At 40.5% G+C, this 119184-nt stretch overlaps 1 protein-coding gene, 1 long non-coding RNA gene and 1 other non-coding gene across 8 annotated transcripts; 1 reads left to right on the top strand and 2 right to left on the bottom strand.

The window, feature by feature from the left end:
• Positions 1-19577: 19577 nt before the first annotated feature.
• On the bottom strand, positions 19578-24322 carry LOC132397268 (uncharacterized). Its single transcript, XR_009513322.1, has 4 exons — positions 23998-24322; positions 23391-23433; positions 20906-20977; positions 19578-20327 (listed from the first exon to the last, which is right to left on the bottom strand). It is a non-coding gene; the product is annotated as an uncharacterized LOC132397268 (long non-coding RNA).
• LOC132397588 (small nucleolar RNA SNORD35) lies at positions 23683-23763 on the bottom strand. Its single transcript, XR_009513402.1, has one exon. It is a non-coding gene; the product is annotated as a small nucleolar RNA SNORD35 (small nucleolar RNA).
• A 52-nt stretch (positions 24323-24374) lies between the features above and the next one.
• Positions 24375-96201, top strand: LOC132397267 (protein RIC-3-like). Of its 6 annotated transcripts, none has more exons than XM_059975788.1 (7): positions 24455-24587; positions 37463-37688; positions 75621-75841; positions 79093-79177; positions 79615-79708; positions 93886-94031; positions 94887-96201. In XM_059975788.1, the coding sequence occupies exons 3-7, from the start codon at positions 75644-75646 to the stop codon at positions 95321-95323; spliced, it is 960 nt and encodes a 319-aa protein (XP_059831771.1). In that variant the 5' UTR covers positions 24455-24587; positions 37463-37688; positions 75621-75643; the 3' UTR covers positions 95324-96201. The 6 variants fall into 6 exon arrangements, with proteins under 6 accessions (XP_059831769.1, XP_059831771.1, XP_059831773.1 ...); XM_059975790.1 differs by having other exon boundaries at positions 24458-24587; positions 37466-37688; XM_059975791.1 differs by lacking the exons at positions 24455-24587; positions 37463-37688 and adding exons at positions 67972-68477; positions 70832-70867.
• The last annotated feature ends 22983 nt before the right edge of the window (positions 96202-119184 follow it).

Below are 119184 nucleotides of genomic sequence, written 5' to 3'. Positions count from 1 at the left end.
TGGGCTAAATAAAACCTTTTCAGAACCTAGCAGAAATGTTGAAACACACTAATGCAGATGCCTACATTCATTATCATCTGTATACAGGCATACCTTATCTCCTGCCCAGATGTCTGAGAACAATGTTCACCAATTATCATCCTGGCACAGTCCGCATCTCTGAGCTGTGGTTTACTGTGACTGTGCAGAGTAGATACCAGAACATTTAGTGCCACTGATATGTGGCTCATGTTTGATTTTAAAGAGTGTATTTTTTCTTCCTTTTCTTTAAGTGAAGGTATTTAAAATGGCAGGATAAGTTGTGATTTTGTTCATAGTCTTTTTTCCCACTCAGAGTTCACAAGTCACTCTTCAGGCGAGGTGAGTGTCAAATGTTTCTCTACATTGCAGTTCAGAGTATTATCCATTACCAAAAGTGGATGTTATAAGCTATTCTGATTCCTAATATTAGGTGTGGCTAGTCAGAAAGCAACACATTCGCAGTATCCTCTTGTACGTCAAGAAATTGCCCATTGTATCTTCCTGGCACGCTGGATTTGATATCCAAAACATAATATCAGAAACATTAATCCACATTTCTATTTATTCTTTTATTTAAAATATCTTATAAATGCTATTAATGTTGATACATTAATGCAAGTGATTTAAAAAAAACTAATTTCTTCCAAATAAAACAATTGAGATGTAAGCAATTAAGATTTTTCAGTTATGTAACTATTGTGAACTGTTAAACATTAATATATTTCTCTATAATAATCAAGCTGCTATTTGAATTTTCTAATCAACCATGAGGTGTATAGATGATCCCTTGACTTCTTTATCCTCTTCTATATTTATTTACTTTCACATTTAATTTTCCCTTTTTCTTGTGTTCTCTTTTTATACTTCAGCTACAATGCTTTTCTTTATACTTCTTCCCTTTTCTAGTATTCTGTGTAGGATGCCACAGAAAAAATGAGGACTGGCACAAGAAGAAACATAAAATCAGCCACTAAAACAAAACAAATTGTACTAATTTAGACAACATTCTACATCATTCCCCTATGTAGGGAATAGTATGTTGATTTATACACACATAGATATGTGATAATGAGCAGATAATTTGCTTTTCACATGTTTAATGAGAAATAAAAGTTGATCAAGTTATTAGTTTATCTCCCAGATAGTTCCTCTGGTCTTCTCCAATTTACAATCAATATCCAGAAGCAGTTTTTGTTTTCTGGCTTATAATTAACCATGCCTTTTGTCTTATCCCATTCTGCATATCCCATCGTCCCCGGATGATATCAAGGCAGGCAGTCGCTCTATGAGGTGGAACTCCAGGATGTTCAGGGACTTCAGGGATGCATGATCATGGATCTAGGAGTGCATCTCTTGCAATTTAGTGGAACGCATTCAGTGCTCACCATAATGGGTTTCTCTGCAGTAGAGAAGGAAAAGACAGATGGGGCGACCTCTGCTCAGTTTGCATGGATGAATCCTGAGCTCTCTGTTTCAGTCATTTTAACTCTCAACCACTTCCATTTTGATTACTTTTTTGACCATTTGTATTGTTCCAACAAAATCAAGGTATACTTCAGCAATATTAACTCATCTTCCGATTGGGCATGTTAAAGACCTTTAGACTCAATGTTGAATTACATAAAGTTCAAATAACTTTCCTTTCTCATTTATTTCTGATGAAAAGGCATCAACCTGTAATATTAACTCAGTTGTCTTTTCTCTCTACAAGTGACACTTGTCCTGTTAAGTGTTTCCAGCATTCTCTTTTATTTCAGAAAAATACTGTAGCAGTGCTTTATATCCCATAGTCTGAACAGTGTTTTTGTTTTCTCTCATTGGTCTTCATTCATGTCCTATTTACATTTTCACCAAACAGATTGGCTGCAACAAACAAGCCTCTATCACCATCATTCAGCCAGCTCCACCGGCTTTTGTATCACCTTATCTCTCATGGTCTTGACATTCCTTATATTCTCTCCATCTCACCCTCTTCCTTACAATTTAAGGCATGTTCTATTTCTAACTTCCCTGCTTCAGATAAAAGGTCAATGTACTGAAGCATCTTCACCATGGGCTTACATTCCTGCCCTCCAGCAGTGGTCTCTCACTATTGAAACACACGTCATCACGATGCAGGTCTCTCCAGACCTCACGCGATCTGTAAAAGCTGATTGTCAGTGTGTACCAGAATAGAGAAACAGTCAGTCCAGAACATAGCCAGTTCAGAGTAAAATAACATTATCCTAAGTGTAAAGGTTTCAAGTTCCAATATTGAGAATTAAAATTCTGGATAGCTTTACATTGCACAACTGTATCCAGTTACCTACTGTGATTTACCCACTTGCTTATTACTTCTAGTTTTCTTTCTGCAGATGTCTAGCCAACATAGATGAATAGATTAAAGAAGAATTTGCTGTTGTTCAGTTGTTAAGTTGAGTCTGACTCTTTATGACCTCATGGACCATAGGGTTTTCATGGCAAGATACAAAAGTAGATTGCCAGGCCTTTCTTCCGCAGAGATACTGCTGCTGCCCAGGTTGGGACCCAGCTGGGATTGAACTCTGGACCATCTGCCTTGAAATCCAGTACTGATGCCACTACACCACCAACCAGTCCAAGAAGAATTTACATGGACATTTACTTGACCAAAAGGATCAAGTAGATTATAGCAGATACTCATTTGTATGCAAACATGGTTTAGTTAAAGCAAAACTACATAAATTATTGTAAATTTTTTTCCTCATGCCATTTAAGCAAACCTTGCTCCGGCACAATCCAGCAACTTATCCGCCAAAACTAGCACGTTTCACTATTTAATCTCCAAGCTGCTTTTCGGTTATTACTCTTTTCAATTGGTCTAAATGCTACTTTTTTCCCAATGTTCTGCATTTTTAGTTGATGTGGCTGAATAGTCATTTGAGCTGAGAGTTAACACACCAATTAGTTGTTAATCAGTTTAAGCATACACATTCTCAACAGATTGTGAACCAATCATGTGACTTCTGACATTGCAATTTTTCAACAAATTATAATCAGTAGATCATGAATACTTGAAGATTTTCAGAAGTGACATGGAAGAGTCATGAAAAATTGTAAGGAGATGGCTCAAAAATAATCACTTAATTTTCTTTCTTTGAAGCAACAACTTGTTAGGTAACAGAAAACACTTTGCACCCATGTAACCAAATTCTGAATTAATCTTTAGAAGAATTAAATAAATCTCCTAAAGTTCCTGAGTGTATTCCCAATCAGACCATCTTGTGTGCTAAGCTTTCTCCCTACAAAAATTTCAAAAGGGTATCATAAATGTATTGCATTAATATTGGCCATGATAAAAATCACAAGTGATGGTTAATTAGTCAGAGTGTAACAGATTACTGAGCATCAGCTCAAACACAAGATATATTGAATTCTGCTGATACATCAATGGTCTGTCAAAAGGATCATTAATTAATGGCAGCTCCAAAAAGCCACCCCAATAAATAGAAATTAGTAAAGTCAGTGTAATGGAACTCATTTCCAAAAAAAACACATTAAAATGATAGGTTTGAAAATGGGATTAAAAAGTATTTAATTTCTGAGTGACAATAATAATTGTATAAACGTACCAGTAAATATATGGAGATCTTGAAGTGGGCAATGGTGAGGAGAAGAAATGGAAAACAAAAGAAAGGTATGTTCATCATCATCAGGTAGACATAACAGAAAATGTATATATTTTATTGTCACATTTTTTACTGACACAAAATATTGGCGCATGACCCAGGCATTTATTGTCTATTCCTTAATTAGCTTGAGGTGAACCATTACAGTATGTGGAGTGAATGTAGACCCATCGCTTAGAGAGGGAAATTTAGGATTCTGACCCAGTGGTAAGAAAGGAATTGTAATACATATTGAGGTCTCAACATATGTGACTTGGAGAGGAACTTGCAAGAGACCACGTTACAGTCAAATTGCTGTTGCCGTTATCCTTTCAGATGGTATTTATTCACTTATGGAAGATGAATGCTGCTCACATTTACTGCCGTCCAAAAACTGCTTGTTAAGACTGAAAGGATATTAGTGCATTAGCAATCAAATTGGCAAACGGTACCTTACTTCCTTCTCCATATTGGGTTTGATGACACTGATATTTTCATATTTCCTTATGGTTACTGAAACTATATTTATTTAGTTTCTTGAACTTTAACTTTCCAGCTGCCTTGGTGAGATCTGATCTGGTGAGCTCATGTTTGAAGGTCTATAGTTTAGGCCCAACTATCAGTGCAGTAATTTAACTGTTAACCTTCCCCACCTATAAGTATTACCAACACTGGTGCTATTGAAGAAACCTGGATGAATTTCTGCACTGAATTTTGTAAGGTTGAACTCTGCAGCTTCCTTGAAAGAGGGAGTGAATACATTTAGTGATGAAGGCAATGCAGTGGAGAGAGTGTTTGTGCTGGATGGTCAGAGAGTAGAATGACTCAAAATCTTGAGTGTGCTGCAGATACATTCATCTTGGCTGGTAGCTACTTTGTCATACTCCTGACTTGAGCTTTGCAGATGGAAGACGTACAGGAATGAATCCTACTTCCACTCTGTCATAAGCTTTTGACTGGTCCATGGTACCCTTGAATACTGTCTCCTTACTTCTTTTTGATACGCTATTTATTTACTTTGTAATTTATAGTCATTTTAATTCTTTGCACACAACTGCAACCACAAAACAACTAAATTTGTGTCATAGTGCAGCGGTTAATGTGATGCTATTACAGCTTGGGGCACTGGAGGTCAGAGTTCAACTCCTGCAACGTCTATAAGGAGTCTCTGTACCCGTGGAATGCGTGGGTTTTCCCTGGATGTTCTGGTTTCTTCCTACAATGCAAACATATACCGGGTAGGTCATTCTGAATTAGACTAAATGGGGGTTTCAGAGATCGTTGGGGTGGTGTGGCTCGAAGAGCCAGCTCTGCACTGTATCTTTAAAATAAAATATAAGACAGTGATAATAAATTTGATTCTACTGTAGGATGCCATATTTCTGAACTATTTGTGTAGCCAGCACATTAATAGTGATGCTCCTGTTGAAGTTCTGGTCAGTGTAAACATTTGGTGTACCAGGAAGCCCCTGGGTTGCCACAGGGGAAATTGTTCATAATCGGAACTGTTCGTAGGGCTGATATTGTGTAGGAGAGAGTTACAGAAAAAGCTGTGACGGAAGAGCAAGCAGGCGCAGGTAAAGGTACGTGGTAAGTGAGTGAGTTCAGTGCTTCCAGCTCAACCCAGGCCTGGAATGTTGAGGCTCGAGAGAGAGGTGTGGGTTTGGGATGGAGAGAGAAAGCATGCAGAAGTGGCCCATTCAAACCCAGCCAAAGATGCACAGCAGCCAGTAAAGCCATCCCCATCCACCTGGCTGGTCTCCCATAAACTTGTTCATATGCATGGGGTGTCCATAAATTGGGCATTCATAACTTGGGAAGGACTATCAGAAGGAAGAATCAGGATTAGGTCACATGTCTGTTGGCATGAACATTATTTGCTACCTATTATGTTCTACATTAATGATATCTAGACCATTGTATGTGATTAAAACTACTTTATATTTGGGTATAATGAATAAAAATTAAGAGTAAACATCAGTCATTGATTGGGTATAGTTGGCGCTAAGAAGAACAAATCCCAAAGAGACCTCCATATCAGTATTCAGCTCTTTTTTCCAGCAGACTGGATCTTAAAGTAGGCTTTAATTCAGGTAATATGGATGTGTTGCTATAATCTTCGACTTGGTCTTTCAATACTCAAGTACTTGTTGACCCAATCCAATGAATCAATTTGAAAGGAGAAAACAGTGCTTAAATAAGTTTTCGGAAGCAAGTCTGTTTTCATATGAGCATTGTTCTTTGAAGAGGCTATGTAATTTTGTGCTACACTAACCTGAATAGTTCAATTAAAATGGCATTCTCCTAAGGGTAGGACAAAGCCACTGTCTGCATTATTTCCCAATATAGCAAATGCTCCTGATATTTCAAAAAAATACCTTTTTGGTCCAAGATGTGTATATCCCAATGGATAAACCCCTGTGATATTTCTTTTCTGACACATTGTTTGAAATAAAGTGAAGGCATCTCTAAATCCCATGCAGTTTCCAGTTCTCAGTCCTGTTGTTATGCATCGTTAGAATTTAACGAGTAGGCTAAAGAACCCACTCCCTGCATGTTTGTGATAAGCTCTAAATACAGCACTTTCATTGATTGCTGGAATGAAGCATTTTGTATGCAAATGAAGTATGGATTGGCAGAGCTAAAGCTACCAGGATGGAAAATAACAAACATTTGCCCCTTTGAATTCATTGCTTGCATAAGCTTCAAGTAACTTTAAGACGGAAAGTGCTCTACCTAATTAAAACTTACAAATAAGGGCTGCTATTTTGTAATTGTAAATGTTACAATATAGATAAAATAAAATGTATTATTGCCACTAGTTTTATTCTAAATAACAATGATAATTTGAAGAAGTGTTTAGTACAAATATAAATGTGATCAAATGGATGCATCAGTATACAAATCTGGGGTTAAGGAATGAACAATTCTAAATATGTGCTGTGTTAATTGTCTTCCAATTCCATTTGCTTGTCATTAAATTGATAATTCTTTTAGCTGCTTCTGGGCTCTAATATCATTCCTGCCATGGTGCTCAGTTTACACAAACACTGGTATAATATTGCTTCATTAGGTGACATGTCCTGTAATATTATCCAAATGGATGATAATGAAAATTTCTGCATCTAAGTCTAAACAATGAATGTGAGTGAGCAATGCCTCGTCTTTCGGGTGTAATCTGAAACCAGCTGCCCCTGTAGCCAAACTGTTCCAATACTGACAATGTGGAAAAGTGTCCAGGTATGTCTTGAGACATGCAATCCAGCTCTTGGTGTCCTATCACTCTACTCTCAAATCATTAGCATTGCACTGAAAGATGTACCTACTCTTATTAATTGATACCTAGGTTTTGACAGGACAATATGACAAAAAAAATATAATCCAATGACTGCAGATGTACTCTGTGAAAATGAGGCTGTAAATCTGACATTCTATCACATGTCACTCTTTAGCATTGAGTTTAATATTGCTTAAGTCATAATGTATAATCCAACTATCCGATAGACACATTGAAACAAATTTCAATAGGTCAAACCATCACTATTAGTAGGTTTTCCCCGAAGATGGTCAAATTTAAATGGTCATAGAGAAAAAATGCCCAACAAGGTGTTACTGTGTCAACTAAATGTTTTTATAAAGATACTCTTCCACTCCCCAGTAGTTCCTGTCCACTCAGAATTCAATATATCTTGTGTTTCTTCTGGTGGTCAGTCATCTGTTACATGCTGTCATTCTCAAATTGTTCTCCCAGGTCCTTGACTCCTCTATCAGGTATTTATTGTCCCTCGTTTAATCTAGCCTTGAGAATTTTGCAATTTCAATGCAATCTCCTCTCATTCAACCTATGCCTTCATGGAGTCAGTTTAGTGAAATTTCTATGGCAGGTATACCCTTTTAGGAGAGGACATCTGAACTATATATTGGGTTGAGTCACAGAGCACAACAGCACAGAAACAAATCCTTCAGCCCATCTAACCCACTGTATTTTGCCTAGTGCCATTGACCCACACCTGTCCATATCCTCCCACCCATGTACTTGTTCAAACTTCTCCTAAATGATGCAATCAGAACCCCGTCCACCACTTCACTCCATCGTGCCACACTCATAGCACCTTCTGAGTGAGTAAGTTCCCCCTCAGGTTCCCATTAAATATTTCCTACCTCACCCTTAATAAATGACCTCTAGTTCTCATCTCACCCAGCCTGAGTGGAAAAAGCCTGCTTGCAGTTACCCTTTCCATACACCTCTTAATTTTGTATACCTCTATCAAATCTCTCCTCATTCCAATCTCCAGGGAATAAAACCCTAGCTTATCTCTGTACTATTTCAATCTTACTGATATCTTTCCAAATCCACTAGTTCCCTTACTTACTCTACTCAAAGAACTCCAACAGATTAGTCACACATTAATTTATGTCAACATCATTCTCTTCTATTATTCTTTCCCATGTTTTGTAATTATATCCTTTGTTATAGATTTCAGCATTTTCCCTGACAGGCAGTTCCTAATTTTGACTCCCCATCCAATCCATGTGAATACTTTCAGAGTCTATAGAAATTGGAGAGAATGGATACACTAACTATCATCCAAAGCAGCCCCTTTCAAGACATTGGCTCTTGGGATTTATCAGCCTTTATTAAATTCTATTGTTTACTTTGTTGAAAATTTGGTTCCTTCAAGTTCTTCATTCTCATTGATCTTGCATTCTGCAATCTAGCCAAACTTTGTGAATCATCAGCAGCTGATTAATTCCTCTGTTATTTCCATGCTCTTATTTACAAATCTTTTATATGGGCCTCAGATTTATCTTCAGTCTTATGTACCAATAAATACTTGTACTGGTCCATTTTTAACATTTCTTACAAGTAAACAGCTTATTGTCAGTCTTTATCAATGACTTGGTCCTCTTCTGTCATGTACAAAATGCTCACAAACCTTGAACATATTGCAATATCTGGCAATCACATGTGCCTTTGATAACTGATTTCCTTTCATGTTTCCTTTAGCAGCAATAAGAGGTGGGGATTAATTTGAACAGTGGGGCAGAGGCAAAATTTATCCTCATTCTCAACAATGAATGGCTTTGTTCTACAAAAAATTAGAATCAGTAAATTGTGACTAATAAGATATATTATGAACCTATAAAGGGATGTGTAATTTAATGTTATTTTTTAAATAGGAATTTTAAAAAAATCATTGAAATCTTGAAAGCTGAGAAGCAGGACCTCCAGGGTAGTAATTTCTGGGTTGCTATATGTGTCACATACCAGTGAGGGTAGAAACAGGATGACTTGGCAAAGCTGGGGGCTGGACTTCAGGTTCATTGGGATCATTGGGATCACTTCTAGGGGAGGTATGACCTGTACACAAGTGACGGGTTGCAAGTGAACCCAAGGGGGACCAATATTCTCCTGGGTAAATTTGTTAGAGCAGTTGGCAACTATTTATACTGATCTGGCAGGCAGGCGGGGACTGGAGTGAAGGAACTCAGGATAGGATGAATGGTAAAAAAAACAACAAAGATAGCGTTCATACTGTCAGGAAGGGCAAGCAGATGATAGGACAAGATCTCAATGCATGGAGTATAAGAAATAAGGTGGATGATCTTGATGCACTTTTACAGATTAGTGGATATGATGTTGTGGCCATCACTGAAATGTGGCAGAAGGATAGTTGTAGTTGGGAGCTGAATGTCCAAGATTACACATTGCATCAGAGGGATAGGAAGGTAGGCAGAGGAGGTGGTGCAGGTCTTCCAGTAAAGAATGGCACCAATGCCTACAAGATGGCTTTTTAGAAAATTTGTCATCAAGCCTACTAGATCAACTTTGCTAGATTGGGTGTTGTGTAATGAACAGGAGAAAATTAGGGAGCTCAAGGTAAAAGAACCCCTAGGAGTCAGTAATCACAATATGACTGAGTTCAACTTGAACTTGATAGGGAGAAAGTAAAGTCTGACCTAGCAATTTTTCAGTGGAGTAAAGGAAAATACAGTAGTATGAAAGAGGAGCTGGCCATCGTAAATCAGAAGGAGCTGCTGGCAGGGATGACAACAGAGCAGCAAAGGCGCGAGTTTCTGGGAAAATGATGCAGGACAGATATATTCCAAATATGAAGAAATAGTCAAATGGCAAAATAGTACAACCATGACTGACAGGGGAAGTCAAAGCTAATGTAAAAGCAAAAGAATGGGCATATAACAAAGCAAAAATTAGCAGGGGTTAGAGGATTGGGAAGCATATAAAAACCTACAGAGAGCAAATAAAAGAACCATGAGGATGGAAAAGGTGAAATTTGAAAGCAAACTAGCAAACAATATCAAAATGGAGAATAAAAGCTTTTTTATGTAAGAAAATAAGGGAGATGAGAGTGGATGTAGGACCGCTAGAAAAGGAGGCGGAGAAATAATAACGGGGGACAAGAAGATGGCAGCTGAACTAAATGAGTATTTTGCATCAGTCTTAACTGTGGAAGACACTAGCATTGAAGATGCTCCAAAAGCTGAAAGACCTAAGATACATAAGTCACTTGGACCAGATGAACTGCACTCTAGAGTTCTGAAAGAAGTGGTGGTAGATATTGTGAAGGCATTAGTAATGATCTTTCAAAAATCATTGGACTCTGGCATGGGGCCAGAGAAGTGGAAATTGCAAATGACACTCCACTCTTTAGGAAAGGAAGAAGGCTGCAGAAAGGAAATTAATAGACCAGTTAGCCTTAATTCAGTGGTTGGGAAGATTTTGGAGTTAATTGTTAAGGATGATGTTTTGGAGTACTTGGTGACACAGGACAAAGTCAGCATGACTTTCTTAAGGGAAAATCTTGTCTGATGAAACTGTTGGAATTCTTTGAGGAGATTTCAAGTAGGATATATATAATAGGGATGCTGTGGATGTTGTATATATGGACTTTCAGAAGGCCTTTGACAGGGTGCCACAGATGCAGCTATCTCACCATGTTAAGAGCCCATGGTTTTACAGGAAAGTTACTGGTATGGTTAGAGCATTGGCTAGCTGGCAGGAGGCAGCAAGTAGGAATAAAATGATCCTTTTCTGGTTGGCTTCTAGAGACTAGTAGTGTTCTGCAGGGGTCGGTGTTGGGACTACATTTTAATTCTGTATGTCAATGATTTAGATGGTGCAATAGATAGCATCATTGGCATGTTTTCAGATGATACAAAGATTTGTGGAGGGGCAGATAGTGTTGAGGACACAGGAGGGCTGCAGAAGGACTTAGATAGATTAGGAGAATGGGCAAGGAAGTGGCAAATGAATTACAATTTGAAAAATGCATGGTCATGCACTTTGGTAGTAGAAATAAATGTGCAGACCATTTTCTAAATAAGGAGAAGATTGCAAAAATCTGAGTTTCAAAGGGACTTGGGAGTCCTTGTGCAGAACACCTTAAAGGTTAGTTTGCAGGTTCAGTCAGTAGTGAAGAAGGTAAATGCAATGTTAGCATTCATTTAACGAGGTCTAGAATACAAGAGCAGGGATGTAATGCTGAGTCTTTATAAGGCACTGGTGAAGCAGCGAACAGTATTGGGTTCTTCATCTAAGAAAAGATGTTCTGGCGTTGGAAAGGATTCAGAGGAGGTTCACAAGGATAATTCTGGGAATGCAAGGTTTATCTTATGAGGAATGCTCTGGATCTGCACTCGCTGGAACTTAGAAAGATGAGGAGGGATCTCATTGAAAGGCCTAAACAGAGTAGGTGTGGAAAGGATGCTTCACGTGATGGGGGAATCTAGGACAAGTGGGCACAACCTCAGAATAGCAGAGTGTCCATTTAAAACAGAGAATCAGAGAAATTTCTTTAACCAGAGGGTGGTGAATTTGTCAAATTTCTTACCAAAGGCAGCTGTGGCGGTCAGGTTATTGGTTGCACTTAATAGACAATAGGTGCAGAAGTAGACCATTCGGCCCTTCGAGCCTGCACTGCCATTTTGAGATCATGGCTGATCATCTACTATCAATACCCGGTTCCTGCCTTGTCCCCATATCCCTTGATTCCCCTATCCATAAGATACCTATCTAGATCCTTCTTGAAAGCATCCAGAGAATTGGCCTCCACTACCTTCCGAGGCAGTGCATTCCAGACCCCCACAACTCTCTGGGAGAAGAAGTTTCTCCTTAACTTTGTCCTAAATGACCTACCCCTTATTCTCAAACCATGCCCTCTGGTACTGGACTCACCCAGCATCTGGAACATATTTCCTGCCTCTATCTTGTCCAATCCCTTAATAATCTTATATGTTTCAATCAGATCCCCTCTCAATCTCCTTAATTCCAGCATGTACAAGCCCAGTCTCTCTAAACTCTCTGCGTAAAACAGTCCAGACATCCCAGGAATTAACCTTGTGAATCTACGCTGCACTTCCTCTATAGCCAGGATGTCTTTCCTTAACCCTGGAGACCAAAACTGTACACAATACTCCAGGTGTGGTCTCACCAGGACCCTGTACAAATGCAAGAGGATTTCCTTGCTCTTGTACTCAATTCCCTTTGTAATAAAGGCCAACATTCTATTAGCCTTCTTCACTGCCTGCTGCACTTGCTCATTCACCTTCAGTGACTGATGAACGAGGACTCCTAGATCTTTGTATTTCTCCCTTACCCTACTTTACACCATTCAGATAATAATCTGCCTTCCTGTTCTTACTCCCAAAGTGGATAACCTCACACTTATTCACATTAAACGTCATCTGCCAAGTATCTGCCCACTCACCCAGCCTATCCAAGTCACCCTGAATTCTCCTAACATCCTCATCACATGTCACACTGCCATTTAAGGTAGAAATAGATAGATTCTTAATCGGATACAGCATTGAAGTTTACGGGAGAAGGCTGGGGAGTGTGGCTGAAGAGGGGAACAATAGATCAACCATGGTTGATTGGCGGAGCAGACTCGATGGGCCAAATGGCCTAATTGTGTTCCAAGGTGTTATGGTCATATGGTCTGAAACTAAAATGGATAGCCATAGATCTTTTTGAGATGCAGCACAGTAACAGGCCCTTTGGCCCCACTGAGCTTAAGCCACCCCATTACACCCTTGTGACTAATTAACCTACTAACCTGTACATCTTTGGAATGTGGAAGGAAATCGGAGCACCTGGCAGGAAACCACACAGTCACAGGGAGACAATACAAACTCCTTCCAGACTGAGGCAGATTTGAACCCCGATCACTGGCACTAGAATAGCATTACAGTTATTGTGCTGCTCCATGATCAGCTGAGTCCATTGGCAAACTTCCTGCAACCTTATAGCCACCCAGTACAACTGTGCAACTCCAATATGACCAGAGAACAATCAACGTGGTTGCCAATATATCTGATTCTGTATGTCACTTTCTCCACTCCAGTAGATGGGGAGCAGTTCCTCGCAGGTAAAACAACAGTTGACAAATGAGAGTCTTTTAAGAGTTAGCAGGAAATGCCGAAAAACAAAGACAGCAATTGTCATAAGGTGGGCGTTGAGAGCAGACCCAAATGCAAGACACAGACACTGAAGTACTAGGGACAGGACTAGGTGTCAAGAAAGCAAGGGAAGCGGGGAAGAAACGACACTGGACAAGACTAGGAGACAGGGTCTGGGCTAGGACTAGACTAGGAAAGCCGGACCTGGACGAGGAACTAGGAACGTGGAACTAGGATCTTGAAACCTGGACAAGGACTCCAAGCCAGGGACTGGACTGGGACCCGGAACCTGGGTCTTGACTTGGGCTCAGACTCTGGATCTAGGCGAGGACAAGATGTGGCAGGCAACAGGACTGGACGTGGGACTCCTGGGCTGGATGTGGGACATGAAGCTCAGCCTTGGTCTTGGGAGACAGGAACGCAGAGCTTTGGTTGAGGGAGAGCAGGAACACAGAGCCTTGGTTGAGGGAGACAGGACATAGGGCTGGGACTCACACAGAAAGCTGAACACAAAGAGACAGTTCCCAACGCTAGGTAGTGGCAAACGGCCAGGCCTACTTAGCGAAGGCGTGGACAGAAACAGACAGTTCCAAACAACATAAGATAGTACCTATCTGGACACCTCAAGGCTCTGGTCTTGCTCCGGCGGTAGAACTGGACAGCGAGAATAGGCGAAGACACAACCGAGCCTCCAGGCAAGAGAGTAGCAGAAAGAAGGGGAAGGGAAGGGAAGAGTTCTGCCTCAGGGTAACAGCAAAGATAGCCTGACTTACCCCACAGAGGTGAGGACAGGATACTGACGAGACAAACCAGCACACACATAACCCCAGGGTCGCTTATATTCCAGCCCCAATGTGAGAATCAGGTGCTTATGATTAAACCCAACTGAAACAAGGGACAGCCAGAAGACCTGGAGTCCACGGACCGGATCGTGAACTGGAACGCGGACTTCACAGACCGGACCATGACAGCAATTTTAGGGAACTTTGGATAACAAGGGATATTGAACGGCTGACTGGGATGAAAAAGTGGGATAGCAATCTCTTAAGAATGTAGTGTAAGACCACATAACCACAAGACATTGTAGCAGAATTAGGCCGTTTGGCCCATTGAGTCTGCTCCACCATTTAATCATGGCAGATCCTTTTTTACCCTTCCTCAACCCCATTACCTGGCCTTTTCCCCGTAACCTTTGAAGTCATGTCCGATCAGGAACCTGTCAATGTCTGCCTTAAATGCACTCAACGACCTGGCCTCCACAGCTGCCTGTGGTAACAAATTCCACAAATAAGACAAAATCTATGAGAGAATTAAAGAAGAACCTTTAAAATGGACCTTGAAATAATATCCTTGGCAAGGGTGTTTGAGGAGAATTCCAAAATGTTTACAAGTATCTCGGGGGCAAGCACACAAATCGGTGAAGAAGTTGCATGCCATCCATACAGATTATTTCATTATAGCAGTGCACTGAAGAAGCACAAGGGAAATAACAGAATGAAGAATCAAGTGTTACAGTTACAGAGAAAGTGCAGTGCAGGTAGACAATAAGGTGCAGGGCCACAGTGAAGCCTGGTGAGGTCAAAAGTCTGTTTTATTCTACTAGGACTGCTCTGTAGTCCCCTCATACGAATCTGTTAGTTATTCGAGGAAGCAACGGGCAGGGTGGACAAAGGAGAGGCAGCAGATGTCACTTACCTGGATTTTCAGAAAGCAGTTGATAAGGTGCCACACATGTGGCTGGTTAACAAGATAAACTCCTATGGCATTACAGGAAAGATACCTGCATGGATAGTGGAATGACTGACAGGCAGGAGGCTGTGAGTGGGAATAAAAGGGACCTTTTTTGGTTGGCTGCCAGTGCCTAATGGTGTACCTCACAGTGAAGGAAGTGGAATCAGTCAGAACTCCAGGGGAGAGCACTGCTGGTGAGACTAAACACAGCAGACTGATGAATTGGATCACCAAGATTCAGCAGATGCTGAAATTCTTGAGCAATGATTTAGATAATGGAATTAATGGCTTTGTGGCAAAGTTTGTGCATGTTATGAAGATAGCTGGTGTGAAGATAGTAGGTTGTGCTGAGGAAGCAATGTGATTGCAACAGGACTTAGACAAAGTGGAAGAGTGGGCAAAAAAGTGGCAGATGGAATATAGTGTTAGGAAATGTAATGCATTTTGATAAAAGGAACAATAGTGCAGATTACTATTATCTAAATGGGGAGATGGTTCAAATATCACAAGTGCAGAAGGAATTAGAAGTCCTTGTGCAAGACCCCAGGTTAATTTATAGGTTGAGTCTGTGATAAAGAAGGGAAATGCAATTTTGGCATTTATTTCAAGGGGAATATATAAAAGCAAGGAGATAATGCTGAGCCTTTATCAGATACTAGTCAGATTGCACCTAGAGTATTGTCAAGTTTTGGGTCCCATATCACAGAAGGAATGAAAGGGTTAACATGAGGAGCATTTAGCGGCTTTGAGCCTGTACTCACAGGAATTTAGAAGAATGGGGGGGGGGGGGGGGTGAAATATCATTGAAACCAACCAAATTTTGAAAGGACTAGATAGGGTGGATGTGGAGAGGATGTTTCCGTAGTGGGGGTATCCAGAACTAGAGGGCGCAGCCTCAAAATTGAGGGGTGACCCTTTAGAACAGAGCTAAGGAGGAATTTTTTTTTAGCCAGATTATTAATTTTGTGAACTGCTTTACCCTAGAATGTGGTGGAGGCCAAGACCGTGGGCATATTTAGGGCATAACTTGATCATTTCCTGATCGGTCAGAGCATCAAAGGATAGGGTGAGAAGGCAGGTGTATGGGTTGAGTGGGATCTGAGATCAGCCATGATAGGATGGTGTAGCAGATTTGATGGGCTGAATGGCCCAATTCTGCTCCTGTGTCTTATGGTCTTATAACAAGATGCTAGAATCTAGAAGCTGTCGTTGAGTCTGGTGGTACGTACTTGCAGGGTTTTGTATTTTCTACCTGATTGTGGAGTGGCTGAGGTCTTTGTTTGAAACAGTGAGAAGTGTAGCCATAGCCCATGTAGGGAAACTGGCTATGATTTGGTGAACTGTGTTCACAACCCTCTAATCTCAGGCAGAGCAGTTACCATACCAAGTAATGATGTATCCAAATAGGGTGCTTTCTAAAAAGTGATGGGGTCAAATGGGACACGCCAAATGTCTTTAGTCTCTGAAGGAAGTAGATACTGGTGTGCTTGCTTGGTGTGGCATCCACCAGGGCAGGCTTACCCTTAGGAATTTGAAGCTTTCAAATTCTGGCACTGTGGCTTAGAACTGAAGAGGGGTGAAAAGGACTGCAGTAGTGATAGGTGGTTCCATGGATAGAGGAATAGAGACAAGATTCTGTGGATGTTATAGGGACACCCAGATGGTATGTTGCCTCCCAGGTGCCAGGGTCAGGGATGTCTCAGATCAGGTACACAGCATTCTCAAGGGGGAGGGTGAGCAGACAGAAGTCTTGGTACATATCGGCCGGCACAAATGACATAGGAAATGTGAGGAAGTCCTGAAAAGAGATTTTAGGGAGCAAAGTAGAAAGCTGAAAAGTGGGACCTACAGGGTAGTACTCTGTAGATTGCTGCCTGTGCCACGAATCACTGAGAGGAGGAGTAGATGATCTGGCAAATGAATGTATGGCTGAGGAACTGGTATAGGGGTCAAGGGTTCAGAATTTTGGATCATTGGGATCTCTTCTGGGGAACATAAAACCTGTACAAAAGGAACAGGTTACACCTGAGCCCATAAAGGACCAATATCCTCGCAGGCAGGTTTGCTGGAGCTGTTCGCGAGAGTTTAAGCTAACTTGGCAGGGGGACGGGAATCAATGATAGGGCTGAGGATGACGTAGTTGATTTACAAATGGTGTGTAATGAGACTGTTACCAAGGACATGCTGATGATTGGGTAAATTGCAGTCAATGGTATGAGCTGCAATGTAAAAGGGGGAGAAAATCCAAAAAGGTGACGAATACAGGATGTTATATTTGAATACACGCAGCATATGGAATAACGTAGACAAACTTGTAACAGTTACAGATCAGCTTGTATGGCATGGGCATCACTGAAAGATTATGGCTAAGAGCTTAACATCCAAGGATACACATTGTATCAAAAGGACAAGCAGGTTGGCAGAGGGGTTGGGGTTGCTATTGGTAATCAAGTCATTAAAATTAGGTGACATAGGAATGAAGATAGTTGTGGGTAGAGTTGAAAACTGCAAGGGTAAAAAGACCCTTGAACAGTAGCAAAGATGTCTACAATTTATGACAGGAGACAGAAAACGCATGTCAAGAAGCATTATTACAATAATCATGGGGGACTTCAATATGCAGGTAAATTGGGAAAATAAGGTTGGAGCTGTATCCCTAGAGGCGGAATTTGTAGATTGCCTACAGGATGGCTTTTTAAGAGCCGCTTATGGTTGAGCCAACTAGATCAGCTTTTCTGGATTTGGTGTGCAACGAACCAGAACAAATCTTAAGGTAAAGGAATCTTTAAGGACCAGTGATCATAATATGATAGAATTCTCCCTGCAATTTGAGAAGCTAAAGTCAGATGTATCAGTATTACATTGCAGTAAAGGGAATTACAGAGCCAGGGGAGAGCAGCTGGCCAAAACTGATTGGAAGGAAACACTAGCAAGACAAAAGAGCAGCAATAGCTGGAGTTCTTAGGAGCAATTTAGATAGACATGCCAAAGACGTATTCTAAAGGCAGGATGGAACAACCATGGCTGATAAGAAGTCAGAGCCGACATACAAGCCAAAGAGAGGGCACATAAGAGTAAAAATTAATGGGAAGTTAGAAGACCACAACATTTTTAAAAACAGAAAGCAATTAAAAAGTCATACTGAAGGAAAAGATGGAATACAAAAGGCTAGCCAATAATTGTAGAGGATACCAAAAGTTGCTTCAGACATATACAGCGTATAACAGGTGAGTGTAGAATCGGACCAATGTTGAAGATGAGGGACAAGGAAATAGTGGATGAACTGATTTATTATTTTACATCAGTCTTCACTGTGGAAGACATTTGCAGTACGTCGGAAGTTAGTGTGTCAGAGGGTGATATTGAGTAAGGTTGCTATTACAAGGGAGGATGTGCTTGGGAAACTGAAGGTCTGAAGATAGTTAAGTCACTTGGACCAGATGGTATGCACACCAGGATTCTCAGAGGTGGCTCAAGAGATTGTGGAGGCACTAGGAATGATCTTTGAAGAATCAATGGATTCTGGCATGGTAACGGAGGACTGAAAAATTGCAAATGTCACTCCTCTCTTCAAGAAGGGATAGAGACAGAAGTCTGACCTCAGGAGATGTTGAGTTTGATTGTTAAGGATGCAGTTTCATGGTACTTGGAGGCTAAAGCAAGCCGTAGTCAGCATAGTTTCCTTAAGGGAAAATCTTTCCTGACAAATCTATTGAAGACCTTTAAGAAATGACAAGCAGGATAGACAAAGAAGAATCTGTTAATATTGTGTACCTGGATTTTCAGACCTTTGACAAGGTGCTACACATGAGGCTACTTAACAAGAACCATTGGGGTGATTGGCAGGAGCAGAGTGGGAATATAGGAAGCTTTTCTGGTTGACTGCCAGTATGTGTTCCATAGGGGTTTGTGTTGGAACAACATTTTACATTCTATGTCAATGATTTTTATGACAGAATGAATGACTTTGTGAAGTTTGTGTATGATACTAAGGCAGGTAGCAGTGAGGAAGCAGACACTACAGGACTTCGATAATAAACTTGGTAGAAAAAAATAAACATATAGACTATTTATTAAATGGAAAGAAAATGGTAAATCTGAAGTGTAAAGGGACTTGGAAGTCCTTATGCAGGATTCCCTAAAGGTTAATCAGTGAAGGTGAATCAGTGGCCCTGAGGTGCTGATTCCCAGGTCAAGAGATTTGGGGTTCACTTATGGAATTGAAGACAGAGCTGTTAAACAAGTCTAACAAAGGTGTTTATATTGCCCAGATGAAGCATAGGATCAGAGAGATGGCAGTCACCTATCTTAGCAGGCAAATTGCAGTTGGATGAGGTTTCCCAAGAATGAATAGGAAAATACCAAGTCCTTTTATTGAGCCAGTCAATACCCTAGACACTATCTTCAAATAGTGAATACAGGAAGAGATACAGGCCATATGTACAGGCCAATGGGCCCTCCCAGGACAGGGAGAAAACTCATGGATAATCACCATGGTGCTGTGCAGTGGATGTCTTCACTTTCCTTCCCCCCCTCCCCACTGAAGTACAATTTGTAAAAACCATAAGATTAAGGGTGGCAGTATGGATTTTAAGCCATTTGACCAGCCTCCTCATGGTAGTTTGGTCCAGGTTCAAGGTGAAGCTGACTAATTAGCTTTGTGATGGGAGAGAAGGGTAGAAAGGATGATTATCCAATTAGTGGTGCAATGATGCACCAACAGATACAAAAACTGGAGGCATGAGTAATAAATCTGCAGATAAACTTAATCTTGGCAAATAGGGCTAAGACATTTATAACAAAATGATAGAGTACTAAGAAATACAAATAGAGGCATCTCTGGATTCAAATACACAATACCCTCCAAAAGTGTAGGTATACATGGATTTTGTTGCCTGCTTTCATAGACCAAGGAAAAAATAAGTTAGAATATTATCACTACCCAACACTGGCCAGACAAGCTCTGAATGATTCATCACAGCATACACAACTATTAGACCATAGTTTATAGTCTTGATCTACTTATAGCCTTTATTGGCAATGTCATTATTCTGACACAATTATGCAACTTATAAGACAATAATTGCTTGAAAAAAGTGCTCAAAACTGCCTTCTCAAAAATCATGCTATGACTTTTAGGAATATTCCACTGCAGAAACTAACCAATGCACCAGTTCCTAGCAAAACATTTAATACATAGAAATTTTCAATGGAGGTAAAGGAAAATATTTGCTACTTCAAGAAATTTTCACTGCTTTTGATTAATTACCAGCTATGCTTTTCAGTTACCAAAATATACAAATTTAAGATAATTACACCGACACCTGTAAATAATAAAGTTCAACATATTCTAGATTACATTGAACAGAATACATACAAATAAAATGTTGAGGGATACACAAGTCATGAATAGCATCAAGTATTAGGCTTGTGACCAAGCATGAATTTCAAACATGTCCAGCCTGGAGCCTTCTGCAGTTTCATTGCCAACATCAAGGGACTTTTAACGATGATCCACTCAAGATAGCCCTAAGAAAAAAAGTGAGGGAGAATTAACTTAAAACTAAGCTAAAATGTTCCCTTAGCATTCAGTGAAAAGACTAATACACTTACTGTACCTGATAATTATACAAAATATAGGTTTAGTATTTCATTCAATAACCACAATTAGACTGAATCTACAGTCAAACAGCAAAAGGAGTAAATGGGGTGTCAGGTGGGTGAAGAGCAGATGGTAGAGAAAAATGCACCATACAAACTATACCAACTGCTTCAAAGTACATGAGCCTTGAGCAGCATTATTGCTACAAGATGTCACAAACTAAGTGCATAGAACTATAGATAATGTATTACAGTTGCCACCAGGGAGGAGTAGGAGCAATAAACATAGAACCAATCTCACTTACTGCATTAAATCAACCTAGCCAACAATCCCTGTCTGGAGAAATCAGTTATTGCTATTAAGCAGTTTCATCACATTTGTTATGAAGACCATCGTGAGTAAAAACATCATTCTAACTCCAGACAGGAAACAATGTTGAGGATTCCATTAAGTGTTGTTTACATAAATGCCACTGGACCTTGCACATTTGAGTCTGAGTACCTACCTATGAAATAATCTTCTTCAGTGGTTAAGTAGTCTTTAGTCCGTGTAGTGCAACGTTTCAATAGGACACTGGCTGAAACAAATGTAAAAAAGCACCATTAGAAAACAAATGAATATCAGATTACTCAATTGCACTTCAATGCCCCTACCACTGCTCTAGATAAAGACAACTAAGCTTTAGATCCAAGCTAACACATCCAATGGCACTAGAAAATTCTAAATACTGCTGGTAGTATTTGGAAGTCACAACTGTCACTAACACCAGAGTAACTACCGAATACCAAGATCTAAACCAAGCTGTACTGCTGGAAGTGATGGCAAATACCAAGTCACACCTTTGCACAATTGAAATGAAAGTCACTCAACTTCTCCAAAGGGTTCCCTCTACATTTGCCCTCACTGTTCAATACGAGTTACTGCTTTCATGCACCATGCCACTGCCAAAATATTAAAGCCCAATATGTTAAATGCCAAGTTGAGAATTTCTATTCAGCCTAGGACTTGATTCATATCTCAAAGCAGCTGCGGGTTATGGTAACAAATTACAACCTGAATATGGTTGTGCATGATTCACCCTTGATAAAATTATTCAACCATATTCAAGCAAAAATATGACAGGATGATCTATTTGCTTTGTCAAGGTCCTCAGAAGATGTCTTCACTCCACAAATACCAAGAATCAATAAAAAAAAAGTTAAGACCAAAGAACATCTTCGCTGCAGTAAACCCAACCCTCAGAAACGGATACTCTCCCAGTGAATGGCATCCACTGAAGAGTCCAGACACATCCTGCTCACAAAAAGCAGACCAATTTACCACCTAGCCTATGATTAGTGATCAGATGGCATTGCATGGTGCCACTGACATTGCCAAGCCGACTGACTTCTTGGGATTTCCACACAGAAGTGTCGCATTTACAAAGAAAGATATAAAAAAAAGCTATGTGGGTCAGGAGAATGGCCATATTGGTCCAGCAAGGTAATAGTAATTCAAATAGCTCCTGAATGTACAACACATTAAACCTTGAAGTGATGGACTAAGCACTAGAAACCAACATACTCGGTGGGGATTTTATTAGGTACAGGAGGTACCTAATGCATCTAGAGGGCATTTGATGGGCAAGACGTCAATGAAAAGGCCCTCCAAAATGACTGATTATTGGAGGCAGTCATTCCAGCCACAGGGCTACTCTCCCTGTGTACTCAGGTTCATTGCCTAGGTCTAAATACCAAATTAACTAAGAGGGCTTGTGTATAAAGACTGGATGAGTTAGTTTTCTTTGAGCAGAGGAGACCAAAGCAGTGACCTTTAAATGTTTATAAATTAAAGAGGGCAAAGAGGATTGCCATTCTTCCCCCACTTACTACACCATCCCCAGTAGAGGATTTAAAATGAAGTGCAGAGATTCAAGTGAGTGGGAAGAGAACCCAGATAGCAATATTTTCTCTATGGAGGGCAGTGGGTACAGAATGAGCTGCTGGATGTGGGTACAATTATAACATTTAAGAGATTTGGACAGGGAAGGTTTAGAGCAGAAGTTTTCAACCTTTTTAATGCCATGGACCCCAGGATGGTAACCCCTTGTTTAGACAGTAATGGCCCAACTGCAGGCAAATGGGTCCAGCTCAGGAAGTCACATGATCATGGGAATGGACTGGACTGAAGGGGGGCCATGTATTGTTTGACAATGATTTAGGATTTCAACCAGCAGAGCCCACACTAACCATAACACTGGTACCTCAGCTGTAGCGGGCATCTAAAAAAAATCCAGTCAGATATTCATTATCTTGGACTTTTATATAACCACACCTGCTACCAAAACTGCTGAAATAAAACTTCCCAAACACTGCATACCAACCACCCTGCATTCCAGGCATCAACCTGACATCCTCACTTTCTCTAAACACTGGAACTCCATCATTAGCACAGTGAGTACTTTCAACGGAAGTGAACAGTGTAAGGTGGCAACCAGTCACATTCAAGAGCAACAAATGCTGGCCAGGTCAACAATGTCCAAATAACAAAACCATTAATGCTAAAGCACACAGCCACTCACAAAATGAGCTATATTTCCTAATCAACTATTCCTGGGCATTAAATAGATGGTATTTGAAATACTAGCAATTGAAAGCCACCGATGACAAAAAAGCAAGTTTCAGCAGATTCATAGTAGAATCACTATCCACCAAGCCTTACACTAAACTTCTACTTGCCACCTAACCCCACTAACAGGATCTTATATACATTTTCTAGCTCAACTATCAATCTCTTCAGTTACTCAAGCAGCGACTGCTTAAAATGTTGTTCCACTCCAATTAGCTTTTCCAGTGTACAACTCTTAACCACGGACCCTACTATTAACGTAAGCATCAAACTTTCAGCATTTTCGATCCTGACCCAAAATTTCCAAGAAGCCCCACCCGAGAAAGCTTTGCTGACATCAGCTCTCCAGTTACTGCACCAAAGCGAAAAGACGTGCGAATTACCTGTTCACGATTTATGACTTTTCAATCAGAAGTATTCTGCAAACTGGGAAGAAAACAGAAAAACGCTCATAAGACATAGCCACACTGATTTTGTAAAAAAAAAATCAATAATTTAATATTCTGTTCAAAAATCAGGTAGGAATACTGCACTAATGCCGCTGTAACACAACTTCACTGGTCCAAAAATGCCACAGAAAACCGAGAACTATTTTCTACATACTAGAATGCTAAGTCTTTTAAAAAGTTATGAAGCCAAGCAGCTCGAGAGATTACAAAGTATACAATTAAGCACTGAGTAGCAATCAGCAATGCCTTAAGCAATTTCATCACAAAGATTATGAAGACCATCGTGAGAAAAAACATCATTACTACTCAGCGATAATATTAAAAGCTAGACATTGAACAATTACCCTTATATTTCAAATGCACTTCTGAAAGGGTACAGAGATAACTTCATAGGTTTAGGACTATCACAGCAAACATTTGCATTTGAACACTGTGGCAGACTGCATTTAAAATAGCTCTTCAAAATAGGGATATTGTTAACAAGTTCTTTCTTGTATAGCACATTAACCACAAAGCAAGCCGGATACTTTGAAACACTTACCCGAGCCTGGGTCGACCACGTGGAGGGGAGTGCTCGGGCCTCTCTCCGTCGCAGCAGCGCCATCTCCCGAGGAAGCAGACACAGAGACCCGAGAGCATGAGAGCGGCTCTACTCGGTCCCATCCGACTCTATCACGGCCTCTCTCCGCGACACATCCGCACAGCCAAGAAGTTAGGTTGAAGGAGCCGAGCCATCCCATCCCAGTCAGCCCACTCACCGGACGGCCCTTCCGCCTTCAGCGGCAGGAGCGGGCGGAGTTGATGAGGAGCCGCGGAACCCGTCCGGCACCGACCCATCGCCACCACAACCGCCGTCCCGAGAGAGGAAAAGGACGGCGGGAGCGCCCCGGTCCCTATTTATGCCCACGGGAACCGGAAGCTGTCGTCACGTGCTGACCGAGGCCCCGCCTCCCTCCGAGGCCGCGGCCTGAGCCTGCCGCCTTGACCTTTACTTCCGGCCCGGAGTGGCCATGGGCTCCTCGGCTCTCCAGAAGGTGCTTTTGATTTCCTGTGTCGTGCTTTGCTGCTCCATCGTCTTCCCCAGAGTCTTCGTTTTTCGATCGATGAAGGGTCAGCCACGGCCGCAGGAGGGTAAGGACCCTTCCACCCCCTCCATTATCTCCCTACCCTCCCCTCCCGTCCATTTGTTCTTCAACCAACTTGCACAACCCTAAACTTCACCTCAATATTGCATCACCATGGCCACTTTAACTACAACAAATTTTGTTCGAATTGTGTTCTTTCTTGTATAATTTTTGTATAATTTATATTTATAATTTATCTGTTTCTTGTAAATGTTATGCATCTGATGTGATGTAACTGTGATACTGCTGCAAGTAAGTTTTTCATTGCATCTGTACTTACATGTATGCATATGTAATCATATGACAATAAACTCAATCTTGACTGTTGTTCCCTCTCCCATTCTGCCCAAACTGCACTCATGTGTTGCCTGATTATATCCAGGACTTTGCTTCTCCAATAAAAGTTTATTTGTATAACCATCATGTTTTGCTTGTTTTTTCATCATTTTCCTCATGTATTCCCTATCCCTATGACCCAGCATCAGTGTTTCAATTTTATTTTTATCACCTCATTTGAAATTAGACTTACATTTAAAATAATTTATATTTTTCTCTAGTTTTGACATTTGATTTAACCAACTTAATATCAGGCCATACTGGTCTTCCTCATTGAGCTTAATTAGAAAATCTGAAAGATGAAATAGTGAAAATGCCTTCAAAAGTTGCTGATATCTTTTAACATTTACTAGCCGAATAGACAGGCAATTTCAAAGGTGCATATTGTTAAACGTTCAATTTTAAGAGAACAATTTTTCCCTGACTAAATGTCAGCGCTGTAACTCGAGAAGCAAATTTGCAAGTTTTGGAAACCAGCAGTTCTAGTATTCTGCACAACTGTAAGCAATGTTCCCTCTAGTTTTATTTTACAGCTGTGGTTTCTTTTTACATTGCTCTGAGCAGGAAATTTGTACTGTGCAGCACTTTAAGCACTTTTTTGTAATATGCATAGTACGATATGAATATTGACTAGAGTCAGCGTTGGTATTCAGCGAGCCAACAGCTTATTAACAATGAGCCATCAACTTTCATTCTGTGTTTATTGTTACAATTTGTAACAGCATTGTACCTTGAAACTGACAATCTAAATATGTGGAAACCCTAAAAATATTTCAAAGTAAAGGTTGCGGTACATTTTATTACTTATAAAATTTATGGATCATATACATTAACATAGTTAATTACAGGGTATATTAATATTATGTAAAAGAATGTTCCAGCTGCACGGCAATTAACACTGTATGTGCACAGGAGCATTTTGGTTATTGCACGACCACACACCTGCACAGCTTAGAGGGAACAGTGATCGTAAGGAAACACAGTATTGTTTTTAATACAGTATGTGTAAATGTTTCTGCACTTGGCCAGGAGAATCACTGATGACTTTAATAAAAAAAATATCTTCATGTCTTTTATCGATGGATTAATGTAAAAACATTTTACCTCCAGATTGACTTAATTTTACAGATGATTTTGATATTTAGTATTAGTAAAGAGGAAAGATTGACATACAGAAATGGTGGAGGAATTCAGTTGATCAGGCAGCAGCTATGGAGAGGAATAAAAAGTCAACGATTCTGGCCGACATCCTTCATCATTATTGGAAAGAAAGGGGGAAGAAGCCAGAACTAGAAGGTGGGGGTGGGGGAGAGATCACGTCAGAAGGTGACAGGTGAAGCCGGGTGAGGGGGAAGGACAGATGAAATGAGAAGCTGGGAGGTGATGGGTGGGAAAGGCAAAAGGCTGAAGAAGATGTCATCTCATAGGAGTGGAAAGTGGACCATGGGAGAGAGGTCATTTCCACTGGAACTTGCCGGAGTTTAGAAGAATAAATTGGGATCTCACTGAAATGTTGAACGTTGAAAGGCCTAAATAGAAGGGATATTGAGAGGATGTTTCCTCTTGTGGGGGGAGTCTAGGACCAGAGGGCACAGGCTCAAAATAGCGAGATATCCATTTAGAACAGAGATGAGGAGAAATTTCTTTAGCCAGAGGGTGGTGTATGTGTGGAATTCATTGCCACGGACAGCTGTGGAGGCCAAGTCATTGGGTATAAAGCGGAAGTCAATAAGGCCCTGATTAATCAGGATGCTTAAGTTTATGGGGAGAAGATGTGAATAAAAGGTTGAGAGGTTTAATAAATCAGCCATTACAGTGGAGCAAGAAAATGGCCTTATTCTGTATGGTCTTATGGAAGGAGGATGGGGAGTAGAGGGAGGTGATAGGCAGGAGAGAAGAGGGAAGTTAGAGTAGGAAATGGTAAACACAAAGAGGGAGACAGCAGAAAGATAACCAGAGAAATCGATGGCTGTGCCTGCAGGTTGGAGGCTGCCCAGACGGACGGAATATGAGGTGTTGCTCCGCCAACATGAGAGTAGCTTCATGGAGACGGTAGAGGAGTGTAGGGACCAAAGTGTTGGAATGGGAATGGGGAGTGGAATTAAAATGATTGGCCACTGGGAAGTCCTCCCTGTTGTGGATGGAGAGAGAGCGCTCATCAGAGCAGTCTACGTCAGGCCTCACCGATGTGAAGGAGGCCAAATGCAGTAGGTGATCCCGAAGGACTTGCACGTGAAGTGTTTCCTCATCTGGAAGGACTGTTTGGGGCCCTGAATAGTGGTAAGGGAGGATGTGAATTGGCAGGAGTAGGATTTCTACCACTTGCAGGGATGAGTGGTCGGTGGAGAGGGTGAATGGCAAGTAAATTATGGAGAGAGTGATACCTGCAGAACATGGATTGTGGGGGTGATAAATATGTGTTTGGTGGTAGGATCCTGTAGAAGGTAGTGGAAGTTGCAGAGAGTGATGTGCGGGATGTGAAAGTTCATGGGGTGGTAACTAGGACAAGAGGAACTCCATTCCTGTTAGGGTGGTGAGAAGATGAAGTAATGGCTGAGAAATGATGGAAATGAAGTTGGATGCAGCTTCAATGGTAGAGGAGAGAATCCCACATTCTTTGAAGAAGGAGGACATGTAAGATGATAGACCATAGGGGCAAAAAGACCATTCAGCTCATTGAGTCTGCACCACCATTCTATCATGGCTGATCTCAGATGCCACTCAACCCCATACCCTCCCTTCTCACCATATCCTTTGATGCCCTGACCGATCAGGAATCGATCAAGTTCTGCCTTAAATATATGCATGGACTTGGCTTCCACTGCAGTCTGGCAGAGCTTTTCAGATTCACTACTCTCTGGCTAAAATAAATTCCTCCTTAGCTTTGTTCTAAAAAGTCAGCCCTCAATTTTGAGGCTGTGCCCTCTAGTCTGAATACCCCCACCATAGGAAACATCCTCTCCGCTCCATCCCTTTCAACACTCAGGAGGTTTCAATGAGATCCCCCAGCATTCTTCTAAATTTCAGTGACTACAGGACCAAAGCTGCCAAATGCTCCTCATATGTTAACCCCTTCATTCCTAGAATCATCTTCATGAATCTCTGGACTCTACAAAGACAACACATCCTTTCTGAGATATAGGGCCCAAAGCTGTTAACAATACTCTTAAGTGCAGCCTGACTAATGTCTTATAAAGCCTCAGCATTATCTCCTTTCTTTTATATTTTATTCCCCTTGAAATAAATTCCAGTGTTGCATTTGCCTTCTTTACCACAAACTCAACCTGTAAATTAATCTTCTGGGGTCTTGCACAAAGATTCCTAAGTCCCTCTGCACCTCTGATGTTTGAACTTTCTCCTCATTTAGATAATAGTTTGCACTATTGCTCCTTTTACAAAAATGCATTATCATACATTTCCCTACAGTATTCTGTGTGCCACTTTTTTGCCCATTCTTCCACTTTGTCTAAGTCCTGCAATTGCATTGCTTCCTCAGCACTACCTGTCACCACCTGTCTTCGTATCATCCGCAAACTTTGCCACAAAGCCATCAGTTCCATTATCCATGTCATTGACAAACAATGTTAAAAGTAGTGGTCCCAATACTGACCCCTGAGGAACACCACTGGTCACCGGCAACCAACCAGAAATGCACCTTTTATTCCCACTGGCTGCCTCCTGCCTGTCAGCCATTCCTGTATCCATGCCAACATGTTCTGGAAAGGAGCCTCATCCTGGGAACGGATGAGGCAGAGACAGAGGAACTGAGAAAAGGGAATGGCATTTTTTCAAGTGACCAAGTGGGAAGAGGCATAGTCAAGATAGATGTGAGAGTCAGTAGGTTTATTAAAAGATATCAGTAGACAGATTGTGAAAAGTGGAGAGGAGTATCAGAAGTGGACCAAGTGAATTTAAGGGCAGGGTAGAAATTGATGAGCACAGCATGGATGCATGAAGCAGGACCGGTGCTGTCGTCAAGGTAGCACAGAAAGAGTTAGGGAATATTTGGAACATGATAAACAAAAAGGCAGGTGTAGTTGGTTCCCATGCAGGAGCCCATGGTTACATCTCGGATTTGAAGAAGGTGGGAGGAGCCAAAAGAGAAACTGTTGAGTGTGAAGACCAGTTCCACCAAATGGTGGAGGGAACTGATAAAGTCTATTGTCTAGAAAGAAGTGGAGAGCTTTAAGGCCTTCTTGATGAGGGATTGAAGTGTTTCAGGACTGGATGTCCATAGGGAAAATGAGGTGATCAAGGCCAGGGAATTAAAAGGTGTTGAAGAGATCGAGAGCATGTGGAGTGTTCTGAATGTAGGTGGTAAGGGACTGAACAAGGGGAATAAAATAGAGTCGAGGTATCTAGACACAAGTTCAGTGGGGAAGATTGGAGTTTTGTGAAAGAAAATCTCAGCGTGGGAGAACAGCTTTGTTGCAGACGTACTAGAACATGTTCAAAAAGAGCTCCATTCACTTCAATAATTCTGAATATTTTTGTCTGTTTATCTTAGTTTGTATCTTTCAATGAAATATTTATAACAGAATGATTTCCATAACTGCTTCACCTAAAATGAGTAAAAATACTGAAATCCTCAAAATAATCCCATTAAAAGTTAAAATACGTCCTCCAAGTGTTGGGAGAGAAAAATGACAGCAGCAATAAGAAATACTCTAATTTCTGAAATCCTTATTAATCTCATTTAGTAAGGATCTTCAATACAGGACCACAAAAGAAGAGAAGACCAGGACCTTCACACATGTGCCATCATTCACTATGACAGTAACCAGACTTAACTTCCATGAGCCTCCGGAGCAGAGAGTTCCAGTGAGAGAAGAGATTTCTATGAACTGCAGTTTAAATGACCAGCCCTTTGCAAAAATGCTTCCTTTTTTGGGATTCCTATTTTTTTTCAATATTGCAGTTATAGCAGCCCAGATTTTGCCAGCCCAACCAATCTTCTTGAATGTAATGAACACACATTATCTTCCGTGACTTATCTAGACTGAATGTAGAGGTCCAGTTTAATTGATCTGAAACCATCACCATTTGAACTGGCTGTCTCAGTGATGGCAAGTCCTTCTCTTGCAGAGGGAAACCATATGCCCAAAATATCCCCCATGTTATTTGAATACGGTGGGTTCTGATTAATTGTGACACATTTTAGACCTATTAAGCACTGCCGAAGTTGCACAGAATATATAACAAAGATAAGCTACCAATTAACTGAGTAACAAATTATGTATTTAAATGAAATACAGAACAAATTAGAGTACTATCAAAGCTACTGCGGTACTATAAAACTGTGTATTTTGATTGACTGTAAATTAACAAAATCAGCACAGAAAACAAGTGCAAATAATGGACTGCCATCAATGTTTTCAATGATTGCATCCTCCAAATCTTTATTTTCATTGTAACATTCAAGATGATTGTCAGTACCTTTAAATTCTTCGTAGATTCTAACTTGTTGAAGTAGCGAAATTGTTTCATTACTTGACACCAGGTAGAAACTGTTCAGCGACAACTTCCTGTCCCAATTAAGTAGCATAGTGTTCCAAATAAACAAAGGTAACCCAGCTCTTTTCTCAATTTGTTTTTGTTCTTTAAGAATTGTCCCAAATAAACTGCTGCCCTGATTAACTGATGGTCCAATTAACAGGAATCCACTAAAGTAGGAAAGCAGCAATACTCCTTTTTCAGTCCCTGACGTGCTCAAGCTTTCCTGGCTTTTAAAAAAACTATAAGGGATTTTTAGAAGCCTTTAATGATCCCAAAACATGTTAAAACATTCTTAATGTCAATATTGAAGGAATTAATATAGCTTATTAGAAATTACAAAATCAAAATGTAAAATATCTACAAACATGTTTCTAATTAACATTAAACAATATGTGAAAATATATAGGTTGTTTTCACTTTTGCTTCTAGCTGAAACCCAACAATAGTGTTTAAATCAGGCTTGTCTTGGAACTTGCACCAGATTTCATCCTGTGCAGCACACTAAAAGATTTTTCTTTTTTCAGGCAGAGTCCAAGGTTATACCTTCTGAGGTCCAGGGCTTAATGTTGCTTAAAAAGCCAACTGCTAGTAGTTCCATTTAGAATTAGCATTGCCCAGAGAGATCCAGATCAGTGTTGTGAGGGGAAAATATTAACTAGCTAAGAATTCATGTTATTGGAAAATGTTCACTAATAAGTGAGCAAGTTCTTACAGAAAGAAGTACAACATACCTAGCTAGTTTGCACCATTTGGATAAATCAGCTCAAAATTTAGAAATTGTTCTAAGGTAATACAGTGCCTATAAAAAGTATTCACCCCTCCCCTTGGAAGTTTTGTTGTTTTACAACATTGAATCATAGTGGATTTAATTTGGCTTTTTTTTTGACATTGATCAACAGAAAAAGACTTTTTATAGGCACTGTAATAGTAAAATGACTTAATGTTCAAATTACAACGTCTTGAAAAAGTATTCAGCCTCCAACCCTTTGTTCACGTAAGTGAGTAATACAACCAGGGATTTTGATCAATTTAACTGAGAATTTTTATTTGTGAATCACGTGCTCCTTTCTTCAGCCCCAAAATACAAGGAAAATTGAAAATGTGAAAAACTAAAAATTCAAAAATTGAAATATTAGCAGTTCAAAAGTAATCACTCCTGTTGCTCAGCACTTAATTAAATCACCTCTCGCAGTTATTACAGCCAGTAGTCTTTTTGGTAGGTCTCTATTAGCTTTGCACTATGTGGTGGAGCAAGATTTGCCCATTCTTCCATGCAAAGTAGCTCAAGCTGTGCCAGGTAGTTGGGAAGCAGTGGTGGACAGCAATCCTTAGGTCTTGCCAGAGATTTTTGATTGGGTTAAGGTCAGGACCATGACTGGGCCACTCAAGGGCATCAATTTTCTTTGTTTGAACCCTCTCCATGGCTGAACTTCCTCCCCAGTATAAGCTTTCTGGCAGAGGTTGGTAGGTTTTTATTCAGGATCTCTCTATTTAGCAGCATTCTCTATCCCATCAATCCTGACTAGATTTCCAGTCCTTACTGCTGGAAAGCATCTCCATAGAATGATGCTACCTCCACCATACATTACAGTAAGGATGGTGTTACTTGGCTGATGTGCAGTATTAAATTTATGCCACACATTCCACTAAATGAAGCATATCTTCACCTGTAAACATTTTGCAAAACATTACTTAGAAGGTACTGTAAAGGTGTGGAAGAAGGTCTTGTGGTCAGATGAGACTAAAGTGAAACTTGTCGGCCTCAACACTAAACAGTACATGTGACATAAATCTAATACAGCGCATCAGCCAGGTAACATCCCTAATGGACTAAGGTGAGAATACTGTAGGCCCGCTTTACTACTCTATCTTCTTGTGTTGTTACTTTAGAAGAGCAATGAACTTGCACTCCAAGATCCCTCTGCACATCAGCATTAAGGGTCCCTCTATTTACTGTCTACTTTCTCTTACATAGTCCACCATCAAGGACATCCTCAAAGTGTGGTGCCCGAAGAAGTGCCATCCATCAGTGAGGACACTCACATTCCCAAATGTGCTCTCTTCTAATTATTCTTATCAGGGAGGAGGTATAGGAGCCTGAAGTCACATACACAACATTTTAAGAAAAGTTTCTTCTGCTCCACCATCAGATTTCAGAAAAGTACATCAAGCGATGAATATTACCTATTCTCACAAAATGCAGGTCAGGGAACATCTATGGAAATGAAAAAAAATGACAATGTTTCAGGTCGAGACCATTCATCAGCACTGGAAAAGGTGGGGGAAAGGAAGGAGTACTAGCTAGGTGAAGTCAGTTGGGTGGGGGAGAAGAAAAGAGTAGGGAGGTGGTGAGTGATAGAGGTAAAGGGCTGGAGAAGAACGAATCTGATGGAAGACAAGAGTGGACCATGGGAAAAAGGGAAGGAAGAGGGGCACCAGGGAGATGTGATAGGCAAGTGAGAAGAAGAGCAGTGGGAAGGGGGCCATACCTCATTCATTCTGGGTAGCTTCCAACCTGATGGCATGAACTTCAATTTCTATAACTTCTGATCATTTTCCCCCCACCCCTTTCCCTCTTCCATTCTGGTTTGCCTCCCACATCTCCCCCTCACTAGCCCTTCAGCTTTTCCATCTACCATCTCATATCTTCCTGTTCATTCATTTTCATTGATGCTGCCTGACCTGCTGTGTTCCTCCAACATTTTGTGTGTGTTGCTTTGGATTTCCAGCATCTGCAGAATCTCCTGTGCTTATCATTACTTACTCTTCCTCTTTTGTACTATTTTTTGTTTTCTTATTGTAACATAGTATTTTTTTATTTCTTGCAGTTACTGATGCCACAAAACAATAATTTTCACAACTTGATTTTGATCATCTCATAGTTGTCCAGATTAAGCTTCATTTGCCATTTATCCATATATATTATTAACATACTAGACAACAGGGTGACCCATTGGGGCACCCTTTGAGAGAAAGATAGTGCAGTCTGATGTGACCAGAATGAACATTAAATTTTCTTTAATGCTATTGGTATTGCTTTGCTTTGGAAATTGAAGAATAAAAACCAGTTTATTAAAGAAGAAAGATGCATAGCAAGGCAAATATAGCTCCTCATTTAACGAAGGAACTTCTGATGGCAACATTTCTGGTTGATCTGCCACCCTTGTGCCTCTTGTTATCATTTTGGAGACATGCAGTCCTTTCATGCGCCGTCTCTTCATCTCTTATGCTGTTTGTTCTTTGTCCTCTGATCTTGGAGAAGTGCATTTCTCAGCTCCTTTGTCTCTTCCTCTCTCCTCCTCCTGTGCCTGTTGTTGTCATTCTGGAGACCTGCATGCCTCTCCTCCTCTGTCTCTTCTTCTCTCATCTTTTTTGTCCTGACTCTTTGACCCTGGAGTTGTGCGGCCCTGGCCTCATCCAATTCTTGTTCTGTCCCTCTGCTTGCCGCTTCCCAATGACATTTGGCATCCCCCTTCTCATTACACATGGCATAATTAGGCTGACCCATTTTTTTAATATCCTAATGCTGGATAGAAGATACAAAGCAATACCAAAGGAAGCTGATTATTCTTGATGATGTGGTTGGCGCTCTCCGAAATGGACGCGATATAGTCACCGCTGTCCTTTGACTGCAGCAAAGGGTTTTATGGGTCTCTCGAGGTACGTCATTACGGGTTACGGGATGTCATGTCATGCTTAAATTTAGAGAAGATCCGATCTTCAGTTTTTGAATCTAGTCAAGACTTTTCCCTTTTTTCTTGATTTTTTTATACATTGTGGGGACCATTTTTGAGCTATTTCAAAATGTTTGATTTGTTGTAAAAGTACAGATGGTGGCTAATAGTATATTTTATTGTATGATAAGGGCTTTTCCCCATTTTTCCTTGCTTTTCCTGACAGCTCTGACTTTGGTAGTGGGTTTAGATTTTTTTTCTGTATACCAAATTTTTTGTTTCAATATTACGATTTGATTTAATTTTTATGAATACAGGGTTGTGATTGTAACTGTAATACAATGTATTTGGTACTTTTTTGCCTTATAATATATGTATTCTTGTAATCTGTATTCCTTTATGCAGAAACTATTAAAAGTATTGAAAGAAAAGTATGTTGTTACAATAAGATTTAATGATCTCTTATTGATTGGTGGCAGTTAGATCTGTCCCAATCCTGCACATGCTGATGGTGATATGTGACCGCTCGAAATAGAGCTGCTGCGGTTAGTGTCGCTGCTGAGGCTGGCTGTGCGCATGTGTCGTGGTGTCGCGTCCCGATTTCCATGATGGCGGATTGGCTCTAGGGTGAAAGCTAGCCTGTTGATTTTTGCGAATCAGCAATTTGATATGAATATATAACCGTGAACTTTGCCTGCATTCTGTAAGTTGGTGCATTTTAAGTCAATTTAGCCAAAAAAAGTGCCACTGTAATGCACTATTTGTGCTAAATGGAGATCACAAACAGAGCATGAGAGTTTTAGTAGTATATAGATGTACTGGATGGCCACTTTATTAGGTAGACCTGCTCATTAATGTCAGTATCTAATCAGCCAATCACGTGGTAGCAACTCAATGTGTAAAATAATGCAGGCATGGTCAAGAGGTTCAGTTGTTGTGCAGACCAAACATCAGAATAAGGAAGAAAAGTGATCTAAGTGACTTTGACTATGGAATGATTGTTGGTGCCAGACAGGGTGATTTGATTATCTCAGAAACTGCTGATCTCCTAGGATTTTCATGAACAACAGCCCCTCGAGTTTACAGAGAATGGTGCAAAAAGTGATCCAGGGAGTGGCAGTTCTGTGGACAAAAATGTCTTGTTACTGAGAGAGGTCAGAGGAGAATGGCCAGTCTGGTTCAAGTGATAGGAAAGTGACAGTAACACTCATGCATGCATTACAGTAGGGGTATGCACGAGAGCATCCCCAAATGCACAACATGTCAAACCTTGTGTACAGTTCTTGTCACCTACCTACAGGAAATATATCAATATACTTGAAAGAGTGCAGAGAAAGTTTACAAGAATGTTGTTGCACCTGAGAACCCAAGTAGATGGAGAGATTGAACAGGTTAGAACTTCATTCCCCAGAGTGTTGGAAATGAGGGGAGATCTTATGGAGATATACAAAATTATGAGGGACATAGATGGTGTCAATGCAAGCAAGCTTTTTCCCCAAGGTTGGGTGAGACAAGAACTAGAGGTCATAAGTTTAGGGTGAAAGCTGAGATATTTAAAGTGAACCAGAGGGGGATCTTTTTTACTTAGCAGATTCAATTGCAACACTTGAAAATGTGGATAGATGCATAGATGAGAGGGGTATGGTCCAGGTGCAGGTAGCTGGTACTAGGCAGATAAACTGGTCAGCATGGACTGGATGGGCCAAAGAGCCTGCTTCTGTGCTGTAGAGCTCTATGGCTCCATGACTGTAAGTACAAGGAATTTGGAATATATTGTTGTAAAGGTCCAAAATATTAAAATGAAATTATAATACACAGAGACTCCTTTAAGGAAAATAAACCAGTTGCAGTTTATTTCAACTATCTTCAACTGATAGTTTTCTGCTTGTGCTGAATGAAATAAGAACTGGTGCAAGAATTTGCTGCCATGATTCATGTAACACACCATGTAGTGTTAAATTTTAGACCATTAGGTGCTGCTCATATTTGCAGGTCAGTAAAAGAAAATGAAAGCAAATGAAAATGGGAGCAAGAGCTGTGTTGATACCTTTTCAGTATTTTGACAGGAAACAGTCTGGGTGAATGTCCTGTATATGAGAATGTGACGAGTGCTTGGTGTATTAAGCTATTGTCTCTTCTTTCATAGAGTTAACTTGGAACAGTTACAAGTACGGTTTAAAGTTTCTTAACCAATCCTCTTCAGGAGGGTGACTGTCTATGCGATATTTGAAATGTTTTATAAATAATGAAAATGTCAATCAGCAAAAAGGATGACCATTAGAAGAGCGGATGATGCAGAATAAGGTACAGTCAGCTGAGAGTTCATGAAAGGTTAAAATTGGATGACTAAGAGGATACATCTTTATTTATTTATTTATTTATTTATTAAATATCTATCTATGGGGATACAGCACTGAGTAAACCCTTGGAGTCATGCCACCCTGCAACCTCTGATCTAATCCTAGCCTAATCATGGGACAATTTACAATGACCAATTACTCTACCAATAAACGGTACGTTTTTGGACTGTGGGGGATCACCCGGAGATAACCCATGTGGTCACAGAGAGAATTTCTTCCAGACAGCAGTGGGAATTGAACCCTGGCCGCTGGTACTGTAAAGCATTGTGCTGACCACTGCACCAACTTGCCATGCTGTCTTGAAGAAATCTAGCCTGAAGTTGGTTTGGAGTTCTGTTGCACAAGAAATCGGAATACTTACCTCAATATACATTTTGAGCATGTTGTAATTTAATTCTCTGTTGATAATTTGTTTTTAACTTCTTACAAAAGAGAATCTGTTCATAAACCTTTCCATTTTTGATAAACTGTACATAAGCCATTAGCAATGCTCATTGTCTCACACAGTTGACTCATCCAGTTGTATTACAAATTCTGTTTTTATAGCCTTGTAAATAGTTGATACTCAATATCTTCACTCATTTTAACATTATGACAAGCTACAGAGTTATTACTCAGAGGAATTGATTTTAAAATACTGGTATCCATTTTGAGAACAGTGGTGAGCACTTATGATATAACCATTATGAATCTTTCACCAATTGTATCAGATTTTGCTATCATTTTGGAAATGTTATAAGAAACAGTGAGACCACGATCAAGGTCATTTTTAGCTTTCTTGGCAAATGACGAGTGTGCAACGCTTTTCAAGTGCTCCTTTTATCGTCTGGAACTGAGTAATATGATAAGTAGCCTTTTCACAGTGTCTTTTACGAAAGTGTTCTTGGTTCCATGGATTCATTAGACAGTACAATATTACAAATAAGTCAACATAGATCATAGCTGATCTGACGGGAACAGAATAAAACCAATCTTATGTAACATTGTATTGACACTCTGTAGTTTCTGTTTCTTAGCAGGATTAGAGTTCAAGGCCTCACCGCCTTCAGACTCAGAGTGTTGCAATGAACGACTGAAGCGAACACAAGTGCAGGACGCAGGCACGGAGATTGAGTTTGGATGCTTACACGGGCATAAGGGCCGAACAGCAAACCAGAGGGATCTTGACATGGAGCCTTGATATGGAGACTTGACACAAAGCCTTGACTCAGAAACTTGACACAGAGCAATGGAATCTCATAGGTAAACCTTGAAACTGAAACTAAACTTAGAACAAATGGTTCTAAGCAGTTGGGGAACATAGTTTTCACACAGGAATAAGACCAACAAACTGGCGTCTAGTGGTTGTGACATAAAGGTTCTTATACTGAGGCTTTGATAAAAACCAGGTGTGCCATCATTAAAGAGAATTGGAAGCAATTTGGGAAATTAATGATTGGGACCATGGCATAATCAAAGAAAATGAGGAGCAAGATGGGGAATTAATGATCGGGACCATGACAGTAACCCCCCCCCCCACAATGGGAGCCTCCAGGCGATCCACCAGCCTTGTCCGAATGGTCTCGATGGAAATCACGGATGAGGGAAGGGTCCAAGATGAAGGAGCGGGAAATCCAGGAACACTCCTCTGGGCCGTACCCTTCCCAATCAACCAGGTATTGGAGGCCCCTGCCTCAGTGGCACACATCCAGTAATTGCCGGACAGTGTATGCTGGGTAGTTGTCAATGATCCAGGCAGGTGGAGGGAGTTCAGCAGGAGGGCATAAAGGGCTGACAGTTACCGGCTTCAACTGGAAATGTGGAATGTTGGATGGATGTGCATAGATTTGGGCAGTTTGAGTCAGAACGCTGAGGGTTTGATAATATTCTCAATCTCGAATGGTCCTAGGAAACGAGGGGTGGTGAATTTCCTGGGGTTGTTCTTGAGGGGGATGTCCTTAGAAGAGAACCAAACCTTCTACCCAGGCCGATAATCAGGTGCAGGAATCCAATGGCGACTGGCAATCCTTTGGTTGTGGTTGGCTGAAAGGAGCAGGGCTGCGCGTCTTTCCAGATCTTGTGGCACTGGCGGAGATAGGCCTGAACAGAAGGCACACCAATATCATCCTCATGAGCGGAGAACAGAGGGGGTTGGTAACCTAGTGCGCATTCAAGGGGAGACATTCTGGTGGTGGTGCTGACCAGGGAGTTGTGGGCATACTCTACCCAAGCGAGTTGGGTGCTACAGGCAGACAGGTTGTTGGCAGTTACGCAGTGCAGTGCTGCTTCCAAATCCTGGTTAGCTGGCTCTGTTCGCCCATTCGTCTGCGGATGAAAGCCGTACAACAGATTTTCTGAGACTCCAAGTACTTGACAAAAAGATTTCCAAACTTGAGAGACGAATTGGGGGCCCTGTTCAGAAATAATAAATCCCATGAAGGCGGAAGACGTGATGGACGAGAAGGTCTGCTGTTTCACAGGCTGTAGGGAGTTTGGGAAGGGCTACGACGTGCACAGCTTTGGAGAAGCAGTCCATCACGATGAGTATGGTAGTGTTCCCATGTGAAGGGGGTAATCCCATAACGAAGTACAGCGCAATGTGAGACCAAGAGCGGCTAGGAACAGGTAGGGCACGAAGCAATCCAGCAGGTGGTTGGTGGGAGGCTTTTCCATGGGCACAAAGAGAACAGGCAGAGACAAAGGAACAGGTGTCAGCATCCATGGAGGGCCACCAGAAATGTCTCTTCAGAAGGGACAGAGTACGATCGATCCTGGGATGGCAGGTGAAATGAGACATGTGCCCCCACTGGAGCACCTGAGATCGAATGGAATTGGGCACAAAGAGGCGATTGGAAGTTCCATTGCCTGGGTCTGGCTGAGTCCATTGAGCCTCTTTGACTATGGCCTTGATCTCCCAGGTGAGGACAGCCACTACACAGGATGGTAGAAGGATGGTCTTGGGGTTGGGAAGGCCCTCCTCAGAAATGTATTGACATTCAATAAAAAAATAAATTACAAAAAAAAAGGAAATGTATTGACATGAGAGGGCATCGGGCTTCCTGTTCTTAGACCCCAGACGATAGGTGAGTGTAAATCTGAACTGACCAAAAAATAATGCCCAAGGGACCTGGCGGGAATTCAGGCATTTGGCAGTTTGGATATATGCAAGGTTCTTGTGATTGGTCCAGACAATAAATGGATGTTCTGCTCCCTCCAGCCAGTGCCCCCACTCCTCCAAAGCAAGTTTGACCGCCAGTAACTCCAGTTCCCTACATCATAATTTCATTTGGCGGAGGACAGCCAGCAAGAAAAGAAGGCACAGGGATGAAGTTTTTTGTCAGGGCCTGAATGTGGGAGAGGACCACTCCCACCCCAGAGTTGGAGGCGTCGATCTCCACAATGAATTGACAAGGGGGGTCTGGTTGGACCAGAGTGGAAGTGGAGGTGAAACACCTCTTCAGCTCTGAGAAGGCAGCGTCCGCTTCAGGGTCCCAGTGAAAAGGGGTCTTAAGAGAGGTGAGTCAAGTAAGGGGCAATGCCACCCGGCTGTAATCCCTGATGAAACGACGATAAAAGTTTGCGAACCCCAGAAATCGCTGGAGTTGCTTGAGTGTTGTTGGTGTTGGCCACTCTGCCACCGTCTGGATCTTTTCGGGATCTGCTCTCACTTGCCCACTCTCAATGATGCTAAGAAACTGACTGAAGGAACGTGAAATTCGCACTTCTCAGCTTTTACGAATAGTTTGTTCTCCCAAAGCCTCTGCAGAACCTGACGGACATGGTGGGTGTGTTCCCAAAGATTAAAATGTCATCCAAATAAACAAACATGAAGCAATTAATGAAATCTCTAAGGACATCATTTATCAGGGCTTGGAAAACGGCGGGGGCATTGGTGAGGCCGAATGGCATGACCAGGTATTCGAAGTGACCAGGGGGCACTCATCTCCCTACCTTATCCTGACCAGATGATAGGCGCTTCATAGGTCCCCCTTGGAGAATATGGTGGCTCCGTGAAGTGGTTCAAAATCAGAGTTGAGAAGGGGCAGTGGATATTTGTTCTTTATGGCTATGCTATTTAGGCCTTGGTAATCAATGGAGAGGTGCAGTAAGCTGTACTTCTTCCCCACAAAGAAGAAGGAACCTGCGCCAACAGGGGAGGATGAGGGCCGGATAATGCCCACCGTAAGAGATCCATTGCCTCCTTTTCTGGCCAAGACAAGTTATACAGCTGACTGGTGGGTAGAAGGGCCCTGGGGAGAAGGTCGATTGCGCAATCATAAGTGTGGTGTGGTCGCAGGGAAAGGGCCCGTTACTTGCTGAATACTTCTCCCAGATCGTGGTACTCTTGGAACCTTGGATAGATCGGGGGTCTCAGTGGTAGACGAGGTCGCGTTGGTTTCCACAGGGGAAAGGGCCGATTGGAGTGACAGAATGGACTCCAGCTGGCTATCTTCCCAGTGGACCAGTCGATGTGAGGATTATGGCGGACGAACCAAGGATACCCAAGAACTATAGGAGCTTGAGGGGAGGAAATTAAGTTAAATTGTACCTGCTCCCAATGGTTCCTGGAGAGAATTAGAGACCGGGGTGGTGTGCAGTGTGTGACCTGGGCCAGAAATCTTCCGTCCAGTGCCTGGGCCTCCAGAGGGGCACTCAATGGCTCCCGAGGAATTCTGGCCTGGGAAGTTATGTCTTCATCCAGAAGATTGCCCTCAGCACCGGAGTCCATTAGAGCTGACAGAGGCAGGGATTGTTTGTTGTAACATAAAGTTGCTGGGATCTGCAGTCAGGTTCTGGGAATGGAAGGGAATGTTGTCTGGCTCTCCAGGGTCCCGCTTTCTACTGGTGAGCCTTCCTTCTTTTGCCGAAGGGGACAGGTAGCTCGGAAGTGGCCGGACTGGCTGCAATATAGACATTCACCCGCTCTCAATCTCCAGAGTTGCTCAGCGGGAGTGAGGCAGTTCCATCCCAGCTGCATGAGTTCCTCTCCTGTGGCAGTGGAAATGGCTGGACTGGGAGCTACTCTTGGAGCAGGAGGAGGAGAGGGACTTGTTCTTACAGGAGGCGGAAATGAGTGCCGTGGAGTGGCCAATGGTGGTGGACAACCAGATCTTTCCCTATGGCATTCTCTAAGACGGTTGTCCAGCCTGGTGGCTAGAGAGATCAATGTATCCAGGCTGTTAGTGTCATCCCTTGCCGCCAACTCGTCCTTCACCATGTTACTGAGGCCATTCCGGAAAACCCCTTGGAGCGCCTCACCATTCCACCCCGAGTTGGCTGCTAAAGTCCAGAACTCCAGGAATACTCAGTGACACTACGGGAGCCCTGACAGAGGGTGAGTAGACACTTAGCGGCATCTTTACCATGGATGGGATGGTCAAAGATCTTTCTCATCTCTGTGATAAAGGTGGGGTATGAAGAGCAGATTTCTGGCTGATTATCCCATATGGCTATAGCCCACACTAAGGCACTTCCCTGCAATAATCAAAACTACCTTTGATTTGTCAGTGGCATACATGGATGACACCAAGGAGCATTACAGAAGGAAGGCCTCGCACTTCCTCAAATCCTCAGCGTAGTGTTCTGATTCAGGTATGTGCATCTCTCTTGGCGGGGGTATTGCTGGCGCATAGGCAGTTGCCACTGCAGACTGTCTGGGCTGCTTTGACTGAGTTACAGGAGCGGATGGGGTAAGATTAGTGGATACACAGTCCATGTGGTCACCGATCTTTGTTATGTTAGCGGACAGGGACGGAGGTTGTCCACGACATCCCGGTGGAGTTGATCGTGCAGACCCAGTAGGGAGCCCTGGCTGGCGAGGGCTTGTTGCAGGGTCTTCGTGTCTGCTGGGTTCTTTGTGGGCAGTTAGTTCTGTTGCAATGAGCGACTGAAGCAAACCCAAGTGCAGGACGCAGGCACGGAGATTGAGTTTGGATGCTTACACGGGTGTAAACGCCGAACAGCAAACCGGAGGGATCTTGACATGGAGCCCTGATATGGAGACTTGACACAAAGCCTTGACTCAGAGACTTGACACAGAGCCTTGACTAAGAGGGACGGAGTCTCATAGATAAACCTTGAAACTGGAACTAAACTTAGAACCAACAGTTCCAATTGGTCGGGGAACGTAGTTATCACACAGGAATAAGACCAATGAACTGGCGACTAGTGGTTGTGACATAGGGGTTCTTATACTGAGGCTTTGATGAAAACCAGGTGTGCCATCATTAAAGAGAATTGGAAGCAATTTGGGAAATTAACGATCGGGACCACGGTGTAATCGAAGAAAATTAGGAGCAAGATAGGGGATTAACGATCGGGACCATGACACAGACCTATTTATCCATCTTTAATGGGGACAAATTAAAATTAAAAAATACCATAAATTGGAAATGTCTGTCGAATGTTGACAATGGATGGAACAAAGGTAGCGATATGCAAAGGAATGATGTGGCGAAGATGAAGATGATCACAACAGTAAAAATTATTTTGACAAGGATTCAGATTGGAATCTGAATGTTAGTCGGGATAGGGCTGATGTTCAGCAAGCAACCTTTATACTATTCCAGTTAGCATTATTGACCATAAGGTCTCATAATCCCAAAATATGATTCTTGACTCCACATATGAAGCTGAGGTCACTTTGAACATCTCCAGGAATCCTCAGGGTTGGTAGATTCACTGATTGGTTTCATTTCACTGTTTGGTTCCAGCCAGCACTGTATCGTTGCATGACCTGCTTTCCATAAATCTGCAGAGAAAGTTGAGAGGGCATACTTGTCTTACCAACTGATAAATTGTATGAACTCGTTCTGTGCCGAGAGTCAAAGGGACCTGTTGGGCACCTTGGTTGCTAATTCATACATCCCCAATAATGTTTGTTTGGTAAGGTTGGATGAGATGAATCTTGAACACCCTCCGACAACTTCTATCTCCCCTAATGCCTCCTTAGGACATGTAACCACCCCCTTGGGGGATGGTACTACCCCCTTTGGGCATCACTGGTCTGGACTGTCCTAGTGGAGACATCTCAGCGTCATGCTGCTTAAGATCTTGTATCATTTAATTAAATTATACCTCATTTGTGTAAACTCCAAAGAATACAGATCTGTTTTTTTTAGTTGTTTATGGTAGGACAATCCTTTCATTCCAGCAATTAGCTAAATAATGTCCTGTAGAGAAATCCCATGTAGTCACATAGTGAACATGTAAATTTGGAAAAATAGATTGTATGCAATATATATCTAAATGTAGACAAATAAAAGTGATGAAATCAAATGACAGAAAAAACCTCAAGGAATAGTAAATCTAGATATGCCCCTGTAGCTGGGCAGGATATACCACTGATGACCATGGAATGCAAGGGAAGAGATTGCTGCATATATGGAAATGACCAGTGTCCGATCTGGCTACAGGAATGGTGCCAGAGCATTGGAGGGTGGTGAATGTTTTTTCTTTGTTGAAAAAGTTAGCAGAACCAGGTTTAATATCACTAGCATATGTTGTGAAATTTGTTGTTTTGCAGCAGCAGTATATAGCCCTATATAATAATAATAAAAACTATAAATTATTATAAGAAGTACTACATATAAAAAAGAAAATTAAGTCCAAAAGAGAGCGAAAAACACAAGTATTTTTCATGGGATTATTGTCTATTCAGAAATCCAATGGCAGAGGGGAAGAAGCAGTACTGGAAATGTTGAGTGTGTGCCTTCAGGCTGCAGTACCTCCTCCTTGATGGTAGCAATTAGAAGAGAGCATAGAGACAAAGGGTTATAGTTGAAGGAACTTATTCGAGCTGGAAGTCTGTAATTACGTTATGCAGGGATCTGTACTGGGACCTCTGCTGTTTGGGATGTATATAAATTACCTTGATGAAAATAGGTAGGTTAATAAGTTTGCGTATGAATCCAAGATTGGTGGAGTTGTGGATAGTGTAGAAGACTGGCAAAGAATATAGCATTATATAGATCTATTGCAGATATGGGCCAAGAAATGGTAGATGAGTTTAACCCAGATAACTGTGAAGTATTGCACCTTGGTAGGGCAAATGCAAGTGGACGGTACACTGTTAAGGGCAACATCCTTAACAGTTTTGCTGAGAAGAGAGATCATAGAACATTGAAAATCTACAGCACAATACAGGCCCTTTGGCCCACAAAGCTGTGCCGAACATGTCTTTATCTTGGAAATTACCTAGGGTTACCCATAGCTCTCTATTTTTAAGCTCCATGTACCTATCAAGGAGTCTTTTGAAAGGCCCTATCATATTCGTCTCCACCACCGTCGCCGGCAGTCCTTTCCACGCGCTCACCGCTCTCTGCATAAAAAACTTAACCCTGACATCTTCTCCATATCTACTTCCAAACACCTTAAAACTTATTTTCAGAAGGCATTTGATAAGGTCCCACATAGGAGATTGGTGGGTAAAATCAGAGCTCATGGCATTGGGGGGAAGTTATTGACATGGATAGAAAAGTGGTTGGCAGATAGAAAGCAAAGGGTGACGGTGAATGGGTGTTTCTCGGAATGGCAGGTGGTGACTAGTGGGGTGCCACAGGGCTCGGTATTGAGACCACAGCTGTTTACAATTTACATCAATGATTTAGATGAAGTCATTGAGAATAACATCAGCAAGTTTGCTGATGATACTAAGCTGGGTGGCAGTGTGACATGTGATGAGGATGTTAGGAGAATTCAGGGTGACTTGGATAGGCTGAGTGAGTGGGCAGATACTTGGCAGATGATGTTTAATGTGAATAAGTGTGAGATTATCCACTTTGGGAGTAAGAACAGGAAGGCAGATTATTATCTGAACGGTGTAGAGTTAGGTAAAGGAGAAATACAAAGAGATCTAGGAGTCCTTGTTCATCAGTCACTAAAGGTGAATGAGCAAGTGCAGCAGGCAGTGAAGAAGGCTAATGGAATGTTGGCCTTTATTAAAAAGGGAATTGAGTAGAAGAGCAAGGAAATCCTTTTGCATTTGTACAGGGCCCTGGTGAGACCACACCTGGAGTATTGTGTACAGTTTTGGTCTCCAGGGTTAAGGAAGGACATCCTGGCTATAGGGGAGGTGCAGCGCAGATTCATGAGGTTAATTCCTGGGATGTCTGGACTGTCTTACGCAAAGAGGTTAGAGAGACTGGGCTTGTACACGCTGGAATTGAGATTGAGAGGGGATCTGATTGCAATTTATAAGATTATTAAGGGATTGGACAAGGTAGAGGCAGGAAATATGTTCCAGATGCTGGGAAAGTCCAGTACCAGAGGGCATGGTTTAAGAATAAGGGGTAGGTAATTTAGGACAGAGTTAAGGAAAAACTTCTTCTCCCAGAGAGTTGTGGGGGTGTGGAATGCACTGCCTCGGAGGCTAATTCTCTGGATGCTTTCAAGAAGAAGCTAGATAGGTATCTTATGGATAGGGGAACCAAGGGATATGGGGACAAGGCAGGAACCGGGTATTGATAGTAGGTGATCAGCCATGATCTCAGAATGGCGGTGCAGGCTCGAAGGGCTGAATGGTCTACTTCTGCACCTATTGTCTATAAAACTGTGTCCTCTTATGCTAGCCATTTCAGCCCTGGGAAAAAGCCTCTGACTATCCATATGATCAGTGCCTCTCATCATCTTGTACACCTCTGTCAGGTCACCTCTCATCCTCCGTCGCTTCAAGGAAAAAAGGCTGAGTTCACTCAACCTATACTCATATGGCATGTCCCCAATCCAGGCAACAGCCTTGTAAACAGCCTGTACCCTTTCTATGGTTTCCACATCCTTCCTGTAGTGAGGTGACCGGAACTGAGCACAATACTCCCAAGCAGGGTCTGACCAGGGTCTTACAGAGCTGCAATGTTACCTCTCGGCTCTTAAACTCAATCCCACAATTGATTGAGTTGCCATATGCTTTCTTAACCACAGAGTAAACCTGCACAGCAGCTTTGAGTGTCCAATGGACTCGGACCCCAAGATCCCTCTGATCCTCCACACTGCCAAGAGTCTTACCATTAAATACTATATTCTTCCATCGTATTTGACCTACCAAAATGAACCACCTCAGACTTATCTGGGTTGAATTCCATCAGTCACTTCTCAGCCCAGTTTTGCATCGGATTGATGAACTGGTGTAACCTCTGTCAGTCCTCCACACCATCCACAACACCCCCAATCTCTATGTCATCAGTGAACTTGCTAGCACATCCTTCTGCTTTCTCATCCAGGTCATTTATAAAAATCACGAAGAGTAGGGGTCCCAGAACAGATCCCTGAGACACACCACTGTTCACTGACCTCCATGCAGAATATGACCTATCTACAACCACTCTTTGCCTTCTGTGGGCAAGCCAGTTTTGGATCCACAAAGCAATGTCCCTTTGGATCCCATGCCTCCTTACTTTCTTTATAATCCTGGCATGGGGTACCTTATCAAATGCCTTGCTGAAATCCAAAAACACTACATCTACTGCTCTACCTTCACCAATATGCTTAGTCACATCCTCAAAAAATTCAGTCAGGCTCATAAGGCATGACCTGCCTTAGACAAAGCTATGCTGACTATTCCTAATTATATCATGCCTCTCCAAATGTTTATAAATCCTGCCTCTCAGGATCTTCTCCATCAACTTACCAACCACTGAAGTAAGACTCACTGTTCTATAATTTCCTGGGCTATCTCTACTTACTTCCTTGAATAAGGGAGCAACATCCACAACCCTCCAGTCCTCCAGAACCTCTCCTGTCCCTGCTGATGATGAAAAGATCATCGCTAGAGGCTCAGCAATCTCCTCCCTCACCTCCCACAGTAGCCTGGGGTACATCTTGACCAGTCCTGGTGACTTATCTAACTTGATGCTTTCCAAAAGCTCCAGCACATCCTCTTCCTTAGTATCTGCATGTTCAAGCTTTTCAGTGCACTGTAAGTCATCCCTACAATTGCCAAGATCCTTTTCCGTAGTGAATACTGAAGCAAGATATTCATTAAGTACTTCTGCTATCTCCTCTGGTTCCATACACTCTTTTCCACTGTCACACTTGATTGGTCCTATTCTCTCATGTCTTACCCTCTTGCTCTTCACATACTTGTAGAATGCCTTGGGTTTTTCCTTAATCCTGTCTGCCAATGCTTTCTTATGGCCCCTTCTGACTCCTAATTTCATTCTTAAACTCCTTCCTGCTAGCCTTATAATCTTCTAGATCTCTATCATTACCTAGTTTTGTGAACCTTTTGTAAGCTCTTCTTTCCTCCTTGAATAGATTTACAACAGCTTTTGTACACCACGGTTCCTGTACCCTATGTTACTTCCCCTGTCTCATTGGAACGTACCTATGCAGAACCCCACGCAAATATCCCCTGAACATTTGCCACATTTCTTTCGTACGTTTCCCCGAGAACATCTGTTTCCAATTTATGCTTCCAAGTTCCTGCCTGATAGCCTTATATTTCCCCTTACTCCAATTAAACGCTTTCCTAACTTGTCTGTTCCTCTCCCTCTCCAATGCTGTGGTAAAGGAGATAGAATTGTGATCACTATCTCCAAAATGCTCTCCCACTAAGAGATCTGACACCTGACCATATTCATTTCCCAATACCAGATCAAGTACAGCCTCTCCTCTTGTAGGCTTATCTACATCTTGTGTCAAGAAACCTTCCTGAACACACCTAACAAACACCCAGTAGAGTTATTGACCCCTTCCTGTTCCTAACTTCCACACACAGAGACTCCGTAGACAATCCCTCCACGACTTTGTCCTTTTCTGCAGCCATGACATATCTCTGATCAACAGTGCCATACCCCCACCTCTTTTGCCTCCCTCCCTGTCCTTTCTGAAACATCTAAAGCCGGGCACTTGAGGTAACATTCCTGCCCCTGAGCCATCCAAGTCTCTGTAATGACCACAACATCATAGCTCCGAGTACTGATCCCCGCTCTAAGCTCATCCACTTTGTTCATAATTCTCCTTGCATTAAAATAGGCACATCTCAACCCATCAGTCTGAGTGTGTACCTTCTCTATCACCTGCCTATCCTCCCTCTTGCACTGTCTCCAAGCTTCCTCTATTTGTGGGCCAACCACCTTGTCCTCCATCACTTCAGTTCGGTTCCCAACCCCAGCAATTCTGTTTTAGACTGTCCCCAATAGCCTTTGCAAACCTCCCCACCAGGATATTGGTCCCCTTGGGATTCAAAAGCAACCCGTCCTTTTTTGTACAGGTCACACCTGTACCAAAAGAGGTCCCAATGATCCAGAAATCTGAATCCCTGCCCTCTGCTCCAGTCCCTCAGCCACACATTTATCCTCCACCTCATTCTATTTTTATATCATTGTCATGTGGCACAGGCAGTAATCCTGAGATTACTACCTTTGTGGTACTGCTTCTCAACTTCCTTCCTAACTCCCTGTAGTCTTTTTTCAGAACCTCCTCCCTTTTTCTACCTATGTCATTGGAACCAATATATGCCATGACGTCTGGCTGTTCTCCTTCGCACTTGAGGATATCATAGACGCAGTCAGAAACATCCCGGACCCTGGCACCTGGGATCCAAGTTCATAGCTCCTTGAAAGTGGCTACACAGGTTGATAAGGTAGCTATGAGGGCTTATGGAATGCTTGCTTTTATCAGTCGAGGTATTGAGTTTAGAAGTCAAGAGGTTACGTTGCAACTTCATGCAACACTCCAGCTGTGGCCTAACCAGAGTTCTGTACAGTTGTGGTTCCCCCACTACAGGAAGGATGTTGAGGCTTTGGAGAGAATGTAGAAGAGGTTTACCAGGATGCTGCCTGGTTTGGAGGGCATGTACTATCATGAAAACTTGGGGTGTTTTTTCTGGAGCGGCAGAGGCTGAGGGGAGATCTGATTATAATTATAAGATTATGAAAAACACAGACAGAATAGACAAGGAGTATGTGTTTCCCAGGGTTGAAATGTCTAATATCATTGAAGGTGAGAGGGGGTAGGTTCAAAGGAGATAATGAGGGGTAAATTTTTTACTCAAAGAGTGGTGGATGCCTGGAATGTGCTACATTAGAGGCTTTAAAGGGACATTTAGATTGACACATGGATGTAAAGATGATAGAGGGATGTGGACATTGTATAGGTAGGAGGGATTATACTTGAGTGTTTCTGATATACATTTTAGCTGGCTAAGCACAACACTGTGAATCAAAGTGCTTGTTCTTATGCTGTACTGTTCTATGTCCTGGGTGATGGGAGTCCTTAATTATGGATACTGCCTTTCTGAGGCATTAGCTTTGTGAAAGTGATGTGAATTCTGGGGAGGCTGGTACCCATGATGAAGCTGACTAAGTTTGCAACTTTCTGCAGCTTTCTCCAATCCTGTGCATTAGCTCTTCCATACCAGATGGTGATGCAATCGGTTAGAATGCTCTCCACAGTACATCTGTAGAAATTTGCGAGTGTCTTTGGTGACATACGAAATCTCTTCAAATTCTGAAAGCAGTATAGCCACTGCCATGCCTTCTTTGTAATTGCATTTATATCTTGGGCCAAGGATATATCCTCAGATGTTGACACCCAGGAACTTGACGCAGCTCACCCTTCCACTTTTGATCCCTCGATGACAACTGGTGTGTGTTCCCTCAACTTCCACTATCAATTCCTTGCTCTTACTGACGTTGAGTGCAAGGTTGTTGCTGTGACACCATTTAACCAGCTGATCTATCTCGCTCCTCTATACCTTCTCATTACCATCTGAAATTCTGCCATCAGTAGTTGTGTCATTGGCAAATTTACACTCAACATTTGAGCTGTGCTTAGCCACACAATTGTGGGTAGAGAGAGAGAGAGAGAGTAGAGCAGTGGGATAAGAACGCATCCTGAGGTGCACCAGTGATGATTATAAGCAAGGAAGAGATGTTATTTTTGATCTTCACTGACTGGTTTCCTAGTGAGGAAGTCAAGGATCCAGTTGCAGATGGAGGTACAGAGTTAATAGGGATAACTCTGGGAATTACAGTCTTACACCAGTGTGGGCAAACTATTTGATATGATTCCTAGAGAGAAGATTAATGAACATTTGGAGAAGCATAGTCTGATTAGGGATAGTCAACATAGCCTTGTGAGGGGCAGTTCATGCCTCATGAGCCTGATCACATTTTTTGAGGAAGTGATAAAACATATTGATGAGGGCACAGCAGTCAATGTGGTTCCCCGTGGTAGGCTCATTCAGTAAGTCAGGAGGCATGGATTCAGGAAAACATGGCTGCGTGAATTCAGAATTGGCTGAATTCCAGAAGGAAGAGAGTGGTAGTAGATGGAGAATATTCTACCTGGAGTTCGGTGGTGCTCTGCAGGAATCTATTTTGGGAACCCTGGTCTTTATGATTTTTTATAAATGACTTGGATGATGAAATGGAAGAATGGGTTGGTAAGTTTGCAGATGACGCAAAGGTTGGTGGTGGTGTGGATAAGCTAGAATGTTGTCAAAGGTTACTTTGACAAGAATTTGATTGGATACAGGGCTGGGCTGAGAATCGACAGATGGAGTTCCATCTGGAAAAGTGTGAAGTGATTCTCTTTGGAAGTTCAATCTTGAAGGCAGAATGCAGAGTTAAAGGCAAGAATGGAGAATGGAGCAACAGAGGGATCTTGAGTTCATGTCCATAGATGCCTCAAAGTTGCAGTGCAAGTTGATAGGGTGGTTAAGAAGGTGTATGGTGTGTTGGTCTTCATTAATCAGGGAACTGAGTTCAAACACCACAAGGTAATATTGAGGCCTTATAAAACTGTGGTTAGATCACACTTGGAGTATTGTGTTCAGTTCTGGTTGACACAGTATGGGAAGAATGTGGAAGCTTTAGCGAGAACACAGAGGAGATTTACTAGGATGCTGTCTGGATTAGAGTGTGTATTTTATGAGGATAGGTTGAGCAAGCTAGGGCTTTTCGCTTAAAGAAAAGGAGGACAAGAAGTGACTTGATAGCAGTATAAAAGACAATAAGAGGCATAGATATAGTGGACAGCTAGAAACTTTTTCCAGGTCGGAAATGGCTAATATGAGGGGGTATTAGATGATTGGAGGAAAGTATAAGGAGGATATCAGAGGTAGGATTTTTACACAGAGTAATAGATGTATGCAACACTGCCAGGGGTAGTGGTAGAGGCAGACACATTAGGGACATTTAAGAGACTCTGAGATAGGCACTTGGATGAAAGAAAAATAGAGGACTTTGTGCGAGGAAAGGGTTAACTTTAGAGTAGTTTAAAGGGTTGTCACAATGTTGTGGGTCAAAGGGCTTATACTGTGTTGTATTATTCTATGCTCTATAAAAATGTCTGCATGTGTTGTGGAAAATTGAACGTAACAAAGGATTCAGGAGCTCTCTGATTTAAAATATGATGAAGTACTTTGATGGATTAAAGACTGCAAGGGAAAAACCTATTGTGCAAATTATTGAATGTATTGATCTATACTTTCCAGTAAACCCCTAATAGTGTACTTTGCGTGCAGAGCAGTTGGGTATCATGATTTGGTTGTGGGCCTTATGAAAGCTGCAGTTGAACACAGGCCTTAAAGACCTCCATGCAACTGAAACGATGTTACATATTTTTCTGATATAAATGTTCCACTCATGAGAGGGCAACTGTCACTAAGCCTCAGGCAAAATGAGGGTGTTCATGGGAGGAGTAGTGTTAAAGTTCAATCAGGCTTGTTCATTGTTTTGATTGTTATAGTTTCTGGGGGATAAAAGATTAGAGCTTGAGCTGGTCAGCTGGGATGAACTGGTTGGGTGGGGTGAGTTGAGCAAGGTGAATTAGGTTCTATTGTATGATGGAAGATGGAGAAGGGCCCTGGCTGACGATGATGGGAAAGAATCAGAGCCACAAATGAAATACAGGGGGAAATGGTGAACAGGGATGGTAGTTGGAGGTAAGTGGTTCCATTGGTCTTAAGGGTGATCGCAGGACCAGGAAATTCAAAGTAAATGATAAATGAGTTGGTGGGGCAGTCAAGCTGTCAGGAGGATCAAAATATCCCATTCATGTTACTTCTAGGACAAGTTAATCTAGATACTTACAGTGTTCCACCTGCAGCAATACATCAAGAATAGCGGTATTTCTTGCATTCTGGGTGGAGACTGAGTCAGGGTTATGAGGTGACTTACTCCAGAAGTATCCTGTCCAAATCCTGGAGTGAAGTTGTTATCAGGTATTACCCTGGGGGAGAAATAATTTTCAATCGCATAACATAAAAAAGTATGCAATTCAATTCCTAAACCCCTGACTGTTTTAAAAATGTTATAATTTTGATTTAACAAAACCTTGTATGGTATCATATTGCTCTTGTTAAATATACAAGGTATCTAAATTAAATCATAGGGATGATCTGCTTGCAGTCCGATTTTGATAAATGGGTACTATCTCCTGTGGAGAATTTCATTTGCTGGCCTGAATAAAGTAATTTAGAAACCATCAAAAATGTCAGATGTCTTCTGATTGCAGCTTACTCTCCCTTTAACCTTTGAAGTCTGAAGCAGTGGTGCAAAGCAAAAATGAAGAAAATGCAACATAAGTTCAATTTCTCAGATTATTTAAAATCTATTGCACACAGAGAATGCTGCATTTGGTTCCACCATTTTCATGAGAATGACATGAGACCTTTTGCTTATTTAGAATGAAATAAGGAAGAGTTACTCAGAGCATCAAGTGAAAGGGAAGACATAAATTACTTTTAGATCCCTCCTTCCTACACTCTCATGATTATTTTATCTGTTATCAATAGATAAAGCAATTTTTAAAAATTGAACAGAATATAAGACACCACTAAACATAAACAATATTACAAAAAGCAATTTTAGAAAAATAAATGTCCGCTGTAATGAATCAATTGAAAAATGATACGCTTCAGATGAAAGTAGAACACTACAATCAATGATTCAGTAAGATTTGGATGTTTAATCTATGATTATAGGTAAACTTGACTCAAGAACATGCATGCACACAGACACAGATATGTGATCCTTTAACATTTGAATGTAATGGGATTAGGAGATGCTGAGGTTGCAATATCAATTTAGCAAAATCCACATAGAAAATTGCAATGTCCTCATTATTTTTGTTTGGAATTTTTAACAATTGCTAAATCCAGTGAGAATTTTATAATACAGAAACATTAATATTAGATGTAAATAGAACAATTAAGTTAAATTTGTATCTTTGGACTTCTCAAACATATTAGATTTTGATAAATTTGAAAATTAGATTTTGATAAAATAAAGTACAATTTTTACACAATATTTATTTTCTTATTTCTATTATCCTGATATTTATAATCTCAAGTAAAAAGTAAAATTAATTGGACCATTTATATTTTCTCCAAAAAATAAACATTAATTCTCTTACTTTCAGTTTCAATTTTCATGTTACATTTGGGAGCATTTTTTTAATTGCCGCGTTCAAGGATGCTGGTACATGATTACATCCAAAATGAATCTCCTTTTAATATCAAATAAAAACTGAAAATTGTGTAGATGCTCTGAAGGTTAGAGAGGGAAAAGAAAATTTCAGGCTGAGCACCTCTCATCACAAAAAGTTCAGACAATCAACTATTAACCGTATTCTTTTTTTCACAAGCTGAGTGTTTTCAAAATTGCAATAACCTCATAATTTTTGTTTGGAATTTTTAGCAGAATTTTCTGTTATTTCAGAGTGTCAGCATCCACAGTTTTTCTTTAAATCTCCTTTTTTCTTTAAAGATTCAAGATTGCAGGTTGTTTAATGTCATTCCCACTATACAGTGTAAGGAAGAATGAAATAATTGTTACTCTGGATCTGCTGCAGCACCAAAAAGCACACATAAAAAGATAAAGAACACAATAATAAAAACACAATAAACATAAGTACATAAGACAGCTAATGTACATATACTGTATCTATATTTAATGCTTTTATATATATGTAGGTTGATTGTATGTCCATAAAGTGACACTAGGTACTTGATTGTCTGTACATAGGAAATGATAAAGTATGATGATTTTAGATCAGATTTTAGTACCTCTAGATTTCATTCCTTGACTGGTATAAATGACTCATCATAATGTCATTGCTTGATTTATCCACTTGCTCTCTGCCATGATTTCAAGTTTTCATAGCTTCTATTTATAAAGGTATTCTTTAACATCTGCTAGGTAAACGTTAATACAGAAGATCGTTAGTGAAACCTAAGCAAATCTTATGATTAGCACTCAGTTTAGACCAACAGAACCATTAATCTGAAGGAAGAAATGCACTATATTCACTTGCCTAATATGGATAGCTCATGTGAATAACCTGGTATTAATTACTTCTAATAGTGAATTCTAGGATATACATATTAGAGGGTCAAATTTTGTTTTAAATCATCTAGGCCTCTCTCTCCTTTAACAAATAAACCACATAGAACATGGTCAAGGTCAAAGTCAAGTTTATCATACAAGTACATGTATGCACAAGTGCAGTGAAAAACTTACATGCAGCAGCAGCACAGGCACATAGAATCATATAAGCAGTTAAGCGTAACCTATACACAGTTTTTACTAGAAATCTCAATTATAGCAAAAAGAATCCATTTTAATGTAAAGCTATTAAAAGAAAGCAAAGTTCATTTTAGTGTATGGTGGTGATAAGTGTTGCTAAACTGTAGTGATTAGGATTTTGCTGATTGTTTCAAGAACTGAATAGTTGAAGGGAAGTAGATGTTTGTGAACTTGATGGTATGGAACTTCAGGATTGTGTACCGCCTGTCTGATGCAGGTTGAGTATCCCTTATCTGAAATTGCAAAATCTGAAAACCTTCAAAATCCAAAAATTTTTGAGCAATGACCTGATGTTACAGATGGAAAGTCACTGGAAAGGTTTCCAGGCGACACCACAGACAATTCTGTGAAGCAGTCTTATACAAGCAATGAACAAAAGTTAATGAAAAACAGAAAAATGCTTCATAAAGCAAAAAATGAATGACTTCATCGTCGGAATAAACATATGCTGCTTAACAGTATGTTGATCGTGAAAAAAACGAAGATCTGGGTTGAAGGCAATTGTAAATATTTAGCAGGCTTGTTGCAGAAATTTTAAAAAGGCACATTAAATTTTTAAAGATTGTAAAAATTTTAAAGATAAAGTGGCTGTTGATCATGAAGCATTCATAAGCTTATGAAGATCTTCACTAATGAGAATCAGAACAAGTCTACAATACTGATTGTTTTTATAGCTTACATAAAATGTAAAAAATAGTAAAAAAACAAATACAGTGTACTGTAACCTTTTAATCGAAAAACGACATCATAGGTGGAGATTGAAAGCTTGCCTTTGTTTGTTGTTGTTCAACAGTTGATTCAAGTATTCTCCAGATGCTGTTGTACTGCTTTGGTTACCCTGCACTCATTATAATTTCATTATCTTAATAGTATGCAATATTTTTACTGTTAAGTATGTATGTGTGATGAACAAATGTAAGACAAAGACTGCTTACTAGTACCTCATAAATTGAAAGTCAGAAATGATAGTGATCCCAAGCTATCTCTTGATATATTACAAATCTGGAACATTTCTGGCCCCAACTAATTCAGATAAGGAGTACTCAACCTGCAAGATCACAAAAAAATGGCATAGCCTGTATGGTGGGAATTTTGATGACAAATGTTCATTCTTGAGGTACTGATGGTAGAGGGAGAGGTACCTGTATTGGGCAGATTCACACTGCAGCTTCTTCCATCCTTTTGCATTCAGATTGCTGTACCAGACCATGATACAAGCAGTCAGCATACTTTCAATAGTACATTTGTAGATTTTTTTTGGGTGTTTTTTTCTCCTCAACCTTCTAAGAAAGTGAAGGTGACATATGTGATCTATGTTGCATTCTAGGCACAGTACTTTATATAAACCATGTAACAACTACAGCACGGAAACAGGCCATCTCAGCCCTTCTAGTCCATGCTGACGCTTACAGTCACCTAGACCCACTGGCCCACACTCAGCCCATAATCCTCCATTCCTTTCATGTCCATATACCTATCCAATTTTACTTTAAATGACAATACCGAACCTGCCTCTACCACTTCTACTGGAAGCTCATTCCACACAGCTACCACTCTGAGTAAAGAAATTCCCCCTCATGTTACCCTTAAACTTTTGCCCCCTAACTCTCAAGTCATGTCCTCTTGTTTGAATCTCCCCTACTCTCAATGGAAAAAGCCTATTCATGTCAACTCAATCTATCGCCCTCATTATTTTAAATACCTCTATCAAGTCCCCCCTCAACCTTCTACTCTCTAAAGAATAAAGACCTAACTTGTTCAGCCTTTCCCTGTAATTTAGGTGCTGAAAGCCAGGTAACATTCTAGTAAATCTCCTCTGTACTCTCTCTATTTTGTTGATATCTTTCCTATAATTTGGTGACCAGAACTGTACACAATACTCCAAATTCGGCCTTACCAATGCCTTGTACAATTTTAACATTACATCCCAACTCCTATACTCAATGCTCTGATTTATAAAGGCCAGCATACCAAAAGCTTTCTTCACCACCCTATCCACATGAGATTCCACCTTCAGGGAACTAGGCACCATTATTCCTAGATCTACTAGGAATGTAGATTCCTCTGTTCTACTGCCTTCTTCAATGCCCTACCGTTTCCCATGTATGTCCTTTTTGGATTATTCCTACCAAAATGTAGTACCTCACACTTATCGGCATTAAATTCCATCTGCCATCGTTCAGCCCACTCTTCTCACTGGCCTAAATCTCTCTGCAAGCTTTGAAAACCTACTTCATTATCCACAACACCACCTATCTTAGTATCATCTGCATACTTACTAATCCAATTTACCACCCTATCATCCAGATCATTAATGTATATGACAAACAACATTGGACCCAGTACAGATCCCTGAGGCCCACTAGTCACCGGCCTCCAACCTGACAAACAGTTATCCACCACTACTCTCTGGCATCTCCCATCCAGCCACTGTTGAATCCATTTTACTACTTCAATATTAATACCTAACGATTGAACCTTCCTAACTAACCTTCTGTGTGGAACCTTGTCAAAAGCCTTACTGAAGTCCATATAGACAACATCCACTGCTTTACCCTTGTCAACTTTCCTCATAACCTCTTCAAAAAATTCAATAATATTTGTTAAACATGACCTTCCATGCATAAATCCATGTTGACCATTCCTAATCAGACCCTGTCTATCCAGATAATTATATATACCATCTCTAAGAATACTTTCCATTAATTTACCCACCACTGACATCAAACTGACAGGCCTATAATTGCTAGGTTTACTCTTAGAACCCTTTTTAAACAATGGAACCACATGAGCAATACACCAATCCTCTGGCACCATGCCCATTTATAATGGCATTTAAAATATTTCTGTCAGAGCCCCTGCTATCTCGACATTAACTTCCCTCAAGGTCCTAGAGAATATCCTGTCAGGACCCAGAGATTTATCCACTTTTATATTCCTTAAAAGCACCAGTACTTTCTCCTCTTTAATCGTCATAGTTTCCATAACTTCCCTACTTGTTTCCCTTACCTTACACAATTCATTATCCTTCTCCGTAGTGAATACCAAAGAAAAGAATTTGTTCAAAATCTCCCCCATTTCTTTCGGCTCCACACATAGCTGTCCACTCTGATTCTCTAGGGGACCAATTTTATCCCTCACTATCCTTTTGCTATTAATATAACTGTAGAAACCCTTCGGATTTATTTTCACCTTACTTGCCAAAGCAACCTCGTATCTTCCTGATGAAGGGTCTTGGCCTGAAACGTCGACAGCACTTCTCCCTATAGATGCTGCCCGGCCTGCTGTGTTCCACCAGCATTTTCTGTGTGTTGTTGTTTGAATTTCCGTGTTTGCTAACTCATATCTTCTTTTAGCTTTTCTAATTTCTTTCTTAAGATTCTTCTTACATTCTTTATATTCCTCATTTACTCCATGCTGCCTATATTAATTGTGGATATCTCTCTTTTCCCTAACCAAGTTTCCAATATCCCTTGAAAACCATGGCTCTCTCAAACTTTTAACCTTTCCTTTCAACCTAACAGGAACATTAAGATCCTGTACCCTCAAAATTTCACCTTTAAATGACCTCCATTTCTCTATTACATCCTTCCCATAAAACAAATTGTCCCAATCCACTCCTTCTAAATCCTTTCGCATCTCCTGAAAGTCGGCCTTTCTCCAATCAAAAACCTCAACCCTGGGTCCAGTCCTATCTTTCTCCATAATTATGTTAAAACGAATGGCATTGTGATCACTGGACCCGAAGTGCTTCCCAACACAAATCTCCGTTACCTGACCTATTTCATTCCCTAACAGAAGATCCAACACTGCCCCTTCTCTAGTCAGTACCTCTATGTATTGCTGCAAAAAAACTATCCTGCTCACATTTTACAAACTCCAAACCATCCATCCCTTTTACAGTATGGGCTTCCCAGTCTATGTGTGGAAAATTAAAATCTCCCACAATCACAACCCTGTGCTTACTACAAATATCTGCTATCTCCTTGCAAATTTGCTCCTCCAATTCTCACTCCCCATTAGATGGTCTATAATACACCCCTATAAGTGTTACTACATCTTTCCCATTCCTCAATTCCACCCAAATAGTCTCCCTAGATGAGCCCTCTAATCTATCCTGCCAGAGCACCACTGTAATATTTTCTCTGACAAGCAACGCAACACCTCCCCCTCTTATCCCTTTGATTCTATCACACCTGAAGCAATGAAATCCAGGAATGTTTCATTGCCAATCACACCCCTCCTGCAACCATGTTTCACTAATAGCTACATCATCATATTTCCAGGTATCAATCCATGCTCTAAGCTCATCCACCTTTCTTCCAATGCTCCTCGCATTAAAATAAATGCATTTAAGAAATTCTCCACCTCTTCCTCTCTGTTTATCTCTAACAGTACAAAGAAATTTGCTGTCTTCTTTTTCTTCCTTCTCCCATACATCTGTTCCTACACTCTGGTTCCCCTCCCCCCTCGTATCTAGTTTAAATCCACTGGAGCCTCTCTAGCAAACCTACCTGCAAGAATATTTGTCCCTCTCCAGTTCAGATGTAAAACATCCTGCCGGAATAGGTCCCACTTTCCCTCGAAAACTGCCCAATTATCTGTAAACCTGAAGCCCTCCCTCCTGCATCATGTCTTCAGGTACGTGTTGATCAGCACTATCTTACCATCTCTAAACTGGTAGCAGTCCTGAGATTGCTATCCTGGAGGTCCTGTCCTTTAACTTGGCACCTAGCTCCCTAAACTCACCTTTTAGGACCTCCTCACTCTTCCTGCCCACGTCATTGGTCCCTACATGAGCCATGACATCCAGCTGCTCACACTCCCTCTTGAGAATACTGAGAACTCAATCCGAGATATCGCGGACCCTGGCATCAGGGAGGCAACAGACCATCCGGGATTCTCGATCTCTTCCACAGAACCTCCTATTTGTCCCCCTAACTATCGAATCCCCTATCACTACTGCTCTCCTCTTTTCCCTCCTTCTCTTCTGAGCTGAGGGTCCAGTCTCAGTGCCAGAGACACAACCACTGCAGCTTGTCCCAGGTAGGTCATCCCAGCAACAGTATCCAAAACAGTATACTTATTGTTGATGGGAATGGCCACAGGGGTGCTCTGCTCTTCTTGTCTATTCCCCTTCCCTCTCCTGAGTCACCCAACTACCTGTCTCCTGAATCCTGGGGGTGACTATCTCCCTGAAACCCCTGTCTATTTCTGCCTCTGCCTCCCGAATGATCCGAAGTTCATCCAGCTCCAGTTCCCTAACACGGTTTGTCAGGAGCTGCAGCTGGATGCACCTTTTGCAGGTGTAGTCATCAGGGACAGCTGTGCTCGCCCTGACTTCCCACATACTGCAAACGGAGCACTCAACTGCCCTAACTGCTGCCTCCATTACCTACCCCTAAGCTAATTAGATTAATTAAAGGAGCTTACCCGGCCTTACCTCACTTGGAGTGAAGCTTGTACTCAGCCTCTGCTCGCTTTTTAAATTCCCCCGCTGATCTCAGATCTCACTTGCACGCTGATCTCACTTGCACGTGCCTGCACAGTCTAGCCTCTTTGCCCTGATCAATTAAAAAAACCAGCTTCTCTCCGAGCTTCTTTTACCTCTTCCCTCTCCACCTCTTGCTTCGATTTAAATGACCATTGAAAACTTCCTCTCCTTTTTAAACCTTTGGCGCACTACATCACGCGCCTGCTTTACTGAGCTTATCACTAGTGAGAATGCTAAGTTCTAATAATAATCTTTGTTTTAATTTCAAATATTCATTTTAATACCCAACTTAATTTTCTCTGGTTGGTGGGTCCGTAGCAAGTGATTATCAATTACTTATGCTGCTAAAAGAGATGGCTTTGATGGAAAGTTTATCTAGACTTCTTAAGTTCTTCGAACATGCTCACCTGGTGAATAGAAATTTTATGTGTAACTTGCTTATAAAATCATTTTGGTTATACTTTAGTACAATCATACTTATTTCTGGTTGAAATTCTTCTCATCAAGACATTAGTGTGAGTGAAACCATGAACAATTTGCTCTGGTGCATCTTTAATTTCTTCATTATTATTTGGGCTTATAAAGACACTATCAGTGCTGTTATCCACAGTTAAGTCTGAAATTAATGCAATAAAGGACTAATCTATAACTCATAGTTTTCAATCAAAAGTAAATCATGCACCAAATGAATTGAAGCATTTCACCAGAGCACCTATCCTTCCGTTCCACTCTTCTAAGGAGCAAAGGGATTGTGGTCAATAAAAGTTTTCTCATCCCCCTTCATGACCACCATTACAAGGTCATGGCTGCCATGAATTAGGTACTGACTGATTTCCCAAGAATCAAACTGAGAATGACATGGTAATGTAAGCACTGCACACTGTCACCAGGAAACGCACAGGAAACATTTTAATAAGGAAAGTGTGGTGCAAACTATGCCAAAGCATTTTACTGGTAAATATTGACATCTTTCTGTGTTCATAGCACATCATGTGTTTAGTGTACCAAATAAGAATAAAGTCCAATTTGGAGGCAAGTTCTAAAATTCTGGAAATGGCAGAACCTGGTCTTTATATTCAACACATGGTAGCTGAGGCAACATTGAATCCAGGTACAATTCACCCTGGTGCATATGTTATTTCTTTATTGCTGTTTGGGATTATGACATTATAAATGTACACAATGCTGATTTCTATAGTCAAGAATGAAATTAATGCTATAAAATTCCAACCTAAAATCTGCATTTTTCTTTTGAAAGTAAATCATGGACACCAGTCAACATCAGTTTTCTAATATTAAATTTGGACCAAAAATACAACCCAGATTGTACTGTTCACTCATTTATTGTATAAAAATACAAATCTAAAATTTATCAACAATGTTATTTCAAAAATTGAGACAAAGTAGAATGCATATCTGCACTGCTTGGCTGAGCTCAAGCTTACCTTTAGCCAGTAGTTTCACTGAGAATTGACATATACTAATAGCTTAGAGTTCAACTAATCCAAAATTTCCACATGTGCTTGTCAAACAAGAAGTCAGAGAGAAACTGGGACTCACATTCCTATACATCTGAGCTCTTGCTCTGTCACTGTATCTAGCAGTGACCCCTGCATTGGAGCATCAACACCCTAAGGAAAAGGGCCAAATCAGGACCCTCAGCCCGATGCCAGAGGAACCTGGTCCAAAATCTGCAACCTCATTTATTCAGATAAAGTGGCCAACCATATGAAGAAAACGCATGTGGTTTGCATATTTTACCTCATAATTGTAATATTTTAAATTATTTTCTAGTGTTTTAAATTGCTTTTATTATATAATACTACATTTATTTTTTAAAAATTGTTTAATTATTTAAACAATTGGTTAACATCTTTGATAAGTTGTCAAAGGCAGTCTTGGCCTCAGGATCCAAGAGCTGAGATCTACTTACAACGTAGAACCTGTCTGCCTTAAAGGACACCTCTTAGCTACACAGGGTCAGCTTAGTTAGCTCACCAGATCCAGTACAGTTAGGTATGAGCATTAGGTTCAGGAGGCAGTCCAGATACAAGACTATCTGAGTAATTACTTTTCAGGATTATGCAGAAAAGCTTTACCCATAAAACCTCAAAGGGTTAAACAAGTTTCAGGTTTTGGTAATTTGCTTAGAGATAGGTCTGTGGAAACAATTAACCCGAATGCTAGAGGTTTCTACTTCAGTTTAAATTTATGAAATTGACTGGAAATTGTAAATGGAAACATCCAGACAAGGAAATTGCCCTTTGGAATGCATTGATTTTTTTAAAATAGCTATTTTTGTTGACTTTTCAATTTTAAAAACACTGTCAAGTCCTCATTTGCCTTACAGCTAACCAATAACTTCCAATTACCTTTTTGCAATAATGGAATAAATTTCAACGTGAAATTGTTGCCTATTTTAAACAGCTGTAAAAGGTGTAATACCCCATGATGGAAGCACTGGCAGTAATGTTGCCAATTGTAAAGAATGATGAACCTATTTGGAACCGATCAGTAAAAAAGGCAGAAAACTTTACAAATGCAATTTACATTATTTAAAATGTTACTCTCTTGGGAGCTAATTCAGATTAATACTATGAATTCTGAGTGACATTTTCTAATAACTTCACATCTGGTAATAAAATAATAGATAATGTAGATCAACGTTTGCAATAGTTATTTATACAAATGGTAACCCAGCAACCAAAGGCACAGTAGCCAAGGATGAGTTAAGTAGCTCACTGGTCCTTACCAGAACACAGATGATGAAATAAGACAAGTTGTAAAGTTTTAATTCAGAAATGCATGACAGAAACGTGTTTTCTCTTCAGTTTGCTCAAACAGTTGAATTTAGCACTTCCAAAAGAACTGACCTAAAAGATAGATGAGGATCAAACAAGGAATACATCTTTTATAATTTAGGCTACATGCTTATGAGATCTTATAGTTAGTTTGTTCCTCTAATCAGCATAGTACAAAAAACAACAAAAATCTGTGTCGGGAATCTTTGTCCAGTCATCATTAACACAGGCAGTAGCTTAAGTCAAGAGGTGAGCAAGTGAGACCAATCATTGTTACATCTTGTCATAGAAGGCAAACTAAAACAAAAACACCCTAGTTGGGATTTCTTTTCTCACTGTGTCTTTTTTCAAGAACATCCTGAAATGTTTCTAATCGTACCATCTCCTGAACTCCTTGTTATATTTACTGTTCATATGCATGGGAATTTCTTGTGCCTCTTTGGATAAGTGTGGAAATGTTAGCCGAAGGGTTTTAAATCCTTCAATTAATTATTTAAACTTCAGTGGCTAGTCATCACTGGTGTTTCTAATACTGAAGGGCTTGACAAGTAGTTATTGGAAATATATTTCCATTCATGGAAGAATGCCAAATGAGAAGGCACAGGAAAATAAGTGGTGCCTGCTTGACACAGGGATGAGTTACAGAGGCTATGAGACAGGTATTTGCAAAAGTCAAGAATAGTGGGGAGACAGTAGTAATTGGAGTGAGGCCAAGGTCAGGTCAGACATGATCTCATTGAAGAGCAGAGCAGATTTGCAGGGCAATTGGCCTTCTGGACAGGTGACTGTATTTGAACATAGATACAAATTATAATTCTGGAAGGATGTAAAGTTTTGGAGAAAGTCATTTACTAAAGTGATTTCAGGGATCAAGGATTTTGGACTAGATTGGTAAAGGTGCAGGTAATTCAAATAGTGGAAGAATACAGGAGGACATGGGTCACTGCTGCCCAGTACAGCATGGTTTGTACCGAGTCAGATTTTGTACTATCCTCCAGCAATACAAGGCAATACAGGTGCAATGAAAGCAGAGGTGAACTTCTTCTTGCCTTCCCTGAGAGATGGGAAGTGGTTCATGTTTCTGGAGACTTGTTGTAAACCTGGATTATCAGAGGACAGTGTGGAGCAACAGGAGTGGGATTGTGAAGGACCCTGGCCTTGTAGTTGTTTACCTTATATGGTTTGGAAGCAAATTGTCAGCGTCTTGGAGCTTGGTCTCAAATGTAATTTTTTCAGGTATTTCCTTTACTAAAGGTAAACGGGTTAATCCATCAGCATTTCCATGATTAGTCAACCTCTTGAATTCAATCTTGCAGTTGTGTCCTCCAAGGAAAAGAGCCCATCTCCGCATTTGTTCTTCTGATGTTAGTGGAACACCCAGCTGTGGATTGAAAATGGACACTAGCGGTTGATGATCAGTAACAAGGGTAATCACTCTCCCATACAAGTACAGTTTGAAATGTTTTACACCCCAAACTCAAGGCCTCTTTGGCTATGGGTTCACTGCCATCACTCATAACATGTGACATGACTGTACCTATACCATAAGGTGAGGTGTCACTGTCAAGCTTCATTGGATGATGTAGATCATAATGTGTGAGTACAGTGTCTGATATCACCATTGCCTTTGCCTTCTGGAGAGCCATCTCACACTGCTTTGTCCAATTGCCATTTCTTATCCTAAAAAAGACCGCAACTGTGGCACGTCCTTTGGCCTTGGGACATACAACACTGCTTGAATTTTCTCAACACACTTGTATAAATCTGTGCTTCAATGGTGTGATCACAGTAGGTAATGCTTGATTTAAATAATTCAGGCTTGTTGTATTGTGTTCTGAACCCATAGTCTTTTTAGCACTGTCTTTAAGATTTTGGAGATTTTCCTTGTCATCCTCACCAGTAGCAATGATGTCAATAGACAATAGGTGCAGAAGTAGACCATTCGGCCCCTCGAGTCTGCACCGCCATTCTGAGATCATGGCTGATCATTCACTATCAATACCCAGTCCCTGCCTTGTCCCCATATCCCTTGATTCCCCTATCCATCAGATATCTATCCAGCTCCTTCTTGAAAGCATCCAGAGAATTGGCCTCCACCGTCTTCCGAGGCAGTGCATTCCACACCTCCACAACTCTCTGGGAGAAGAAGCTCTTCCTCAACTCTGTTTTAAATAACTGACCTCTTATTCTCAATCCATGCCCTCTGGTACTGGACTCTCCCAACATCTGGAACATATTTCCTGCCTCAATCCTATCAAATCCTTTAATTATCTTAAACGTTTCAATCAGATCCCCTCTCAATCTCCTCAATTCCAGCGTGTACAAGCCCAATCTCTCCAATCTCTCTGCGTAAGACAGCCCTGCCATCCCAGGAATCAACCTAGTGAATCTACGCTGCACTTCCTCAATTGCCAGAATGTCCTTCCTTAAACCTGGAGACCAAAACTGTACACAATATTCCAGGTGTGGTCTCACCAGGGCCCTGTACAAATGCAAAAGAACATCCTTGCTCTTGTATTCAATTTCCCTTGTAACAAAGGCCAACATTCCATTTGCCCTCTTCACTGCCTGTTGCACTTGCTCATTCACCTTCATTGACTGGTGAACTAGGACTCCTAGGTCTCTTTGCATTTCTCCCTTACCTAACTCTACACCGTTCAGACAATACTCTGCCCTCTTGTTCCAGCTTCCAAAGTGGATAACTTCACATTTATTCACATTGAATGACATCTGCCAAGTATCTGCCCACTCACTCAGCCTATCCAAGTCTCCCTGTATTCTCCTAACGTCCTCTTCGCATGTCACACTGCCACCCAGTTTAGTATCGTCAGCAAACTTGCTGATATAGTTTTCAATGCCCTCATCTAAATCATTGACATAAATCGTAAAGAGCTGTGGTCCCAATACAGAGCCCTGTGATACCCCACTAGTCACCTCCAGCCAGTCTGAGAAACACCCATTCACTGCTACCCTTTGCTTTCTATATGTCATCCAGGTAACACTGAGTGCCTAGGCAGCCTTGCAGAACCTGGTCCATAGCTTTCTGGCAGAGTGCAATACACTCTGAGAGTGTACACTACTCAGAGAGCTCCATGCCATACACACAAAGTGCTGCAGGAACTCAGCATGCCAGGCATCATCTATAGAAAAAAGTAGAGCCGATGCTTCAGGCCTGCTGAGTTCCTCCAGCATTTTGCGTGTGTTGCTCGGATTTTGAGCATCTGCAGATTTTCTCTTGTTTGTAATTAGGCTGCATAGCTCACTGGCTATTTTATCATGGATTGGATAAAAAACTGGACAGCTTTGTAAAACTTGGGTGTGGCATTTTCATTTAACATTACTTTACCCTTGATAAGTTTGAGTTTTTCAATACCATCCTTGAACAATGCTGTGGAATCATCCAGTACTGTTATGCAGAGTGACTGGGGACGACCCCAAGTGCAGGACACAGGCACAGGGACTTGAGACAGAGACAGACTTCGACATGACCTGGACTGGACTGGCACTCAGAACCAGGACACTGAACTTGGAACTCGGAACCAGGAACCAGGACACTGAACTCGGAACTCGGAACCAGGAACCAGGACATGGACTTGGAATTTGGAACTTGGAACCAGGACCCAGGACTTGGACTTGGAACTTGGAGCCCGGAACGTGGACTGGACTTGGAACTCGGAGCCCGGAACTTGAACTGGACTTGACTCGAAGCCCGGACTTAGACTTGGACTTGGAACTCGGAGCCCGGAACATGGACTGGACTTGGAACTCGGAGCCCGGAACATGAACTGGACTTGACTCGAAGCCCGGAACGTGGACTGGACTTGGAACTCGGAGCCCGGAACGTGGAACTCGGAGCCCGGAACTTGAACTGGACTTGGAACTCGGAGCCCGGAACTTGAACTGGACTTGACTCGAAGCCCGGAACGTGGACTGGACTTGGAACTCGGAGCCCGGAACTTGGAACTCGGAGCCCGGAACTTGGAACTCGGAGCCCGGAACTTGGAACTCGGAGCCCGGAACTTGGAACTCGGAGCCCGGAACTTGGAACTCGGAGCCCGGAACTTGGAACTCGGAGCCCGGAACTTGGAACTCGGAGCCCGGAACTTGGAACTCGGAGCCCGGAACTTGGAACTCGGAGCCCGGAACTTGGAACTCGGAGCCCGGAACTTGAACTGGACTTGGAACTCGGAGCCCGGAACGTGGACTGGACTTGGAACTCGGAGCCCGGAACGTGGACTGGACTTGGAACTTGGAGCCCGGAACTTGGACTGGACTTGGAACTCGGAGCCCGGAACGTGGACTGGACTTGGAACTCGGAGCCCGGAACGTGGACTGGACTTGGAACTCGGAGCCCGGAACGTGGACTGGACTTGGAACTCGGAGCCCGGAACGTGGACTGGACTTGGAACTCGGAGCCCGGAACGTGGACTGGACTTGGAACTCGGAGCCCGGAACGTGGACTGGACTTGGAACTCGGAGCCCGGAACGTGGACTGGACTTGGAACTCGGAGCCCGGAACTTGGAACTCGGAGCCCGGAACTTGGAACTCGGAGCCCGGAACTTGGAACTCGGAGCCCGGAACTTGAACTGGACTTGGAACTCGGAGCCCGGAACTTGGAACTCGGAGCCCGGAACTTGGAACTTGGAGCCCGGAACTTGGAACTCGGAGCCCGGAACTTGGAACTCGGAGCCCGGATCTTGAACTGGACTTGACTCGAAGCCCGGATCTTGAACTGGACTTGACTCGAAGCCCGGACTTAGACTTGGACTTGACTCAGAGCCTGGACAGACTTGGACTTGATTTGGGGCCTGGGACTTGGACTTGAGCTTGAACTTGGACTTGGACACAGACACAGAACAACAAAACACGACAGTCTATTCGAGTAGTGGCAAATGGCCTGCCTACTGAGCTGGATATGAGACGACAAAACACGACAGTCTATTTGAGTAGTGGCAAATGGCCTGCCTACTGAGCTGGATACCAGACAACAAAACGACAGTCCATTAGAGTCTGGGCTCGGAGAAGCAGCAACCGGCTAACCATGGAAACGGCAGAATTCGTACCTTTGGCTTGGAGTGGCAGCAATCCAGTGGCAGTAACTCCGCTGGACACAAGAATGACCGAATCCACAAAGCACCCCAGGCACCAAAGCCACTTAGAGTCCACAATGAACTGGGACTCGAATCGGGTACAACTGCACTTGCTCAGGTGATGGTCCAGCACCAAGTAAGTATCTGTAAACTGGAGCAATTATACTGCAGGTTCCAATGAGGATCAGGTGTCTTAATCAAGGCGCCTGATGGAACATGGGGAAAAGGAAATAACTGGAATGAGGAGTCCACGAACCGGACCGTGACAAGTACCTTTCTTAATTCACTTTCAACTGACTCTTTTGCAGGGGATGTGTCATGCAAATGGTTGCTGGATCTTTAACCACATTGTCATTGTCTCAGCCACTCATGTCCCCACAATGCTGACCCTCCTGTTTTTACCACACACAAGTCCAATGTGGCTTGTTAGTTGTTGTATTTCACTGTTATGAATGTTATTCCCACAGTAATTATCTTTTCTCCATAAGTTCTTAGCTGGATATCTGCAGGCTTCAATTCAGTATCTTTGAAATGCTGTCAAACTCATTTTGTGGAATAACTGAAACAGCCGAGCTGCTGTCCAGTTCCATTTTAATTGCCGTTCATTTCTGGTGTAAGCTATACTGTTTACGTGGTGGTGTAATGATAAAGACCATAAGACAGAGGAGTAGAATTAGGCTTTTCGGACCATTCGCTCTGCTCTGCCATTCCATCATGGCTGATCCTGGATCCCACTCACCTGCCTTCTTGCCATATCCTTTGATGCTCTGACCGATCAGAAAACAGTCAACCTCCACCTTAACTATACCCACCGCAGTCTGTGGCAGAGCACTTCACAGATTCACTACTCTCTGACTAAAAAAGACCCTCCTTACTTCTGTTCTAAAAGATTGCCCCTCAATTTTGAGTCTGTGCACAATAGTTCTAGATACCCCACCATAGGAAACAACCTCTTCATGTTCACCCTATCTAGTCCTTTCAACATTTGGCAGGTTTCAATGAGATCCCTCTGCATTCTTCTAAATTCCAGTGAGTACAGGCCCAAGGCTGCCAAATGCTCCTCATATGTTAACCCCTTCATTCCTAGAATCATTCTCATGAACCTCCTCTGTACTGTCTCCAATGACACCACATCCTTTTTGAGGTATGGGGCTGAAACTGTTGATAATACTCCAAGTGTGGCCTGACTAGTGTCTTATAAAGGCTCAGCATTATCTCCTTACTTTTATATTCTATTCCTCTTGAAATAAATGCTAACATTGCATTTGCCTTCTTTACCACAGACTCGACCTGTAAATTAACCTTCTTGGAGTCTTGCAAGAGGACTTCCAAGTCCCTCTGCACCTGTGATGTTTGAACTTTCTCACTATTTAGATAATAATCTGCACTATTGTTCCTTTTACCAAAATGTATTACCATACATTTCCCAACACTATCCCATCTGTATGCCATTCACGTATTTCTTACATATAACAGATCATGAATTATGTAAACAAAGATTTCTTCATAAAACAGTATATTTACAATATTACTGAAAAATTAAATACACCACAGTTATGTAAAAGCAGGAGAAAGAATGTTATATAAATTTTAATTAAAAGTCATATTTCAGATTATTCACATTTCCTTGTATTCTATGTACTTCAGAAGGAAATTTATAAAATCAGTGCTTTCTACATTTACTCATCAATTTCCCATAGGCCAAACATACTTGATTTTGTTTTGCAATGCTAATCTAACTGGCTAACACCATCCTGAACTGAGATACTGAGGAAACCCACATCAAGCTCCTGTTATGCAACTCTTCTGGGACTTTTGTCCAAATCTATAGCTCTGCCCTCTGTCATAATTTCTTTTCAATGCTCAGGCATAGCCTGAAGTTCAATAATATTTAAGAACTATTAAATATAAAATGAGTACATCGAAAGCACATAAATAACTAAAAATATTACAAGTAATTAAAAGAACATGCAATGTACCCTGATATCTTTCTAGCTTGCAGTCATCTAATAATGGAGAATTCCAGCAAATTGCAGCCTCAGGAATGGAACACAGCTTGGAAATTGTGGGCAGAGTTTAGCCAGGATCTAGAGATATGTTTTTGTAAGTTCCAGACCAGTATGTAGGAACTAATGGCATTCACCACGTGGAATTAATGGAGCTGCTAGATTTTTGATGGTGTCAGAAACATTCAGAAGACATGACTGAAGCAGAAGATAGATGTTTGATCCTATAAAGGCATAGATAACAGTCTGTATAATCGTCAAGGAGTACAAGGTATGGTTGTGATTATTTTATTCTGTGTACAATTAGTTTTGGAAGAAAATAGGTGTCCAGCGCTCATGCTCTTAGGGCATGGCATGATATAATTTCTTAAGCTGATAATGTAAATGTTGTGAGATTCAAGTATGAAGTACATTCTAACACAATGTGTGTGTAAAAAGTTTCAGGCTCTAATCTTTTTCTTTTATCTATGATTCCTTCTTTCAGAACAAATAAGTGGATTTGACAGAAGATAATTTTGCAGTAAGGTTATTTGCTTACTGGAAACAAGAAAACATATTGGAGAGGAAATGGAAACAAGAAAACATATTGGAGAGGAAATTTCCAAAACAACAAAAAACTGGATTTACCAATTGAACAATTGCAGCTTTCTAATTGCAAAACAATGTCATGTCAAACAAATATAATCTTACCCATATGGACTTTCAGAACTAGAATTATACTTCTAATTTAATGTTGCATCAAGGTTGGGATTAGGTATATTCAGAAAATACCACCCTTTTACTGCTGGCTGGTGGCGTAGGACATCAGTGCTGGACTTTGGAGCGAAGGCTCCTGAGTTCAAATCCAGCCAGCTCCCTTTCATACTTTCCAGTGTTGAGCTAGCAAATCGGTCTCGTAAAGACAAAAAAGGCCTGCTAAAAAAAAACACCGTCATGACGGTGTCGGGATGACTCCGCTCGGAGTTAAGGGCTTTCTCCTTCTTCACCCTTTTACTGCTTGCACTTTTCTAATTCCAATGCTATTTGTCTATATATCACCCATCCTGCTTATTTGTGTTTTCTCTATAATTCAGATAGGCCAATAATATAATAAATCATATGCATCCTGGATAAAAATGTTCTTTATTTTCATAAAAACTGTAATACAATATAAAAAATGTATTGTATGATACTGTGAATTCTGCAAAGCCCTTCTGTAAACAGACCTTATTGAGAAAAAAATATAGATCAGATAGGAAGTTGAGCGGAGCACTGGCAGATAGATTTTAATCTCACAAGTATGAACTGATGAATTTTGGAAATCAAGTTGGGGTAGGGAGGAAACAGTAAATAGCAGGACACTGAAGAATATTGATGAAAAGAGAGACTAGGAGTAAAAGTGATAAACCCTAGTCAATAGGATGGTGAGGAAGACATATGGCAGGCTCATCTTTGTAGGTCAGGACATAGAATATAAGTGTTGGTATGTTGCAACTTCAGAAAGCCCTGGTTAAGTCACACAAGGAGTATTATGTGTATTTCTGTTTGCTGTGCTGTCGAAAGAATGATTGCAGTAGAGAGATTGCAGAGGTGATTCACCAGACTGCAGCCTGGATTGGATGACTTCAGTTATGCGGAGACATTGGAGAGGATGGGTTTGTTTCCCTGGACTGATGGAGGCTGAGGGATGACCTGATATAACGTTATGAGCAGCATAGATAAGGGAGATAGTAAAAATCTTTTTCTCATAATACAAGCATCAAAAACAAGAGGGCATTGTTTTAATGTGAGAGGATGGAATTTTAATGAGTTTATCCGAGATTTTTTAAGCGCAGGGAGTGGTTGGTATCTGGAACATACTGCCAGTGGAGATGGTAGAAGCAGATACAATTACCACTTTAAAGTTCAAAGATCAAAATAAATTTATTATCGAAGTACGTATATGTCACCATATACAACCCTGAGATTCATTTTCTTGTGGGTATACTCAGCAAATGTATAAAATTGTAACTGTAACAGGATCAATGAAAGATCAGCCAGAGTGCAGAAAACAAACTGTGCAAATGCAAATATCAATACATAGCAATAAATAATGACATCACGAGATAATGAGATGGAGTCCTTGAAAGTGAGATCATTGGTTGTGGGAACATTTCAATGATGGAACAAGTGAAGTTGAGTGTAGTTATCCCCTTTTGGTCAGGAGACATTTAAGAGACATTTTGACAGATGCTTAAGTAGGCAAAAACAGAAAGTACAGTATATGGACCTAATGTGGACAAATGGCATTGGTCTTTAGCTATAATATTCTATAGCTGAATTCAACTTCTTATTCTTCTCTCTTCTCAATTCTTTCTAATGCTGTGTTTTGTGTTTGTTTTGATCTCTGCTGTGCTTGGGATATTAATGTGCTTTGTGGCAAGGGAAAAAATGTACATGTGAGGACTTGTGAGAAGTACAACTTCAATCTCATCAACTAAAGAATAGTTCGTCTTGTAGAACCAGAGCATGATTTTTATGCTGTTACTAACTGGACTGCTTGCAACTCATGATTCTTTAAAAGAAAACATGAACACGTTCAAAGTTTGTTTTTAAATTCATGCTCCAATTTGCATCTAAAAATGTCACTTATTAGTCTATCTGCAAAGCAATGCCTTACTATCTTTACTTATTCAATTATTTTCTTATGCTGTCTTTAATTTCAAATTAATTTTAAATTAACTTTTATCATTTCTTACATTCTGTTATCAACAAATGGTCTTTTCAAATAATAGAATCCATTCAGTGCATAATTTAAATACCTATTGTTGAATCAGCCTATAAAGAGAAATAAGCCTCAATTTTGCTATATGTTTATAGTATTTCCTCTATACTAATGGCATCAATCTATGCTATAACCTGTTTGCTGATATACTAACCTATCTAAAGGATAGTCTCAAACTGCACAAAGTTCTACATATTAGTAAAATATTGAATCAGTCAAATGGAAAATTTGCCCAATTAAATATCACATAAAATCTGCACTGTGCTACCTTTGTGCCTAAAATGATCCTTACTCTTTAAACAGAACACAAAGCCTTTGCTACATAGACACCAAATAAAACAGCAAAAATAAACACAAATCAAAATTGGGCACATTTGGAATTTTTCAATTAACACAGAGCATCTCAAGAAATTAGCTCAATCTTGATGTGTACCTTATAAAGCAAATAAACTGCATTTGGTCTTAAAAGTTTCAGGATAGATTAACAGAGATCAAATTTAGCAGCTGAATAATTCACTTCATATTAAATGGGAAGTCACTACTGCTGTCACAAAACACTGCAGCTCTGCCTTAATGTGGGCAATGTCAAGGGTAAGTTACTAGTAATACAATAATTTTGCCAATCACCTTCATAATTTTGAAAACTTCATGTGGTTATCTCAAGGTGTCATCTTTTCAAAGTCCGCATGGTGGTGCCATGAAATCTCACTCTGTTATTTCCAGTTAACAGTGAACATATGAAAAGTTAGCATTTTGACTAAGAGATAATTAAATGTCAATAGTACTGATGAAATGTTCAGATCATAGATATCCACATTTACCGAAAAAAATAGATAATTTATCCTTTGTGCACTCTTGACAAAATAATTCATAGTATTAATAGAAAATAGCAAAAATAAAATTGAGAGAGTTTTTTTTAAAGAAGTAAACATATTGTATGCTCTTAAAGCTGAATTTGAGAACATTTTTCTATCCCATATCATATGACAAATTTCAAAATATCAACCAAGTTCTATTGATTTCATTTAGTTTAATATATCATAAATAAGTGATGTTAACACAAAACCAAACTTTATCATATTTAGCCCAAACTTTTCCATGATCCCATGAAGAATTTTTCACTCAGTCAATCCTTTATTCTAATAATTCTATTAGTGTATTTGGAAGAAGATTTTCGAGACCTTTTGCTTCAAAGTTTACTTCATCCCTTTGCATTTGATTTTCTTTTTGAATTACATTTTTACATTTGTTTCAAATGACTTTTATAACTCAGTTTGACATCATAAACCTGGACAGCATATAATGTGCAATAAAACTCTGCTGACATTTTCTAAGCATAGAAGAAAATTTGACATTTAATCAAAGCTTTCTGGTATTGAAAATCTTAGACAATTAGACCCAGAAAAGGACGAACTTATAATATTATCCAGCTCAGCTGCATAAGCAATTAAAATATATTTCTCCATATTCTTGATATTTTTCAGTGATACCAATATTTAATTCAAAGCTGCTGCAGCTTGTATCTGTTCATTCAGTCTGCCTTTAGCACTCTCTCCCTGTTGCATTACATCTGCTCTATCATAATTTATTGATTTCTTCCAAGTTGCAAAACAGAGCTGGTGGCATGTTAATAAATCAGTAGTAGGTAAATGCTTGTAAGAACCAATAAAAAATGGAAAACTCATTAAAAAATACAAGATGACTAGTCAATCTACAAAATAGTAGGTTTCCTGACTTGTAAAACGTGAACAAATTTGGAAACATCTAATTAATCAGTAACTGAAAGTCAAAGCAGCCTTACAAAGACATTAAGTTATACATTTCACAGTGTTTTAATAGATAGCAACTATGAAGTTGGCTATTTTAAATGCCTTTAATAATACTTTTAATGAAAGGCCTCTAACTTCTTTTCAAATACTTGCTCTTGGATGATACACTTGCCCAGTATTATCACTATCGCTCCCATTAGATGTCACAGTGTCAAAATATGCCAAGGCACTTATTTTTCCAGTATGAGTAAATTTATCCTTTTCCATTGAATTATTCTAATCAGGCAATATTCAGACTCTCTTTTTAGTAAAAAGGCTCTATATGAGTATATGATTGTATACACATATGTTGTTTAATATTTTAGAAACTTAATAATTTTGTAAAAGGGAATTTAGTTTGAAACGTTCCTTAGTTAATACAGTGGGATTTGGAATCCTGGTTCTGGAACAGTTGTCTGGGACTCCATTTGCTACTGAAGTAACATAATCAATGTGCTGCTGTACACTAACAGCTTTACTTACTAGTATCAATCACCAAAAAAATTCTCTATTATATTTTTGCAGTGTATTTGATTTTGAATTTTTATATTCAGCAAAACATTTTTTTCCAATTTAAGCCTTATTAGTGTTTGACAAAGTACTTCTGTCCATTCTAACCAAGATGTCAGGTTCCCATCATGCATTTTAAACAAAAAGAAGCTTAGTAATGCAAATCAAAACCCAAGTGATACCATTAACATTTTAATGTTTTATCTTTGCAGCAAGATCTAATCGACCATCTCCCATGGCACAGCACCCAATGGTCACAAAATCCAAGCAGCAGTGGTCAGCACGTCCCCATCTCCCCAAGTCCCACCAGACTGACTCGATTGCCAAAGCAAAGGGTGGAAATGGTGGAGGCGGTAACAAAGGCCTTATGGCTCGGATCATACCTGTGTATGGATTTGGATTGGTTATATACATTTTGTACATCCTCTTTAAGGTACTGTAAGACTTACTTACTGAGGGATGTTATGGTGATGAAAAGTTCTCTGTTAATATTGTCTGTCCATCTGTAGAGTTTTGAACAGACCATTCACTGTTCTCCTCATCACTCATGCCCAGATTCCAGTCATAAGTTAAAAGATTGCTCTAATGTGTGTTAATTAAATCTTAATGCAAAACTGTGTGGAGAATGAGGCAAATGGACGTGTCTTGTGAATTAAATAGAGATGAATGGAGAAGATAAGCTGTGATTAAATACAGTGGAGCAATTGCCACTGACGGATGTAGCTCATTTATTGCTCTCAAAAAAAATCAGGCAGATTTAAGCTATCTTTTCTGCAAAGTATATTATGTCGAGGTAAAGGAGTTTGCTCTGATTTAATTCAGTATCTCAGAGATGCTCAACTTTGAATCACTGTAGAAAGTGGGAAGAGTTAACATCAGGAAATGTATTAGGAATAACACCAGCTCCAATCTATATGCTGATTCTTTGATTTAATGCTTTGACAACATTCAGATATGCTTCAGTATTGCTTAGTGACCATTATTTACTGCAGTTTTTATTTTAATGTGGTAACATGGGTAAACTACTGCAGTATTAGGACAAGTTTTATTAACCAGAGTGTAAATTTTGCTGTTTACCTGAAATAAAGCCTTGGTACTCAATATACAAACGTAAAGGATAGAAATAAAGAAAAAACTACTCATTAATTTGTATAATTCCACAGCAATGAAATAGCCTCTTGTCTATCAAATCTACATAAGTGTTTATCTTTTTCTATACATGGCTACTCTTATAATCTTCTCATACACAATGCTTTATAATTGCTTTGACTCAAAGATTCAAAGAGCGTTTATTATCAAGGAGTGTATAATTTATACAACCTTGAGATTTGTTTGCTTACAAGTATTTGCAAAGCTGAAAGAACCCATTTAAAAAACTATAAAGACCAACCCCCAATGTGCAAAGAGAAAAAGGGGGAAAAAAAACAAATCATACAGACAATTGAAGCAATCAACAGCAACAGCATTCAGAATCAGAGTGCTTAGATTCAAATCCCCAGAGCAGTCCGGAGTAGGCCCAAAGTCTTGGTGCTCAGTTCATCATATTGCTGCAAAGTTCGCAGACATGAAGCACAGCACCCAGGGGCAGTTTCACAGTCTCAGCGTTGTAGAGAGGGAAGCCCCCAGTCTATCAGGATTGCTGTTTAAATTGTCTGAACAGTGGATCATACCTTGCATTAGAACCTGGGTTCCACAAAGTCGAATTGCTCTGGGCCGAGGTTTCGCTGCCAAAGAAGCATTTCTCAACTTCTCCAAATCAGCTCGGGGCCCAGAGCGATCCACACACTGACTGTCGACACCCTGCCTTTTTCAAGAGTGGCTAATGACAGGTTATTTGAATTACTAATCTCCGATGTTTTTCTCTAAATTCCTTCTTGTTTTCCTTTGTACCTTTCTGCCATTAACTTGCAGAGTGGTGGACAGAAATAGTTACTAGTTATCTAATAAAGCTCTAGCCAGCTGGTGGCGTAGTGGCATCAGCGCTGGGCCTCGGAGCGAAGGCTCCTGAGTTCAGATCCAGCCGGCTCCCTTGCACGCTTTCCATCCATGCTGGGTTGAGCGTCGAGCTAGCAAGTACCACCAGGTCCTGGAACAGTTACTGCCCCTCAACCATCAGGCTCTTGAACCAAAAAGGATAACTTCCTTCATTGAAATGTTGGGACTCACTCTTAAAGACTCTTCATCTCATGTTCTCAGTATTTATTGCTTATTTGTTTATTTATTCTTTTGTATTTGCACAATTTGTTGTCTTTTGCACACTGGTTGTCCACCCTGTTGGGTGTGATCTTTCATTGGCTCTGTTATGGTTATTGGATTTTTTGAGTATGCACACAAGAAAATGAATCTCATGATTGTATATGGTGATATATATGTACTTTGACAATAATATTTACTTTGAAATTTGAACTCTGCACTCACCCCATATCTTTTGCTTCTATTAATATCTAGAAGTCTATAACATCTTAATCATTTCAGTATTCGTGAAAAAGAATACACACAAGAGACTACAGATGCTGTAATGTGGAGCAACAACGTGCTTCATGAAAAAGTGCTGGTCTGCAAGTGAAGCCCACATCCTTTAACAAAAAGGCTTCCAGGGCAATAAAGTACCCTTGAGGTTCAACAAAAGTTCTGTTTTCCTTTTTGTCCACAAACATCTTAATACTCATACGGCCATAATACACTAAAGTCCAATTAATTACTTATTCAAATTGTGGTTTGTTTCTTCCTTAAGTTCCCCACCTCATCACCCAGAATCAAACTAAGTTGTACTGTTTCCTTGCTATAGCTGCAGTACATTGACCAGGAAAAGAGAAAGTATACACAACAAAAAAGCTCTTTCTTTCTCACAACACATTGTTTAGTCAATCAGTGGGTAATTATTCTCTTCAATTATTACTTGATTTGATTATTATTCCTCTAATTGCTGCCCATTACTTACTGTAATTGAAGTCTGCCTGCTGGGAATCTTTTGTATCTTTTTGTTCTTAGACCCGTTAGTCAAAAGCCTTGAGTGCACTTTTCACATGAATGAGCTGCTTCATGCATATAATTGCGGTTTGGATATTGTTTTCCACCAGCTTCACTTTCATGATCGTGCATATGTAGTTCCTTTCCACTATCTCCATTCCTCACCCCAGACAAATCCCTGATCCCTGCTTCAGGAAGAGTTAGACAATGCCAGCTATCCCCATTACTTCCAAACCCAAAACCTGCATTTTCTACCCATTAGTTATGGGTGGCTATGATAATTAGCTAGAGACACTAATCAAGAGTGGACCTTTGGCTCCAATTATAGTGATGAAATCTAATTATCTGAGCCTATCACCATAATAAAATACAGTGTCATATTTGTCATATTTCCACCAGACCAATGCTTACCAGGACTCCTAAGAAATATTATTTTCATTTGAAGTATAATTATTCCCTATAATAGGAACCTATGAGATCATTTACCAGAGATAAATACATAAAATGCTGAATCTGGACTGCACATGATTAGAATCCCTTCAATGTTGTTACTTATGGTGTGATAAAGCAGCAAGCCACCATAAGTGTGCTTTGAATTACTGACAGTCTCTACCAACATAAGCAAATATGTTTGCATTATAATTGAAATGGGCTGTTTTTCAAATTTCCTCATTTCCATGATACAACTTTTATCTTTTATCTTGTATCTTTCAGATCTCGTCCAAAGGTATCAGTCAAAATCCTAAAACAGGAAAGAGATGTGCAGGAAGCCAACTTGGAAGCAGGAAGTGTAAAATTAGTATGTGTATATTAGTTGACACACTGAGTATTAATCAAATGTTTTGCCATTGACCAATTCAATTACAGGTTTCTGCCATGACTTTAGACAAAATCAATTTCTAATCCAATTTCCTGTTGAATGTGTTATGTTCATTAGGATCGATACCTGTATTAAATTCATCTATGAATTCAGTGTAATCAGCTATTATTAGATTACTGATAGCAGATGTTCAGTGTTTGTTCTTGTAATATTCATTAAAATCTAACTTTAGACCTGAATTAGTTATAGAGGCAAAAGTTACCAAATGGAATCTGACAGAGGCTACACCATTAGCTATGTATCATGGATGTGTTTAGGAAATAAGTCTTTAAGTGGGGTGTGAAAACAGAAGATATATACCATATTTTAACCAGACCTTCCAGAAATGACATAACAACATGAAATATGTTTTGCAGCTGATTACGAACTGGCTCAGCTTCAAGCAAAACTGCAAGAGACTGAAGTGGCCATGAAGCAAATAGCATCGAAAATGGGAAATGGATCAGACAAGTAAGAAATAATAACTTAACATCCTTAAAGTGGTAGTTGGTGACATTTTGGAAACAGATTTACTTGTAATTTTAAGACAGGAAAACTTCCCTAGGAAAAGCATTTGGTGTTTTTGTTTAAATAGTAAAGTCAATTAAGAGATTCAAAAATTTTTGAAGTCTTCACTGATGTTTTCCATCCTTAGTAATGGGTATTCGAGATGTGGCCCATATGTCTTGGGAAATAGTTACAAACAAAATGCTGGAAGAATACACACATTGTGCTGGAGGAGCTCAGCAGGTCAGACAGCACCTATGGATAGAAATAAACAATCAACATTTCAGGCCAAGACCCTTCATCAGGACTGGAAAGTCAAGTGGCACCTGTGGGGGAAAATGGATAGTCTACGTTGGGAATCAGTGTAATCATTTGTACTTGCCAGTGCGTTAAATTTAACATCGCCATGCCTCGTGGAATTAAAATGTCAATGTGAATTCCCTTAACGTCTGTCATATGTCCCTTTGTCTGGCCCCATACTCCTGTGTAGTGCTACTCCAGGTGTAGCTGCGTGCCTGGAAGAGTGGGGGAGATAGAGAAGGCATTGGTGAATATCCTTGAGGAAATCTGAAACAATAAGGACCAGGCTAGGATAATGTGAGGTTCACCTGGATAACAGGCTGGCTAGCTGGCACTGACCCAATGCTGGGCGCAGCATCTTTGGGAGGAAATACGTCGATAATGTTATTTGGAGAGAGGACAATTGATACAAACTCCTTGGTTTCACTGTCACTCTCCTTAAGTGCCGCCATATTTTTCCCAATAACCAGATAACATATGGAGCCATGTCATACTGGATAGTGACTATTGTACAGTGGTATCGATACCCATTGTCACGATGGAGATGTCTGAACTTGGGAGTCAGTAATCTGGTAGTCTGGACATCCAAGTGCTTGCAGTTGTCCCACAGTGGAAACTGAGACATTGGTCATCAGATGCTGCATCCTGGCTGGCTCCATGTGTGTACTGATGGAATTGTCCGCTAATTCGAGCCATGCTGCAAAAATGAAACCCTTTAGCATTGCATATTTAGAAATGTTAAGCAACTTTTTCCTGTAACCAGCTGTAGTCAAGTGTTTATCTGAGTATTCTGTGGTAGATCTCCAGTGAGTTCTGGTCCTTTAAAATCTAGTGAATGGACTCCCCAGCTTCTAGTCACAGCTATAGGCTACTAATGTGTAAAGTCTTGTCCCATAGTTCATTTCTAAATTATGCACAGTGATGGATGGTTGCTACTATGACAAAGAGCAATGGTGTGTTTTCATCCTCACTTTTTACTATTGTCTGGACAGATTACAGTTCTTGGCAATCTGTAATGAGAAAGGCACAAGGGAAGGATGCATAATAATTGTAAGTTTTTTTTTTGTCCCATCTTTACCTCATAAAAGAGAGAGAATGTAGGAAAAGGTGTTAAGTGGAAGGTTTAGAAGGAAGATTTGGTATGAGACTTGTTGGATTCTGATGTTCTTGATCCAAGATACATTCAGAAATCAAGAAAGTTTCACAAAACTTGTTGCTTCATGATCATTTTATCAAGCACTAATAGAACAAAGAGAATCGGAAGCATAAAGTTGTAAAAGCCTAGTAGCCAAGAACAAAGAACAGGAAAAAGAATAAAAAATAAGGATGGTAGGCCATTGTGGCATGTCCTTCTTATAACACAGATAGAAAAGAATCTATTCAAATTTGTAGATAGAGGTTGACCAATCAGATAGCACTATTGGAATACAGTAATGCAATAGCAAAAAGCTTCCAGGTAGAGACAGACTAACTGTAACCACTAGGGGACACACAAAACAATTGCATGTATATAGGTAAAATACAAGCAGTCAACTGATTGTTAAACTGCAGAAGAAATAGCAAATTATACATGCGAATCCAACCTTCCCCCTCTTTGATTCTAAATCACACATTTAGAATTATTCCATTTGAGAATTCAGTAGGAGAAAATATGTGGTTTCATTGCTAAGAATAATCAAGAACCATGAAGTATCAAAGAATATTCAAAGCATTATGTCATGGTTAGGTAAATTAGTAGGTACGCTTACATGAGTATACAAGTTAAAAGTTGTAAACTATGATAAAGCATTTGTGAATGAATATTAGTGCTAATTGTAAGTAGGGGAAATTGGCAAAAATATAGCAGCAACACCTAATATTAGAATAAACATCATAATGTCAATTCTGAAGTCTTCTGGCTGCTTAGTGATTTGCTCATTGTAGCTCAGCAATGTGGGCACTGTGTCAGAGGTGACCAGCACATTAACCACAGCACTGGTTGTCCTCGTTTGGCACTACTTTAGCTCGCTCACAGTGGCTTGTGTGCAGTCACTTACATTCCTTTACTACTAAGTTAGTTATTAACAATACTTTATAAGGAATTTTCCATCAAACTCCTAGTGGTTCTCTATGTGGTTTCTTAATCAGGACCCTCTCACCAAGAATCAGGGTGTGTCCTCCTCCTGTTGGATCTCTCTAAGGGGCGAAACCTGTTGAGAAGTAGACTGTAGAGCTTGGGTTAATTTCACACAATAGAACTATTTGCTATAAAATGTGTATCAGCCTCTCTAAGATTGAGGGCTCCTGGCAGTGACATAGGACACTCTGTTACTACTTCGAATGGACTTAATTTAGTTTTTGTTTTGGGTTGCTCAAATGCTACACAAGACTGTAGGAAGAAGCATAGGCCATGGTACAGCTTCCTCAAGACACTTAGTCAGTTGTTGTTTGATGGTTCCATTCGTTCAACTTGTCCTGATGACTCAGGGTGATGTGACCAAAGAAAGGACATTCAATGCTCATCAGTCGACATGATCCCAGTGAAATGTGTTCCTTGGTCAGAGTCAATGTGACTTGGCAATCCCCACCAAGCAATATAGTCCTCGATCAGGGTTCTTGCTCTATGTGTGGCAGTGGCTTTTCTTGCTGGAATAGCTTCCACCCATCTTAAAAATTTGTCCACTGTTACCCGTATATTTGAATCTCTTTGACACTTTGGCAAATTAATGTAGTCCACTTGTAATTGTAAAAATGGACCAGGTGGAGCAGAAGCTCTTAATTGTGGTTGCTTTTCCACTTTCTGGCATGTTATGCATCTTTCAAATGTTTTTTCGAGCTTATGCCCTGAACTTTGGATTCCACCACCATTGGGAGAATCTTTTCTACTCCAGTGTGACCTAGGGAGTGTATCTGCTGTACAGATAAGGACACAACATAGTTAGAGCTACTAGTCTATGACTAGAGATATATCTCCATACTCCATCACTGTTTAACACCCGCCATTCTCCACCCAGAACCATTTTACCTGGCTAGAGCATTGAGCTTGCATCTCTTGAATATCTTGTATGTTTGTCTTTGATACAGAGTCTAATTTCATTGCCATAATTTCAGTTGTTGGGTTTTGTGTCGGATGCAGTTACCAGCTGCACCATCAACCGGACATACTAAAGTGTCCTGAAGCCAACCATCCTCTTGATAATCTGGCAAACAATTGAGTTGTTGCATTACACCAGCCTATGTAGATGGGGCTGGATAATTGGTTTGTGTCATTCTGCTACAGCTAGAGGGGTGTTCTCTAGAGCTGCTTCATTTATGCCATATCTTTTTAAGGAGAGGAATGTTTTCTCTCCCCTGCAATTTACTATGGACTGGCCAACATTGAATATAAACCTGCAGCTAGGAGATGAGTGGTGTCTCGTGGTTTGAGGATATTTTATTATGTTGTTGTAACTCAGTTCTGTTTTGCTATTCAAGTTTGGACTGTAGAACAGTTGTATTAAGCTTATAAACATCTTGGGTAATAAAACCCCTATTGTTTTAATCTTTACCTGCTCTCCCAGTTTTATGCTCATCCTGGTCCTTCACAGGTTCACTGCACTTCTTCCAAATCTTCCAAATTTTTCTCCTTTTTAACTCCTTCCTGCATTTTCATCCTCAAATATATTCCACAGCTTTCCATTGTAGTCATTTTGGAGTGGCTTTTACATTTTAATATGAACCTTTTTGATGGTAATTGTATGACATTCATGAGTTCTTGTCATAGTTGGCCATTTTTGATTGGAGTTCCTACAGCTGTAAGAAATCCTCTTTGGCTCCATAAGTTTCCAAAGTCATAAATAACTCCAAAAGCGTATCGAGAATTGGTGTAGATATTAGCTGATCTTCCTTCTGCCAACTTACAGGCTTCAGTTAAAGCTTTCTGTTCTCCCTGGTGCTCAGAGTTAACAGGAGCTTCACTTTCTGAAACAGCCCATCCAGCCATTTGAATTCCTTGCTCAGTCAGTGCACAGCAGTGCATCTTCGGCAGAGTAATAACCAACCAGGCACCGTCTGTCTCCATGTTCTTGAGTTAAGACTGCCATCATACGTTTCTCATAAATATACAGGGTAAATGTTCTACCTGTATCAGGGATTCCTAATGCAGGTGTGGTACACAATATCAGCTTTAAAGTTTTCAGTTGTTCTTCATTAAGAGTCACAGGGTCATCTAAGCACTTACTGTCTGTCAGCAGATTGTTGAGTGGATGAGCAATTTCAGCATATGAATTGAACTGATCACAGCTACTGAACTGTTGAAGGTGGCTTTCCTGACTTAACAGCTTTTGCATGATCCTGCTTACCTTGGGAAATTTTCAGTCCAAAATGAACTACTACTACTTGTTGTAATAATGCCTTGTCTAGATTTGCTTTATGACCCTTGGAGGATAGATAACCAAGCAAATAAAGCACATCATGTTCATGCTGGTCTGAGCCTCGGATGCTAATAGGATATCATCCACTTATTTTATGATAGTAGAAATAATAATAAGTACTTTATTGATCCCAAGAAGGAAATACTTTTGTTACAGCAGTAACATTTAAAAACACACTTAGCGGCGTACAGACTTGACTAATAATAAAGTATAGAATAATAATATACACAATAATAATGTATGAAATAATAAAGCAGAGAATATTATACTACAATGTGTGTTCTCCTGTTGCACAGAGAAGAACTGTTGCATTTGGTAGGGAAGATTTTCTGTAATGATCCTTCAGACAGTGGAGCTGAATGAATCTGTTTGAAAAGGTGCTCTGCTGCTTATTCAGTGGGTCATGGAGAGGATGTGCCAGATTTTCCATAATGGATAACAGTTAGTTTAGTGATCTCTCCACCACTAATTCAAAAGAGTCAAATCAATGGCTGATCAGCCCCTCAGATGTTGTCTCAAAGCTATTTGATAGACAGTGGGACAGTTGTGGTGCCTTTGTGGTAGTGTCACCCACTGATATTATTGGCTATCAAAAAAGTTCGGAAAGCCAACCACAGTTGACACCAGTGGTACGGAGCAGAATCCGTTGGCTATATCAGTAACTGTAAACCACTTGTGTGATGGCTTCAGAGCATTGAAAATAGTTGATGGAACTGCCACTAGAGGGGTTAACGTGTCAATACATTGATTAGCGGCCCAGTAATCTCCTTTCATAGGTTCCATCTTCAGTTCCTTGTGTTTGCACTCCTTCAGTCTTTATTGGAGCAAGCTGTGACATGGCTGCCAATACTAATCTTTCAACTCTGTCATCCTCACTTGAGTTACCAGGGGCAGCGTACAGTCCGTGTCTTGTCCATCCTCATTCCTCAGAGTTTGGAAGATGTCGCTGTCTTGGAGGACTGTCCAATATAAGGGTTGATCCCCAAGGAGAAGTGTCACTCGAAGCATCACGGGCAGGACCGCCCACTTGAAATCCATTCTCAGCTCTTCGATATCACCTCAGTTTGCTTCTTACTGTACGTCTATACAATGCACTTCAATTCAATTACACTTATTATGTTTTTTGCTCATTTGGTTAATGCAGAGATTTGCTCTTTAGATTTTTTACTGTCTCTATCATATAGTTTTTGTAGTTCATTACACATTTCACATTTCCTTCTCCATCAATTAGTAAATGACTTTACCTGCCCCATTCACTCACACATTCCTTCACATATTTTCTCAAACCAACCTTGTGTTCTTATCCTTAAGATTCAAGATTCAAAAACTTTATTGTCATTCTAACTGTACATCAGCTCTGCAGGGGAGAATGAGACAGTGTTTCCCAGGAGCAGTGTAATCATAACATAACAAATGCAACACTAAATAATAAACATAACAATAAATAGTAAAACACAACAGCCACATGTCAGTTAAAAACAAGTTATAAGTGTCCAGTGCAAGTTAAAAATGTCCAAAGCAGAGTCAGATAGAGCAGCTATTTAGTAGTCTGACTGCCTGTGGGAGGAAGCTGTTTAGCAGCCTTGTGGTTTTAGTTTTGATGCTCCTGTAACATTTACCTGATGGCAGAAGAACAAACAGTTCATGGAGAGGGTGTGAGGGGTCTTTAATGATGTACCGTGTCTTCTGGAGGCATCGACTCTGAAAGAGGTCTTGGACAGAAGGTAGGGAGACCCCAATAACCTTCTCTGCTCCCCTAACCACCCTCTGCAAGGCTTTTTTGTCGACACCACTGCAGCAGGAGTACCAGATTGTGATGCAAAAGGTCAGCACACTCACGCATTTCAGGTTTTTCCTTTTCCTCAGACATTCTCTGGTTCTTACCACAACGCTTTCTTAATAAATTTAACAATGTTGGTATATTTCATACAGATTTTTAAATTAATTTATCAAACAGAGATATTTTATTCACTTAAGACTTAAGTTTCATGATTTTGGCCATTGTTTTAATTGTACGTGCTTGTTATTCCTGACTGTGACCTCAAAATATCATTAGTTCGCAACCAAAATATTGTAGGATTGCTCCTCAAATTTTATAAGAGAAATCTTAATTTTTTTTCTTTTTTGGTTTGCAAATTTCTCTCATTTGATTGCAATCTAGATGTTTTTAAGCAATAGATTACAAATGGATATTTTCTTAGCGCTCCACCAGTTTATATGAATTTAATTTGAGTCTGATATTAATTTCAGTGCTCAGCTGATTTTTTACAGATTTTTTTTTTAAATAGCAATGTATAGTAATTTCCTCACTCCTACACTTCATGTATTGAAGCCAGAACTAGTCTATTCTCTCAGACAATTTGGAATTAGAGGGAGTTCTTATCTCCTTTGTTTGTATGCTATAACATTTTCACTTTGTCTGAGATTCTTCCTGTCCTAACATCTTCACAACTATCCTTGCCGACTACACCAAATTGTTCAATTCTGATGTTTATGATCAATGGTTCTTTTGGAAGTTCAAGAAAGTTGCCACAAAACTTGTTACTTCATGATCATTTCATTAAGAATCGGAAGCGTAGAGTTGCAAAGGTCTAATAACTAAGAATAAAGAACAGAAATATAAATTAAAAAATAAAAGCTGTGGGCCAATGTCATCTGCCCTTCTTATACCCCATAGAAAAGAAGCACTCCATTGAAATTTGTAGATAAGAGTCAACCAATCAGATAGCAGCTATTCAAATAATGCGACAGCATGAAGCTTCCAAAAAGAGACAGAATAACTGTATCTACTGGAGGACTGTATCTAGGTAGTTATATAAAATACAAGCATACAAGTAATTGCTAAACTGCAGAGGAAATAAATCCAACAGGCTACTTTCATTTTCTATCTTTTCCATTAGAGAATGATTCGTTACAGTTGTTCACCTATTATGATGTGCATAGATGCTAATGTTACTTTAGCAGCTACTGGTTGGCCACCATCATTTAGCTCAATGAAAAGATGAGTGAGTATGAGATTGGTTTATTATTGACCCGTGAAATTATTTGCCTATGTTGCTATTTAGGCAGAGCCAGGAAGATCTTTAGTCTGATTCTCTGGGATTAGATGAAGGAGAAAGGATGTAAGGAACAGTTGTAAGAGTAGATAAACCTGAATGGAAGGGGCTTATCTGAAATATGAGCAGCACCTAGACCCATTGGACCTGTTTCTGCTGCAGTTTCTATGTAATTCTTCCAACTTGAGCTAGATGATTATACTCTGAATGGCAGCAATTGATCTATATCTTGTTAGTGGGAAGAAAAAGTTGAATATCTGACTTGATTTTAATACTATTCATATAAAGAGCTGGATTAGGCAATGATTTTCAGTTTTGGACAATTCAGCAAAGTGACAGGCATTGTGAGTGAAGGCTGGCATTCGTAGGTTGTGTCCAGCTGCACCGGTTCTGTCCAAAGTCCAAGATTGACTAACTAATTGCTCTTGGAGAAACAAAAGCTTCACTTTAAAAAAAATCTTTAATTTCCTTAAAATAGCTAGAGGAGAAATTGATTTGCAAATGAAAAGCATCATGGAGTGCTATATGCAGATTTTGAAATTAGCTTTATTTTTTTCAAGAGTGAAAAGACTGAAAGATTCACCAAAATAAAACAGAAAAAGTGCAGAATCTATTTGGAAGCTCTCCTAATTTATTGATATTGTTTGCAGTACATTGAAGGTCATTAGTGTTGCACATACTGTCCTCTGGTGGAGTGTTACTGTATACATAATCATTACTTGCAGCTAGTTTTAATGAAGAATGCAAAAACATAGAATCTGGGAACATTCTGCTTCTCATGATATTCCTCCACTCACACTCCTCTTCCAGATGAGGCTTCATTTAAACTCATAGGAACTCTGTTGGCATAGAGACGTTCCTGGCATCACTCCTGATGGCTGGTGATGGTACCAATCCTGCTGCACTCTCAGTTATATCCATTTTTTTTGAGTTTCACTAGCATGGTTAAAGACAAAAGAGGTAATCTAAAAAACTGCTGGAACAAAACACTTTGTCTGGTAGAAGCAAACCACTATTAATACTTGAAATCTGAAAAATAAACCACAGAAAATGCCAGAAAAGGCCTGGCATTATCTACGAGTTAATATTTCAAGTTAATCACCCTTTATCAGAACTATGATGCTTCTGCTTGTGAAAAAAGTCCACTCATGGCATTGGTGAAAATGCACCCTATGCAGCTGTCCAGCGGCATGACCTCAGTCTTCTCTGAATGCATTATGAAGATGGTCATGGCCAAACAGAAGCAGACAAGCAAGCTTGGGCTATCCACAAATGGGAAGTCTGAGATTGGCTGGGTAATCTTTTAAAAAGGAAGAATATTTTATTGTCAGAGACAGTTAAGAAAAATATGTTACAACACTTCATGTTTTGAAGTGTTTATATTTAACCGAGAAAAGATAGAAACTCAGCAGCCAATGAGCGATAGGACATAGAACATAGAACAGTATAGCATAGGAACAGGTCCTTCGGACCACAATGTTGTGCCGATCCAAATAAATAAACCAACAAGTGATATTTTGAGAAAATAAAACCTCCTCTGCACTCTCTTTGTGGTTTCCACATCCTTCCTATAGTGAGGCGACCAGAATTGAGCAACGTACTCCAAGTGGGGTCTGACCAGGGTCTTATATTGCTGCAACATTACCTCTCAGCTCTTAAACTCAATCCCATGATCGATGAATGCCAATGCACCATATGCCTTCTTAACCACAGAGTCAACCTTGAGTGTCCTATGGGCTCGGACCCCAAGATCTCTCTGATCCTCCGCACTGCCAAAAGTCTTACCATTAATACTATATTCTGCCATCATATTTGACCTGCCAAAATGAACCACCTCACGCTTATCTGGGTTGAACTCCATATGCCACTTCTTAGCCCAGTTTTGCATCCTATCAATGTCCCATTGTAAACCTCTGACAGCCCTCCACACTATCCACAACACCCTCAACCTTTGTATCATCAGCAAATTTACTACCCTATCCCTGCACTTCCTCATGCAGGTCATTTATAAAAATCACCAAGAGTAGGGGTCCCATATACACTACATCTACAGCTCTACCTTCATCAATGTGCTTAGTCGCATCCTCAAAAAATTCAGTCAGGCTCGTAAGGCACAACCTGCCTTTGACAAAGCCATGCTGACTATTCCTAATCATATTATGCCTCTCCAAATGTTCATAAATCTTGCCTCTCAGGATCTTCTCCATCAACTTACCAACCACTGAAGTAAGACTCACCAGTCTATAATTTCCTGGGCTATCCCTACTCCCTTTCTTGAATAAGGGAACAACATCCGCAACCCTCCAATCCTTCAGAACCTCTCCCATCCTCATTGATGATGCAAAGATCACCGCCAAAGGCTCAGCAATCTCTTCCCTCGCTTCCCACAGTAGCTTAGGATACGTCCTGTCCGGTCTCAGTGACTTATACAATTTAATGCTTTACAAAAGTTCTAGCACATCCACTTTCTTAATATCTACATCCTCAAGCTTTTCAGCCCACTGCAAGTAATCCCTGCAATTGCCAAGATCCTTTTCTGTAGTGAATACTGAAGCAAAGTATTCATTAAAGTATTCAGTATTCCGCTATTTCCTCCCATTCCATACGCACTTTTCCATTGTCACACTTGATTGGTTCTATTCTCTCATGTCTTATCCTCTTGTTCTTCACATACATGTAGAATGCCTTGGGGTGTTCCTTAATCCTGTCCACCAAGTCCTTCTTATGGCCCCTTCTGGCTCTCCTAATTTCATTCTTAAGCTCCTTTCTGCTAGCCTTATAATCTAATAGATTCATATCATTACCTAGGTTTTTGAACCTTTTGTAAACTCTTCTTTTCTTCTTGACTAGATTTACAACAGCCTTTGTGCACTATGGATTTTGTACCCTACCACCCTTTCCATATCTCATTGGAACGTACCTATTCAGAAAACCCGCGCAAATATCCCCTGAACATCTGTCACATTTCTTCGGTACGTTTCCCTGAGAATATCTGTTTCCAATTTATGCTTCCAAGTTCCTGCCTGATAGCCTCATATTTCCCCTTACTCCAATTAAACATTTCCTGAACTTGTCTGTTCCTATCCCTCTCCAATGCTTTCCATTCCATTCTTGTCTGTTCCTCTCCATTCTCCTGCCTGTAATCTTTGATGCTTTTACTAATCAAGGACCTATCAACCTGTGCTTTAAATATACCCAATGACTTGGCCTCCACAGCCATCTGTGGTAATGAATTCCACAGATTCAGCACCCTCTGGCTAAAGAAATTCCTCCTTATCATTGTTCTAAAAGGATGCCCTTCTGTTCTGAGTTTGTGACTTCTGATCCTGGACTTATCCACTACTGGAAGCATCCCCTCCACACCCACTCTATCGAGGCCTTTCAGTATTTGGTAGGTTTCAATGAGATCCCACCTCATTCTTCTAAACCTCAGTGAGTACAGGCACAGAGCCATCAAGTACTCTTAATATGTTAAGTTTTTCAGTCCTAAGATCATTCTTGTAACCTTCTCTGGACCCTTTCCAATGCCAGCACATCTCTTCTTAGATATGGGGCTTAAAACTGTTCACGATTCTCCAAATGTCGTCTGACTAGTGCCTTATAAAGCCACAGCATTATATTCTTGCTTTCATATTCTAATCCTCTTATTCTTAATCCTCAACCTGCAAGTTAACCATTAGGGAACCCTACACCAGGACTCCCAAGTCCTATTTGCACTTCAGATTTCTAAATTTCTTCTTTGTTTAGAAAATGTTCTGCACCTTTATTCCTTCTACCAAAGTGCATGGCCATATACTTTTCTACATTGTATTTGATCTGCCAGTTCCCTGCCCATTCTCCTAATCTGCCTAAGTCCTCTACGGACTCCCTGCTTCCCCAGCACTACCTGCTCCTCCACCTATCTTTGTATCATCAGCAAATCTAGCCACTAAGCATTCAATTCTGTCATATAATGCAAAAATTAGTAGACCCAACACTGACCTCTGCATAAACCCACTAGCCACCAGCAGACAACCAGAAAAGGCCCCCTTTAATTCTCCCTCTTCCCTCCTGCCAGTCAGCCTATCTTCTATCCTTGCTAATACCTTTCCTGTAATGGATTCTTACCTTGTTTAATATACTATATGCGGCATCTTTTCAAAGGCCTACTGAAAATCCAACATCCCCTGACTGTTATTTCCTCAAAGAATTCTGACAGGTTTGTCATCAAGATTTCTCTTTAAGGAAACCGTGCAGACTTTGGCCTGTTTTATTGTGTGCTTCCAAGTACCCTGAAGCCTCATTTTTAATAATGGACTCCAACACCTTGCTAACCACTGAAGTCATGCTAGCCAGCCAATAATTTCCTATCTTTTGCTTCCCTCCCATCTTAAAGAGAGTAGTGACATTTGTGATTCTTGAAAGTGGTTCTTGAAAGATCATTTATAATTCCACCACAGTCTCTTCAGCTACCTCTTTCAGAACCCTGGAGTAAAGTCCATATGGTCTAGGTGACTTACCTACCTTCAGACCTTTCAGCTTCCCAAGCACCTTCTTTTTAATAATAGCAACTATATTCATCTCTGCTCCTTGCTACTCTCGAATTTTTGACATGCTGCTGGTGTCGTTCACAGTGGAGACTAACAAAAAAAAAACCCATTCAGTTTGCATGTCTTTTCTTTGTTTCCCAATACTACCTCTCCAGCATTCCAATATCCACTTCTGCCTCTCTTTTATTCTTAAATTTTGAAAAAGGTTTTAGTATCCTCTTTATCTTTGATTAATAGTTCAGTAGTTCATTTAATATCAGAGAATGTTTACAATATACCACCTGAGATTCTTGTTCTTCGCAGACATCCATGGAAACAGAAGAGTCCCAAAGAATGAGTGACAGTAAGATATTAGAACCCCAAAGCTCTCCATATTTCCCCCTCCCACGTACAAGCAGCAGGAAAGTAATGGCCCTCCCCACCCCCACTTCAGCAAAAAAAAGGCAACAGCACCCTACACCCACCAAGCAAGCAACAGAAAAACCCCAAAGAAAGATCATGATCTGCAGTGCAACAGAAATTTGTTCACCCAAAGAGTCAACGTGCCACAGGCCCTCCCTCTCCCTAATAAACGTGTCACTCCGTCACAGCGAGAGAGGAGACATAACAAAACAACTCACTGATCTGTGATGATAAAGTCTGCTGTGTCGCTTTTTCCTGAGGTTTCTGACTCGAGAATCGGCAACAAATTCATCCACACCAATGAGACAGGAAGAGACAGAATGCGATTCACTTGAGTATCGAGCCCCCCAACAGCCAATCCGCTGTTCCCGATGTTCCTCGGAACCTGAAGGCACACTCGTCTTCTAGACAGCATCCTTACAATATTGGAAAGCGGCTGGTCATAAGACCCTGGGAACGGGTCTCACTGAGGCAAAGAAACAAAGTCTGAATGTAATTCTAGGTCAGGGTCTCCAACAGAAACCCATCCACTTTGAAAAGGGAGAAGAGAGATATTAAAGGTAGGAATTAAGTTGCTTCCGCAGATGAGCTTGAAGGAGTCACTCTTAAGTGCCATCATAGCTCCACCACTCAGCTTACCCTAATTTCATCTTTTCTCTTTGTTGCTTTTTAGTTTTTAAAAGCTTCCAAATCCTCGAGTTTCCCACTAATCTTTGCTATATTATATGCCCTCCCTTTTGTTCTTATGCTCTTTGACTTTCCTTGTAAGTTATGGCTGCCTCATACTCCCTTTAGATTGTTTCTTTTTCTTTGTGATGAATTGATCCTGTCTCTTCTGAATAACTCCCAGACACTGCAGCAATAGCTGCTCTACTGTCATCATCCATGCTCATGTTTCCTTCAATTAACTTTGACCAGTTCCTCTCACGTTCCTCTGTAGTTACCTTTACTCAACTGTAATACTGGTGTTCAATGATCTAGCAAAGTCATGTTAGGCTGAATTATCTGTTTTCCAAAGTTCTAATGTTCTAGAACTCAGAGGTGCTGGACTATATTAAGGGTTATCACACTTCCTAATTGATTGAGGTCCTTCAACTGCTTTAGAATCATCCTGGGGCAACAGCAATACTCAGGTCTTTTTATTTATGATGATAAGGCATATCATACAGCCTTCACTTGGGCCTTTTTACTATCTCTAGCTCTAAGGAGTTCTTGGATTTCTTCATGGTAATGACTAACAACCCATACAAATGTTATAATCTTCCCTTTCCAGAACAACCACCTCTCATCCACTTTCCATTGTCCATTCCATTTCCAACTTTTCTGAAACATTTTCCTTCTTGGATGAAGATTTTAATATTTAGGGAGGGTGAGGGAAAACAATGCTTACATGATTTTCTGGATCATATCTTAAGTTAGTGTCTGATAGAAAATGCTACATCTTTTATTTTGTGTGTCTGAAGGTTTACAAATGATACCAGTGAACAGGAAGAAAATTTACTGAGACAATTGAATGAAATCACCAGAGTCATGAAAGAGCAGAAATTCATTGAAGGCATTGGTCCTGAGGAAGAGACAGAGGAATACCCTTGCATGGAGCAAACTGAAGGTACAGCTAAATCCTCAAATCTACACAGCACATTTGAAAAGGATTGCATATTCGATATGGTATAGTGGGAGGTTTGCCTCTTTAATAATGCACTGTTTAGCCCTCAAAGTAAAGCACAGTGAATGTATTTTCTTACTTAGTTCATAAAAAATACTGGTTTCTGAATTGCAGAATTTGTATTCCATGCGAGTGCCTCATTACTAAAGTAAGGGAGTGTCATTCAATGCACATTGTCAGATATTAAAGATTATCCGGTAGAATTAGAAAGTTGGGTGAGAAGTTACCATAACCCACTTGTGGAGGGCATTGGAAAATAACTCACTGTAAGTGGAGGAGGGAGCAGGGTCTGGTGTTCTGCGGAATGGTTGTCATATCCATGGGAATAGGAAAAGATTGGAAAATCTCAGTAATGTCAATTGTGTTGAACACTTGTCACCATTTTTAGGAGTGCTTGGACAGTGCTGGTTCTTCACTGCTTCAACTGTAAGTTTGTTCTGAAGTCAAAGCAGCTGCTTGATCACTCACTCAGTATGCAATTTAACTAATGGTTGCTTCACATATGGCCAAACAATTCTTCTTTGTGCCTACCCTATATGCCTACTTGCTGCTTTAAGACTTTAGAAAGCAGCACAGCACACAAAAGGTGTTTGCTGCTCCAATTTAACTTCAATAGTGTCAGAACATTCTGATAACAGGCCATTTCCATTTATGTTGACTGATGCTACAAATTCAGGTAAATAAAGTAGAGTATCATATTACCCTGAAACATTTTTTTTGTTTTACAATATAATATCCATGTATAGGTCAAGTTTGAAGTAATCTAATTGTCAATATTTCTTGATTCATATTTCAAAGGTTATCCTGAGGAGACGGCCCAATCCAAATGCAGTTGCCAGCATGACTCTGATTATTCTGAGTCCAGTCAACTTTCTGGTGAGCAGGTGGAAGACAAAATAGAACACAAATGGTTGTCCAACAAAACTACAGATGATGAAATAAGACAACGTCAAAAATGCCATGGAGTAAACCATCAGAAGTGTGCACAAATTGGCCCAGGTGTGAGTGCTGATGATATTAAGGGGAAAGATCTCCACTGTGAAGATTCCAAGTATCTTGTGTGTGAAAACGATAACTCGGCTGTTACACCAAACATCAGCTCTGAGAACGACTGCAATGTGGGTGGCCAAATTAGAGCTGAATCTAGTCTGGACCATCATTGTGAACTACAGCCTGTAATCATGTACAATAATGAAGATGTACTGCGAAAGCGCAACAAGATGGCAATAGAATAACTAGTCTGAAAATCATCATAAAGATAATTAATCTTTGGAATATATTATTCAGACCATATCAGATATTTTAGCATTGGGTACCTTCTCACATTACTCTTGTCCTCTCCATGACTGCTAGGTTTGTTTAGATTACCACAATTTAAAAAAAAAACTCACTTCTCTCTTTACATTTTCACTGTCAATGTCCCCTTCTCATTAATGGCAAAGTCTTCATAATGATTGCTTAAATGAGGAACAAATTTGTAATATTTACACTCTTGGTAAAAATTGCAACGTAAAGCATGAATGCACTGTGAACCCTGGCACCCTTCATCTTCCATCAGGTTTGCAGCTCCACCAACCAGCTGTTCTCTCACATCCCATCAGCTCCAACCAGCTACATACTAGGAGCAAAATAGTGAACCTATAGACCCATGTATCTTTGAGGAAGGAAATTAGATCACAGGAGGGGGATACATAGTCATGGGGAGAACTGCAAACTCTGTGCGGGCAGATACTGTATATGGTCAGTTCCCTGGAACTGTGAGGCAGCAACATCAAAACTGTTACTGTGCTGATGTCCCACATTACCCAAATACCATTCTGAAAATATCTTCAACCTTTTGTTAGTACAGATAGAGCAGCAGCGTTTTTCTACAAGTGATATCTCAGCAATTCATCTGCTAACAGATTCGACAGTCTGAAAGGGTTCCTTGCAAAATCTGTCTGAGCTACATCACTGTTGTCTGATCACAATCAAGAGAAAGTCCATAGATGTTGGAAATCCAAGTACCACACAGAATGTTGGAGGAACTCAGTAAGCCAGGCAGCATCTATGGAAAAGAGTACAGTTGACATTTTGGGCTGAAACCGTCCAGGAGGACTGGAGAGAAAAAGATAGGGGGGTGAGAGTAAAAGGGTGGAGGGAGTGGAGGGGAGGGAGAAACACAAGTGGATAAGTGAAACCAGAGGGGGAGGGGTGAAGTAAAGAGCTGGAAAGTTGATTAGTGAAAGAGGTACAGGGCTGGAGCAGGGGGAAATCGAATAGGAGAAGATAGAAGGAATGGAAGAAAGAAAAAGGGGGAGGAGCACCAGACAAGGAGATAAGGTGAAAGGGGGAAAAGGGAATGGGGAGTAGAGAAGGGAGGAGCATTACCAGAAGTTTGAGAAATTGATGTTCAGCCATCAGGTTGGAGGCTAGCCGGACAGAATATAAGGTGTTGCTCCTCCAACCTGAGTGTGATCACATTGCGACAGTAGAGGAGGCTGTGGATGGAGCACCAATGCTCTGTCCACCAGAAAAAGAGGGATCTCCCAGTGGCCGACCATTTTAATTCCACTTTCCATTCCCATTCCAACATGTCCTTCCATGGCCTCCTCCACTGGCGGGATAAGGCCACAGCTGGAGGAGCAACACCTTGCATTCCGTTTGGATAGCCTCCAACCTGATGGCATGAACGTCATTTCTCAAACTTCTGGCAATGCCCACCACCTTCTCTATTCCCCATCCCCATTTCCCACTCTCTCCTTGACTCCCTGCCTGCCCATAGCCTTGCTATGGTGCTCCTCCCCCTATTTCTTTCTTCCAGGGCCTTCTGTCCTCCCCTGTTAGATTCCCCTTTCTCTAGCTTCTTCACCAATCAACCCCTGTTTTCACCTATCACCTATTGTTTCTCCCTCCTTTCCCCCCCCCCCACCCCTTTTACTCTGACTCCTCATCATTTTTCTTCAGTTCTACTGAAGGGTCTTGGCCAGAAATGTCGAATGTTTATTCTTTTCCACAGATGCTGCCTGGCCTGCTGAGTTCCTCCAGCATCTTGTGTGTGTCACACTTGTCTGTTTGCTTTTGACCTGTTTTCCAAGTACAATCAAATTCTACTGAGTGTTGCAATGTGAGCTTGATCAAGGGAAAAGGAAAGAATGAAACTTTTCCTTCTTTTGGTTTCATGTCCTTCATCTGTCCCTATGCATTGTCCAGAATCTACAAACCCCATTTCCAGAAAAGTTGGGATATTTTCCAAAATGCAATAAAAACAAAAATCTGTGATATGTTAATTCAGGTGAACCTTTATTTAACTGACAAAAGTACAAAGAAAAGATTTTCAATAGTTTTACTGACCAACTTAATTGTATTTTGTAAATATACACAAATTTAGAATTTGATGGCTGCAATACACTCAACAGAAGTTGGGACAGAGTTAAAATAAGATTGAAAAGTGCACAGAATATTCAAGTAACACCGGTTTGGAAGACTCCACATTAAGCAGGCTAATTGGTAGCAGGTGAGGTATCATGACTGGGTATAAAAGTAGCGTCCATCAAAGGCTCAGTCTTTGCGAGCAAGGATGGGTCGTGGCTCACACCTTTGTGCCAAAATTCATGAGAGAATTGTTAGTCAGTTCAAAAGGAACATTTCCCAATGCAAGATTGCAGAGAATTTAGGTCTTTCAACATCTACAGTACATAATATTGTGAAAAGATTCAGAGAATTCAGAGACATCAGTTGCGTAAAGGGCAAGGTCGGAAACCACTGTTGAATGCGAGTGATCTTCAAGCCCTCAAGTGGCACTGCCTAAGAAACCGTCATGCTACTTTGACAATTGTAGCTACCTGGTTCAGGAGTACTTCAGAAAACCATTGTCACTTAACACAGTCCGTTGCTGCATCCAGAAATGCAAATTGAAACTGTATTATGCAAGGAGGAAGCCATATATCAACTCTATGCAGAAACGTCGGCGAGTTCTCTGGGCCCGAGCTCATCTCAGATGGACCAAAAGACTGTGGAACCATGTGCTGTGGTCAGATGAGTCCACATTTCAGCTAGTTTTCAGAAAAAAATGGACGTCAAGTTCTCCGTGCCAAAGAAGAAAAGGACCATCCTGATTGTTATCAGTGAAAGATGCAAAAGCCAGCATCTGTGATGGTATGGGGCGCATCAGTGCCCACAGCATGGGTGAGTTGCATGTATGTGAAGGTACCATTGACTCTGAGGCGTATATTAGGATTTTAGAGAGACATATGTTGCAATCAAGGCAACGTCTCTTCCCAGGACATCCATGCTTATTCCAGCAGGACAATGCCAGACCACATTCTGCATGGGCTACAACAGCGTGGCTTTGTAGACACAGAGTGCGTGTGCTTGACTGGCCTGCTGCCAGTCCAGATCTATCTCCTATTGAAAATGTATGGCACATCATGAAGAGGAGAATCAGACAATGGAGACCACGGACTGTTGAGCAGCTGAAGTCTTATATCAAGCAAGAATGGACAAAATTTCCAATTGTAAATCTACTACAATTATTATCCTCAGTTCCAAAATGATTAAAAAGTGTTATTAAAAGGTGATGCAACATAATGGTAAACATGCCTCTGTCCCAACTTTTGTTGAGTGTGTTGCAGCCATCAAATTCTAAATCTGTGTATATTTACAAAATACAATTAAGTTGGTCAGTAAAACTATTGAAAATCTTTTCTTTGTACTTTTGTCAGTTAAATAAAGGTTCACATGAATTAACATATCACAGATTTTTGTTTTTATTGCATTTTGGAAAATATACCAACTTTTCTAGAAATGGGGTTTGTTTATGGAATTCCATAAACACGAGGGGCATTATTAACCAAAGCTGGCTGGCATGAAATTAATGGCATTAGTTTTAATCCTCACATCATTCTAACTCTCCCTTGATGTTAAAACAGGATAATATTAGGTGTGATGCAAAAATTAAATCCAAGCCTATGGATTTCACAGCTGGGTGAATTTTGTTAAAATTACCCTCACCAGTTCCCAGTAGGATCACTTTTAGATGAACCTTGATATGTTAATTGTTTGTTATGGTATGAAACACACATCAAAACATTAAGCAGCTCCCTAATCATATAATGACCTTCACATCCCTGTTTGTTAACATGTAGAAATGTTTACTTCTAGCAATTAAAACAGAAATAATTAACATGTTCTCACTGTAAAGGCTGCAATTTGTGGCAAAGCCATTATCTTCCATAAAGTTAGGCTATTTTCTCCCCATTCCCCCCTTTTTTAAAAACATTTGATTTGAAACATATGTTGGAAGTGCAATAAATGTGATTAACTGCAACCTCTTTGTAGAAGGCTTGTCATACACTGATTCCCATTATAGCACCATCAGTGTCATAAGACAATATTAACATTGCAATTTGTTTCAATGAGCATTGCACTCTGTGCTCTCCAGCTTCATAACAAATGCAATTTTGTTAACATCCTTGTAAATTTAAAAGCAACATTTATCTTCAATGGCTATATAATCACAAACACTGCACTCTAAACATATTGCGGCTGTTCAGAGTTTAAAATAAATATATGCTGTTGTTAATAATATTGAAAATCAGTGCAGAATAATTATATTTTTGCTGAATTTATGAAGTTGGCCTCTACAAAGAATGAGCCAGATTGTGTTCCATTAAATATTTAACTACATTATGTGCACTTTATTTAAGGAAATAAATGGTCTGGTGGTCACACAACTAACTTTGCAGCCTGGCTTGTGTGGCCACTACAAACAACATAAACAGTGTATTGCCTACAAATCACCATTAGTGAAACTCCCCCTGAGCATATACACAAGCAAGTCAATGGACCTTCCATCTGTGAAGAATATAAGGAATGGTGAAGTGGGAATTTTGGAAATTGCTACATTGTACATTAATGGTATGAGTTTATAATGTCCATGGAGAATCAGGGTTTGCATCACCTTTGAGACAGCTCCAATCAGTTCCAAGAAAATTGCTGATATTTTACTTGATGGTGGTAGGGTGGTGACAGGCAAAGTGAGGGATGGGGGAAAAGGGAGGGAAAGAGGTGTAGACATATGCCACATAATGACCAGGTAAGGCAGAGCAAAAACCATATTATGTTTGAAGTGCAATCATGATAATATTGTTCACTCATGCTGATCCAATCACACCACATGCAGACTTATTGGCTTTTGACTTGGGGAATATCACTGGCTGCTAACACCCATGAGGAACCATAGCAGTGAGGTCCAGGGATGATATAATGAAATGATATGGTTAAACAAGTCATTGAAGGTGCCATCTTCAACATTACTTGCCTAGGGTTGAAGACGCATCTCGGGTGCCTGGACATCAGTGCACACCAAACAAGGTCTCCAAAAAGGAAGAGATCTGCTGTCTTCCATGTGGAAGAAAGATCACATCACAGAATCTCTTCAGACAGATCTGAGCAAGATAAAGCAAATGGATACAGATAATGTACTACTCACATATGGCAGTCAGATCAGAATGTATTCATTATTGTGTGATTCTCTAAACATTCATTAGTCAACCTATCCAACACTTGATTCTGACAACATCCTCCAGCCTCTTCTCTACCAGTCAAAATAAGGCAATAAGTTTCCATAGCAACCCACCTCCATTATTAAATTTGTGGTTTAAAAGACCCAGAAGTCATATGAAACACAATTTGTTAGACAGCACCAACAAAAGATGGGAAACGTGGATACAAATAATGTTTAATTTGGCTCAGAATTGAAAGAAGCTTTTCCGAATGTACCTTATATAGGCACCCATAACAGGAAATTTTTGCAAGGAACTATAGAATTTAGACCATCATCCATGCCTTTGTTTTGGACTTGATCTGGATTTGACCATCAAATATTATTTTGGCTAAACTTTCATTTATCACATTCCATAGACTTGAGGTTATTAAAAATTCTGCTCCATTCCTATATAATGGCTGACAGTCCATTATACTACATAAGTGCTGTGCTTTCCACAGGACTTTAAGAACATGATCCCATCTAGATGGATGCAAAAGATCTCACAGAATTATTATTTGAACAGAGCAAGAGAATGATATTAACCAATATCACAATTAGGATTACAGAAAGCAGATTATTTAGTCATTATTGTATTGTCTACCCATGGACCTTGACCCCACCATCAAATATCGGGCTGTAGCTTCCCACACAGTCATTGACCTCATTTCCTCAGGAGATCTTCTCTTCGGAATGTTGCGCATTCTAGGGCCACAGGTTCAGCTATCATAGAACATTGGACCATACAGGACAGTACAAGCCTTTCAGTCCACAATGTTGTGCTGATCTTTTAACCTAATCCAAGAACAATCTAACTCTTTCTTCCTAGTTAGCCCTCTGTTTTTCATTCATCCACATACCTAACAGTCTCTTAAATCTCCATAATCATAGATTCTGGAATGGATCCAGAGGACTGGAAAATTGCGAATGTCACTCTGCTTTTCAAGAAGGGAGGGAGGCAAAAGAAAGGAAGTTATTGGCCAGTTAGCTTAATCTCAGTGGTTGGAAAGACATTGGAGCTGATTGTTAAGAATGTCGTATTGGTGTACTTGGACACACATGATAAAATAGGCCAAGGTCAGAATGTTTTCCTGAAGGGAAAATCTCCACTGACAAATTTGTTACAATTTTTTGAGAAATAACAAGCAGGACAGACAAAGGAGACTCTGTGAATGCTATGTACTTAGATTTTCAGAAGGCCTTTTTCAAGGTGCCACACATGAGGCTGCTTATCAAGAAACAATGGTAAAACAAGAAAGAGACCAGCATGGATACAGCATAGTCTGACCAGCAGGAGGCAGAGGGTGGGAATAAAGGATCCTATTCTGATTATCTGAAAAGAGATAATTTGTATTCTGATCCAGTGACTAGTGGTATTCTGCAGGAGTCTGTGTTTTGACCAACTTCTTTTACGTTGATTGTCAATTATTTGGACGACAGAATTGATAGCTTTCTGGCCAAACAATTAGTGGGATCAAAACTTGATTCCTTACCTGGGTTGGTCTCTGTGACTGCAGGCCAGCCTCACACCAAAATATATGAATCTCTTAACAGCATGTTTACATAATGATTAGTGTATCTGAAATGTGAGACATTTTTTCTATTGCCATTCCTTTATCTTATGCACATCATTTTTTTGTTTCCATCATAAAAGAGCTCTTCAATATTAAGTTTAATGAAAAGTTAATTAAATGCTACATTATTTAATTAGAAGTATCTTAAAGGAATGCTTTGCCTTCAAGGGAGGATTGATAAGGTTAAAGATAAGATATTCTCATCATCAATCAATTGCCTGGTTTAACCAGATGGGCACGTCTACCTATAGGCCATAATAGGCATCAATATAATTGTGTACTTGTAATGTTTTTAACAGTTTGAAATCAATCCATTTGAGGAGTAAATTAACTATAGCATAAACTGCAAAAATAAACATGCATCCTTTGAGATTGGTCTAAGCACTTGTAAGCAGGAGTTAGAAATTTCAGTTCCTCATTTCTCACATCAAATAACCTCAGTCAACATACTTAAATTCAGAGATCCATGTAGATCCAAAATCATGAAGTCCTAGAGTCCTACAGCACAGAAACAGGATCTCAACTCACCAAGACCATGCAGACCTTTTAATCTATCTACATGAATCATATTTCTCATATTAGTATCACTGCTGCCCTTTGACTCTTCAACCATGTACTCCCTCAGTCTTGCAACCACAATCCTTCCTTCCTGTTTTTGCTACCATCTTGCTTATGATTTGCTGCTCCACTGCAAAGCTTCTTTGAGGGATGCCTACCCCGAAGAAGTTTAGATTTTCTCTTCATTGGGAGTTCAGTGAGACCCTCTCTCACTGTTCTTCCTCTGTGATTGCTGCTGCTTTCTGACTCTTTGACCATGTCCTCACCCAGACTTGCTAATGGAGCCACATCTCCTTCCTCAAAAGTTGTCTTCACCACCATCTTGTTACTCTCCAGCCCTTTACCTTTCCTAACCACCTGGCTTCACCTATTATCATCTAACTATTCTCCTTCCCCTTCCCCACCTTTTTATTCTGATTATTTGCCCCTTCCTTTCAAGTCCTGACAAGGGGTTTTGGCCTGAAACATCAACTGTTTATTCTTTTCCATTAATGCTGCCTGACCTGCTGAGTTCCTCCAGCGATTTGTGCCTTTTGCATTAAATTTCCAGCATCTGCGCAAATTCTTGTTTTTATGTGTTTCTATGCCTTTCCTATTTCAGTATCTGTCCAAATAACTCTTAAACATAGTCATCTGATTCCATCACCCACTGGCAGAATTCCTGGTATCATATTCCAGATTTTAATCACTCTCTAACAAAAATTCACCAATCTAGGCAAGATCCTAGTGAATCACCTCTGCATCCTCTCCAGCAGAACCACATCCTTCCTACAGTGGGGTGACCAGGAGGGATACAGGAGTGAGGTAGTTAAGTGGTGTTACAATGGCAATCTTGCATTCAAAGTCAGTCAGACCAAGGAATAGATTATGAAGTTCAGGAAAGGGTAATCAGGATAAAACACACCTGCCTCATTGAGGAGTCAGCAGTACAATGGGTGAGTAGCTTCAATTTCATTGTCAGCATCTCCAAGCATCCATTCTGAGCCCAGCATATTGATGTAATTATGAAGGCAAACAAGCAGTAATATTTCATTAGGAGCTTGTGGATGTTTGGCATGTCATCAAATTTCTTGTAAATTTCTATTGATGCCTTGTGGAGAGCATTCTGACTGGTTTCAACACTACCTGATATGGAGACTCCAAAGTGAAGGATCAAAAGAGGCTGCTGAGGGTTGTATACTCAGCCAGCTCCATCTTGGGCAAAACCCTCCCCACCAGTGAGGACATCCTCCAACCATGAGTTTCAAGAAAGTGACGTCCATCGTTAGGACCCCCACCATCCAGATCATGCCCTCTTCCCATTGCTACCATCCACAAAGCGCGACAGGAGCCTGAAGGAAAACAAGCAACATTTTAGGAACAGCTTCTTCCCCTCTGGCATCAGATTTATTCTACCAGCCCTTTGAGACACACCGCCCAACAATCCCCCAATTAAGTCCTAGCCTAATCACCAATTAATCTACCAATCAGTACATATTTGGACTGTGAGAGGAAACACCCAGAGGAAATCTTCATGGTCACGGGAAGAATGCACAGATCCTTTACAGGCAGCGGCATGAATAGTGTATAAACATCCAACATTTCTGAATGGTGCATGAACCCATGAACACTAACTCATTACATTGCTGCCTTTTTTCACTACTTTTTAAAATATTTTTTTTATTTTAACTTATAATATTTTTATGTATTGTAATGTACTGCTGCTAAAGAACAAATTCTGACATACTGTATGTCAGTGATGATAAATGTGATTCTGATTCTGATTCAAGAGTCCAAGTGCACCCTGACTTGGATGTTTGGTAAAATGATAACATATAGCATAATGTTCCAACCCTTAGATTCTGTGCCCCAGCTATGAAAGCAAGTATGTCATACCTGAACCCATTGCAATTTGCCCATTGCCACAATAGGTCAATGGCTCTTCACACGGCCTTAGACCACCTGGAAAATACAAACATCAATGTCAGGATGCTATTAATTGACTATAGCTCAGGATTTAATATGACCATTCCCACAATCCTGATTGAGAAGTTGCAGAACCTGTGCCTCTGTACCTCCCTCTGCAATTGGATCCTCAACTTCCTAACCAGAAGACCACAATCTGTGTGAATTGGTGATAACATATTCTCCTCGCTGATGATCAACTTTGGTGCACCTCAGGGGTGTGTGCTTAGTCCACTGCTCTGCTCTCTCTCTATACCTATGACTGCGGTTAGGCATAGCTCAAGTACCATCTATAAACTTGCTGATGATGCAACCATTGTTGGTAGAATCTCAGGTGGTGACGAGAGGGCGTACAGGAGTGAGATATGCCAACTAATGGAATGGTGTTGCAGCAACAACCTTGCACTCAACGTCAGTAAAATGAAAGAGTTCATTGCGAACTTCAGGAATGGTAAGATAAAGGAACATGTACTAACCCTCATTGGGGGATCAGAAGTGGAGAGAGTGAGAAGCTTCAAGTTCCTGGGTGTCAAGATCTCTGAGGACCTAACCTGGTCCCAACATATCAATGCAGTTATAAAGAAGGCAAGACAACGACTAAACTTCATTAGGAGATTGAATAAATTTGGTATGTCAACAAATATACTCAAAAACTTCTATAGATGTACCGTGGGGAGCATTCTGACTGGCTGCATCACTGACTGTATGGAGGGGTGACTGCACAGGACCAAAAGAAGCTGCAGAGGGTTGTAAATTTAGTCACCTCCATCTTGGGTACTAGCCTATCAAGTACCCAGGACATCTTCAAGGAGTGATGTCTCAGAAAGGCAGTGTCCATTATTAAGGACCTCCAGCACCCAGGAAATGCCCTTTTCTCACTGTTACCATCGGCTAGGAGGTGCAGAAGCCTGAAGGCACACACTCAGTGATTCAGGAACAGCTTCTTCCCCTCTGCCATCCGATTCCTAAGTGGACATTGAACCCATGAACACTACCTTACATTTTTAATATATATTATTTCTGTTTTTTGCATGATTTATAATCTATTCAATATACATATACTGTAATTGATTTACTTATTTATTTGCCAAAACCAGTGCCGCCTTTGGGAGACTCCGTGAGAATGTACGGGAGCGGAGAGGACTCAGCCTTACCACCAAGCTGAAGGTCTACCGAGCAGTGGTTCTCACCACCCTCCTCTGTGCCAGCGAGACCTGGACTGTCTACAGCAGATACGCTAATCAGCTCAACCACTCCCACTTGAGCTGCCTCCGCAGACTTCTCCATGTACGATGGCAGGACAAAGTCCCAGACACGGAGGTCCTGGAGCGGGCTAGCACCCACAGCATCTACACCCTCCTACAGAAAGCCCAAGTCAGATGGGCTGGCCATGTCGTCAGGATGTCTGACAGTCGACTACCAAAACAGCTGCTGTATGGAGAGCTGAGCCAGGACAAGCGCTCGGTTGGAGGGCAGAAGAAACGTTTCAAAGACTGCCTCAAAGTGTCCCTCAAAAACCTCAACATCAATCCCAGTAGCTGGGAATCGCTTGCTCTGGACCGCCCAACCTGGTGGAGCAGGACCAATAAAGGAGCGTATGCAGCAGAAATCAGACGCACCGCAGAGGCTCAGAGGAAACGTGCCGCGCGCAAGGCTCGAGCTACCTCCACTTCCACTGCAGCACCTACCCTCATGTGTCCCACATGTGGGTGAGCTTTCAGGGCCGGACTGGCCTCACCAGTCACCTCCGGACCCACAGCCACAAACCCTCCACCTGACAGAAGTCGTGGTCGTCTTCGACTCCGAAGGACAAACAACAACAACTTATTTATTTATTATTATTTTTTTCTACATTATCATGTATTGCATTGAACTGCTGCTGCTAGGTTAACAAATTTTATGATACATGCCAGTGATAATAAACCTGATTCTGATTCTGATATACACTCAGTGTCCACTTTATTAGGTATGGGACTTGAACCCGGCGTGGTTTTTGGCTACTGCAGCCCATCGACTTCAAAGTTCAATGTGTTGTGCATTCAGAGATGCTCTTCTGTAAGCCACTGTGGCAATGCATGTTTTTTTGAGTTACTATCCCCTTCCTGTCAGCTTGAACCGGTATGGGCAATCTCCTCTGAGCTCTCTCATTAAAGAGGCTTTTTCGCCCACAGAACTGCCGCTCACTAGATGTTTTAATTTGTCTATCGCAAAAGTCCCTGTAAAATCTAGAGGCAGTTGTGCATGAAAATTCCAGGAGATTGGCAGTTTCTGAGATACTCAAACCACCTTGTCTGACACCAACAATCATTCTATGGTCAAAATTACTTAGATACCATTTCTTTCCCCTTCTGTTGTTTGGTCTAAACAGCAACTGAAACTCTTGATCAAATCTGCATGCTTTAATGCATTAACCTGCTGCCACATGATTGACTGATTAAAAATTATGAATAAACTCTTCTCTGGCTTCTAGCCGGGTACTGGTATTGACTTTAACTGAAGTTTCAATGACAAACTTTGCCATCTTCATCCTGATTGGTTAGTCCTCATCTAATCAGGTTTCCACTGTCCCACCTTGGTTACAAGTTAATTTCAGTTCCTAATTAGGGTAAGACTTTCGTCCTTTTTAAAATTCTCTTTCTCTAGATTTATTTCAATGGCTTCCTTCACCAGGTGGTCCCAAAAGCTATTGGCGCGGCACAGTAGTTAAGGCCATCGAAGTCAATTATATGGTCAGTGTTTTAATAGATATAGGTACACTTAATGTCAGAGAAATGTATACAATATACATCCAGAAACTCTTTTACTGCACAAACATCCATAGAAACACAGGAGTGCCTCAAAGAATGAATGACAGTTAAAACATCAAAAGCCCAAAGCCCCCCCAGCTGCCCCCTCCCATGCACAAGCAGTAGCAAGGCAATGAAACCCCCTCCCCCACCAGCAAAAACAAAATCAGCGTCCTCCACCGAGCACTCAAACGTGCAGCAAAGCATCAATAAAGACACAGGCTTGCAGCACCCCAAAGACTACTCATTCACCTGATAATCTGACATACCGCAGGCTCTCTCGTTCTCCCTAATAAGGAAAAAAGAGGTGTCCCCATTTCACAGCGAGTGGGGAAACATAACAAACAACTCATATTAAAAGTCTGTTGCGTTGCTTTTTCCGGGCTCTGTGCCCGGAGAGTCGGCACCAAGAAGGCACAGCTCTCTGGGCACAGAACCCCCGGCAGTTAACCCGCTGCTCCCGATGTTCCGTGTCCTTCCACGATGCTTCAGTCAGCAGCACCGGCCTAGAATCAAATCCTCCCCAGAGCCACAGAAATCCAGAACCCTGAAGATGCACTCGCCTTCCTTGCTGTATCAAAAAGCGGCCAGTCGTGAGTCCCTAAGAGCGGGTCCCATTCTCGCAGGGAACTGAAGTCAGTCTGTAGCTCCAGGCCAGGGTCTTCAAAACAATCTTGAAAAGGAAAGAAAAATCAAACAGAAATAGAGCTGTTTCCAAAGATGCAAGCAAAAGGGCTGCCATTTAGTACCATTTTGACTTCACCCCACCTCCAGTCCCCAAATGTAATGTTCCACTACCGCCAGTTTCAAACAAATACACCTCCTGTGCTCCTTGACGTGGGTTTCCATCACGCACCTCATTCACATTCGATCCGGTAAACACCAGCCGACCTGAGTCCCAGGTCATTTTTAGCCCACGTAAATGCTTTCTTACAGGTTTGTGGATGGTATAAATCCGGTATTACTTCATGATTAGATATTTGCATTAACAAGCAGGTGTATGGGTGCAAAGTGGGGACTGAGGGTGCATTCTTTACTACTCATTGATCTACCTTGCCACTTTCAGGGTACTATGGACTTGAGCTTTAGGTTTTACTGTTCTTCAGAGTTCATTTATATAAAATGTTATATATGCTATTTGACTTCCCAAAATGCATCTCCTTGAACTTGTTGGACGTAAATTCCATATGCCAACACTCCATTAAACTTTCCTTATAATCTATATCTCACTGTGGCCTTTACAACCTTCCTTATGATCCACAACAACAATTTTCATGTCATCCACAAACCTTCCACGTTCACTTCTCACTCAGATAGACCTCTTGGTTGATATGGATGCGTTGAACTGAAGATCCTGCTTTTGTGCTTTCTGACTCTATGACCTAGTTGCCAACAGGATGACTGACGGTTGCACTTCAATTTCATATAAAAGGTGATGGACAGGAAAGAGAAATAATTACTGTAAAGCCTGTCCCAAATGTATGCATTAAAGTTCTGAGAGAAGGTCATTGTCCTAAAACATTAATTTAATTCTCTTGCTGTCACTTGCTGTCTGATCAGTAATTCTGTTTTCATTTCAGATTTTCAGCATTTGTAGGTTTTTGTGGCGTTATAATTATCACAACTCTCCAGAGTTACTTTTACAAACAATCAATCAAAGTAATTAGAAGAGACCAGCTTGTAGTGAGTCTCAAAAATACAAGGATTTTACCTTTACCTTCATCCTATTCTGTCTTCTCTGTCACAATGAGATGAAGTTTTTCGTCACATTGTATGTTCCTTTTTTTATTAAAAAAATATTGTTACTCTTCCCTGGGAATTTAATTTCAGAGTTTGTTGTTCAATTAATTTATAACCAATTTGAGATATGTTATTTCTCTCCAGTCCTTCATGGGTTGATTAAATACAGTGCACTTGAGCACTAACACTTCACTTAGTTGTGTCTGTCACTAACAACAGCAACAAATACATTAAGCTGCTGTTATTGATTATAGTTTAGTGTTCAACAACATCACCCCCTCAGTACTAATCAACATGCCTCTATACCTTCCCCTGCAACTGGACCCTTGACTTCCTCATCAGTACACTCGTCAGCGTAGATCAGAAATAATAGCTCCTTCTTGCTGGCAATCAACAAAGGCGCACCTCAAGGATGCACACTTAGCTCGCAGCTCGTAGCTCTACCGTTTGGCAAAGCATACCTCAAATGTCGTCTATAAATATGCCAGAGATATCTGCACCCTCTCACTGCTGCAGGTGCATCAATCACCCTGGTGCCCAAGAAGAGCAGGGTGAGCTAATGACTATCTCCCGGGTAGCACTCACATCCACTGGATGAGGTGGCTTGAGAGATTGGTCATGGCTGGAATGAACTCCCGTATGAACACGGGCCTGGATTCACTGCAATGTGCAGGATTAAAATAGGCTGCAGAGAGTTGTAGACTCAGCCAGCACAATCCTCCCCACCATTGAGGACACCTTCAAGGGGCGGTGCCTCAAACAGGTGGCATTCATCTTTGAGGACTCAGGGTAATTCTAGCTTTAAGTTTCTACCAGTACGGCAGAGGTACAGGAGCCACGCTCAATGTTTTAGGAACAGCTTCTTCCCTGCAGAATCAGACTTGTGAACCCATGGGCAGTGATAACAAACTTGATTCTAATTCAGGTTCTGCTCGCAATCCTATTCACTCAATCATTAACATGTCCAACTTAAATGGGTTAACACTGAAAACATGAAAATATTTCCACCATTTAAAATATAGCCTTCTGAGAACAATTAGCCATTATATATTTAATCAACCAATCAAAAGTATACATTTCATCTGGATTTAAACCAAAACTTCCAGGTAGTATTAAAATGTAAAATGCTGCCTGAACTTAAAATATGTGTTTCCACAAAGTTTCAAAGAATTTACAGGATTTTATTTATGATAAGGACTTACAGGTTACAGGATTCAGGAGGGTATCAGAGAAGGTGACTGACCTTTCAGTGGGTGAGCAGTTAGGCAACAGCGACTACAACTCCTTAGCTTTCAGGATAGCTATAGATAAGGATAGACATGGTCCTTGCGGGAGAGTCTTAAATTGGAGTAAGGCACATTATGAGGATATTAGGCAGGACCTAAGGAAGCTAATTGGGAACACAATTATTCTGGCAAGTCCACATCAGACATGTGGAGGGTGTTTAAAGATCAATTGTACAGGGTACAAGAAGGTATGTTCCTCTTAGAAGAAAGGATAGGGATAGAAAGATAAGAGAACCTTGGATGTCCAGAGAGGTGATGAATTTAGTCAATAAGAAAAAGGATAAGTATGTAAAGCTTCAGAAGTTAGGATCAACCAAACCACATGAGGGGTATAAAGAAACCAGAACATAACTAAAGAAGGGAATTAGGAATGACAGAAGGGGCCATGAAAAGTCCTTGGCCAGTAGGATTAATGTGAATCAAAGGCATTCTATACCTAAATCAACAGTAAGAGGATAACAAGAGAAAAGGTGGCCACTCAAGGATAAAGGAGGGAGCATTTGCTTGAATGTGGAGAATTTGAATGAAGTACTTGATGAGTTCTCCAGTATTTACCAAAGGAAAGGATACGGAGGACTAGGAGATCAGTGCTGAGTGTGTAAATATGTTAGGGGGTATAGAGGTCAAGGAGGAGGAAGTGTTGGGCCTCCAAATGAGTTCTAAGGTGGATAATTTCCCAGGGCCTGATGTGATTAACCCCAGCTCATTGAGGGAGGCAAGAGACGAGATTGCTGGGGCTTTAACTAGCATCTTCATGTCCTCTCTAGACACAGGTGAGTAGCTAATGTTGGACCACTGTTTCAGAAAGGAACAAAGGAAAATCCTGGAAACTATAGACTGGCAAGTCTCCCATCAGTTGTAGGGAGATTGTTAGAGAAAATTCTTAGGAACAGGATATATAAGCATTTGGAAATCCATGGCCTAATTAGGAGAGCCAGCATGGCTTTGTGCTTGGCAGTTCATGTCTTAACAACTTGATTAAGTATTTTGAAAAGGTGACGAGTGAGATTGATGAGTAGGGCAGTAGATGTTGTCTACATGGATTTCAGTATGGCGTTTGACAGGGATCTGTGCTGGTGCCTCTGCTGTTTGTGATGTATATGAATGAAAATGTAGATGTGTGTTTTAATAAGTTTGTGGGTGATATCTAGATTGCTGGAATTATGGATGGTGTAGAAGACTGGCAAAGAATATAGCACAATATAGATCAGTTGCAGATATAGCCAGAGAAATGGTAGATGAAGCTTAACTCAGAGTTAACACAGAGTTGCTGCAATGGGACAGTGCACTGTTAAGGGCAAGATCTTTAACAGTGTTGCTGAGCAGAGATATATTGGGATCCAAGTTCATGGCTCCTTGAGAGTGGCTGCACAGGTCGATACAGTGGTTTAGAAGGCTTCTGGAATGCTTGCTTTTATTAATCAAGGCACTGAGGTTCAAAAGTCAAAAGGTATTGTTGCAACTTTATAAAACCCTGGATAGGCCACATTTGGAGTATTACAGACAGTTTTGGTTGCCCCACAGGAAGGATGTCGAGGCTTTGGAGGGGGTGCAGAAGAATTTTACCAAGATACTACTTAGTTTAGTGAGCACGTGCCATCACGAGAGGTTGGATAAACTTGGGTTGTTTTCTCTGGAGCTGTGGAGGCTGAGGGTAGATTCAATCAAGGTTTAGACAGAGAGAAAGATAGATACTTCATTGATCCCAAAGGAAATTACAGTGTCAGAGTAGCTTTACAGGTGCACAGATATAAATATTAGAAGAAAAGTAGAAAGAATAAAAAGTTACCACGAACTGTCTAACAGGATGGTGTCTTCACTTCCCTAGCTATAGGTTGACTCATTATAGAGCCTAGTGGCCAAGGGTAAGAATGACCTCATACAGCACTCTTTGGAGAAGTGTGGTTGTCTTAGTCTTTAACTAAAAGTGCTCGTCTCTTCAGCCAAGGTGGCATACAGAGGGTAAGAAACGTTGTCCAGAATTGCCAGGATTTTCCATAGGGTCCTTTGTTCTACCACAGCCTCCAGTGTGTCCAGTTTGACTTCTGATTAGAAAGGATGGTTCTGTTGTAGAAGTCAAACTGGACACACTGAAGGACACAACAGAACCAGCCTTTCTAGTCAGTTTATTGAATCTGTTGACATCACCCATGTTGATGTCATTGTCCCTGCACACCACCACGTAGAAGATTGTACTGGTGACAACAGACTGGTAGAACATGTGAAGGAGAGGCCTGCACACTCCAAAGGACCTCAGTCTCCTCAGGAAGTAGCGGCAACTCTGGCCCTTCTTGTACACAGCCTCTGTGTTGGTGCTACACTTAAGTCTGTTATTCAGGTGGATCCCCAGGTACTTGTAGGTCCTCTCTACATCCACATCCTCACCATCAATAGTAACAGGGAGCTGTGCAGGCTTAGTCTTCCTAAAGTCCATCATCACCTCCTTTGTCTTCTTGTTGAGCTGCAGATGATTCAGCTTGCACCATTTGACGAAGTCCCCCACCAAGGCCCTGTATGCATCCTCCCGACCTCCCTTTATACACCCAGTAATTGTTGAGTCATCAGAGAATTTCTACAGATGCCATGACTCAGTGTTGTATTTAAAGTCCAAGGTATACAGGGTAAACAGGAAGGCAGCCAACATAATCCCCTTTGGGGCCCCAGTGCTGCTTATAGCCATGTCTGACACACAGCTCTGAAGCCGCACAAACTGTGCTCTGCCAGTCAGGTAGACCATTATCCAGGATACAATGGAAGTGCCAAACTGCATTGAAAGGCTGTATGTTATTGAAGGCAACAGAGAAATTAAAAAACATGACCTTAACAGTGCTGCCCTGCTTATCCAAATGGGAGTAGGCTCTGCTCAGCAGGGAGATGACAGCATCGTCGACTCCAATGTGCTCCCGGTAGACAAACTGCAGGGGATGGAGGGCCGATCTGATGATAATTATAAGATTATGAGAGGCATAGACGGAGTAGACAGTGACCATCTGTTTCCCAGGGTTGAAATGCCTAGTACGTGAGGGCATGCATTGAAGGTGAAAGGGGGTAGGTTCAAATGGAATGTTTTGAGAGGTAAGTTTTTTTTTACTCAGAGAGTGGTGAATGCCTGAAATACGTTGCCTGGTATAGTGGTAGAGGCAAATACATTAGAGGCTTTTAAGAGATGTTTAGATAGACATATGGATGTAAAGATGGTGGAGGGGATTATGGGCATTGTGTAGGTAGGAAGGATTAGAGGTTGGCTGTGTTTGATTTGCTTTTTAGCTGGTTCAGCACAACATTGTGGGCCGAATGGCCTGTTCCTGTGCAGTACTCTTCTATGTTCGATGATCTAAGTAATCAAGATATGGGCAATTCCTAAATAGTGTGTTCTTCAGTTATCTACGGAGGTTTTTCTTGCACAATTGATACAAAACAATGATTTTTCAGACCAATATTACTTGATTTAATGGGACTGACAAGGCCTGTTGGAAGATTTCCAAGTCTGTCAAAATAATCAGCAGGTTATCACTTTCACAATATACTAATAAACCCATCTCTCTAGTGGAATCAATATTGATAACTTTTTAGAGGTTACACCAGCAGGGTTCATTGAGTGTTGTGTGTGTACGCAGGAGATTATCAGTACAGAAACAGATATCATTCACAAATCATGAAAGTAACTAAATTAAAGATGAGTATCATGAAAGCTTATGATTTTGTTATTCACTATGCACAGTCAAAAACACTGCTTACTCCCAAATGAAATATAAATAAAGCAGTAATGTGTAACAGGTTGCATTATTTTGGGATACCTTACAAAATTGGGACTTGACCAAACAATTCTAACCATTTAATCATTTATCAATTTACATAGGAGTAATTGAGAGGTAAAGGCCCGAGTTTCTTCTCAGGACTGATGGCTACTTACTTCTACTCCTGCTTCATGGGTTCTGAGGTAGATGATGAAACCAGTATGGGAACTGCAGACTTTTTCCACAAATGTGTCTGACAAGAAAGGTGGCTAGGTAGATTGCAAAGGTTCCCTATGCTTTGATGCTTTGTCCTCTGTGTGCTCCTGATACATTATATTGCCTTGAGAACAAGCTGATGATATTTAGGAGCTCAGCTTTCAAGTACTCTACAGCTCAACTCCAAAGATTTCGCTGACCTTTGTTCTAGAATGGAGTTGCACTGGGTTGAACAGCTTCCCATTTGTTCCACATCTGAGAGGACCTGATTGGAGGTGAGATGTAACCTCATAACAAGCAAGAATGAAAAATATTTGGAGAAATGATGCACCAGTTGCACTGATGATACATAAGTTATTATCATGGCTTGCATGTTGATCTGAAGGAAACAGTAGGTGGAAGTGAATATCTGTGGACAGACAACTTTGAGGAGGAGCTCCTCCTGATTGATAAGTTGATGACTCACTACTATACTCAGGGGCCACTTTATTAAGTACGCATGTACATCTATTCAGTAATGCAAATATCTAATCAGCCAAACCATGTGGCAGCAACTCAATGCAGAAAAGCAATGCGACATGGTCAAGAGGTTCAAGTTGCTGTTCAGATCGAACATCAGAATGGGGAAAAATGTGATCTAAGTGACCTTGGCAGAGGAATGATTGTTGATGCTGGACAGGGTACTTGGTGTATCTCAGAAATGGCTGATCTCCTGGGATTTTCACGCCGACTCTTCATGTTACTATGTAGTGTCTATGGCAGGCTATTTTGTTCCCATTCCCAATACCAGCCCCCTGAAACATCCACTTTATTCCAAGTTCTTGGAACATTGGAAGAGATTACTAGATGGAGAGAGGTAAAGGTTCATGAATCAATTGAATGTCTCCTTGAAAAACAGCAATAGCTCTTTTGAGTCCTGGCTTTAGACATGCACTGAGGCACAATGTCCTTTCCTATTCCCACTACTGCATTTCTCCCTGCTAAACTGGCATACTTGTGATGGACAATATCTATTTTTGCAATTGTAGTTTTTCTTGCTAATATTGACCTTCATACTAAACTCACTTGTGTGAGTTTGACTTCATATTAGAACTCGTGCCTTTGTCATTGCAGCTTACCCATATGTTGTATCAACACTTCGTGAATCAAGGAAGAAACGTACATTACAATTTCATGATCAACAGTTTCAGATCGTTCAAGATTATCCACCGGAATTTCTCAGAGCTAGACAGGCTTTTAAAGAGGTCATGTCTGATCTTTTTAAGCTTGGCTGTCGCTTTTCTCTCAGAGATCCATGTAAACTCAAGGTTACTACTTCTGATAATAAGGTTTCTTGGTTTACGAAGCCTGAAGAAGCTAAGAAACTTTTACAAAGTCTCCAACCTTAAATTCAACTTTGAGTTGTTTTATGTTAAATGTTTTAATTTCAGGTGTTCAATCAAATAATTGGTGTTTTGTTGATAACAAGGTTTCTTGGTTTTAAGAAGTCTTAATCATTTGTTTGACTAAGTAACTGGCGCCTTGTTATCTTTCAAACTATGCAAAACATGAGGCAGACTGCATCCATTTTCTCTTTTGCTGTTTTTTGCAGCTCTTTTTAAACAATACGTTATATTCTCTCAGTGTTATATAGGAAGCTATCTAAACCGCTTCCCTTTTTAATTATCTTCGATTTGTTTCTTTACTCTTTTTTTGCACCCACGAGTATATGTTGTTTTACTTATTGATTTTCCATATTTGATTTTCCTTATCTGTCTTTCCTTTTTTTACTGAGACTAATACTTTTATTTTCCTATGGTTTTTTTTAATCATAATTAGCAAACTTTTTTACTTTGATATATTTTTTTTGTGTGTGTATATATATATATTTACAATTGTTTATTCACTACAGCTATACATATATATTTTCTGGAGCCACCGGAGTTTTTGGGTTGGGAACGTTAGAATTAGTCTTCACCCTCCCTTGGCTGATTTCTCTCTTTGGGGGGAGGGGGGGGAAATGGGTTCTTCTATAAAGCTGATTGGATGTTTTTACTGTTTTACTTATTCACTATCTACGTGGCTGTGATTGCCTTTTATGCATTACTGAAGGATACTTGATGGATTCTTTTATTAATATACTCAGTTTTAATGTGAAAGGTCTAAATAAACCTGTTAAACGAAATAAGATTTTCTCTTATATCCGGAAACTTAAAACTCATATAACCTTTCTCCAAGAAACCTATATTCGTAAAGATGTTATTTCACGTTCTTTCAAAGCATGGAAGGATATACATTTTCACTCACCCTCTCAATCTAGATCGAGAGGCGTCTCTATCCTGTTTGACCAGAATTTATCCTTTATTCAACATAACGTAATTTCTGATACAAATGGGCACTTTGTTATTGTTTCAGGTAGTCTTGGGAATAAACTAATCGTATTTGTGAATGTATACGCTCCAAATACAGATGACTCCTTGTTCTTTGAACGTCTTTTCTCTTTTCTGCCTGATTTGAATTGGTATTCCTTAGTGATGGGTGGAGATTTTAATTTTTGGTTTGACCCTATGTTAGACCGCTCTTCAAGTAAAACCCCTGTCACTAATAAATCAGTCTTACTTTTTAAATCTTTTTTATCTCAATGTGGTATTCTTGACGTGTGGCGTATTTTACACCCCCAAGAAAAGGAATATTCATATTTCTCTCAGGTTCATCATATGTACTCTCGGATTGATTTTTTTTTATAGATAGAAACTTGCTTCCACTGGTACGATCCTGTGATTATAAGGAGATTGCTTTGTCTGATCATGCACCTGTGCTTCTGGCTTTAAGATTACCTGTTTACTCTGTACCAAATGGAAGTTGGTGTTTTAACTTATCATTGTTATCTGATAAAAATTTTCTAAAGTTTTTGGAAAACCATATTACTTTTTCTTTAAAGAAAATTTTAAAGGAGATACTGCTGGTAATATAGTCTGGGATACTTTTAAAGCATATATTCGTGAGAAATTATCTCTTACTCTACCTATATAAAGAAAAAAGCTGACAAAGGTCGGACCTAGCAGCAATATTAAAAGATCTTGATCGAAAGTATGCCCTGTCTCTAGATCCAAGTATATATAATAAGCGTATTGAAATCCAATCCAAGTATAATCTTCTGCTGACTTACCCAATTGAACGACAGCTGTTGAGAGATAAAACTCAATTTTACATTCATGGGGATAGAACTGGTAGTTTATTAGCCAATCGCTTAAAATCTTTTACAGTTAATCATCAAATCACAGAAATTTTTAAAGATAATGGAAATAAGACATCCGACCATTCTGAAATTAACAACGTATTTAAAGACTTTTACCTTAAGTTGTATCAGTCTGACTCTTCTTCAGATGATACCTATATGAATGTTTTTTTCAGTAATATCAACATTCCTACATTGTCTGCTGATAGTCTAACACAGTTAGATCAGCCTATTTCCAATGAAGAAGTGGCTGAGGCGAAACGTGCTTTACATTCTGGTAAGACCCCAGGACCTGATGGCTTTCCTGGGGAGTTCTATAAAACTTCCACTACGTTACTTACAACTTATTTATCCTCTGTTTTATCAGAGTCCTTTAAATCAGGTAAACTCCCTCAATCTTTTTATGAAGCTTTTATTTCTCTTATTCTTAAAAAAAATAAAAATCCAGCTGAATGTTCTTCATACAGACCGATTTCTTTATTAAATATTGATGCAAAAACTTTAGCCAAAATCTTAGCTCGAAGACTTGAAAATATTCTACCATCTATAATATCACATGACCAGACAGGATTTATTAAAAATCATTACTCACATTTTAATATACGTCGGTTATTGAATGTGATATATTCACCATCCAAAAAAATATCAGAGTGTATATTATCCTTAGATGCAGAAAAAGCCTTTGATAGGATTGAGTGGAATTATCTTTTTAAGACCTTAGAAAAGTTTAATTTTGGGCCTAATTTGATTCGTTGGGTTAAATTAATCTACTTGTTTCCTACCGCTCAGGTTATTACTAACTCCCAAATTTCTAAGCCCTTTAAATTACAGCAGGGAACTAGACAAGGATGCCCTCTTAGTCCTTTACTTTTTGCTTTAGCTATAGAACCCTTAGCAATAGCACTTTGAGAATCTAAGGACATTTCTGGTATACTAAAGGAAGGTATGTCTCATAAAATTTCATTATACGCTGAAATTTTATTACAATATATGAATGTACACGTTATATTGAGATGTATCTATGTGTTGCACTCTGTAAATCTTTTTTTTTCTGAATAAAAATATTGTAAAAAGAAAGAACTCCTGCCTTTGTCATTGCAGCTTATCCATATGTCATCTCAAAACTGGCATTACACATCCGGCAAAAGTTTTTAATCAATTTTAGAATAATTTTAGTTGAATACTAATCTCATATGTATGCTCAAAATCAAACCTAGTTTATTTAATATTTAAATTTAATTAAGCAGCCCACAAACTTGTAGAGCCACAGAAATATAGGGCAGTAGAGCTCAGAAGTAGGTTTTTAGTCCAACACATTAATGACAACCTTTTTTTCCATTTACTTTTGCCTGCATTAGGACCGTATCCTTCTATACCATGCCTATTTAACTGTCTGTGTCAATGCCTCTTAAACATAATAATATTAACTGATTCCACAATAATATCTGACAGCAGATTTCTTAATCACAACTGGTCTTCTGGTTTCTAGTTCCAGATTTAGTTTTCAGTAAT

The sequence above is a fragment of the Hypanus sabinus genome, chromosome 7, assembly GCF_030144855.1.
Source record: "Hypanus sabinus isolate sHypSab1 chromosome 7, sHypSab1.hap1, whole genome shotgun sequence".
NCBI lineage: Eukaryota > Metazoa > Chordata > Chondrichthyes > Myliobatiformes > Dasyatidae > Hypanus > Hypanus sabinus.
This window is presented reverse-complemented; position numbering and strand designations above follow the sequence as displayed.

Excerpts from the sequence above, each read along its gene's own strand:
- LOC132397267 (XM_059975786.1), top strand. The coding sequence starts at position 24,467 with ATGGGCTCCTCGGCTCTCCAGAAGGTGCTTTTGATTTCCTGTGTCGTG. Across the intron at positions 75,842-79,092 it reads TTTTGTACATCCTCTTTAAG|ATCTCGTCCAAAGGTATCAG; the intron begins GTACTGTAAGAC and ends TGTATCTTTCAG. Across the intron at positions 79,709-93,885 it reads ATGGGAAATGGATCAGACAA|GTTTACAAATGATACCAGTG; the intron begins GTAAGAAATAAT and ends GTGTGTCTGAAG.